This window comes from Astatotilapia calliptera, chromosome 18 (genome assembly GCF_964374335.1).
Source record: "Astatotilapia calliptera chromosome 18, fAstCal68.1, whole genome shotgun sequence".
Lineage (NCBI taxonomy): Eukaryota > Metazoa > Chordata > Actinopteri > Cichliformes > Cichlidae > Astatotilapia > Astatotilapia calliptera.
Window position 1 is genome coordinate 14,188,063 of NC_137439.1, and position 144,179 is coordinate 14,332,241.

General features: G+C 39.5%; 5 protein-coding genes and 1 long non-coding RNA gene across 9 annotated transcripts; 3 read left to right on the forward strand and 3 right to left on the reverse strand.

Annotated features, from left to right (window-relative positions):
- Positions 1–3,014: 3,014 nt before the first annotated feature.
- On the reverse strand, positions 3,015–8,264 carry tmem236 (transmembrane protein 236). Its single transcript, XM_026149915.2, has 4 exons — positions 7,873–8,264; positions 7,214–7,286; positions 6,229–6,352; positions 3,015–3,994 (listed from the first exon to the last, which is right to left on the reverse strand). Exons 1-4 carry the CDS (start codon positions 8,124–8,126, stop codon positions 3,366–3,368), a joined length of 1,080 nt encoding a protein of 359 aa, XP_026005700.1. The 5' UTR covers positions 8,127–8,264; the 3' UTR covers positions 3,015–3,365.
- Positions 8,265–13,670: 5,406 nt separating this feature from the next.
- LOC113010712 (signal transducing adaptor molecule (SH3 domain and ITAM motif) 1) lies at positions 13,671–56,385 on the reverse strand. The gene is made up of 23 exons (XM_026149914.2): positions 55,893–56,385; positions 52,629–52,679; positions 31,476–31,598; positions 28,922–29,008; positions 27,738–28,781; positions 26,713–27,273; positions 25,787–25,929; positions 25,549–25,658; positions 25,348–25,463; positions 21,906–21,947; positions 19,067–19,151; positions 18,827–18,902; positions 18,536–18,631; positions 18,264–18,410; positions 17,498–17,588; positions 17,027–17,222; positions 16,604–16,698; positions 15,785–15,873; positions 15,523–15,610; positions 15,313–15,367; positions 15,035–15,188; positions 14,675–14,796; positions 13,671–14,191 (listed from the first exon to the last, which is right to left on the reverse strand). The coding sequence occupies exons 1-23, from the start codon at positions 55,897–55,899 to the stop codon at positions 13,960–13,962; spliced, it is 3,810 nt and encodes a 1,269-aa protein (XP_026005699.2). The 5' UTR covers positions 55,900–56,385; the 3' UTR covers positions 13,671–13,959.
- A 2,864-nt stretch (positions 56,386–59,249) lies between these two features.
- Positions 59,250–65,467, forward strand: clul1 (clusterin-like 1 (retinal)). The gene is made up of 9 exons (XM_026148739.2): positions 59,250–59,389; positions 61,520–61,655; positions 61,838–61,986; positions 62,077–62,247; positions 62,732–63,167; positions 63,497–63,619; positions 63,703–63,917; positions 64,526–64,704; positions 64,906–65,467. The coding sequence occupies exons 2-9, from the start codon at positions 61,553–61,555 to the stop codon at positions 64,919–64,921; spliced, it is 1,392 nt and encodes a 463-aa protein (XP_026004524.1). The 5' UTR covers positions 59,250–59,389; positions 61,520–61,552; the 3' UTR covers positions 64,922–65,467.
- On the reverse strand, positions 65,164–98,823 carry yes1 (YES proto-oncogene 1, Src family tyrosine kinase). The gene is made up of 12 exons (XM_026148738.2): positions 98,436–98,823; positions 85,076–85,366; positions 84,019–84,118; positions 80,336–80,434; positions 78,510–78,613; positions 77,747–77,896; positions 76,279–76,434; positions 72,392–72,571; positions 70,632–70,708; positions 69,669–69,822; positions 69,053–69,184; positions 65,164–67,100 (listed from the first exon to the last, which is right to left on the reverse strand). Exons 2-12 carry the CDS (start codon positions 85,356–85,358, stop codon positions 66,892–66,894), a joined length of 1,644 nt encoding a protein of 547 aa, XP_026004523.1. The 5' UTR covers positions 85,359–85,366; positions 98,436–98,823; the 3' UTR covers positions 65,164–66,891.
- A 5,778-nt stretch (positions 98,824–104,601) lies between these two features.
- adcyap1b (adenylate cyclase activating polypeptide 1b) lies at positions 104,602–108,203 on the forward strand. Of its 3 annotated transcripts, none has more exons than XM_080292311.1 (5): positions 104,602–104,965; positions 105,400–105,504; positions 106,470–106,604; positions 107,120–107,224; positions 107,860–108,203. In XM_080292311.1, the coding sequence occupies exons 2-5, from the start codon at positions 105,401–105,403 to the stop codon at positions 108,041–108,043; spliced, it is 528 nt and encodes a 175-aa protein (XP_080148437.1). In that variant the 5' UTR covers positions 104,602–104,965; position 105,400; the 3' UTR covers positions 108,044–108,203. The 3 variants fall into 3 exon arrangements, with proteins under 3 accessions (XP_080148437.1, XP_026006476.1, XP_026006477.1); XM_026150691.2 differs by having other exon boundaries at positions 104,654–105,147; XM_026150692.2 differs by lacking the exon at positions 107,120–107,224 and having other exon boundaries at positions 104,666–105,147.
- A 9,966-nt stretch (positions 108,204–118,169) lies between these two features.
- LOC113011075 (uncharacterized) lies at positions 118,170–120,631 on the forward strand. 2 transcript variants are annotated; one of them, XR_013903067.1, is made up of 3 exons: positions 118,170–118,272; positions 118,491–118,599; positions 119,223–120,631. It is a non-coding gene; the product is annotated as an uncharacterized LOC113011075 (long non-coding RNA). The 2 variants fall into 2 exon arrangements; XR_003270448.2 differs by having other exon boundaries at positions 118,223–118,347.
- Positions 120,632–144,179: the final 23,548 nt, after the last annotated feature.

Below are 144,179 nucleotides of genomic sequence, written 5' to 3' on the forward strand. Positions count from 1 at the left end.
AACAACCATCAGCAAACACACAAACTGTTTGTGTGTAGCTTGTTACACAGTGTGTTGCTAGCTAAAGGTCCAGCTGCTGTATTTCACAGGGAGAGAAAAGAAAGAGCTTCACTCAGAGATGGAGAAAGATAAGAAAGAGGACAGAAGAGGAAGAAGAAAGGCTAGATTTAAAGGTAAGGATGCTCAGTGAGATTTGATAAACTTGGAAATTTAAAGCTTATGTGTAAGTCCTCATGCTTTTAAATGTTTAAATGTCATTTTTTCATATTGTGAAACATGCTGCAAATCAAACTGAAGTAGACTAACTGCTACTTAAAGGTTGCATTAAAATCCTCTGTAGGTTAGTGCAGGATAAACACATTAGTTTGCTCAGCTGTGATAAATTTAAAGTAAAGAATAGTGTGTGAGTTGTGCACAGTGGCTGTGGTTTCATTGTCAGAGTTAGGTAAGTGTAGCAGAGATTCATTTGAATTTTAGCCCATGATGCTAAGATCCACTCCAATACAATTAGTATGGATGCTGATTAAACATCCACAGTATTGTTCTTCTACTTCTCATCTTCAGTACATTTCTTGTACGCTATCTCCTTTAACACTGTTCAACTTAGAAAAAACATTCAACCACCATTAGATTCCTCTTCTTTTAGACATGTGTGCTTGTATTTTTCTCATTTTTAACTTTTATATATTTTTTAAATTATTCAACTTTATTCAACAAAAATTTACAGTGTATTTTCAATGGGAGAATTCAAATTCTCATTCAACTTACTCCTCTTTCAACTCTAACTACTTCCACATACATTGACCGACAGACACCATTCAAACTGTAAAATGAAGCCACGACATTGAACTATTCAGGTTGTATTTATCTTTTTAATATCTTTTATACTTTTTCTTCAGTTCCAGTCACCGTTTCTGAGTTTATAATGGGTGTGTATGGGACGCAGTGTTGGAGGTTAGAGTGAGACAGCTCAACTGCTTGAGTGGGAGCAGGGGAAAAATTGATCTTAAAAGTTTAAACTGCTGCTGCTGTGTCCACAGTGTTTGGTGTACAGCCATCATTTTACTCTCAAAAGGTAGCCATCGTTGTTCCCTTTCATCCAATGTTATTGTTATTGTAATGGATGTTATGGTTATTTCATAAATGCCACCAATGCACAGCCTCCTCCATGGAACTCTTCCACAGAGTCCAGTGATATTATTTTCTCATTATGCTAATATAGCAACTAGGTTCACAGTTAGCTTTGCACAAAAATAGAAACATCCTCGAAAGAGCTCATTTTTACTTTCTTACTCTGAGTACATTTTAGTACTTTTTTACTTGAGTAAATAAGTTGAATCAGTACTTTAACTTTTACTGGAGTGTTTTTTAACAGCAGTATTTATACTTCTATTTAAGTACTTTGCCAACTCTCCAATAGGAGAGTTCCAAGGAGAAAACTGTTGCTGACTAAAAAGAACACAAAGGCTTGTGTAACATTTGCCAAGAACCATATTGATGATTCCCAAAACTTATGGTAAAATATTCTTTGGCCCTTTTTGAATTCAAAGCTGTTTTAGATAACGCTTCAAATAAGTGTGCAAATAATTACCCACAGGCATATTGAAATGGCTGCCAAGTGGCAAGACGTTCTTCAGGAGGAAGTTAATCTGTGTGGTCTGTGTGGATATTTCTGCCAGATGAGGATAATAGCTGTAGCCTAGAAGGACTCATCAAAGATTTTGTGGACCATGAAAATGATTATCACATGCTGTGATCTCCACGATTATTAAATCCCAACAAAATCAAACGCTCAAACAATGTTTAGAAGCACAGCATATCTTTTGGAAGAATGGTGTTTATCTTTTTGGAAGCTCTTGATAGCCCAGATACTTGTTAAGATGTTTTACTTTTTGCCTTTAACAAACTAACCATCTGTTTATGAGAATTCTTGATTGGATGCCCTGTGGCACTAATTATCTGACCATTACTGCCACACAATTTCTTGAGACAAATTCCCAAAGATTGAGCAGTAAGCCACTCCATCTGAACAAACAAGATATTTTATAAAGGATGTCCAGGTGAGTATGCTGTATAATAAAACTGTACTTATCGAGCAAAGACAAAGCATCAGCTCTTAAATCACAAGTTTAATTACCTTGTCTGAAATCATCATGCTTATCACCTACTTGACACACCCAGAAAGTTTACCGAACAGTTATTTATTTCTAAGTTAACTTACCTTCATTTGTTTATTTGTTGCATTTTTGAGTGGGTTGTCCATCCATGTTCTTGCACTAATCTAATTCTGGGTTGTGAGGGGAGCTGAAGAATATCTCACTTGTAGCAGGGCCAAATACACCTGGACAAGTCACCAATCTGTCGCAGGGCTAACACCATACAGACAGTCAGTCATGCCCATGTTCACACCAGTAGTCACTTTAGGATCACCAATTAAGCAGCTATAAAACCAGCTCCTAGTTTAAATTTGGGAGATAAACACTCTCTTAAGCTTATGCTTAAAAATGTCATTATAGTTAGAGCTGGACTGAACCAATAGGCTTGGGCAGCTTGGGGGGTTCCCATGATGAACTTCTTTACTTGTCTATTTTAACTCTATTTTCACTTTCATATACCACTACTGTATTTAATGATTAGCAGTTATTACACTCTGGTGCTCTCTCCATAGTTTGCTTTTTGTCCTGTTTCACTTTGCTCTCTTCTCTTTCTCCTCACCTCCAACCAGGCAGATGGCCGCCCCGCCCTGAGCCTGGTTCTGCTGGAGGTTTCTTCCTGTTAAAAGGGAGTTTTATCTTCCCACTGTCGCCAAGTCCTTGTTCATAAGGGGTCATATATTTGTTGGGGTTTTTTCTATGATATTGGTCTTTACTTTACAATATAAAGTACCTTGGGTTGACTGTTTTGGGAATTGGGACTATATAAGTAAATTTGAATTGAAATGAATCTCTTTGGGCCTCACAATGAAAATTACACTTTGAATTCACTTCAGAATCATGTGTCAACATAAAGGATTGTTTTTCAAGGTTTTATTCAAAAGAAATGTAAACAAATTTAGAGTTAAAATACAAAACTAAGCAGATAAACATTTGCACCAATAAATATATTTTAATCAAGATGAGAGTTGGCTTACTTTATACTTCCATCTGTACACCTGTTTTTTAAACAAAATTCGGAATGATTTTTGCACTTTGGTTTGAATGTCCTTTTAATGCATTAGAAGCCAGAAAAATTCAAACATGCTGCTCGCCATCATCAGCACCAGCATCTTGTTGATTTGATGCTGCTCTCCACACATGAAGACCAACTGTCGAAATACTCACAGTCCAAGTGGCTTTTTCATCAACAACAGAATGTGCCACTCCTCCTCAAAACAGGCTGTGATGTCTAAAAATTTTCAGCCTGGTCAGAAATGTGAAATAGATAAAAGCTAGGCTTACCAGGACATTTTTCAATGGGTATAAGAAGGGTGTTACAAAGCCAAACACAGCAATCAGAGAAACCCGCAAAACAAAGAAAGGGAAGTCCTGAAGAGCAAATCCAGCAGAAGACAACAAGGGGTTGTGAGGTGTGATAATCATACGAAGAGTAGAGAGGAAGGCGAGGATGTAGACTGGGAACACCCAGCCTGAGTAGAACACTGAGGGCAGTCCTGCCACTCTCACCATCTCCACAGTGTCAAACCAGAAAAGGAAACTATCCACAAATATTTCTGACCTTCCGTCCCTTTTCCACAGGATGCTCGGGCGACCCGAGTACGACAGAGGGCGTGAGGTTGAGGAGTACAAGTAGGCAGTGCTGGTGATTCGTGTTCTTGGTGGTGAGTTGGCAACATCGTGGAATCTGTTAGAGGGACTGCCATTTTTGGCCTCTGGTTGGCCTTGGGTCACACCGTTCTGGCCTTCTTCAGGATTCATCTGGCTTGATACGGTGGTCACTGGTTCCATGTGGGTGAGGACAGGGCCGGATATGTCAAAGTCTGAATCTAAGCTGTCTGCTATAAATGACAAAACCAAATTTTTCTGTATAAGTTAGGTTATCCGAAAGACTAGCTAATAACAAGAGAACTTGTCTTTTTTTAAATCATTTTTTAAAAATAAGAGAAGAAAAATCATCTTTAGCATAGGTAACGACAATTATGTGACGGGGTAAGGTGGTTAGTGTTAGGGTTTACTGTAGACTGTAAGGTCCAGCTTCCATGAATCAGGCTTCTTACTGTACATTTAGCAGATACATGATTTGAATTTGGAGAATTTGTCATCTTGGTCAATGTTTTGTGCTCTTGTGTTCTCCAGCTGTTTAGGTGGGTTGTATTCACTGGTTAGAAAATGCACAGGAAGTCTATGACCAAAGTCCCAAAAACTTGACTCTGTTCATCTGGATGTAGAGTTTTCAGTGGTAGAAACATTTTCAAGTATCACTCATTCAAGTGTTTCTTCTGTCTCAGCTGACTGCAGGTTTCCCCAACCTTATAAATCGAGTCAAGTCACTTGGTGACGAAACATTTCTCCCACTGAAAATGCTATGTCTAGATAAACAGAATCAGGCACTGACGCAATGTAGCAGTGGTACAGGGATGTATTAGGGAGAGCTGGAAAATTTTGCAGCTGACTAAACAGCTAAATTAGGAAGGGTGTGTTTATTATCATCCTCTTTGGCTCTTGGCCAAGGCGGTTGGACTTTTTCTCCTCTCCTCTCCCCCTTATCTTCCCTGCTTAGCCTCTTGTATCCTTGTCTAGTCTTGTGTATTTTTGTATTACTTTTCCCTGGAACACTCTCTCACAGTCTGTTCTCAAAAACCTAAAGAGGAATTATGGATTTGATCATCTGGTCCCTGAATGCAATTGACACCCTTCTCTCAACGAGAAGTCTGGGCTCGGGTGAGCCTGAGTGCTGAAGATATCTACCTATTCGGAACCAGGATAACAGGGTTCTTGCTGATCGGAGCTGGCTTGGCCCTGACTTATCGAAGATTAAAGCAAGTGGAATCGGCTGTTCAAAACCCCACAAGGCTGCCCGCTGGGATTGAATCAATGGGACTAATGGTGAGTTCTCAAAATTGGCTCATTGAGCGCAGCACGGATAAGATCTTGGAGAAGCTTACGGCTGCCGTGAACACTCAGAATAAGACCTCTGAGCGAAAATTGGATTACATCTTGGAGAAGTTCTCAGAATCTGCTCTTTGAGCACAAGAATGAAAACATCACGGAGCGCAAGTTTGATAACATCATGGAGAAGCTCACGGCTCTCCAACAGGAGATTGAGAGACCAGTGTCGGACTGTTAGAACTGCTTTGAAATTCACATGAGTTGTTCGCACTAAAGTAAAAACCACCATCACTTCATGCGGCTACCACTTCGGCGCCAGCTGTGATCTCAAGGCTGGAGCTGAACAAAAACACCCTGATAACAGACTGTGCTTAGACTGTTCTTCCTATCCTACACAAGGCCACCTGGGTTGGCTGGAAGACTGTTTACTTAGCCTAGCAGGGCGAAGGACACTGTCTCAGCTGAACTCTGGACACACACACACACACACACCCATACACACTGATACACACTCATTCCCCCTCCCTTTCCAAACGCCTTCGATGCTTGTCCCCTCCCGGGGAAGATGGCGGTCGACTGGACCAGCGCAGACATGCTGCAGGACCGGATGCGCTGTCTACGCCGGCTCTCTCTTACCCTTTACCCGCCCCTGTTGCTTGTCTTGTGTTTCTATGGTGTATTGATAGTCATGTGCTTTTGTGCTGAGGTGATTTTTTCTGTTATCAAACTGTTCTCCCACTAGGAGCTCAGTCTGAGTGGAGTTTTTTTTCTCCTCCTCTCACCTCATGTTATGTATTTTTGTTGTTTTTTTTCCTATCAGCCTACCTCTCTGACATGTCTTCCCAATGTGATGTTTGTGTAAAGTTTGGTCAGAAGGTTCCTTTGTAAGTGCGCATGCGCCATTAGCGTGCTGCCTGCTGTAACCCTAATTTCCTTCGGGATTAATAAAGTATTCTGATTCTGATTCTGATTTGAAATCTGATGTGAGTGAAGTGACTGATATTTCTCTGAACTAGCTTGCAGTCTGTGCTGCTTTAATGAAATAACAAACCAATAAAATAAAGTGTTACAAATAAGCGCAAAAGGTCTATGGATTCAGTTAAATAACCACTCCCGCAGAAGATGAAATGTGACGCAAAAATATTCAATAATCATAAAAGATTTGGAAGAATTCAAGCCTTACATTTTCCCATGAGTTTGCAGGGTCGAATCCTCTCAATGATATCCACCCAGATGAGGAAGAAAAGCACCAGGGAAACTGGCAACTCAGAGAAACTGTCCAGTGTCTGTCCTCTGTCCACCTGCACCTGTGTTTTCACAATAATAGAAAATACTCATAAGTGGAACAATGAATGTATTCATTCATTGTTCCACTGGTAAAGGATGGTAAAGGATAAAGTGAGGGAAAAAAATGAAACTGAGAGTCTTTGTAACATTTGTCTCCAATGAGAAAGAAGCGCCTACATTCCAAGTTTTATGAACCCATTAGGATTTACTTCCCTATCCTTGCAGATTTACATCTTTACGCCCGTAAAATAAGAAACACTGGGTGAATAAATATGAGAAACATCTTTGTGCTTATTTATGTTCTTGTTGGAACAGCAATAAAATACTAAGTGACACAGTGTAATGTAGGAATAAAAAATCTTTTCTTTTTAGGGTCGGGGATAGCATCAAACCTTAAGTTAATGGACAACCTGTTGTTTTCACTATAGGTTACTGAATAGCTCAGAGGGAGGGCAGTCTTGTGACTGGGGACCTATTTTCCCTGCCAAAGTCCTTCTCACAAATTCTTTGACAATATGGCAAAAACAATAGGTGTACAAACATGTAGTATTTACTTCATTACTATATTATTACCTAATAAAGAATACAATACAACTGTACAAGAGTACAACTTCTTGCTACCTGTAGATTGACATTGAATAAGTAAACCTCAAGAGATCATGGTGAGTCCGTGAGAAGGGATGCTTTTCTTTCTCTGTGGTGCAGTGTAGCATGTCGCTGTTCACTCAGTGAATAATTATAGTGTCTTAATACTGTGGCCTCTAATGGACTGTTTACAACAAATTCTGTATGCCTCTTCAAGGACCCTGTCAGAGCATGACTGAACAAAACATCAACAAGTGCTCCTCAGTGACAAGATCAATCAGTCTTGGTGACATTACCTTGGAGCTGGCTATTAGGATAGCAAAGCACGGTAATGTGCACAGGATGAGATATGCCATTGCTGTTGGTCTCCTGAAAAAAACACAGCTTACATTTACATAATGATCATCCCATAATGAAGAGTAACTGTTCTTTTTTTAACAAGTGCATGAGTTTATATTTAGATTTTTAATTTGTGTTTGAAAAGACTTTGAAGCAGTCTTTCAGTTTTATGCAGCTTAATAATTCTAATCTATAACACAGCAGCTACACTCAATTACAGTTGTTATCTATGCTCACTTGGTTTATATTCCCTTTTGAGAGTAAGGGAAGACTTCATTTCTAAGGCATAAATATACTTACATGATCTAAAAGGTTGTATTATTAGGGGTAGCACTTAGTAGAGAAGAGTCATTAAACTAATAATTAATAGTTAAAATAGTTGATCTGTAATTTCAGTTGCAATAAATACTACCAAATGATGAGCTGTAATACCAGACAATTTAAGACTGTAGCAGCAAATCACAGAACTGAACTAAAGTTTACTCAGTAAACTCGACTTTTCACATTTAAGATGTGATTTATTCTTTTTTTTTTAAGGTTACACAGACTCGGTTTATGTTTATACACACAAAACGATAAGCTTGTCACTTATCACGTTCCAAAAGCCTCAACTCACCACTGCGTGACCTCTCTGATGAATCGCCGCTGCTTAATAGTCATATATCTGACAGGAGCCCACACCAGCAAGGTCACAGAGGTCACATAGGCGATAGAAGCCGCCACAACGAGCCAGTATGCTGTCTGATCCCGTCCTTTCACGTTGTATATGAGGCTGGCAAATCTCTCCATGATTACAAAGATGGGTACAATCAGTGCTGCAAACTGCAGCACCTCATACAGGATGAGCTTGACTTTCTTCCCCGAGGGCATGGTGCTGGATTACCAGTCGCTGATCTGAACTCAGAGATTAAGACTTTAACAATCATCTCCTAAAAACGAGCCAGTGGAGACGCTGGACTCTGCACACTGACATTGCTTACACTGCACTGGAGGCTGTATTATTTTATTGCTGAGGTAATGAGGTGATCATGCTTGTCTTTTTTTTTTTATGGGGGGTGACAAAGAAGAGATCTCCCATCCTATAATATCACAGGGGCAGATTACACCGAGCTATAATTGTACACACCTTCCAAAAAGGAATAGTGACATTTGTTTTTAAATGCCCATCGCAGGTGAATATGGAGGATTTTTAGGAATGTGTCATCCTGGATACTTGTGTAGTTTTGGAGAACCTCACTGCATTCCCTTATGCGAAGAGGAGATGTAGGTGGGATCCTAAAAGTGTTATCTTAAGATATTTGGTTGTTTGACCCATGTGTTGTTGTTTTTTTTTACAGTAATACACACATTGTTTGCAGATATAATTTTACAGTGAGTTGATGTTAAAATTTCAACCAGATAAACCTTTATAGTGAGCATAAACTATTCTTAATAGTTTCCTACTGCAGTTACAATCACAGTGACATGCTGAAAGGCTACATGCAGCAAGGCTACATGCAGCTTTGCTCAGACATGCTCAGATCTCCACCTGGTGGCAAGAAGAAGGATTTTCTAGGTTCTTGCTTTTCTCTAAAGAAAAATTACTTAGTTATGAAATACATTCTTGATATATAAAGCATTAACATTTGGAAAACCATGGATGGATTTGTGTGTGTGTGTGTGTGTGTGTGTGTGTGTGTGTGTGTGTGTGTGTGTGTGTGTGTGTGTGTGTGTGTAGCTGAAACGGAGGTATACCTTTCCATCGCTAAATTCCCAACCAGATAAAACTTAATTACTTCCTACTGCATTTAAAGAAGCCAGTTGTTGTGATTTGGCGCTGTATAAATAAAACTGAATTCAATTTAAAATCACAGTGACACGCTTACAGCCTTGCTTACACATACACCAAACTCCACCTAGTGGCAGGGAAGAGGACAATTTTCTAGTTTCTTACTGAAAGGAAATCAAACTATATAATCATTTAGTTTTTCCAAGTTTCTCAATCATGTAGGGATGATTGTAGGAGGGGTTTGGGGGGAGCTTAAGGAGTTTAAGTTTGGCTGGCCTGTCTTTGACTGGTGAGTATGATATGAATATAATATCCTGGGTGCTTGTGTAATTTTGGGAGAACTTCCTTGCATTGTGTTATGTTAAAGGCAGAGGGCATGTAGGACAGAGACTGTAAAATATTGTCTTACCTGTTGTAACAGATATGTCCATTATGTCTAATTTATATCAACCAAATAGGTATTTCTGCATGAGGAAAACTTAAGTCTCACAAACAGTAAACAATTAAACAAAATTGCTCAAAAACTTAACCATTAAAGCATCAATCATCACAGTATAAAAGTTAAACGTCAGTGACATCTTCTGTCCAGTTAGAAAGCATAACGTGTTGTTTCTTTTTCAGATCTGGCACATCTGCTTAGCATGAACCTGCTCTCATCTGTGAAGAGAACAGGGTGTCAGTGGTAAACACCAGTCAAGCTGCATGATGCTGAGCTGTGAGCATTGACCTATATGACACCCTGATGGAGTCTCTTTCATAAACCTGTTTGAGGTCATTTTCTAGAACTCTGGCAGCGCTCTTTTTCACACAAACAAATACCGGTCCTGCTGCTGGGTTTACACCCCCTCTCCTTCCCTGTTAAGCTCTCTTTGCAGTTGCAGGCCCATTTCCTGGTTTGTCCTCCACACTCTGGGAATTGCGCTGGGAGACACAGCAGTGCGCTGGGAGACTACCTGTGCAACCTGAACCAGCTGCAGCAAAACCAGAGAAAAATCAGTCAGCAGGGAGAGAGCAACAGTCTGCATCGACCACCTGTACAGTCTTTGCTGTTTTGGAGGGGTTATTTGGTCGTTGCCTAATCACTGCACCTGTTGTCACACTGAGTCACACCAAAGCAGGTGAAACTGATTCATGGTGGTTTATACTTCTTAACATGACGGACGGATCATCCTATAAATAACGCAGACTGTGTGTGTCATACTGTGATAATCAGGACTACTCTTACTTGCATAAATATATGAACACAATATCAAGCCAAGTGAAGTCATTAGTATTCTGTACATTTGGCCTGGTTTTATTGTGAATACCAATTAATAAGTATGGTTAAAAGAATACATACAAACAGCAGGGTACACCTTTAGACGGAACCTTTACAATAATGTTGCTTTAAAACTAAAAAAAAAAAATGGCAGCATCTCAGTCCTGTACAAAACAAAAAAAACCACATCAGGTTACAGTCCAACTCTGGGGGTGCAACAAGATGTGACATTTGGATGATACGTGACAATAAACTGGCTCCTATGGTCCCAGAACAGCTGCTACTTTGATATTTTTAACCCTCTTTGAACAAACAGATTAATTTTCCATTTCGCTCCTGATTTTAGTTGAAGGCAACAAAACAAAGAAACAAAAAATATTCCTCATCTTTCTAGCGCTCAATTAAGGAACTGGAGGTACAAAGCTTAAAACAAGTCGGTTTGTAATCTCACAGTGGTGTCGAGAAGTAGGAAGTTTGAAACATAGTACCTCCTGAAAACCTTAAAACGACACCAATTTGTTAGATCAACACACTAATTTCACCAGAAATTGAACAATTCTTAATAATTCCTTCATGTAACATCATTTGATGTCAAATACAACAGATAAATTAGTTTCCTTTTTTATAGTCCAGTCAGTTTTTGTAAACATGAACTCTTTCCCAAAGGCTTTGTCCGAGTAGAAGCAATATAAATTAGATAAATATGAAGAATAAGGTGAATACGGTAGGATATGAGGAGCAGACCTGTACATTTGATCTTGAATGACTTACATAGCGCTAACTGTTTAGCTTAGGGAGACTTTGGTAAAGAGCCGTTTACAAATCCTGACTCTGAATATTCAGAATCAGAGACACCTTCAGGTAGAATCTGTATTAGTGTTAACGGACAGGTTTGAAAAGCATGGAGGGGTTCAGTCAGCTTTTACATTATCATTTGAGCCTACAGTACATCAAGCATGTATCAAACACAGAGAGAAATGTCCATGTTCTTGTGTAAGCAATTAAATATACAACTAAGTTAGACAGAATATTACATATCCTGATCTATTCTCTGAATACATACATCCTTCACTGCTTCTCCATTTAAAATATCTTAACAATAATCAAAACATGAATTAAAACGTACTACAAAAAGAAAAAAAATAAGCATTTATTTTTCCAACACTAACTAAAGAAATGCTTTAAAGACACTGGGGAGACACTGGGGCTCTCCCACTTAGTAGCCAAGTCTGTGGTGCGGGTTTGCTAACACAGCCCCTGATGGGTACAAAGCAAAGCCATCAAAAAAGATGCGTAACCGCCCGATTTAAAAGGAAAACTCTGCAGTATGAATTAAGCAGTCAGTCTTGTTTCTTTGAGAGGAAAAAAAACAATGCAAAAAGAATAGAAATAAAGAAATATACCATTTTGTTTTCAGACACTTTTTCCCTGCAACCACTTTGTGCTCTTTGGCTCGACACCTTTCAACACATCTGGAAAATCCCGACTGCAGAGTTCGCCTTTAAGGCTGAGAGAAACAGCCGGAGCTGTGCTAGCATACAGCTCCACCCATGAGGTCATCATGTGGCTTCACTACTAGTTCAGTACAGTATATACAAGAGTTATGTGCATGCTTCAGTTCCTCTACTTTCTTTTCTCTCCAAAAACAAAGTGGCTTCAGTTTTCAGTACTTCTAAAATTTGACAACATATACAGAATGTAAGAGTATCCTGATGTTTTCAGCAGACCAAAAGTCCTTTAATTAAAAAAAAAGAAGAAGAAGAAGAAAAAAAGTTGACACCCCTTTCTGAGACATGATTAGAACTATAGTTTGTTTAAGTGGGTGAGAAAGCTGTGGGACACTGTCATTTTATTTCTATGTCAGTGTGTGAATGAAGGAAAATGATCACACACTACTACAGGATACGTGAACCAAGTAGTGCAGCTGTGTCTGTATGTGCATTCGCTGCTGTATGCCAGCCTGTAGTGTGCATCGTGTGTGTGCAGTCTCAGTGTGTGTACTGAGGGTGGTGTGAAGCTGTGTGTTTGTGTGTGTGTGCATATATTTCACACTTGATCAAATAGTAATTGCATTTTTTAAAATAGCTAGCTAGAAGTGGGAAACTGACATTTCTTCTTATTATTTTTAAGTTGTTGTGTAAGAACTATTAAATTTAATAATACAGGAAAAAAAACAAAACTAATGGCATATTCTGAAGTCAAGCTTCAGCATTAAATATTGGAAGAGAGAATCTAATATTTAAAGAGTATTTGTTTTGCTGAAAAACAACCCTTTTATGCATGCAAATTTAACTCCATATGTACTAAAAAACAACTTCTTAGCACCAAAGTTTTAGTTTTTCTTCTAGGAACTAATTGGAAAAAAATGTTTTGTAACTCAGTGTTGCCATAATTGTTCAATAGTCTGAAATAAATACAAAGCAATTAATGCCATAATGGTTTTGCATGTGACAAGAAAAAATTTGAATGCATGTATTGCTATCAAATCTAGATTTGAAGTGATTGGGCTTGAGAGATGGAAACTGAAAGCCGCTCCATACTTTTATATCTGTGACTCAGTGTAGTGTGAGCTCTTTAAATAAATCCCCATGATCACTTCTTTACTGGTAAGAGAAGCAGAACTGTGTATTTAAAGCTGGAGTGTGGGACCTTTGCATAAAAATGAATGTCTGCTATAGTCAAGGCTATTAGCACCTGATAAAACTCTCTAAACTTTGCAGTTTATTGAAGTTTGAAATGTGAAATGTGTGGCGAAATAGCCAGAGCTAAACTTTGGGAGCTATGCAGTTGGAGTTGGGCTAGACGTATGGCAGATAGAAACTGAATCCTTAGTAGATTTACGCTTCTAATTTCTTTGAATACTCTGGATGAAAAAAAGAAAAGAGTTCACCAGTCAGATGAGAGACTAAGATCTAAAAAAGAAAGATGCGATCTTTCTGGCTATCTGAATAGTTGTTTAAAAAGAAAAGAAAGTTTATCCAACTATTTCTTTTCCTAAAATACATTGTTCCCTTATTTTACTAGCACCTGGTAGGATGTAGTGTCTACTACCACCAGAAGATGATGGGAATGGGACTGCACCTAGAAACTGTTTGCAAGCCAAAAATCACATAACCAACAAAATCAAACAAAAACAGAAGAATAAAGACTCGCATCTAGTTGGCATCAGGCTTGTAGAGCGTTTCGTATTGTGAGATTTGATGCTTGTATAAACAAGAGAAACACGGAAAGCCAACAACAATGAACACTCTCCAACTCCTTCAAAAAATAAATGGAAGTCCAGTGTAAACTCCGCCATATAAAAGTAGTATGTCAAACGTCTGCTAGACATATGCGCAGTCATTTGACAGCAGCATGAATCTTCAAATAACAGGTTAATGCTTTCCAGTGAAAATCAAATAATATTTTTGTTTAATTACTCTGACTGCCAGAGGAAGGAAATTAAAGTTCTGCACTGCAGCTTTGACTGTATATCGGCTGAATACAACAGAAAACATGTCAATGTTAGTTTACTCTGTTTAAATTGTGTTTTAATCGATCTGGTGTCAACTTATGCAATAAAAACACATTTTCAACTATAACTATTTGATCAGGTCTGTTTTTTTGTGAGTGTGTGGTTGTGTCTGTATGTAAGAGTGCATATGTGCCTGTGAGGATATCAGTGAGCTCCGGTGGCCCTATAACAATGCTTTCTCTGAGAAGGGGGCCTGTGGGACATCTGTGGAGGGTGCTATGCTCACGCCAGAGGCAGCGCTGTAGTTTGCGGTCTGCGTCATGCCTGCGGGAGTTGTGCATGGTGCTGGGCCAGGGTTGCTGGCTGGATTCTGGTAGGACTGAACATCTGCTGGTGCCATGCCGCCTGGAGCTGCAGTGTACACAGGCGGCTGGCCCATGTACATATGAACGTCACTGTGAAAAGAATGATGGGGAAAAAGTGAATATTATACTACATCAGTTATTTTAACACTAGTAAGACCTCTGTCTGTTTAAGAACAGAACTGTTGTGGTGTGTAAGGAATTGCTCAATGGTGAGAAATTACTGCTTTCAATTCCAAGTACAGCAAATACTTTGATTTAAAATGTGGAAACCAAGATTCAATTTCAATGAGGAAAAACCAGAAGTTGTTCAGGTATTTAAGAAGGCTTCGTCTATAACGCTGGAACAAGTGAAAGTCTGGTTCTGCAGCTGAGTAACAGCCTCTGATACCAGCGGAAAATTTACCATATGTAAAAATAACTTAAAGAATAAGTGAAACGTGAATTTAATTAAGCATTTAAATGTATTTGCCATTTTTCATCTCACATAAAAGAGAGGAGAACAACAGCGGAAACTGATAATCTTAGTATTTGTACTGTGTGCTGTAGCAGGACCGTGGGTAACCTCAAACTCACCTGGGAACTGGTTGACCAGGAAGGGGAGTTCCAGGAGGAAGTTGCTCCATAGGAACGGTATAGCCTTGCACCCCAGCACTGCTCATGGCATATGAACCTGATGCAGGCTGACCAGGGTAGACCTGTGGTGACAAATATAAACATAAAGTAAATATTAATATTCAATCAGCTTTAAAGTCCTTGAAAAAATGACAACACCTAATGTTGTCTGTGTAGATTCTCAATCATTCAGGTTCATGGTAATCTATCTTTTCTTTCCAAGCGTCTTAGACTTCCCAGTGTTGGTACTTCCCTTTCAGAATGTAGCTGCTTCTCAAATTAAAAAAAAAAAAAAAAAAAAGAAGTTTGTATTGACTTCACCTGTTGTGCGGCGCTGGCAGGCTGCTGCATGTAATACTGTTGGCTCTGCAGCTTGGCATACATGGCATAGACGGGATCTTCATTCATCAGCTTGGCATATAAAGACAGCGCTTCCATCACCTTCACGTTCAGCTCTGACAGTTCCGAGTGCTTCCTGGTGATACAAACAATCAGCAATCCATATCTTGTCAAACACCTTCTGCATGTTATTCGCTTCTGCTGAGCTTACAATGTTCTGAATTTCTATGAATAAAGCACGCCACATCAACACAATGTACCTGTCAATATCCTCCAACTTCTGATCAATGAGGGGCCCCATTTGATTGCAGGCACCTGATGAAAAAATTGTTTAAATCTCTTTCTTTGGCTGACAGAAATCCACCTTTTCCAAAATGCAGCATGTGTACAATGTTATTAAATAGTTTTCTTTCACTTTCATATATTCATATTTTGCATAAGAAATTAATAAATAAATGAATGAAAATTACCTTCAAGCTGTAATAATTCAACACTGTCAGACTGGTTGTCTGTTGGATCCGCACTTTGAATCATTTGCAGTAACTGGTCCATTTTGTCCTGAGAAGATGTGATAAGTATCGGATAGATGTGAGATCATTTCACAACTTAATCCAGAAGTAATAAAGTTTTTTATCTTATACTGGAAGAGATTTTTTTATTTACTGTAGAAACTTGTGACCTTAATAAATCTGAATGATCTGAGTAAGAAAGCGCACACAGCAGAGCACTCACCTCGTCTATGTACACTGGCTCCTGTTCGGGCTCTATGGTCTCTACCTGAATGTCCTCACTGAACTGTACTGTCTTTTTCTCCGTCTTCACTGTGGGTTTTCAAGTAGCCGTAGATGCAGCAGGAGAAAAACAACACAACAGTGGCAGTGGTCAGCAACGCAAACGTAAGAGATAAGAACAAACTAACTTGATCGCCTGTAATGCTCTGATAGAAGCATGCAGCACAGGAACAGATATCAGATAAAAATAGAAGTTACGAGCTGATAAAAGTTTTTCTTTAACTCGAATTACAAGAAACGGTGGCACACAGCATGAAGGCAGTAGAAGTGCAACAGCATGATGTACATACCCAGTATGCAAACCCACAGAATCAACAATATGACAAAGCCATACAATTAGCAAGCAATAACAACAAAGGTTATCTTAACCAACAAAAAGTGGATGTGATGAAAAAGCCAGAAAACTCCCAAGAATAAATTTTTAAGACTACACATTTCTGTGGAAACAATGAATTAGATAGAACAGAGCATCAAGATACCAACATATGAATATGAATGTTGCATTTCAGAGGGCTCTGTAATTATACCAGAAAAAGATTTGGTACATAAGAAAAGATTATCAGCAGGAGAAAGTGCTGATCACACACTGCTTGAACTCCTTCCCAGAAATTTAGGCAGTGTTATTTTTTCAGTACCTATTTTGTGTCTCTTACTGCACTCTGCTCTCTGGATATCACACTCCCAGATCTATAAAGCAATGCTGCTAATGGACTAAATGGGCTCCCAAAGAAACAGCAATGATTCAAGTGTGTGTACTCACTCATCTCAGGCTCTGCAGTGAGATCAGCAGTGACAAAGTTGGAGGGAAACAGCCCCACCCCCTGATATGTTTCCCCTTTCCACCAGTTTGGGTCACTGGGAGAAAGAAAACAAAAAGTCCATTCAATTATGAGAAAAATGTTGCCTTTAGTAACTGAATTTAATCCTTAATAATTTCATTGGCATTTTACAAAGTCATGTCCAGACCTCTTTAAAGCATGAATACATAGATGTGATGTTTAAAACATATTTTTCTTTTGAGTTCATGGATTCTGTGCTTTTCTAAAGAGCATTTCAAAAAGGCTTCAAAGAGAACAGCCATCCAAATAAGAACGTAGCATAGTCCCAGGAAATCTGCTCACTATTATATACTGAAAGTCCTGGTTTGTTGTGTGCTCTTGATTATATTTGTGTAAATGTTCACCTATCGTCCAGGATAGTGATGATTTCTCCCGACTTAAAGGTGAGCTCATTGTCCTCTGCAGCCTCAAAATCGTAGATGGCACGGACTTTTCTGCCGTCAGACTTGTGTGAGGAGAGCAGGGTGGAGGTGTTTGGGTAAAGACTCGACATTGAGGTCTGCGGTTGCTGACGCTGCTCCTTCAGAGACAACTCGATAGCTGCACACAAGAGAGATAATAAGATAATCACAAGAGTGTGATTGTGTGTTTGCCCTTGAAAACCTTGTGGAACATCTGCAATTCATTAATCCACAATAACAGGGGGAGTTTTGCAAAGCCAATAAACAACAGTTAAAATGTGTTTAATGAACATGCTTCTAATGCATTTCTATGTGTGTCTGAATATTAAAAAGAGTATTTATACAAGAGTCCTTTACAAAAACAAAATAAAAAAATGGTCCAGTGCTCTGATTATCTGATAGAGTCCTCTTTACCTTTGGCCAAATCCTCCTCTTCTTTTTTGTTTGTTGATGTGGAGGGATCCTTTGCCACTAAAGCTGGGCTTGCTTTTGCTTGCTCAGCAGCCTGTGAAGACAATAATCATGTGCTTCACATAAATAATGACTTACACTCATGACTCAAAAGAATAAAAGAACGTGGATGGATTTTGAGCAAACCAAGAGAGATACTAGCATTACAAATAGAATGAGCCAGAACTTAAAATTCTGATCTTAACCACTAGCGCTGCAATGATTCGTCGGCATAATTGATGACAGACTATAAAAACATGTCGACGTGGAATTTTAAAGGATTTCCCAGAAAACAAAGTTGAATGCAGACTGTCAAAGCAGAGCTTTTCCTTCCACAGCAGCACGACTGCAGTGCACCAGAATGTAAAACGTCAGCAATCTGGAGCTGTGACGTCAACTCTGAGTGGGTCAGTTTTAGAGAGTTAAGTTAGTGTGTCGCTTTGATACCTTGTTTATATTAATGTTTTGACAGTAATGTTTATGTTAGCTTACCTGTCGTAAGGTAAAGATGATGCTTGTTGAGCGAACATCATTTCAGTTTTGTTAGCTAATGAGTGAAATGCGATAGTAAACCATTAAACAGGAGTCGCTACACTGTCTGCTAGTTTTTGTTTTTCTCACATTAATATTAGCGTTTATTCTGAACAGTAAACATTTTCCAACTTACGTCAGGTACGTATCCACTGCAATTGTGGGGGTGGGGTATAAACCACCATACTCATATACCAACCTGGGAGCCCACAGCAGGGAACGTGACACCCTGTTCCCGTAAATTCTTGATCATTGCTGAGATCAGACTGAGCTGCGGATCATTGCGGAAGTCTTCCGCCCACTCCACCATCAGGGCCTTCAGCTTCTCGCAGACTTTGGGGTGGCCCTGGAGAACACGCATTAAAGCATTTTATGCCAACACGGATCAAAAGTGAACCTTTTTGAAGAAATCCCACATAGTTAATGTGGCTTATTTGGACAACACACAAGAAAGTGAAATTTACCACACACCTTGTTTAAGACATTACTGACTTCACTGGCAAACTCTCTGGAGCACACCTCCAAGTGGAAAATTTTCCCACAGTTTGAGACACAGGCACCGAGAAGCTGCGAAGACAAAGTGTACATCCTCTTCATGAACCTCATGAAGTAAGTAAACACCTGAAATACTTTTGACATACGTAATTTATCACTTATAAAAGAGTAAATGTGGTTACTTTATTAGCTTATAGCTTAGTGTCATTTAAGAAATAAGTTATCAAACATAAACAAAACATGGCTGTTTGTTAAGAGTCTGCTTACAGTCAGTGCCTGCATGGCTACGTGAGGGTCCTTGTGGTTCACTCTTCTCATTATAGAGCGGAGGCATTCTTTGGGCCTGGAACAGAACAGCACAACTCAAAGGTTTGAGAAGGTTAAGCTATATTAAGCTCTTCTTTTAAACTTCTTTAGACTTCCTTGAATATATATTCTAATGATCCAAAACTCAAAAATATAAAAGAAATGTGTTGGTATGCCTCAGAATGAGGAAAGTTAACTGACCCAGTGCGTGACTGCCCTATCTTGTCACATATGTCCAGAATGAGGCCCCAGTCCTCAGCAGTGTTCATCTCACTGGTTGCTTTCTCTGCAGGAAAGAAGAACACCAACCGGCGTGAGAAGAAGTCTTTACAGCAAAAGCATATTTTTTTTGCATGACTGTATTTAGAGATGGGAAAGAAGAGACATGGGAATTCTGTAGAGGAGTAATAAAGCTACTGTAATCCTACAAAAAAAAAAAAAGAATCACTGTTGTAAACGGTCCGTGAGAATCCTCTTTTCATGATCATGTTTGGTATTGAGAAATCAAAACAACAAGATTACTATGTTCCTCTACACATAAGCATAAACATGATGAGATACAAAGGGCTGACAATATATGAGAAGTGCCCCATCAACACTACCGCACTACAGTGAACACAATCTAACAGCTCATGATCTGCGAAGACTTCACCTGAAGTTTATCTAAGGATCAGTGCATTTCAATCAGCAGTGGGTTCTATTTGCCACTTAAGAATTGTGTTTTTGGGGTTTTCCTTCCAAATGAAATGGTTAGTCTTGCATCTACTCTGTGTGTTTGACTCCTCTGGTCTTGGAAGCAGCTTCATGTTTTACCAAGTACCACTTGTGCAATTTTGAGCAGATAAGGTGTTTAACAAGAACATTTTAGATTTAGATTAAACAGATGTTAAAATGCTTTGTCTGACAACATTTTAACATCTTCTTGAATGTTGTGCCAATAATATTTAGCCAATAATAAACATCAGCCAGTGGCATCACATAGCAATCAACAGCGCTGATTTTTCAGGGTTGCAGTTGGGCTGGAGTCTATCCCAGCTGTCATAGAGCAAGAGTCTAAGTTAGCCCTGGACAGGGTCCCAGTCTATTACAGAGCTATTTAAGTGTATTCCAAGTATAAACATAGGAATAGAAATAAGATGTGTAAATAGCTGACATTGCTTTCTAACATGAGTCATCAGTTGCTGTTACTGGGAAGTAGAAGTAATAATTGGGAAGTAATAAGTACATTAAAAAGTTTTTTTTTTTTTGCTTCTTTTGCTCTTGACAAAAGAAGCATTAGAAAAATATGTCTATATACCCTAAACAAGATTGGAAGTATTAGAGAGGGACAGAAAGCCAAAATTCATTATCCTTGTTATGTGGCACCCAGTTTTATCTACCTGCCACACCTGACTGTGTTCAAACCATAAAGAACCTCTTTGAATGTTTGGAAGATCTGGAATCACAGATGTAAAAAACAAAAACAAACCCTTAAACTAAAGAAAGAAACTAAGAAAAACTGAAGTTATTTTATTCAGACCCCCAAGCTACACAACCATCCTCAGTGAGGCAGTTAGTCCTTTAACCAGACAATCTTTGTGTTTTTATGAGACATTCCGTGAATTTTAGCAATCAAAGGAATGTTGTGAAGGAGAGCTTTTACCAAGTGAAAACCACTGCTAGAGCCAGTTCTGTTATCCAAGCCTTTACCAAATCTCACCTGGTCTAATGCAATTCTCTGTATATAGGATTGCCCAATTCCACGCTTTCCAGTTGGTTCAAAACGCAGCTGATTGACTCTTGTACAAAGAAAAGATAGCTCATCGCTCCTGTTTTAGTTGAACTGCATTGGCTGTCTGTGAAGTTTCCAATAAATGAGTTTCACAACAGATATTTTTTTTGTCTGTAGGTCACCAACTCATTATCCCAACAACTTCTCTCAGTGCCCCTTACTTGACTGAAAGCTAAAGGCAACCAGGCAAGTGTGGTTACTGCCACTGGCTCTGGAATAATCTGCTTCCCCAAATAAGAATCTGATCAACAGCTGATGATTTAAATCAGCTCTAAAGATTTATTTACACTTGCTTTAATTAAGTCTGAGGTCCCTCATGGTTTGATCACACTCACTGCAAATGTCTTTTTTCCACCCGTTTTAGTTGACTAGTAATGTTTTTTATTCTTATTTCTGACGTTTTTTTCCACTTATTATTTTTCATTATGTTGACTGACTATGTGAGCCTGTAAAGCACTTTGGCTGCTGTCATGTCATACAAAACAGTATAGTGAAGTAACAGATGCTCACAACAGTAGTAAAAGCCAGGAACAGAAGAGCACGATCAGTTAAAGGCTGGTTTGTTTTATCAAAACAGCATTTACTGCTGGGTTTGGGCTTGAGGCTGTGTATGGGGCTGTGCAAGTGAACGGTGTTGTGTATTTTTCATCTATATGAAAACTACACGCTCTACATGAAAATTAGGTGGCTAACCACTCGACAAAGATCAAAGAGACGACAGGAAATACAGTGATACTCTGTGGTTTCCCATAGCTCCGCATCCTCTTTCACTTCCACTCACTGTGAGAGGTCAAGCACATAATTGTGGTTAGTTAACAGAAGATGGGATACATAAAGGTAGCCAGTGATATGGCTTGCTAACTCAATTCAGTGATCCGATGACAAGCCTGTGTCTCCGCCTTCATTAAGAGTTGGCCTGACTTAAATAATACACGTAATACATCTCGAGAATAACATCACCAGTTTAGGATGCTTTCGCCAAACGGTCACTTGCTGTTTGCTAGCTAAATATACACATAGGATAGGGGAGCAAGCTAGCCATCTATGCTCCTCAAAAACAAGCAAAACAGACATCAAAATTAATATCATGGGCTTCAGGTTGTCAGTTTACACAACCTACAGTATGTACCAAACGTTACCCATATACCAATAATATATATCCAGTGGCTAAGTGAAATGTTGCCCACAGCTGGAGAACACAAACAAAGCTGTTTGGTCACAGCTACTTAGCTAGCCTGCTAATAACAGCCTCCAGTTGTGATTACTCACCAACATCTTGGTCAAAGGGGTTAGTCGTGAAGAGAGGCATCGCTTGGTGTATAGACGACAACAGATTTCGCCTTTCCCAGATATTTTCTTTCCCTCTTTTTTCTTATTTCATACAATACAAATGCATAGTAACGACAACCTAATGGGTATCAAAGGCAGCTAACTGATTCTTTTCACACAGTCACTCCTTCGCCAGACGGCAACAAGCAGGGCATTCTGGGTAATCGAAGGAGCCCTCACTGTATTTAATAAACGGTTATAAGCTTCTACAGTTTAACACTCCCTGTCGGACTACTGTTCATCCCTGTGTGCTGTCTGCAAACTAGAGAGAATGAATCATAAGTCACCAATTGTCCTTGGCATAGAAAAAAATAACATGTCATCGTCAGGTGATGTCGATCACGTGACAAAATGTGACTGTGAGGCTGCAGCGCGTGAAAATGAGTAACACATAAAGACTTTAATCTTGTAGTTAAGAGGATTTGTGTGGCGTAAGTGAAGCAATAAATGAGTAATTACTAATTTAAGTAATTAACAGTGGTCTAAACTAAACTACATTAACCAATATGTAATTCTAGCACAGATGACATTAACTGCTTGATGTCTACAAACCTTTTAAAATTGAACAGAGACAAGAAAGAAATATTTGAGATATTTATCCAGTTATATTATTGGATATATTACCAGTTTAAAGCAGCGGCATCCAGAATCCCTACACAGAAACAGAAACTTTATCAAATTACCCCAATATTGAAGTCTTCACTGGGTCCTGGTTCCACCCAGGATTACGTTTAAAATCTCTGTTAGTTCATACAACTCTCAGTGGTTTGCTCTTCAAGTACATCTCTGACTTGCTCAGTAAGACCAAGTGGGCCTCTCTAGAGAGGTGCAAATCTTTTAACTATTCCCTGAGTTGGACCTAAATGCGCTGAGGGTGCTTTGCATCACTGTTGTCTTGTCCTTTGGACCAAGATGCCTAAAGTCAAGACACAACTGTGTCTATGTTAAAGTTCTGTTTAGTTGATAATTAGTTGTTAATTGCTTTAGGACATTACCGAGATACAGTTTAAAAATGTTTTTATAATGTATGGAAAGCACACTGAGTTTAATTAAAAGTGTATATATGTGTATATATATATGTATATATATATATAAATAAAACTGGCACCAATATTAGCATATATATAATTCAAGTATATTTTTGAAAAAATTATACATTTTAAGAATTTTGTTAGTGCTTAGAACAAGTATATAATCTTAAAAAAGGTATTATTGTCAGTATTTATTATTTTATGCATTTTTCACTTTTTAGACAAAGCATACATATCAAAAAACAAACAAACAAACAAACAAACCCCAAAACATACAAATCTACTTTAGTACATCTGAAATTTTCTATCTGAATATAGACTGAATATTACATTATATAAATCCATTATTTAGTCAATGTGTTGTAATTGTCAATTTATAATATTAGCATGTTATTATTATATTATTAATACAATAGTATGTAGGTTTAGGCAGCATCAGTGATGTTCACACACTCTGTCTAGAGTGTGTGAAATATGTAAGTTTAGCTGTAGTTTAGATTTTTTGTAATATTTTGCTACTTTTTCTCAAAGTACTGATGCTATACTGTTATACACTCGTTTTATTGAAGACAAAATAAAAATGCAAATAAGACATAAATAGCAGATTAGCAGTAATATTTGAAATTTAAAGTCTCTATTTTCCTTCAGTTTTTATGTGTAAACACTTGGCATTTCATGCTAACCAGTCTGCACACATTTACTGAAATATTTTATGGACAACAGTCAGTGATTCCACACAAATTTTTTCCCCATTTTATTGTGTTAAGCATTCTGACCCGATCCATCGGAATGTGGTGATTGAATGAACTCACAGATGAACCTTAAACTGGATTAAACATTGCTATTCAGTCCATAAGATCAACAAAAAAAATTGATTATACAAATTATAATGTTTCGCATATTGCATTTGGCATAATGAAGAAATCATCTGATAATGGATACATTACAAACCATGTGCATATGGATCATGTATATATCAGATTAAGATAATACTGGCAGGTCAAAGTCCAAGAAATACAGTCCTTTGTAAGGCAGCAACACTGCTCACATCAGCAATCAATTCTCCCCCAACCTCCAAAAAAGCACTGAAAAAATTTACTCTACTTTTCTTTCTTTTTGTTAGGTTACAGGTATTTATTGGGCAATGATGACAAGTGGTTGCTCACCATGTTTGTGGGAACTTGCTTGTAAACAAATGATAATTCTATGATTCTGTGGAGTATTTTATCGGATACAAAGATTTGAAGTATACTCTGACAGTTTAAATGTGTAAAGACTGAGTAACTGAACAAATCAAACAATATCAAATTCAGTTCCAACCAACTAATTGTCATTTGTAAAATATTATTTACAGATACACATGTACAACTGTGGCTGCATCAGCCTAAATAAATGAAGATGCTCATATTTTTTCAGTACAAAATCTAAATTAATACAACAGTGGAATGGCTCTGTGTTTGCTCTGCCTTTTGCACGGTATTATGTTGTAAAGTGCCTTTAAAGACAAATAAAAGTCTAAGTGTCAGTGATGCTCCACTGGGCTGGCTTTATCAGAGTCTTCTAGTCACGTAGCGCTCCTCCGCATGGCCCTCGTTATAGTGACCTCTTCAACCTCTTCACCTTTCTCCTGAAAGGAGACTGATCACTACTTCTTAGATGGATGCTATAAAACTGGAACTTTCACTGTAAAGAGAACAAAAAAAATACAACACATTTTGTATCTGTATCTCTGTGTGTGCGCCCAAGATGTTGCATTTAAAGTTATAGCTCTCACAGTGACAATTTGAGGCTTTATTGTATGAAAAAGCAGCTATTAATGATGACTAAGCTCCACTTAGCAGGGGATGTTCACTGTTACAGTGCATCCGGACAGCATTCACAGTGCTTTACTTGTTCCACATTTTGTTACAGCCTTATTACAAAATTCCAAAATAGATTAAATTCTTTCTTTGTGTGTGTATATGTCTCTGTGTGTATATCTATATAACTACAAAATAAACTAGACTGTTTATTTTTCTTTTGAAAAACTTAATAAAATATATTAAGGTGATCTTGAATGAGTCCAATTTGAACAGGGGATCATAATTACTGGATCTGTTTAGATAAACAAAACTGCATCAGTCTACAAAAGAACAGCGTAAATGAATGTAGTATAATTTTTTAAGACATTACACATTTGTGACACATTTTAAAAATATACATTTGGAGTTGAATAAACAAACTTGGTCGTCATATGGGCTTTGTTTCCAAAAACACAAATTAAGCAACTATGGAAATACACACAAATAGGAAATTTAAAAGTCCAATATGAAGAAGGTACTAACTGTCAAAGGCATGTTCACAGATGAAACCAATGCGGTCAGTGCAGTAAAAGTCATTCCAGTTGGCCTCATGGATAAGGCCAGCACAGTCCTCGCCGTCTTCGTGACCATGCTTCCAGTTATCAGGTTGGCCAGGCTTCCACTTCCTAAAAACAACCACAAAGACACTTGGTTACACTTTGTTAAAATTGTCCTGTACAGTTAAAATACATACACAAATTTGCAACTCACGTGAAAACTGGTATGGTTCCATCTACCCACTTCCAGACATTTTCCTCCTCTCTGTCACTCAGTCCAAGCCAGAAATATCCTTTTCCTGTGATGGATTTTTTTACAAATTGCTAGAGGTAGAATAGAAAAGAAGATGTAACAAGAAAAAATGTTTATAATAATGTTTTATGTCAATTTGTGCAATTGTTTAAAATTAGCAATAGCTTTATATGGAATATATGGATGTAATTTAATTTACCTGTTCTTCACTGTTATTGATAATGAGCATATGAGCTGAACGATTAGTACAAAACTGGTTGGCGTCATCAAAGTTGAGCCTCTGTGAACCAGAAGAAAAGTAATAGCAGCTGTCTCCAAAGTTTCTGAATTCACGTGGACAACCTGGAAGAATGAATTACCACATACATGTTATCCAACAAAACAAAATCACTAGAGATGCTAGTTAGATGGTACAAGGTATCAACATTTACAAAAATGTCCTGGTCTAATTTATCTAATCACTTGATTCTATCCATCCATCCATTCGCTTCCGCTTATCCTTTTCAGGGTCGCGGGGGGTGCTGGAGCCTATCCCAGCTACCATAGGGCGAGAGGCGGGGTACACCCTGGACAGGTCGCCAGTGTGTCGCAGGGCCAACACACAGGGACAGACAACCATTCGCGCTCACATTCACACCAAAAAACAGGGCAATTTAGATTTTTCAGTTAACCTATCCCCACAAAGTGCATGTCTTTAGACTGGGGGAGGAAGCCGGAGTACCCGGGGAGAACCCACGCAAACCCGGGGAGAACATGCAAACTCCACACAGAAAGGCTGGAGTGATGCTCAGGCTGGAGTGAACTCAGGACCTTCTTGCTGTGAGGCAACAGTGCTAACCACTGTGCCACCGTGCAAGATTCTATCTTATTTTATTTATTTAGCACCAAATCACAACAACAGTCACCTTAAGGCACTTTATATTGTAAGATAAAGGCCCTACAATACCCTAATACAGAGAAAACCACAACAAATAGACAACCTCCATCAATAAGCACTTGGTGACAGAGGGAAGGAAAAACACCCTTCTAATAGGAAGAAACCTCGAGCAGAAGCAGGCTCAGAGAGGGGCAGCCAACTGCCGTGAACGGTTGGGTTTGATGAGAGTGAGACAGGACAAAACTCACCAGGCTTTGGACTTGTGGCAACAGGAGGCTGGACCGACACAGAGCCCTGTGGTTCCTGTACTTGTTTAGAAGGTTGAGATGGTTTGGGAGGTTGAGTGACTGGACGGGGCTGAGTGGGCTGAGGTGGCTTTACAAATATGGGAGTTCCAGGAAGTCCTGGGAGACCGGGAGGACCTGGAGGGCCCATGGGTCCAATAGGCCCACGGGGTCCTTCCATACCTGAAGGTCCTGCTGCTCCTCTGGGCCCTTGTGGCCCGGGCGGTCCTGGCATTCCAGAAGGTCCATCCGTCCCAGGAGGCCCTGGAACCCCAGGGTCACCTTTCTCACCAGGGTTTCCAGGTCGACCACTAGGCCCTCTTGATCCTTTAGGTCCTACAAGACCTCGAGCCCCAACTGAACCTTTTGGACCTGCTGCGCCTGGTGGTCCGGCTGCACCTTGTTCTCCTTTAGGTCCGACCAATCCTGGCATTCCTTTGTCTCCTTTATCACCCTTTTGTCCCGTTTGGCCCATTGGCCCCTGAGGACCCCTATCACCTCTGGGCCCTCTTGGACCTGGTGGGCCTGAAATACGAGCAGATAAGTGAACTATAACTGATAGAACAATGTGTAACAATTAATGTTTACATGCACTGTCACACAAAACATCACACAAATGATTTCTTGTAATCTTATATTTCTTTTCTGGTACAAATGCATACTACAAATCAGAAGAGGTACAATCCTAGTCACTGTCAGAAGTCACAAATAATTCATAAATATGATTCTTCTTAAGACCAGAAGGTTGTAGACGATGTAACTTACCCCAAGAAACTGAAAACTGTTGTACTTATTTATTTAACAAAATGGAAGTGGAAGAAATCTATCTATATATTCTTATACTTTTCTATATTAATTAAAAATGTACGAGTTCCATACCTAGAATAATTAAATATACTTGTCATAATTTTCACAAATAATTGGAAAAGGTGCTTTATTTACATATGATGATGAAAAGCTCTAAATCAGGCACGCCAGGTATTCCTCACCTTGTAGGATGGTAAAGTTGGTGATAAGCTGTGTGTGCTTGCTGTCCACTAGCTTCATCTCCTCCATCACCATGGACAAGTTGTTGACTTCTCTGTCCAACCGGGCTGTTAGTTCATCCTGCTGGGCGCGCAGCTCTCTGTTGTCTGCGTTGGCCTGTGTCACACTTCCATTCAGTCCCACTAACAGGTCAGAGTGCTGCATTACTGTCTCAGCACAGGACCTCAGGCCATTCAGCTCGGAACTGATGACACCAAGAATCTGTGCGGCAAAGCTAATGTTTCCAGTCACGCGGTTCATGTCATTCTCGTGTCTGTCTAATCGTGCTTCCATTTTGTCAAACTTAAACGAGGTGGCATTATCATGGTCTCTCTGGTGGTCCATCATCTCATGCAAGCTCTGGTCATGTCCCTCTGTGAGAGCTGAGGTATTCTGGATTTGGCTGGCTAAAGTGCTGAGCTGAGCTCCCAAGTCATTTAGAGCTTCTTCATTGTTTCTGGCCAAGGCGGAGTTGTTGGCTGCCAAAACCTGAAGGTTCTGAACTTTTTCCTTCAGCCACTCTGTGTCAGCCCGTGTTTGTCTGGCTGTTTGCTGCAGAATCTGATAGTCATTTTTCAGTTTCTGAACTTCCTGTCCTGCATTTTCAATTGTCTTCTGTAGTGTGCTGAGGAGATTGCGCTGCTGGGCCTGCGTGATGTTCAGCGCACTGACATCAACCTGAGTCTGGCTCTCTACTTTGACCTGGCTCTGTATCTCAGACTGGAGCCGTGCAGTGTCCGCCTCAAGGCTGTCAATCATTCCACTGTAAGAGGTCAAGGTCTGCTTGATGCCACGCAGTGAAGCATCATTGTTTTCCATAAAACTCTGCAGTGAGACATGTCCACTTTCCGTATCACCTCCTGTTATCCTAAGTTCATCCAGCCTGTCGCTGTTACTTGTTGCCCTGTTTGCAATGCGCTGTAGTTGATTCTGTAACGCTTCCAGATCTGACTTGAAAGTCTTCATCTCACTAGTGGCATTAACTGACATCACTCCAGCCTGATCATCTGAAAAACAGTCACACACTGTTAATAGGACATACAAATATAGTATAGTGTCAAAGCCAAAACCTACTTTCTTGTACACGTCACTGAAATCTCTGCAGCTTTCGGCATCTATGATATAATCTTGTGTTACTGGAACTTACCTAGTTTCTTTAAGTCTGTCTCCACAGCAATGATCTTGCCTCCATAATTCTGCATGCCCTCTGTCATGTTGTCCATTTTCTCAACCACTAAGAAAAAATGAAAGCGACTGTCTTAAAGTTGAAGATAGATATAGTATATTCTGCAGAAGGGCTTCTTAACAGCAGAGGGCATTGTTACACTCATACTGCTGCAATGAAAAACTGGAAAAGTTAAACGCCACTGATGGGAACATGGGATTGAATGGAATGAAAAACTTTCCTAACATTTTTCCTCACAAATTCCACTTCATCAGTGTAAATAATGTCAAACACATAATCAATACCACGCCAGCGCTTTACGACGCTGGTTCCACTTTCTCTCTCCTTACATCTGCAGGAAGAGTCTCCTCTCTTCCATGCTTTGTTTTTCTCTCAGCATGTGGGCGTCTAAATACTGAACTGGAAAACACCCTAAGCGTTCACTGTTATCATTCCAGGAGTGACAAAAACATGAAACAATAACATGCACTTGGGACAAACAAAAACAGCTTCAAAGAGCTGTTGGGTAACTGCTGAGAACTGAAGTTTGAAGGTAATCTCCTTTAAATCTGTCTTAGTTTCTCTGAAATGGTCACATGCTTTTCTTTTGGGTAAATCAGAAACACTCTATAAATTTATTCCATTGATAACAGTGAGAAAAATCTAGAATAAACTAGAAACACCTGCAAAACTCCCCACTAATCTTGAACATACCTTCTCATTCACCCCTGTTAATCTTTCCATCCTTTTCACATCCTTATATTGGAAAGGCACTGCGAGTTATATAAGGCTGCTAATTTAAGTAAGTCTTTTAGTAAGTCTGGCTGTCTATTGGGACATGTTATGAGCAAAAGCTAGGCAGTTACCCAAACTGAGATTAACACTGATGAAAGCTGCTGGAGCAAACATTTAAATAAACAATTCTTTAACAGGAATTAAAGCATTAACTTGAAAAATAGCAGCATATCTATAACAAAGTGCATAGAAAAAAAATCATAGAATGCAGAGCTCAGATTGGTTTCTTGCACACTCAAAGTATTTTGGACACTCGCAGCAATTTGTGAGTTAGTCTGTAGTTCACGAGATAACAAATTGCAACCAAGCCATAAAATCTGCTTTGGGCTGTTAAGCCTGGGTAGTCGCTGCACAGTCATCTGGTAGACATTAGAGCCAAGACATCAAACTCACTTGGGCTTGACGCTAACACAGATGCAAAGCTGGAAGCCTAAAACAAACCTGACAGCACCTAATTCTGATTTAAATCTAAACTTGTGCAGTAGTTTGGATTAAGTCTTTCCCCATTAGGCAAATATGCCATCCGTTGCCTGTGGAGCAGGTAGGACTGTAGCAGTGTTTCACTCGAGGATACTTTCGGCATATTTTTCTGTGACTGCTCTGGACCACAAATGTGTAAGGCACAGAAAGCATTCCCCGATGATAACGCCTGAAATATGTGGAATTCCTGTCTGTTTCTATTTAATATTATTTCCATTGTTCAAACAGGGAGTAACAGCAGCATGCGTGTAGTAAGGACAGCGCCACACAATCTGTTTCCCATTTAGAGCTGTGGCTAAAGATGTCAAATATGGTGGACAGTAAACAACGGTTTCTGTCAACAGAGTGGTTAATCTTAGGCCAAAGCCTCTGGCTTGACTGTTAGTGATACAACCATTTAATTTTTTATCAAACATCAAAGAAAAAGACGAAGGCAGAGAGAAGCTGTGGGACCATGGGAGTCAGAAGGCAGGGCAGGAGTAAACAAAGGGAAAAAAAACTATAATTGTGCCAAAGTCAGACATCTTAATTCTCTGTCTGTCCAAAGTCTTTCCTGAAGTTGGCCTTATCATCCTTTCTGGACTTTCTAGCAAGATTTTGTGTACTGTATTTTCTGTTTGTTATCGTTCAATCTATTAGACAAAAAAAGGAAAAAAATCAACCAAGTTTGTGTGAAGAGAAAGAACTTCATAATAAAATTATACAGAATTTCATTCATACTGATCCCCTCTCACTTTCTGTGAATCACGTCATACTAAACCAGCAAACACACCTACAGGAGTACAATACAGGATTATACATCCAAGGGCAACAGGGCCAGTTGCTATGCCTTTTGACAGTCCAGGGGCTTGTACAAGTAATATCACCACAGCACAGAGGACAGGAACTTAATTCACATGTAAATATAAGGAAATGGCAAGAATATGTTTTTTACATTTACATAATTGGGTGATCTAATATGCCAGTCCGTGGAGGGGTAGTGAAGTAGTGAAGAATTAAATAAGTGTTCCATCATCTGTAGTTAAAGGAAAGTCTATGTATTTGGCTTAGAGCATCAATATTTCTTGGCTTGTAAGAAAGGGTCTAACTGAGCCACTGTGGAAAAACTGAGGTCACCATCTGCCATTCCACTTCAACCCGTTATGCACACATTGTGGGTTCAGTGTTGTCAGGTAAGTTGTTGTGGATGTCAGAAGCTGCAATCCAGCTGAAAACTAGAGTATTTGTTTAAGCAGGCATTTTAACTTCAGTTACGGCTTACCTTTGTATCCGAGGACAGCCACCGCTATAGCGAGCAGGGCACAGAGCACATAGAGGAGTGCGATGGCTGCCCTTAATGCCCAGTCATTTTTGCACTTGGTGCACTCTGTACCCTCCTGAATTCCTGTAACACACAACAGGGTCTGTGTCACAAACCAGTGAACAGTGTACAGCACTGTCTATTTATAGTTTATATATTTTATTCCGGGACAGTTGGCATGGGACACCCATAATGTCGTTGTACATTTACAATAATAATAAAGTGCTATTCTATTCTATTCTATTCTATTCTAGGTTGGCTGCAAGCAAGAAGAATAAAATTGCAGTAGTAACCCATACACGCTCCAGCTGAAGAAGGAAGTTCATAAACACATCCCAAATGTTTTCATATAAAAAGTGAAACCACATGGATTCTTTCTTTTTTACGTCATCACTAAGTTTAGACCTGCGTGTCTGTGGTGGCACACGCTGTGCTTTTCTCAAGTTGAGTATCAATTGAAAACATTTGGCCCCATTAACTGGCAAGAAAACTCACTATGAAACTTTGAAAACACTGCACATGTGTTATCCATATGACTGAGGAACCAATACAAAACACTACTATTCCCCTTCTGTGTCATTGGCAACTAACCTAGAACACTGGGACAGTGAGATTTTTGGTCATTCGTGTCGCAGACGTTTACTTCTGCTTCCTAAAAATCCCCAACACTAAGTGATTTAATGCTAAACATTGTAGGCAGGTTGGTTGCTTGACTTTACTCGAATTGACAAAGTAGCATTTAGTAAGCAGAGATACAAGACAGCTGCCGTGAATTCACAACAGGCCAAAAAGCTCTTAATGGAAGAGGTCAGGTTATCAGGTTATCAGGTTATTTAGGAAAGGAGAATTTATGGAAAATTGTCACACATTCCCGATTTGGATGTTTGCAAACAAAATGTGAAAATCGTGCAATATCACCATCTGCCGTTACAAACAAATCACAGCAGCAGTGTGGATGCAGGACTTACAGTTCAAACTTTAGTTATAACTAACATCAGGGTTTCTCTAGTATAATATCATACCATTATCATAACTCATCAATACAACTTAAGATGCAACAAACTATTATTTAAAAGATGTTGTTAAAAGGTGTCCTGTACATAAGATTCATAAAATGTCATATTGCTATAGATAATCATAAAACAAAGTGGGTCTTCCATTTACTTTCAACATTGGTTCTATTATTTATAAAAACCGTGCACTCACAACTGCTGTGATCACTGAACACAGTGACACTGCTGAAAGATAAGACTGACTGGGGAAGAAAGTGCAGCTATCATACAGACTGTAAGCAAGCTAAATGTTTGGAGAGACTGGCTACCACTTCATTTGAAGGACAAAGGAAGCAGCGGTATGGATAAAGGTCTTAGAGTTCAAACTTCAGGTAGCCAACATCAGGGTTTGTTTACAACCACTCTAATGTCCTGGCTGCTCATCTTTCTTTAGTTATCATTATCGGAACTCATTACTAAAACGCAAACTGTAATAAATTGTTTTATTTTATTTAAATCTGAAATACATTGAAATGGGTCAAAGAACCTCACAGAGCACAACAGCAGTCTTCAAGGCTGTTGACCATGAATAATAACAATAATAAGGAGAGAATTGTTTATAGAAACATGTTATACCCACCATGGTCACAGAATACAGTCAGAAAATTTAATCCAAAAGATAACTTGTACAGTTGAGTATATCTATGCTTTAAAGTCAGGGGTAGGCCGGGACCACCAAAAGGGCAGCGAGGGTTTGTCCTTTCTGCTTTGGACCCAGACATCTGTACAAACATCATGTCTGACAAACTAAAGGGGGGGGGGGACCACCATGGAGCTAGACATGGATATGCCGGCCACTGTTGTCCTTATGTGTACCGACAGCCCCATGTGAGTGAATGTGGAGAGCTCCATCAGAGAATCCCCCACTGTCCCTGAAAACACGCTGTTTAAAGTACAGCATCACACCATGTAAACATGCAGCTGTACATCTGCAGGTTCTGGGTTGAAAGCAAGGTAAGTGTAAGGTGATGAATTTCACATACGTTTTTGCATCAATAACTTTTCTCCTGGCTGGATTTCTCCCACAGAAATAGAAAAAAAATGTGTCTGTGACTTTAAAATCTTAAACAAAGACAACAAAAGAGTGTTTTAATTGTTGTGGCAGAAAAATAATTGTGGGGGTTTTTTTTGCAGACTTTTTAGTATCTACACTTAGCATAACAAGAATTTAGCACATACTGTGTATAACCTGGGTTAAAAACCATAACAGCCATGTTCTTCCCCACAGCGACGCTTAGACTGAACTAACATGGAAATTCATTCTGGGCAGAGCAGCTGATGACTTGTTCCAGGGCTGTAACATTTTCCCACTGCTTGTCACTGCCGGGTTTTTTTTTCTAACCTCCAAGAGATTTTGCATAAACAACAATTTTGTGTGATGTGGTCCACACTAACACTTCCAAGGTAGCTAAAAGATTCTTTTACAGAGAATCAAGAAGTAAAATAAACCTACGTTGTTTCTATAACCATTCATCAGACATTTTTGATTGTTTTGACACAGTTTTGTTTTGACCTTGAAATGTGCTAAGGTGAACAAGTGAAAGGTAGTCAGAATCTCTGACATTACACTTATACTGTTTGATGTCAATCAAAGTACATTACAACAAAGTTTGATAATTTAATTTACCATATGGAGTATTTTAAGAAAAAAAAAGCTCACTCAAGTCCTCTCTTTATGTACATGCAGACAGCAAATCTACTTCTGTACCTCATTAGTCAGCACATGCATTTTGTTTTATATTCATAGGACCACTGTGACTGAAACATAAATATGATGACATATGTCATGAGTTGACTTAAAAGGGACTGTTACACCAAAGGCCTGGTGCAGAATGCCGAGAACCGTTGAGGCATGGTGAGAGCTGAGAAGCAGGAGAGCAGCCAGATTCCTCATCAGCAACCTGGACTTGAGCCAAATAATCCCCACAAGGCAAATAAATGTCATAAAATGCTACAAAGAGCAGAGGTATAGTGGAGGATACTGCAACTTACATTTTATTGATGTCAAATGAAAACCTTGTGCTTCCAGTCTGTTTTTTGTGGTTTGTCCTTTTGAATGAAGACAAAAAGAAATATATTTCTAGAAAAATGCAAGACTACTTGTGTCTTATCTGGAGAACCAGAGCTAGCAGTGTTGCTCTACAAGGATGGCACTCCTTTGTGTCTCTAGCTCAGGAAACAAGGACTAGCAGGGAACGTGCTGCAGATATTGAAAAATTCAGCATTTTAGAATTGCAGCTGCTGGTATAAACATTGCTAACATGAGTATTAAGCTCTACACTTCCCCATGGAGTATTTCTCTGCAGGATTGACTGCAGTTTTTTATATTGAATACTAAAATGAATGCTAAGCCATCAGATTATTTAGGCAGATCCTGTGGGTCCTGTAGTATGCAGGATGGCGTCTCTATGCATCGAGCTTTTTCTAGTGTATTTTGTTCCCTTTTGGAGATCTGGGATATGGAGAGTATGGAGCCTGGGTCATTGTTCCGAACTGTTGTCTCCCCTGTTGTGGGATACTGCTGCCATTTCAGAGTCCTATCGCTGTCAGCGTGGATGAGAGGCTTGGTCAAAGTAGCATCTGCATGGATGCCAGAATCCAAGGTTTCCCAGTATATCGTGTCATTGTAATGATAAGATCAGTGATGTTAAATTGACCTGTGAGTGCTTTTAAAGTTGCCGGTGATACTTAGGAGAAGTTATGCTCTGTTATGAGTCAGTTTTGGCAAATCCTTTATTGTTGCCATCAAAGTAGAAGAAAGACAGAGGATGCGGATTAGGAGACAGAGGGAAAAACAGACTGAAAGATGAAGCATTCCACTGTGGTGTCTCTAAAACAGCTGTACTTCATCTGGACTCTAAGCCAGTCAAAGAAAAAAATTCCCCAGTTCCTTATACCTGACATTAGACTTGCTTGCAAGCCCTCCCTCCCTCCTGCGTAGCAGTGGAAATTTCCATAGCAACACAAAGAAAGCCTGTGCAGGTCAGAGCCTTTTATACAGTAGCTGTGGATGGCTATCACATTAATTCTTTGATTTTGCCTTGTGTTTTGTATATAAGTGGAAAATGATGATAAGCCAAAACCCAGATTAGTCACACAGAACTTTTCTTCCCCACCTGAATGGAGTCTGACACTTTCTAATCCTGTCAATACAGCATGTTCACATTTCCTAAGGAAACGCAAATATTATTCTTTTAAATGGTAAACCCCCGTGATATCTGTCTGTCTACAGCTGTAAACTGTAGATCTATAAACCGTCATAACTTTACTTAGATATATTTGTGGATCGAGTTCAAGTTTGTGATTTCCATAATCATTCTTGGACTTGTCTTTTTACAATCTGGTTTGGAAATTCAACAAACTGAGTAGATAAACAAAAAACACGCAGTTTATCAAACAAACATGTACCACAGTGGGCCAAGGAGGATGAAGCAATCCATTTAATAACTGCCGAGTTATTTCAGCACAGCGAGAAGAGGTGGATTGAATACATCAAAGCAAACGACACTTTTATCTTGCCGGTGGAGTTTGGGTTTAAAGAACTTGATTATGTTTCTCCTGATGCCATTTTTAGGACCATGTTAAACAGTTAAACCCTGAGCAGGTTTTGCAAGTTGAACCGATGTCCTTACATCTCACTCCGGCTCCTGCAGCTAACAGTCGCCAACAGGAATGTTAAAAAGTAAGCAGCACTACGCCACAGGGGAAGCTACCACTGAGACAAATTACCTAGACATTAGGCACCTTGAACTACCGAGCTAGCTTAGCCAGCCTGCTGGGCTCTCTCTCTCTCTCTCATGTTAGAGATGGCACGTTACCACTTTTTTATGTCCGATACCGATATCATAAATTTGTATATCTGCCGATACCGATATAAATCCGATATAGCGTATTTTATAATCAATAAAATGTTTTTTTTAAATATCTTGCTACATTTTGTATAAGTTCATAATCAAGTTTAAAAAAACAAAACAAATCTAAAGCTATTCTGTTATACTTGTATGCAAAAAATACACTGCACCCAAAATATTTCATAGTTCAGCAATACTTATCAATCTAATAAACTTAAACCTACACCATCCTTCCTATTCTGGTATTTTAAAGAGTACTTCGCGGAAATATTAAGCAACCTAACTAGTAGGGTTGCCAACTCCCAGCAAAAAAAACCAAACAAAAAAACATAGGGAACCACCCTCCACCTCATAATGCTTAATTGACGTAATCAACTTTAATTTAATACACGTGTAAAAAAAAAAATGCACAGAAATCAATAATTTTTCCACAATAATTAAATAGATTCAACATCTTCAACAGAATTGCAGACTGCACACATGGTATCTTCCCAAAGGAAAAAGTACTATAGCTTACTAGGTTATAAATTATAAAGTTCCTATACTGTATACAATAATGGATTTCTATACATTTTACATCAGATGAAAACTTGTTTAAAAATCAGATATTTATTTATTAAAAGCTAGACATGAGAATAAGAAAGGAAAGTATGTCTTTGTGCCCCCCTTTCCCTGTTAATGCCCTACCTGGCCCCCTGGCAAAACTTTGCTAGACCCGCCCCTGCACAGTTACCAGCTGTCAGCTACGCAGTGGCGTGTCCAGCAGGGTGGCCCTGGGGGGGCCCCAACCAGACTGGCCACCCCGGGTGCCACCCCGAAGCTAAAACAATAAAATTAAATCAAATATCAAATGTACGATTATGTTTTCACAGTGAAGCTCAGATATTCGAATGTAAGTGAATGCAGCCTCGGCTTCTGCACTATGAGCATCACGTTAGCAAAGGAAGGAGAAAGACAGAAAACAATTTTTCGATGAAAGAAAATGAGGAGAGAATAAATGTCCCGGTAAGTAATATTAAGTTTGTTGAGTTTTGTAAACTTCTGTGGCATTAGAATACCAAGGAAAAAATAACACTTAGAGAATTATTGCAACCGTCTAATATTTCAGACAGTAGGCTACTGGGGGGAGCTAGCATAAGTCGTAGCCTATTTTAGCTAAATGTTTGCTAGCATAGCATGAGTCATAAGATATAATCCAAGTCTAACATTGCTTTATGGAGCTGCAGATTTGGTTGCAGGTTAACATAGCTGGACTGGCTATCGGGCATACCGGGCATTTGCCCAGTGGCTGATGACTTATTTATAAATTTTTTTTGTAACGGCATGAACAATGAGAGGTGGTGGAATGGCCAGATGCTGGCCGATGTGAAAAAATAACTCAGTTGTTTGGTGGTGGCTATGGCGGAGCTTCCACAGAGGCCAGCAGGTGGATGAGGGAAGGGGAGGCAGGAGGAGGAGAGACCCGAGGCGGCCGCCAGTCCGAGTGTCAGGTGAACTGAACTTCAGGTAAGAACTTATGACCTGCAGTCTATCTGGGTCAGATATAAAACAAATTTAGGTGGAGTTTATTTTCGTTGTGCTGACTTTTTACAGTCAGTTACAATAACTCGTACTGCGTACTGGCTAGCATGACGGAGTTTCTATACAGCTGAGTGGGTGCTATGATGTTACTGATAGTGAACTTTGTTTTATTCATAAGGTTAGTTAGTAGACTTGTCAACCACTCCTTAAAAAATGGAATGGTCCCTCATTCAGAGAAAATATTACACGTTTCATATTGAGCTGTAAGGAACACAGTTTATTCCAGGCTTAAGCTAAAATGGAAAAAGACACAAAGCTGGATTTATTCTGCGTCTTCACGCTGTCAGCTGCCTCTTCTTCTCTCATTCTCTCTCCTCCCTTTCCTGTTGCTACTTCAATCATGAAACTGATCGATGATCAGCTGATCGGCTTTTCCCTCTTGTTTATTTATCGTCCACTTTGCGCCAGAAAAAGGAAACCAGCGGATGTCGTGCTAAACAACAGCAGCACATTTAAGCTTGATCAGCTGTTGTTAGAATTTATTTAATATTAATTTCTATCAGCTGATGTTTGCTGGAGCCACAGCTGTAAAGCTGCTGGTCATGATGTCGGTTTGGATATGTGGTGAGAGGGAAACATGAAGATGAAACCAGGAGATGTCCTTACTGAATCATCAGAGCTGAACAGGTGATGGAGAAACAGGTTTACCTTTTAGGTGACATGAATGAGTTGAAGGGAAGTTATGAACTGTTTCTGAGAGACAAACAACACCAGGATCCTTTTCTAAGTAGCTGACAACTGGTAACTGTGCAGGGGCGGGTCTAGGAAAGTTTTGTCAGGGGGCCAGGTAGGGCATTAACAGGGAGAGGGGGGCACAAATAAATACTTTCCTTTCTTATTCTCATTTAAAATATCTAGCTTTTGTTAAATAATTATCTGAATCTTGCGAACAAAGTTTTTATCTGACGTAAAATGTATAGAAATCATACATATACCAACAAGACTGTACATCACTGTCACAACAGCATTTGTTTTCATTCAAAGGCTTCATGGCTTTAATACCTGGTGGGCCGGTCTTTAATCAAAATGCCCGGGCCGATTTTTTGTCCCAGTCCAGCCCAGCAGGTTAATACTGGCAGTGTCACCATGCCAGCTGACTGTATTTCATCATCAGCCAGTGTTCTTTATACATCAGTATTACCAAAGTTTATCATAAGGCAGCATAGAAAGTATTTACTTGCTTCCAGGTTTTATTCAAATGTTAGTCTTTTCATTTGTTTCCCCACTTTTTTCCTGTTTCAAAATCAAACACCAGTTTGTGAGAAGATTATCTTCTTTTTTAATAGGCAGATAAAGTTTTGCATTGGCTAATTTGACAATTGTATGTTAAAAATGTTCGTATTTTAATATTAAAAAATGTTTTTGCCCAAAACATATGTGCACTATATGTCAGTAAAAATACTATGCAAATATTGCTGTCCTTGAATGCTGAATAAACACTGACAAAGCACTGATTGTATCTCTTGTACTTTATCAACGCAGTACCTAAAAAGTTTGCACCGTAGTGGATAAAATCTCATTCTAATAAGAGTTAAAAGTGCATTCGGTTATTAGGTTTATAGGGTTATTGAATTATGGTTGGTAGATTTTTGTTTTTTTAACATTATCTGTGCCCCTACCTGGCCCCCCCAACAAAAACTTTCTAGACACGCCACTGCAGCTACGTAGAAAAGGATCCTGGTGTAGAAAGTAATATTAAATAAATTCTAACAACTGCTTATCAAGCTTAACCATTCTGCTGTTGTTTATCCGCTGCTTTCTTCTTTCTGGCGCAAAGTGAGTGATTTTATTTAACTTTACAGTGTCATAAATCCGCTGACAGGTTTATAACACTTTAAATTGAGCCCCAGGTTCTCTCTAGCACATCTGGGCCTTGTTACAGTGGAGCCAAATCAAAGGATGCATGCAAACATTTGATACATCATTCCTTCGTGCCAAGCAAGTAGCTAAGTTCTAAACTTTGCTTTCAGTGGACTATGTGGAGTGTTTTTATAAGAAACCTTCCCACTGGTATTCACTTCCTTTTCATGATGAGTAAGGAGTTAAGAGTGTTACAGTTAGGAGAGATCTGTATGTTGTTAAATAACATATAGAGCAGCGGTCCCCAACCCCCGGGCCTCGGACCGGTACCGGTCCGTGAGTCGTTTGGTACCGGGCCACGAGAGTTGAGGCTCAGGTGTGAAATGTATAGTTTTCAGGGTTTTTATCAGTTTTCAGCGTTATTTTGTTATCGTTTTTATCGTTTACTCGGTTTTCCTGGGTCTTTTCACGTGTGTTATGAATAAATTTTCTTTTTTTCGGTACCGGTACTAGTTTTATTTTGTTGTATTTATCCGCGACACATTAAAGGCCGGTCCGTGAAAATATTGTCAGGCATAAACCGGTCCGTGGCGCAAAAAAGGTTAGGGACCGCTGGGGTAGAGGACTGCATGTCTGAACAGGATAACATGCACATGTTTTACACACACACACACACACACACACACACACACACACACACACACACACACACACACACACACACACACACACACACACTAGTTAAAGCTGAAAAAACTGTATATTGTACTCATAAGGCTTTGGCCAAAGACAATAATACAAACACTCCACTGGGATATACAATGTGGACGGGTGACTCAAACACATCCTCTCTTCAGAATGCCATCAACCTTTGTCTTACACAACAGAGGCCTCCTCATTCTAGTTTCAATTTTAGCTAGTGAGATTTAATGGTGAAAATATAACAAATCCAAGTATTACTTACAGATGTTTAATATCATGTTTTCATATCTTGAACGTGTAATCGGGGGTATTTCATTTGACAAAAAAGAATAAACAAAACATTAATGACCATCAATCCATCAATTACTATTATGACTAATTTTTCAGACTCTCTTGCTTGCTTGACTTATGCAACAACAACAAAAGAACAACACAATTTCATGCAAAATTATCTCCTTAATGAGTCTTTCCTAATGCCACCAGCTGCTTTATAAAAACAAACATTAATTTCTGCCTGCAACATTTGTTTACCTAAAAGCCCTTTGAGTACTTAGTTCCAGTAAGATTTCATAACAACACAGAGCGAGTAAAACAAAAAATTGGAGCTACTGAAGGAATTGTGCAAACTGTGAAAAGGAATAGAACTGAGCTTGTTTTTTAGGGGAAACTTTATGATGCATTTCTCATTTTGAGCACTCCTCTGTGTTTTTATTTCCAACTGGTAGAGGGGAAAAAAGAAAAAAAAAAAAAACGGTTAGCTGGCCTATCAAAGACAATCGCAGATCCAAGATGGAGTTGATTAACCCCCAGTTTTGTCATTCCATCTGTGCTTGGTTAAAGAAAGACAGACTATGACAAATGGGTCATATATTGTAATCCTAAGACATACATTTAAGTGTGCATGTGTGCCTCGTAAACAAAGCTGGGCCACTGTATTGTTCATACTTTGTGTGGCTGTGACCAAAAAGCCTTTCTGTTCTAGTCAGCAGTTTCCATTTAAATCCAGGCCAATAGTGTATGATGGGATGAGGAGATATGTAGGTAGAGTCACATCTGCTGCCACAATATACAGTGGAAGAAATGCCAACTGCTGGCTGTGTTATAAAATACAGGGTATGAGGTAGGTCCACTACGAGCTGGCAAGCAGAGGCAGTGCTCACAGGCAGGGCTTTTTAACATAACTGGGAGTTAATATTACCGGGGACTGCTGTAAAGTGCAACTCAAACAGCACCTGCAACCACAGGCGCATGCAAGTATGTATTTTCATACACATTAAGTGCTTATAAACGTTTGATATCCCAGTTCCCCAGAACTGGCATAAAACCATTAATTACAATGAGAAAGATTTGCTGTTTTCTTGTGCAGAGGGGCACAAGAAAACATATATTTAGTACAGCCAGATAAAGTATTATTACACAAATAAACACAGACATTTTTGAAACTACATCACGAGTAAAGCTCTAAAGAGAGACACGTTAAATTCCAGGCAGTAGTCTATTAATGTATAAAACACAAACTTTTCATCCTTTTAAGCTTCTTCTTATTTTAAAACAGATATCCATCCATCCATTTTCTTACGTTTATCCAATTCAGAGTTACAGTTGGGTTGTCATAAGGGGAAAAAAAGGCAGGGTATACCTTCACAGGGATAACATAGGGAGAAAGACAACCATTCACACTCACATTCACACCTACAGCCACATTAGTGTCACCAATTCACCTAATGTGCGTATTTTTGGACTGTGGGAGGAAGCTGAAGTACAGAGAGAACATGAAACATGAAAATCCCACAAAGAAAGGCCCCAGCCAGCCGGTAAAACAGGCATGCATGAATTTGAAAAACAAAACAAAACAAAAAAACAGAACAAAAACCCAAAAAGCAAAACATAGAGAACCCATAAACAATTTTTATTGGCCTGTGAGCAGTACAACAGACCCCCTGGTCTCTCCTGATCATGTTCCAGTGTTGGCATGTTGGAATGAGTTAATGTCAAGTTAAACAGTACCCTGGAAAAGTTAGACCACTTAGTATCAGTTCTTGATGAAAGTCAATGGAATTCAACCAATTATAATGGTCAATAATTTTATTATAGTTGTTTTAAATTTAAACAGCAAATGATAGTGTATTAAACACACTAGTGGTGCATAAAGTCAAACCAACCTTTTAGCAGGTATAATTATCTCCAACAAATGAAGGTAAGTAGTGTGAAACACTTGTGGAAACATTTAGCTAAAATAGGCTACGACAAAAGCTTTGCATTTAACCTACATATATATACGTAATTAAATCAAACAGGAACTTCTAGCGAATCATTTCAATCATCACACTCCATGTTTTTTCTGCAGCTTAATAATATACTAAAAATCTGAACAGTTTCAGGCAGGAACACAAAACTGAGCTAGGAAGCGATGTGTGAATTGGCAGGTTACCCATCTGCATCGTGTCGCCAGAACAGCAAATCAGTCAGAGTGAAATCGAAACACAAGGCTTTCATGTGTTTTTATAGAGTGGAGGCTTGCGCCTTAGCTTCTGCTTTTGCAACAGAGTCAAAACATATTTGAGCAGCAGATAAAAGCAAAACACCATTCAGACACATAGCTGTTTATATATAATGAGCCAAATTTTGTCTCTCTAAGAAGTATTTCCGCTTCTGACAGATTCCTTTGGCACTCTTGAGATAAAACAATGGTTTTTAGGTTGAAAAACAATTTCTTCAAGCATAATAAAAGGACCAATATTAGCTAATCACATCATACGTGGGGTTAATGCTATTTTCAAATTCTTGCCAATTATATTACTCTATCTGCCAGAAAAGAAATAACATAAACAGCCACTCACTTTCAGCATCCCTGATGCAAACAATACATTATGAAGGAACATTGAAAATTAGTTTTAATCACTTTGTCCCACAATAAAAATCCTTGCAAGAGCAAGAACAGCTTGTATGCATGAACATAAAGTAATGTAAGATTCAAGTGCATACATTTGGCCTGTAGTCAATGGTTTTGGTATAATTGAGCCCTCTAGCCCACAGAAATCAGTTAGTGTTGAGTTGTTCTGTGTACTTTGAGGTGACAGTCCTTCATATATTCTGCCAATACATGAAACAAACAAACAAAAAAAACAACAAGAATAAAAGAATTGACCATATCAGTGAGCCCCTCAACCTTTAAAGTTCAAAGTGCTTCATTCACTAGATGCTACTAAAGAAAGCACCTTTTTTTAAACTTTGGAAACCTCCATGTACGAATGTGCCATATCTATAATCTCATTATGCCTCATGAACCACGCAATTTTCCTATTACCAGGAAAGCATGCTGTGCTCGTTGGTAAAATGTGGATTGCATAAGTGTGATCAATATCAAACATTTCTTTAATTGTAACCATGTTATTCAGAGAAAATTGTTTTTATGATGGCTCCCATAGCGGAGCCTCACGGAGAACTGTCTGTGTCTTGGATGACATTCATGGAGTTCACTCACAAAGCCCCACGGATCTCAAATTCACCACAAGAACATGACCTCAATTAAACTGAGACATATTTTGTCAAGAAGGTTACGAATCTTTCATTGCGTTCTCGTTTCAGTCCAAACCTGCTATACTCGCATTTTGACTTGAGCGCTGGCGTTAACTCCACACACCATCTGTGCAGCTGGATTTTTGTGTGGTCATGCCGGCTGGGTGGCCCAGCGTGGAAGCACTTACTGAATCAGCTACAATCATCACCCAGCCTGATGGTCATAACCCTAAGTCTGTCTGAGGTGGTGCTACACTCTATCCCATCGCCACAAAGCACTTTCTTTCAAGCTTCATCGCCAAGTAGAGCCAATAAAACCACACAGCGTGGACTGAGCAGGCTGTCCAGCCAAGTCTGGCTTTACTTGTGGGGAAAGATGCTGACCACAGAGACGATGGTATCTAACTATTTGTTAAGCAGCTGCAGTTTTAATGTGATCCATATCAAAGTAGTTATTTAATGCAATATAGCTTTTAATCTGAAGATGCCAATACATTTCATTTCTCACTAGTCTGATCATTCAGACAGCTTTTACTGTATCTAATAAGATGTGGTATGTCACCACAAAGACAGAATAAAGAGCTCTCAATCATTCACATATGTCGTGGACTCTTTGATGGCTGATTAGGCAATTTGAAACTACAAAAACTAAACATCAGATTTTTTGATGTTTTTGTCACTGATGCAAAATAGCGCCATGAATTAATGAAGAAAATTTAAGATCTGATTTCACTGCATTCCTTCCCAGAAACAGTGCACCTATTACTCTGGTCCACATTTCTCAGAAGTAAATTAGCAGCTGCTATTTGTTTTATGTCAAATGCATCGAATTAAAAAAAATGCATGCAGTGTGTCACAGGGCCACAAAATTATTTCAGCTTTAATCACAAACATGACATGATTCCCACAATTAAATAAACATGATCTACTGATTTAAAACACTGCTCGAACGCAAAGCTAATCTAACGCTATTGCTCCCTAAGCCACTACCTGACCACATACCTGCATCTGCCAATCTAAGCTGTTCCCTGTGCTGCAAAGTTTCTTGGATAAAGTTTGAATCAGTATCATTATCTTAAAAGACAACAGATAACAGACCGTCAAAACAAAAATCAAATGTCTGGCACAGTTGAAGGCAAAGAGCTTGTTCCTAAAGGTTGCTTATCTATTGTTTGGAAATATTTCAAATTTAGGGAAAGTGATGTTAACCCAGAACGAATCATATGCAAAGATTGTTGTATAGTGGCGCCTGCATTGCAAAGCTGCACAATTAACTTATTCAAACGCCTGCAAAATCACCATTAGTTGCAGTAGAATATACTGTAGGTCAAGAAATGGTTGCTAATGTGAGTCACCCAACATTAAGTCAGTCTCAAAGGTGAGCCTGTACTGCACATTGGATACATCTATCCATTTTACAAAGACAAAATACTATCACATTCTATTTGGCCAAAAATATGTGTCCAATAAACATGGTGAGTAATGAAAGCTTTATTTTTCCACAGTGCCAACACCTACACTGTGTGCGAAACACACTGCAGTGGAGACAGAGAGGGATCTCACAGCAGTGAGGACCTGTTTTGTTTACATCAATCATGGAGGCAGAATAAATGGTCTGAAGTATATTCTGTTTCTTGGCGCTTGGGTAATGTGAACAAACACCTTGTTTTTACTTATAGTACTTACACTATTACTTAACATCTTACTACTTTTTCTTCAAGATGCACTGAATTTCGGTGTAAAGGGAAGACCAGTATTTTTTGGATGCAAAGATGTGTACATTAGGGGAAATATAGCACAGGCCAGATGTAAAAATTATGTTGAGTTGATGTGACAAAGCAATAAAAACATCTTTGTCACTGATATCAGTGAATAATCATGATAAAATATCCTGATCTCAGTCTTTTAAATCTTTCAAGTATTTGCATGCTTTGAAAGTTTCTTTTACACTTTAAGCCCCAGAAAGGAAATTAATTCAGTGAGTCAGTGTCTCCAAACTCCAAACTTGACTAATGCTAAACTATTCACTGACTCTGACTATTTGTAAGAAAATCTGATTTACAGGAGTGTGGGTGAAAAACACTGAAGTATTGTACTGAACTACGTGTATTCAGTCCTGCATAGTAATGCTCAGGGTGACTGGGCGGTTCTGATTTTCCTTTGCAGCAGATGCACCGATGTGAATACACAAATGCATACTTGACACAGTCATTTAAAAGACATGAGAGCTGAGTAACTGGAAAAATTACATAACCTACTTTTCTGGATAAAATGCAGACATTTTAAGCCATCAAAATGAAAGTATTAAGGCATAAACAAGACACTTAGCTCTGTGCTGGACTGGGGCCAATGTAAGCATAGCCAGAGCAACAAGAGTCCCTGAGCCAGGTCTGCGAGTCAGACAGCGAGCAGCGAGGTGATTCACGGCAACGCAATGACAAACGCACAGTTTCAGTGAAGCTTTCTGCTGTTTTTCAAAGAGAGGAAGCAGATAAGTTTATGTTGGCCATCACTGGGGCCAGAAGACTTTCATTAAGTGTAACGCTGATGCTGAGACATATACACAAGTTCTTCATCCAGCCCGTCTGAGACTGTAGAGAGAAAATACAGTCAGATGCTTCCAATATTGTCCATGTTATTCTTAAGCCAGAACCTGCCATGAATGCAGAGCTTGACAAGCATCCATTATGTGAGAGAAGGTGACAGTCAGTTCCAGGGATCTCGTTAAAATTGACCAACATATCCCTTGGGGACGAAGGATGAGGTGGTTAGGCCAATTTCAGTCAAAAACAACTGTGGCTATATATAAAACTACTTACTGACAGAAACTCTGCTGCAACTCTAGAAGTATCATGTTTTAAATTGGAGATCCTTTTTCATTGACATTTTGAGTTATTGTGTTATTGAGTTTATATCTATGTGGCAATGTCTGTACTAAAGGAAGTCTGATATACTGTGAATAAGATGTAACTGGAGGCAGCTGGAATGTACTGTGATCTCTAAATTGCCTTAGTGGAATTCAGACAGAATCCCAACTCAATACAAATTCATATACACCATAAAACATCCAGCTGTGCATGGCTAAGACCTATTTTGGATACAAAGCAGTTTATATTAAGTTTGCACTCCTACTATCTGCGTACAAATGCTGGTTCTGGAAAATTCTATTCACTCTATTCTCCTATATTTATGTACAAGTGTATTCACAATCATGCTCTGCATGAGGGTTCAACTGGGGACAGAAACAAAAGAATGGTTGAGATATGCTTAAGGTTTGGTTAGGCTAGTGGTTCAGGCTAGACAACTAAAATTATGGCAGGGCTAAAAAAAAAAAAAATCTGTTGGTCTGTAAGAAATGACTAACTCTGCTACTGCAAGAAAGCCAGACGCACTGCAGTTCCACCCCACCTGGCTTTCACATCTGAACACCCTTTTCCACAAATTTGGAGTCAAACATTGAAGATGGAACAATTTATGGTCAGCTGAAGCTACTACTGCTTATACACGCAAGAGGCCCTCAGTTGGAAGCAGGGTGAAGTCAAGAAAGGTTTATCTTTATGCAGAATGTGGAAAAAACAATGTGGCAACAACTTACGTGTACTATTCCTTAATGAATACAACATGCATGGGGACAGTGGCCTCTGACGCACATAATGACACACTAAAGTCACTCACAACCCAGAAAAAAGAATAAATAGATAAAGTTTTTTTTAGAGGAACCCTGTAGATTGAGACAAATGATGTGTGAATAACTACTGCACTGATAATGTGAGCATCAAAGACCAACATTAGCGGATGTACCACAAACAACTTTGCATTTAATGTCTGGTTTACAGTAAATGATAACACAAATATCTAATCAGCCAATCACATGGCAGCCACTCAATGCATTTAGCCATGCAGACATGGTCAAGACGACCTGCTGAAGTTCAAACTGAGCATGGGGAACAAAGGTGAATTTACGTGACTCTGAACATGTCATGGCTGTTGGTGCCAGACGGGCTGTTTTGAGTATTTCAGAAACTGTTAATCTACTGCGAATTTTCCTCACAACAATCTTGAGGGTTTAGAAGGAATTGTTAAAAACAGGAGAAAATATCCAGTTCTTGAAGGAAATCAGCGTATAGGAATCTTACCGAAGTCAGTTATTTCCTGTTTTTGCTTTTAAATTGTGTTACTGCTCCACCATGTACCCCTTTAAAACACAGCTGGATCCTTAACTTCCTGTCTGACAGACGCCAAGTGGTCAGACCAGGCAGCATCACCTCATCCCCCATCACACTGAACACTGGTGCTCCACAGGGGTGTGTACTGAGCCCTCTCTTGTACTCACTCTACACCTATGACTGCACGGCCACTAGCAACTCCAACATCACTGTGAAGTTTGCGGATGACACTACAGTGGTGGGTCTTATCACCAAAGGTGATGAGACGGCCTACAGGGAGGAGGTCAGCGCCCTGACCCACTGGTGTCAAGACAACCATCTCACCCTCAACGTCGCAAAGACAAAGGAGTTGATAGTGGACTTCCGGAGGTGCAGAGAAGTACACACCCCCATCACCATCAATGGCGCTGCTGTGGAGAGAGTGAGCAGCTTCCGCTTCCTTGGTGTACATCTGGCTGAGGATCTTACGTGGTCAGTACACACAAACAAAACAGTGAACAGGAAACTGAGACTACAGTTCCCATTCCCAATTTGTGCTCACCAAAACTGCATAATTAACTGGTCTAAAGAGCCTAAATTTTTCTTGCAACATTTTAAATAAAGAACAAGAGAGCATGGATCCATCCTTCCTTGTATTTATGGTTTAACCCCCCCGGAGATAGTATAATCCTGGAGATGGTGTAATACTGTCACAGATTTTTTTGGCACACTTTGGGGCAATGCTTACATGCAACAGTCTAACTCTATCCCTTTATGACCACAGTGTACCCATCCTCTCTTGGCTGCTTCAAGCAGAATTACGTGCTATGTCAAAAAGCTCAAATCATCTCAAATTGGCTTCTTGAACATGTCAATGAGTTCATTGTACTCAAATGGCCTCCCTACTCACCACATCTGAATCCAATAGAGCATCTTTGAGATGTGGTGGAATGTGAGATTTGACTCATGTAAATCTGCAGCAACTGTGTGATGCTATCATATCATCGCGGATCAAAATCTCTGAGGAATGTTTCCAGCACCTTGTTAAATCTAATCTCCTTGGGTCTGTTCAGCTGCCCTGCGACTGTCCCTCTTTGATGCTCTGAACAGAAGCTCTTGTGGCATGCTTTACCATTTACCATAAGTCCATTCCTGCCAGACTATCACTGGTCAATCCAGGATTAACTTATCTTCTCTGTGTGTGAGAAAGAGTTTTTTTTTTGTTTTTTGTTTTGTTTTGTTTTTTTTTGGGGGGGGGGGGGGGGGGGTTGTCCTTCATTGTTTCTATTTTAGTTACCTAGTTTCTTAAGTTTGTTTTTTTCTGTTTGCAGTCATATTCATATTTTCACTCTGTTTCCTCCCAAGACTCCTGCTCTTTATTGGAAACACCAGAAAGTGTTTTTTCATTACGACAACGGAACATAAAGTGCATGCATGCGTGTTCTGGAAGTGGGGTGCAAGTAACAAGGAGGCATTTAGAAAGCATTCTTTTCTTCTAATAAACTCTGCATAAATTAAAACCACTTGTTCCCAAAAATAAGTCAAGCAAAGAACGTGACTCATCAGCTCCAAAAAGAAAAAAGAAAAAAAAAGAAACAAAAAACAAAAAAACCAATAACCCAAAAACAAAACAATGGAAAAATGTTTCCCTGTGGAATTAGTCAAAAATAAATGCAGATTACAAACTGCAAAAACAACCACTGGGCACTGAGTGATGCTAAGATAAAGGAAGCATTTTAAAATAAAATAAAAAATAGATTTTTCCACTTCCCTCTTCCCTCTCTCTCCTTTGGCATTTTGCTGACACAGCACAGGCCAGACCTGAAACCCACACTCCACCTCTGTCTCATTTTCTTTTTTGGAGTACGGGCCGGCAATGAATAAACCTCCAGTATGGACACAGGAAGCAGCTCAGCAACTTCTCAGGTTTGGACGTACTCTTAGTGGGAAAACAGACCACTTGTGAAAAGTAAATGTCAGAATGAGTCAACACCATCTTTCCTGTCATTAAAAGAAGACATAGGAGACGCAGGGCAACATACCATTTTTTGCTAATGTATAAGTGTAGGAGACAAGTTAAAGGTACAGTTTAACATTTTTTGTTGGAGAAAATCCCTGAAATGCAGGGTGGATGTATAAACTATGCAGGCTACATGTTTTTCTAAGCTTCCCGTCTTCATGGCTTCTAGCTCCCTGTTTTATGCAAAGACGTGAGCACAATATCAATCTGCTCATAGTATGTGACTGTTTATATCGAAACATCAAACTACATCTTGAGTGGACAAACAAGAAATGCTGATGCTTCCCTATAAGACTGAGGACCTAAATGACTAGTTTTAGTATGAAAAATATAGAAATGACGTGCTGAGTGAATATGTTTTGAAGGTCTGAGAGCAACATGAAACAAATTTCTCCCTGCCAATCAAAAACTAATATTGCTGGGGAGGGAGGGATTGTGTTTCTTGTACAGAATCTGTGCCAAAGAGCAGTTTTGATAGGTTTCAAGTCCAGCAACTACTTGAAAAAATACAATTTAGGTATACAACTTCCCTTATCGCTTATGTGATCTGTTTAGAAACCAGAGGTCAAACAGCTCAGTAAAAAGTGCAGATGGTCTGAATAAATAATAGGCAACATATATATTGTCTGAATGACACAAAAACACATTCATAGCAACAACGATGTTTGGTTTGGAAGCAAAGAAATGCAAACTGCCCTATTCTTGTAAGAAGAGTTGGATCAGCACATGCATTCATGTTTAACGCACATACAGTAATAGACAGCCTAGAAAATAAACAAAAGCTACTTGTAAAAATAAACAACATTTGGAACGTCTTGTACATGAGATACATTGTTATCCAAAATGCTGCAACAAGAGTACAAACAGGAACCAGGAAGAGAGAACATATTTCTCCTACATTAGCTTCTCTTCCTGATTAAAACCAGAACTAAATTTAAAATGATTCTTTCCATATAAAAAGTCCTGAATAATCAAGCTTCATCATATCTTAGAGACCTCATATTCTCCCAATACATCACTTCATTCTCAGACTGCAGGCTTACTTGTGGTTCTTAGAGCTTCCAAGAGAAGAACAGGAGGCATAGCCTTCAGCTTTAAGGGCCCTTCCCCCATCGAACAAGCTCTCAGTTTGGATTCAGGACAAAGACACCCTCTCTAGTTTTAAGACTGGACTTAAGCCTTTCCTTTTTGATTAAACTTATAGTCGAGGCTGGATCAGGTGGTCCTGAACCATCACCTAACTATGCTGTTATAGGCTCAGGCTGCTGGGGGACTTCCTATAATTAACTGAGCTCTTCCTCTTCACTCACCTATTTTCACCAATAATGCAATTACAAGCTAATATTGTGTGTCACTGACTTGTCTTCTTTCTCCAAAAGTTCTCCCTATGCTGTCCTTTTTCTCTTCTCCTTCCAAACTGTCATGTTAGACAGCTTCCCCCACACAGAAGTCTAGCTGTGCTGTAGGTCTCTTCCTGTTAAAAGGGAGTTCTTTCTTCCCACTGTCACTAAATGCTTGCTTGTTGAGTTGTTTCTTTCTAATTGTAGGTTCTTTACCTAAAATTAGAAGACTGTTGCTGCAAATTGGATCTCTACACATAAAATTTAAACTGACTTTAACTTATTTAAGGTAGGTATTTCACCTACTGCATTTAGGCTGCATAAACACTAAGGACTCTGTAACACTCAAATATTAAAGGGATAAAATTTGATCTGTTTTTATTGGGCATTTATGGGAATTGCAGGAAGCTGCATTCCATTTAAGCACCACACATGGTGTCTGAAAATTAAAGCCAGTACAGAAATGTCTGAAATGTACATTTTTCATCCAACAATGGGTACCTCCTCTGTAAAAGAAAATCTTATGTAGTGTTTGTGGACTCTCAGATCCACTTTACATATCAGAAATCTTTCCTGTTGCCTACAGATTCTGCATATGTCACAAGCCAATGGCTGATATCAATATAGCCATACATCTAGGATGTTAACAACATCTGTTTTGAGGTATATATATATATATTACCTGATGAGTGGGTAAGTCAACAAACCTGTCTGCATAAGACCCAAATACATACCAAGAACAGATCCAGTGGGAGGCAGTTTTTATGTTTTATATAGCCCAGGGTTTAACAGAAGTACACATGTGCTGATAAAACTGCAAAGTTATCAGCTAGTCAGGAACACCCAGGATATTGTGGTTTCTCGTTCCACTGTAATCCTTTTCTGTTATAACAAAGAAATAAAATAAAAAAGAAAGCTACAGCCAAAAATAAGTACCTTTCTCGGAAATGAGTTGCAGTCTGCATTTAACCTCAAGGATTATTGCAGATGGGCTACAGCCAAGACACACACAAAAAAGTGTGCAAAATCACTGATGTGTCATAAGAAATATGAACCAGTTAAGGTGGTCACAGCAGATGGTTCCAGAAGTCACTTTATACTTACCAAACCTTTTATAACCAAAGGACTGCACCTCCTCCTCATCAGCAAAGTCGTCTGGAAGGAGAACAGTAAAAGGGATAAAATTTAATGGAAAGTAAACAAAACCAAACCAAAAACCAATAGAATGTTAAATTCAGTCAGACAGAAATAAAGAGATGTGAGCTTGAATATACTGTAAACTGTGCCTGTTGATGAAGAGATTGAAACATTACTGAAACCCTAAGATTAGCTTTTGTTTTCTACACAGATTACAGTTTAATAAAGAACAGACTTCTCCAGTCAATTTAAATCAAAATTTTCCTTTGTAGAGGATATTTAAAACCATGTCTCTCTCAATGAGTACTGTAAGAAAATCATATAGGAAATGTTATTTGTTGCCCACTGAATCTGCCTTAAACATTTTAAAAACATGTCCAAAATTTGTCCAACTGAGATCGTCTAAATCAGACTATCAACATGTCCAACCTTGACAGGATTGAACCCCAAAACCACTGTGTGGGATTATTCTCCCATGTCTGTGGGAACAACTCTAACCCATGAAAATAAAGAAACAAAACATGTCCCAATAATCTTATGACAAAAACCCCCTTTTTCATCTATATAACCTTAAAAGGGGCAATAAATGTCTGAAGACTAGAGCAGTGACTCTTTTCTATCAGTGCTTCTTCAGCTGGAAACGGGAGAAGTAAGAAATGTGTGATGGGAAGCTGCCTCTTTCCAAGGTCTAGTACTGAAATAAATGACTCTGACCTTTTAGCAGACCCCATGGACAGAGAGCAGATGGAGCTAAGAGGTGACCAGAACAATCTAAAGTGTTGTAAAACATACTAAACCAATCTTACAATTTGTGTTTCCCTATCCCTACACCCCCAACAACCTCTTTCCTGTTTATGTTTCCAAGTAACATGAAAACATCCCATTACAATAGTTGTATCAGTGTAAGTCTGGAGCTGCTGAAAAGTCATTTTTGGGAAATGGAATTTTACCCGAAGGGCTGACCTGAAAAAAGCGCAAGTCAAAGTGAGTGTTATTTGGATTTGGCGATGCGTACTGCTGCATGGGGCCAGGATACTTAAGAAAGATTGTTTAACATTCCAGAAGCAGATACTAGTGAGACTAATAGTTACATAATACTGAGAGGACACAATTTGTCCATTTTGGAAGGTTAGGCCATCTGTCTCTCTGATATAAACAAAGTCCTGCATGGAAAAGAAAGTTTAAAATATATAACAATGATAATAATAATAATAATATAAGATTTTTCACACCGTTACTGATATTTACTGATTTAAAACTCTGACATATATGTTGGCTGATATTTTTTTTCTACCAGACAGATGAAACATTGCCAGATTTCAATAACATTTGTTATATATAGATATTTATGAGTCCTTACTAAGATAATACAAAGAAAAATAATGTGCTTTATTGTCACAGCAAGTGGTGGATTACTTGTTTCTGCGCCGCCTGACTTTGCTTGGATCAGCTAGCATTCCAAAAGTGTTGACAACAGAGAAGTTGCATTAACAATCATAACACAATTGAAGGGTGTTTCTTCGATCTCTTCTTTAAATGCTGATACCAGTATATTGAAAAACAGCTAATATCGCCCAATATATTGGCCCCATCAACATCAGTATTTTAAAACTTGAATCCTACAGCAGTCCAGTGCCTCTTTGTGTTTGCCTTCTATAAGTATCTATTTGCCTTTAATTATCTTCTGTATTAAGACGTCCCTTCACATTTATATTCAAATTTTAAATGAAAGCAGTAACAATACATACAGATAAACAGTGTAAAAATACTGATATTTATCCTGTTAAAATCTCTGCTTGTATTAGCAATGTGCAGTATCTGTAAGATTAGAAAAAAAAATACACTTCCATGTCTCTATATCTATATAAAAATAAGCAGTAGGATTCAGTAGAGTGGAGTTCCTTAAGGCTCTGTGGGGCCTATTCTGTTTTTGATGTACATTCTTCCTTTAGGCCAGATAACACAGCAGTTTCTTGATGTTTCTTATCATCTTTTGCTGGTGATATTCTGCTATACTGCTCATTTAAGCCTTCTGAAGGTCACAAACTCTCCAAGGTCTCCAAATTTAGGTTTTATTCTTGGTCAAGCTTTTTCCTTGGAGTGACACTTAAAATGGATAGTAAGAACCTGTTTTTGTGATTTGAGAAACATCTCAAAACTTAGATTAATTGAGTCAACAAGTGAACCTGAGATGATAATTCATGCTTTTCTTTCTACAAGACTGGACTACTGTAATCATCTGTTTACTTGTCTAAACAAGAAAGGGCCAAGAATCAAAACCTTCTAGTGGTCCCCCACACCCGTTTCAGAACTCGAGAGGAGCCTTCCAAGCTGTTGCGCCCAGATTGCAGAATGCACTTCCTCTATTTCTACAGAGTATGGACTCTGTAGAGTCTGATCCTAGCAAGTATTTACCTGCCTTAATGGATTTTATATGATTTGCGGTTTTTTTTGTTTTTGCATTGAGGTTATGCAGTGCCATAATTTCTGAATTCTTTAATTTGATGGTCAGGCCATAAATCATTCCCTTTCATTATTATTATTATTATTATTATTATTATTATTATTATTATTATTATTATTATTATATTTGTTTTTCTAAAATCAGGAATATCAGAAATTGAAAGTATAAGGGCAATGTCTGTCATTCTGCTGGGCGGAAATAATGTGAAATCCCAGAGATGATCAAAAATGTGGTCAAAATGTGAAGCTCTCTAAGAGAGACCACAAGATGGCAGTAACCAGTGTTTTTTATTTGTAAGAGGGAAACAGCTTACTGACCTATAAAGCTTGGACCTCAGAGACTGACATGGAGGAGCTTAATTTAGTCCAAAACACCAGGGCAATACATGAGAATCGCATCTGGGAAATCTTTATCTAAACCTTGATTTAAAACAACACGTTCTCCCTCCCGAGGCAGTCACACACTGCACCATGATTCATTTTTTTCCTAAGTTTTGAAAAGTTCTCCTAACACGGGTTAGTGTTTGATGTGCAGCAGTGGACAGATGCAAAACAATCCCAAACAGAGTGCCTTAATTGATTCCAGATGTTAGACGCCAGTTGTAGCCTACGCATTCCTCATGCCCCAGACTGAGAGAGAGAGAGCGCGCGCAGAAAAGTGTGACAAAAAAGCGCGAGAGGAATGTGGGGTAAACAGAAAGTAGACCGAAGTTTGCTATTTAGATATTTTCCATCATTTTAAAACTTTTGTCCCCAGACTGAGCTTACCTTTCATTGTGGTTTACAGGACTCTACCGTTGTGAAGCTGCTGTTTGAAGTCACATCCACAGCATCGCAGTGGCATTTGCCCGAAACCTCCCGTTATGCGCCAAGGCACCTTGAATCCGTGGGCTTTCCCGGTTTCCTTAGCGTGTTGATAGGTTATTAAAAAGAATAATAATAACAATAATAAGATTTCAAAGCTCCATCCGCAGCTCTTTAAGCTAGACCTCCTTCAGCGCAGGTAACTTTAGTGCTGCATAAAAAGGACGCACTTTGCTAAAAATAAGAAATGGAAGAAGAAGTTCTAAAAAAGTAGGGAGGAAAAATGTAAAATAGTTATGTGGTTGTTGGAAGGGATGCTGAGTTTGAGGGTGTATCCGAGTCATGAGCGCTCCAGTCACACCCGCAAGAGTAACAGGAGAAACTCCAAAGTGAAGGAATCCATACGTGAGAGGAAGTGGCTGCTTGGAGAAACCACGTGTTCCTCACATCTGTGCGCACCGTCTGCAGAGGGTGTTTGCACATACACACACAGCGCACAGCTGCCATTGTGCGGTTCATTTTGATTTCCCCAGTCTTAATATGGGAGAATGATTCTGAATTATAGTGATTCCAAATGTTGTGTTCCCCGTTATTGGTTCAGTTTTTATGTCCGAAAACACAAAACCGAAGAAGAACTCAGAGTGGACTGAAATGTTTGTCTCATGGCAAACTAACTAAATAAATACATAAATAAATAAAATAAAAGGTAGAAGACTTCTATTTTATTTTCAGATTTTCCATATTATAGTTTTATTTTTACGTCATCATTCTTATTATTATTACTTTTTTAAGAGGAGCTCCAGTTGTTTAAATATGCGCAGTTAAAAATGTGAAGAAATTGGAGAAGATTTTTTTTCTCTTTTGGTCGCTTGGGGAGCTAATTATCACGAGGTGTTAGGGCGTCCAGAATACATGAGGAGCTCTGGTATTCATTTGAGGATCTGAGTACAATAGTGCTCCACACTTCTTTTGATTCTCTTTTGGTCTGTATAAATAACTGCTCAATAAAATGGAAAAAGATGCAAATATTGAATAAAGGGGTTATCAGATGAATAAATACAGTCACACACATTTTATTAGGTGCATGCTGCTAATGCAGGTGTCATGCCAAAAAGTCACTTCCAATGTTTGTATCTGTTTTCATGTCTAATATCCCTGCTCCTCTTTGTAAACAGGCTGTAATCAAGAGAATTTATCAATGGGTTTTACCTGTTTTGCAAGGATCCTTATGAGTTCCTAGTGTGAATTGTAGCCTCAGTTTTCTGTTCTTAGCTGACAGGAGTGGCACAGTTTTTAACAGTTTTTAACAGTTTCATTCATTATAATTCAGTTCTCTGCTTATGTCTTCAACCCAGGACTTCAGACTTTGATCAGTGCCACAATATTAAACATGACACACACACCCAGCACTATTTGTGTAATTGATTATAATCAGGATGTCCAAAAACCTCCCAGAAAAGCCTTCAGTTAATCCAAAATGCTGCAGCAAGAATACTGACAGGAACTAGAAAGAAAGAGCATATTTCTCCTGTTTTGGCTTCCCTTCATTGGCTCCCTGTTAAATCCAAAATTGAATTCAAAATCCTGCTCCTCACATACAAGGTCTTAAATAATCAGGTCCCATCTTACCTTAATGACCTTGTAGTACCATATTACCCTATTAAAGCACTTCACTTTCACACTACAGGCCTACTTGTTGTTCCTAGAGTATTTAAAAAATAGAGTGGGAAGCAGAGCCTTCAGTTTTCAGGCTTTCTTCTTCTGTGGAACCAGCTTCCAGTTTGGATTCGGGAGACAGACATTATCTCTACTTTTAAGATTAGGCTTAAAACTTTCCTTTTTGCTAAAGCATATAGTTAGGGCTGGACCAGGTGACCCTGAATCCTCCCTTAGTTATGCTGCAATAGGTGTAGGTTGCTACGTGATTCCCATGATGCATTAAGTATTTCTTCTTCAGCCACCTTTCTCACTCACTATGTGTTAATAGACCTCTCTGCATTGAATCATACCTGTTATTAATCTCTGTCTGTCTTCCACAGCATGTCTTCCTTCTCCCGCCCCTCCCTGAGCCTGGTTCTGCCAGAGGTTTCTTCCTGTTAAAAGGGAGTTTTTCCTTCCCACTGTCGCCACAGTGCTTGCTCATAGGGGGTCATATGATTGTTGGGTTTTTATCTGTATGTATTATTGTAAAGTCTACCTTACAATATAAAGAGCCTTGAGGCAACTGTTGTTGTGATTTGGCGCTATATAAATAAAATTGACCTGAATTTCTCAATGAGTAATTGTGTGCTTGAAATCTTACACAGCCAAGTGCCATTTTATACATTCAACTGTTTTATGTTGAGCTGAGCCATGGAAGGACATGGGAGGAACGGGTTTGCCCTGCAGTGTTATAGGAACCAGGTGCAGAAGGTGTCAGTGAGGCTGAAGCACTGGCTGTTTTTGATTATTATCCATAAGGACTCTATTATCTGGGTCACACCATGCAAAGAGGGCACATTTTTGAGAATGATGGGAGCAGCAGTGAGAGAGTCCCTCGCATTTGACCAAGAATGAAAACTTTTAATGGAAACAGCTTTCTGCTGAGAGGAATGTGTCCCTTTACTAAAAAATAGGCTGGACTGGCTTCTATTCATATAATATATAACAGAGTGTACTATTCACCTCTTTCACCTGTGCCAGTATAGGTTATGAGATCAGTCCGGCTCAGGTTAAAAAAAACCCAAAACAAGCTTAACAACAGAAAGAATAACGTGTAAAGCTCAGCTCACTGTGTGTGTGTGTGTGTGTGTGTGTGTGTGTGTGTGTGTGTGTGTGTGTGTGTGTGTGTGTGTGTGTGTGTGTGTGTGTGTGTGTGTGTGTGTGAGTGAACAGGACTGAGACAACCATGTGTGCTTGGTTGACTGGTTAATGGTTAATTTAACATTAATATTTGTGTGTGCAGCAAACATTTCCAAAAGCCTTTACACAGATGTACAGCTGCTGGCAGATGTAATCAGAATTTGCTGTTGATTCTGAGACATTTTGACTCTTTTGTGGTTATTTAACTTGAATCCCTTCAGGGACATCTTCTCTACACCTCATATAAAAGCCAGCCACATAGTAAACCTCGCTCAAACCTTTCAGCCTCTAATGTGCACGTACAAGACTTCTGGCCTCTGATGTCTTGTCTGACATGTGCCGATACCCCATTACAACATTTGAAATAAATACATTTTTCTGGTTGTCAACAGTACGTTTGATGTGACTAAGCAGTCTCTTGTCCAAAACAAACCACTCAGTCAGTGTGACGACTGCTGGATTAACGGGCATCAACCTCAAGCAAGGACAGTAATAGGATAAAGCTGAAGTGGAAAGATTACCAACAGATCTCGTCAGGTCAAGATATCCTGACGAGATCTGTCCACACCGAGCACTTTGTTTATTTCGGTCGACAGAGAAGCACCTTCAGTCTGCTGCTGGTGAGTTGTGCCTCATGTAATCGCTCTGTTGTTGTTATGTTTGTCTTTTAGTTAATCAACACTTCTTCAGCTAACTTTTATCATTAACGCTTTTTCTAAGTGAAGTCGGAAATTTTCCATGAGCTGTGATAGCACAGCAACAGTTGTAGATAGATAGATACTTTAATTATTGCCATAAATAAAATTCAAATATTCAGCAGCTGTATTTAAAAATTAACCTAAATTCATAACCATAACCATAAATAATGAAATCATGTTAAAAAAAATTACACCATTCTTCCCCCTTTTTTTTACCCACTCATCCTGGATGTCAGCTGGCAAAGGGCAAAAAGTGAGATACGCCAAGGAAAAGACAGGAGTCTGTTATTGAGTTATAGTTGAATCAGTTTAAACATATTTTAATAAAAACTGGAGACAGTAAAATAGAATAGAGAAGCTGTTTTTAGCACATCCCTAAAAAGTTCATCCCTGTTTACTGTAAATCCCTGCTGCATGCCAAATTGTGTAACTCACGAGGCTTATAATTGAGGCACAGGCTCTAGAAAATTCAGGCAGATGATTTAATTGTTACCAAACTGGCAACCCAACTCAAAACAATTCAAAAATGTATTTTTAAAGTTTCCTCTTTTGTGTATCCTTGTGATTTTATGGAGCTTAACCTCCTGACACAACAGATGTCCCTGTCGGAAACACAGCTTGCAAAATTTTTGAGCTGAATTTGACCCTACGGTGCCTTTTGCTTGGTGATCACCGCCTGCTGCTGACCTCACACTGGTGCTGCTTAAAGTAAAAACTAAACTCAGTCAGCCAAATGAATAAAAAGATAAGAAAAGAAAAAGGGCAAAGCCTCCTCATAGAGTCATAACAGGCTACACCATTGCTCTAAACAATATAAGTTAAATTTGTTTAAATGCAGTAAAGTATAGTGATCACTATTCTGTGCAGGAAACTATTGGTGAAATGTAAACAAATATGGTAACTGAGAAGTAAGTATGAGAGAGGTGGGATTTTTCGCACGATCTGACCCTGACCCTAACCCCAACCCTTTAATAAACGCTAAGCAGAATTGATATTGTCCTTGCAACACTGGAATTTCATAAATGCACGAATGGCTTGGTGCGCCAAAGAATAACGTCAGAAGAATGTGATTGGTCACTTGCAATGTTGATCCTGGAACAACATTTACTATGTTGTTCCAGGATCAACACCAACACGACGATATAAGATCATCCGGATTTTTCAGCGCCTAGTGGCTGTGTAGCGCCACCAAGTGGGAGACTTCTATATGACCACGTTAAATCAGGCTCACGCTCACCCTTAAATCCTGTCGCCTTTGTGGCTGACTAGATAGCACTTATTGTTTTCTTGAAAATGGATAAAGATGGATTTGTGTATGCAAGCACAAATAAGTCAAATTGTTAGATTTGAAAGCAAAGAAAAGAAAGCCTAAGAAAAAAACTCCAGAGAGCACAAACCTCCGCCTCGGCAGCTCACTCTCTGGGGAGTAGTTACATTTAAAGGGAAATAAGTATATTCTTTATATATTCATGTTATTTTCATCGTCCTTTTTAGAAGTTTGTAGTGCAGTAAAGCCAAGTGCAAAGTGCAGGTGTTCACCATCTTAATATATTTGACATAATTTTGAGTATAATTGTTATTTTGAGTATTTTTTATTTTTGTGCATATAGTTCACATGTGGCATTCATTTCATTGACTATTAAAACAATGGAATGTTTAAATGTTTAGGGATAAATATCAAGTTAAAAAGGTTTTAAAATACTCATGAACATGCTATATGTATTAAAGTTGTTATCAATTTAAAGTATTATAACTTGTAATTGTAATGTACATAAAAAATAAGATTTAGCTGTACTCAAAAAGTTCTTGTCAGTCTCAAAACTGACATTTGAAGTAACTATGTGTAGCATTATTTGCATATTAATCTAGTGACCTTAAATGAGAGGTCACCATGATGCCATGATTTGCTTACTCATCTTTGCAAAACGATCTCTTTGATAACAATCTTAAAGTTTATGCACAGATAGGCTCTAATTGTGTTTAAATCTCAGTGTCTAAATGTGAGTCGGTTTCATACGTAACCCCTAAATCACACTTGGTATATCCTGTCAGACTTTTTATTAGTCGCTGTGACAGAGCTCCAAAATGAACTTCCTGCTGGGTTTAACACTTTTGTTGGTGACGCTGGGTCTCCTCGATTCTGTACCTACGGATCAAGGTGAAGGCATCTCAGAGGACACTTTAAAACGTGAGTTTGCAGAACAGACACTTCCAAGTAGATTTGGTTCATCTAATTATTCTTTTGTTCAGAAATATTTGTAAGTGACTTTGAAGGAAATGTGTTTCTTGTTCTTAATATTAAACTTTTAGGGTTTAATAGTGTGTTTATGTGTAGACTAAAATGCACTCAGTTTCCTTTTGTTTTCTCAGAGTTGTCACTGGGTGGTGAGAAGCTTGTGGATGAGGAGGTAAGGAGAGCTTTGTATGGGGTGAAGCAGATGAAGGAGGTGATGTGGAGGAATGAGCAGAAGCATGAACACCTGATGAGGTCTTTGAGAAACAGCAGCGAAAAGAAGAAGGTTGGATCCACGTTTGATTTCCTGCAAAAGAAAATAAAAGATTCAAGTCAATGATGAAAACATATTAAAGAATCCTATTTTGACCACCAGGGGGCAGCAGAACTAGCCAAGGAGGTGACTGAGAAGCTAAAAGAGGCAGAGGAGCAGTGCAAAGACTCCCTGCAGACTGAGTGGGAGGACTGCAGACCCTGTCTGGAGGATGCATGTAAAAACTTCTATACCTCCACCTGCCGCAGGGGCTTTGCTTCTTTCCATACTAAGGTATGCAGACTTTCATGCCCTTCAAATAATGCTGCTAGAAATAAAGTTACATGTTCTCAGTTGAAAAATGACAGTTGTACAGTTGGCGCAATCTTCTCCCACTGACAGACTGTTGTATTTTCATAACAATGCATTGAATAACTTTGTCTGAAGTCGCTTGAATAAATTAGTCAGTAATGGGAGTCATAAAAATTGAGTGCAAATCCATTTTAAAAATAGATACATACCGAGACAAAAACTGAAATATTATTTTATTAATTTATTATCATTAATTAATTTTTTTCATTGTGTATTTGTTATAATAGCGTTTTTGTTTTGTATATTAACAATAAAACAATACCTCAAAATAAATCCTGATGTTTGAGTAGTAGATGCTAAATTCAGCTAAAACGGGATGTTTTTGAATTATCTCCCAATCCTGAAATCACAGTTGTTCTATTCTATTCTGTGAAATGCATCAATTTCCATCACTTCTGTTTTGTAGGTAGAAACCTTTTTTAAAAGAGTTTCCCGGCGCTTTGGTCCCCGTGAGACCAACTTGGAAGCAGGGGACATTCTGGTAAACCAGGATAACAACACAGACACAGAGATCGTCCAGATGGAAGACTCCTTCAACCGACTGGTCAATAAAGTGGGAATGCTGGTGAACCGTAGCGTCACCCTGGTCTCTAAGCTGAGCAGCAGGCTTGACAAAGCTCTTCAGAGAGCCTTTCTGAACAACACCGATATCCTGATGGAAGAAACCACCTCTGATCCCTACGACCCTGCCCGGGACTCGGGCTTCCTGCAGGGTGTGGGACTAGAGGAAGTACTGGAATCCTTCTTTGACTTTGCTAAAAGTGTGGTGGATGAGTTTGGAGCTGTGGTGACCCAGGTGTTTGATGATATCCACAAGACAGTGGAGGAGGAGAAGAAGAAAGGTAATGATTAAGCCGAGCAGTTTGCCTCACGTGTGCCAGTGAGCGTGTGCCAAATATACAAAAAATGATAACAGCTGCAGATTTCTCTGGTTCCATCTGTAAATTTATAGAGCTGCTGCTGGAATTGGTTGGAATTAAAATATGCAGATTCCTTGCTCCCAGTGTCACATGGTTTGGAACTACTGAGTTGAAATCATTTTAAATGTAATTGAACAAATTTCAGTGCATTTTCTTATTTGTAAGTTAACTGTACAGACTGAGTTTTATTATTCTTAGCTGTTCCATAAAGTGTTAGCAAACTAAAAAATAAATAAAAAAATCTGTTGTAGAGAGGGAAAGTCTTCCTCGCTTCCTGCAGAACAGGAAGCTGTGCAGAGCCCTCCGCAGACAGACATCAGAGTGCTGGCAGCTACAGAGCGAGTGTGAGAACTGCCAGGGAGCTCTGCTCACAGGTGAGCAACCACCAGCCTCAACCTGGACGTTTATTCGAGCTGACATTTTGAAACTTAAAACTTTATCTTCTTCTTGGCTCCAGAGTGTCCCAGTGTTCGGGAACTGCACGTGGAGTTGGATGACGTTTCTCAGCTGCTGGAAATCTCCAAAGAGCAGTTTGATGAGATCTTGTCTATTGTCCAGCACCACACTGATGAAACAGTCAGTTGGCTCAGCAACATGTCGGCTGTATACAGCTGGGTGGCTCAGGCTGTGAGCAACAGCAGCGCTTCACAAAATATCTTCCACATCACCAAGGTGAGGAGGGATGGTGGAAGAGGTGGCAAAGCTATGATGAAATATGAAATAAAAACAGCAGATATGTTTTCTTAAAGAGAAATTTAAATGGAGGCATATCCACAGAGCTTTTGTCATGGAACTCTTAAATCTTCAATAAACCGAATTTAAATCGCAAACATTTATAAAATAGTAGAAATACTTGGTGACAATGGGGGGAAAAAAAACTCCCTTTCAACAGGAAGAGACCTTTGGCACAACCAGACTCAGGGAGGAGCGACCATCTGCTATGCCTGGTTGGGTGAGGGAAGGAAAATAGGACAAAAGATAAAATATAGAAGAGAGCCAGAGTTTAATTGCTAATGATTAAACACAGCAGTGGAGAATAAATGCACAGAGTGAAAAGAGACGAGTGAAGAAGAAATGCTCAGTGCATCACGGGAAGCCCCTCCCCAGCAGCACTCACCTATAGCAGTGTAACATAGGAATGGTTCAGTCATCTGATCCAGCCCGAACTTTAAGCTTTAGCAAAAAGGAAAATTTTAAATCTGATCGTAAAAGTGGAATATTTATTGTATATGCCACTGCAAAGGAGTGCTTGATGTAAAATGACTTCTTCCACTCTCCAGGTGGCGCCAGAGAGCCACAATGAACAGAATGAGGCTGTTCGTGAGACCAAGGTGGAGGTAAGCATCCTAAACTCTCCTCCGCTTACCCTCACCGTTCCCAGCGAGCTGGAGCTGCAGGACCCAGCCTTCATTCAGTATGTGGCTCGAGAGGCTCTGGAGAAGTACAAGGAGATGGTCAGGTGAGAGCCAGAATGACTGAACCCTTCACCCATGCTTTTGTCAGTATCACTTGTCCTTTTTTTTTTTTTTTTTTTAAAGAAAAAGGCAGAAATGTCATTAGATAGCAAGGCTGAATCTTTCTGAAATATTGATGCAATATTCATCAGTTTTACAACGACGGTGGAGATCATTTAGGTATTGCTTTCTCTGCTTCTTTACAGGTTTGAAGATGAGTAATACTGCAGTGTGCAACAGTGAATACAACTCGAGCATGTTTGTATTGTAGCCATCATCTTGTTGAAATCTACAAATGTCAAATCAAAGTCAGAAAGCATCAGTATTCAGTAAAGTAAAAAGAAGCATAAATTTAAATGAATTTTTAAAAATAGCCACGTTTAAGAAAACATCTGGACGTCTTGGGTCCGACTCTTCAAGAAGATCACTGCAACTCGTCAAGAACACAAGTAGTAAAAGTAACCTTTGAGTAAACCTTTTATTTTTTTTCCTGTACAAAAATCATTATTAGTAACTTTTCTCATTCATTTCATTATTCATGTCCCTACTAGTTCAAGTCCCCATGTCTTTATGTTTAAGAACAATCACACATGTTCTTTGAGTGATGAACAGAAAGAATTACAACAACAACAAAAAGTTCACATCTTTGTAGCTTTCATACTCCCAAATTTCCCCATCACACACACCTGGACAGAGAATGGAAGCATTTCTAAGAATTTCTTATTAGATTTTGATCTGTAAAAGCACTAAAGCCCTGTCTGGAACACAGTGTGTGCCAGGTGTTTGTTTTGTCTGTCTGTTTCTATTTAACTCGCACACGAAGTGATATATCATCTGTACCGCCGGGAACTGAACTATGAAAATCATAGGAGAGCGGAGCTGCTCACATGCAAATACCACTGGAGATGCTTCATTAAACATCACCACACGCACGGCTTTGCATAGTTGCATTTCAAACCTATGAGAATACTTGATTGAGGTTGTAGCTTTGGATAAAGCTTTTCCCTCCAGCAAAATCTGAAATGAGGACAGTGTCGATCTGCACACAGTCCCACGTATGGAGACTCCTGCACCGTCAGTCACGGCGCTGCAAAATTCGACTGTGTAGATGTGTGCAATAATGAAGAGAAATCTACAAGAATCTTCTGTAGCAATCAGAGCTGTACAACAGGGAAAGAAAGACAAGAAGCAAATCTTATAGAAAGATGAAGACAATCTTAATTAAATTTCACAGCTGAACTGTCTAATCTTTTCTTTTCTTATACAAAACGTTAATCAGGAAAAACTGTTTGCACTTGTAAATTAGCAAAATACCTCTTTATGATTTCAAGTCCCAGATTAAATGACAAAAAAAGAAGAAAATTTCATTTTGAGATTCAAACAACCCTGTTAAAAAAGAATCATATAAAACACTTGTTATTCCTGCTTCTTCCACCTCGTCACACCTGCTCAAATACACTTTTTATACATACTGTATGTACATCTGCGGTCATCTCTCAGTACATTCTTGCATCCATACGATACCACCGTTTTTCCTCCTCCATTTATTCCACCTCATAATGCTCCACACTTTACAGTCAGAGCACATACGTAACATCTCACACAGTAATTGGGTGCCCACTACATACATATGGCTGACAAATTAAAGGAAATACTCGAATCCTTTGCTCCTTTTGTGCCCACTGAGTCGCCGTTTGTTTTTCCTTTGATTTGTCAGCAGTCTGTTCTTATCAACCTACATATTCATACCAAACTCATATACATATAAAAGCTCTCACTCGAATATCAAAGACTTTTTGTTGTTAAATTTAATTTAAAAAAGATGGTGGATTGGAGGAAGGGTAGGGGAACTTCTCATTTAAAAAAACGTTCATTAAAAAAATGCATCCGCGAGTAACCATTCATTTGAAAATTTGGATCACAGTGTTGTGGCCAGCCTATATGGATTATTGTGATATGCACAGTTCTCAGAGTTCAACCCGCTTGGACATTTCCCCACATATTTGGCCCCCCAGGTACATAAGGGACAAACCTCTACTTCCTCTACATCGGGTATGTCAGTTTGGAAAAGTTTGTAAAAAAAAAAAAAAAAAAAGTATTTTCTGCAGCTTCAGCAGAAACGTTGGTTTTCCTGGATTTTGATCTCTGCCGATGTACCGCGGTTTGCCAGAGTTAGTCCCAGATCCTCCCGACTAGAGGTTGTCTCCTGGCTGATACTGTGGCTCTGTGGCTGTGAAGTAGTCTTCTAAAAAGGACTGGATGTACTCGAAGGTCGGCCTTTCATCTGGCTCCTTCTTCCAGCACTGCTTCATCATCTCGTGCAGTGAATCGGGGCAGCCCTGTGGGCAGGGCATGCGGTAACCTCGCTCTACCTGCTCGAGTACCTCTCGATTCACCATGCCTTAAAGGAAAAAAAAGGACAAGAAATACAATATAAATGGACAGCCATTATATAGTCAGGTTATCCAAACATTCATTACAAAGGTACTTCATACATCTATTCATTTATTTGATCTAAGTAAGGCAGTGGGATTGTAATCGTGGAAATTTACACTATAGACACACAAAAAGGGAGATTATCGCACCATCTAACCTATGTGCCGAGTGAAGCTGTGCACTCTGATGGATGGGAATAAAATTTCATAAATTGGTGGTTTAATATAACTCTAGACGTTTTTTATATAATTTATTTTATTTATTATGGTCATGAGAAATACATCTTCAGAATTTCTGAAGATCTCTCAAAGTTTTTCTTTGGACATTAGCAGCTTTTCCACTAATTTTCACTCTAGTCCTTGTACGGATGTATTCATTTATTTTTGCCTTTGAAGCATTCAAGCACACGCACACACACACACACACACACACACCTAATATAGTTTGACTTCCACATTAATATGACTTCTCTCTGTGGTTATTTGAAAAACCATATAACAGAAGGAGTCTTCCAAAGTTTTCTGGTCAAGAAAACTAGTACAACTTTTGATTAGGAAATAGCTCAGTGTGCAGCCTGACTGTAGAAAGCGCTGCTGTCATACAGCTGACAGCAGGATTAAATGCCCACGCAGACCACTGTGGTACGGGGGGAAAAAAAAACCTCAATGACCCAGTTGGAAGTTCACTCATTATTTCCTGTTAAGACTTTTAGTCAATTTTAAAACACATACAGGGAGATAAGACTGTTAGCAGAAATAAACCGATACAGGTGCTCCAACGCTCTCACAGAGAAGTCTGCGTAGCTTCCTCCAGTTTACTGGTTTACTCGTAAAACTGAACAACAAGAAAACAAACAGAACTGCTCCAGCTCCGCGTCCCAGTGTCACAGATTTCTTCCCAAGACAGGAAGATCGTGATCATGAACTCTGTGACACAGCACAGAAACAGCTCCGTGGGGAGCTCAACTGCAGCTAAAAGAGGTTATGACACAGAGTCAGCGGCATGGTCACAGCATAGCCGCATCCTCCCCCCTCCATCTCTCTGTGGGAGAGTGGGGATCAGATTATCTCACAGTCGGAGAGGAGAGGAAAAGCCCCGAGCAGCTGCTGAGACCAGGATGTGGTGGCAGCAATATGTCGGCTGCTGAGGTGGTAGAATGATTTACATCTCGCATGTTAAAACCTCAGCTCTAACATCATGTCTGCCTATTCGGGTAACAGTAGATACCTATACACACACACTTGATATAAAATGGAAAAGAAATGACACATCACGGTCCAGACACTTGGTCTAACTGCATCCAAATACATCTGCACTGTCTAGCATCGAATTCAAATAAGAAGAGCAGACCATACATGTACAGTTAGACACTTTATGGTTTAAAAAAATGCAAATAAGTGGGTTCAACCCCCTGAATCTGCAGCTCTGGGGTGAAATAATTAGAGGAATGATTTGCACTGAAACCAAGAAGGCCACTGGAGCCAGATGGACCTCTACAAGACATCGTTAAGTCGTCCATATGGCATGCTCTGTAATCACTGTCAGTTTAACACAGTTCAAGGCACACACTGCAGTACTGATCTCATACAGCAGGGGGCAGAAACGAGGTGGAAGAAAGGGATAAGAAGGGGGATCACACATGCAAGGGTACTTTGCCAGTGACTGACAAGTCACTAAACACCTGAGATGACTCATATCAGATCACATGTGTGGATTTCTATTCTAATTCACAGGGTGAAAAAGCCCCAGATGACTGAGGATGACAATAGCGTGCTGGAAAATAATCATGACGCAAAACTGTCTCCTGGGGCAAACCATCACGAGAACTCCATTCAGCTGAACAAAGGAGGAGGGGCCAAAAGCATCTACAGCAAAAATTAAAAGTGCATTACATGTATCTGCGTGTGCTGTCTTTACCTGGATATGGTACTCTGCCCTTGGTCACAAGTTCAGTCAGCAGGATACCGAACGACCAGACGTCTGATTTAATGGTAAAGCGTCCATACAAGGCAGCTTCAGGTGCCGTCCACTTGATGGGGAATTTAGCACCTGGCAAAAAAGAAAAGGAAACAGCGAGGCGAGTCAAGCATGGGCAAAGAAAACATCAATAAGACTGCTGAATATTCCTCAGTTGGTAAATCAATAATTTAAACTTTTCAAATGTTAGAAACTGTGAAAAAGCAGCACATCCTCACATCAGGATGCCAAATCGGTCAACTGATTAGAAACGTTAACTGATTTTTTGAACCACCCTTCAGCTCAAAAAAATGTAAGCATGTGTAGCCTAAATGAACAAAATCATGGTTCATGTAGCGGGCCTGCAAATTGCATTTTTAATTATAGCTAATATCAAAATCTGCTGTGACATTTTCAGGTTCAACTCAATTTATTTAAGCTCCAAGTCCTGTATTAAGCAGCAGTCATAACTAAATAGATCAGAGCAGGCACTGAGAGGCCCAGTATCAACATGTTCTCTATTTATAGTCAGTGCAGACAAACATGCGTCCAACTGCATCCGCTCCCTGTCACACACCTTGTCTGGCGGTGTACTCGTTGTCCTCGATGAGCCGAGCCAGGCCGAAGTCAGCGATCTTACACACCAGGTTATCAGCGACCAGAATGTTGGCAGCTCTCAGGTCCCTGTGGATGTAGTTCATCCTCTCAATGAAGGCCATGCCGTCTGCAATCTGGGATTAAGTTGGATTGGACAGGACGTAATGGTGTTATTCTAACAGCTTCAGAAAGCAAAAGTGCGAGCATGAAAAAAGGACGTTTTATTTTCAATTATAGATCAAATAAACATAGCTGCATTTAGGTGTCAAGAATACACGAAGACAAAACTCAAACAAGGCACTCTACACCTGTAACAATGACACCAACAGCATCTGGATAAACATCCTGAACACAGCCATTCGACACCATTCTCACACTTGTTGTAAACTCCCTCTGAGGCGTCTCTGGGTTTCAGCCTGTTTCAGTTTTAATTCCCCCCCAAAAAAAGGAAAAGAAAAATTACTACTCTGCAGAGTGGAGAGGGAGCCTGTGAGCGTGAAGAGGCAAATTAAGAGCAGATCACAGTAGGTGACTGAACCAGCGAGCTTAAATGGCCTCTGGTGAGCAGCGTTTAAGTGCTACAGGCAGTTAAGTGGGGGACAACGAGGGGAGGCACACGCAGCGGTGAAGAGCTGTCGGAGGGGGAGAGGAGGCGCACATTGTTGCACAGGAAGCGGCAGAGAGGGGAAGGGTAGATTTTAAATAAATTATGCCAGCCAGATGGAGAACAAACCGAAACCAGTATTCACAGGGCGTGAATATTTGACTCATGCACACCTACACACACGGCTGGAAAGAAGCCCGCGTGGAGCTTTCTCCGCTGCATTGCTGATGTATGATAATCTTTCCCCTCAGTCAGAGTTAAAAGAGCAGCCGGGCAGGGAAGAGACACGGGGAGCTGCTGCACCTGTGTTAGCATTTAAACACTGAGTTTTTATCCTACCTGTGAAGCCATGTCCACTAGCTGGGGAAGCTTCAGATACTTTCCATCTCCCTCCTTCAGAAAGTCCAGTAAACTACCTGCCAGAGTTTAGAAGACTACTGTCAAGAGAATCAATACATCCGTCTGCAACGTGTATAAAGACAACACCAAAATAAACAGAAACAGAAATAACCTGGAGGCACCGCGACTGTTAAAAAGTGAATACAACCCTTCAAATGAACTGTGATGTGTTTTTAAAGGCTGCTGGACTGCGGGGGATCCAGTGGTGCAGGGGTGAGCAAGTTGTTGACTGGAAGGTTTGTGTGTGTTTAATGGGGTCAGATTAAGAATGAAATACTTATTAAATGTTGATGGAACTATCTGGCTGTTCTAATCACAGTTCTGTACCAGTTAATGAGTTCAAATTTTACCTTTTTGCTGCTCTTGTTTAACATCTGCTCAAAAAATAAATCAATCAATCAGAGTGAAAGGAGTGGCTATTGATCGCTTGGCTTAAGTATAATCTGTGTGACAGCTCTAAAAAGAGCTCTGAGGCCAGGGATAACATTATATAAGCTCTGAAATAATTTGCATTTACTTTTCTGAGGTTAAAAGATAAACAGAAGATCTTTTATAGAAACACTCTAATAGAAAAATTGACAGACACAAATTATTATTCCAAGAGGACGTCAGTTTTTTTTTTATTCTTTGAAAGGTCTGTCGATATTTTCACTTCTAAGGTTTACACAAGATATGTCAGACTTCCTGCCTCACTCTTGGAGTGGAAAAAAAATGTATTTATCTCAAAGCTGCACTCAAACAAGCTCTGCATAAACATACATTTTCTTGCCGCTCTGACTCTCTATGCCACCACAGTGGATTTAAATCCAAATAAACAAATCAATTTGTGCTTGAAGGGAAGATTTTTCAGCTTTAATTCAGAGGTTTTACAAAAATGAATGCATGAAGTGTTTGGGTATTATAGCCATTTTTTATACACAGTCTCCATTTTCAGACAACTGACTGAGGAGCAGTTTCGTGGCCAGGTGAGGCGAGCTCTCCTGTTATTTCATGCCAAATGAAGCACACATCTGAAGTTGATTCAAAGTGATTGTCTTTTGATTTTTAGTGTTATTTTAACTACAAGCCCCAAAGAGACGTCACTGCAAACAGTATGGGCACGTTTGGCTGGCTGTTCCTAAACAGTTTATGGATGAAAAAAAAATGAGTCACAGCACGACTCTTTTATAATATACTTGAATGTTTTAGATCATATTATATTATCACTAACAGAAAATTCATCATCATCTACGGAGATCAACCACTCATGACTTCTATGGCGTTCCACAGGGCAGTTGTCTTGATCCATTATTTTTCTCCTTATACATGCTGCCACTTGGAAACGTCACCAAACAGCAAAACATTTGTTAGCATAGTTGTGCAGTCGATACACAGCTATCTGTAGAGCCAGGCGACACTGATTTAATGAGCTTTTTAGCACTGTGTTTAACATATGAATGACTGCAAATGCTTTAAGACTAAATTTCATTTCTTCATTTCTTGGCTCTAAAACCAAACACGATTTGTGTGTTTATTTGTGTTTATTTCTGATGGACTGTTTGTTTATTTAAATGTCTGTTTTCATATGGGTTCATATGCTTTAGTTCCTGTGAATCTCTTTGGAACCTCTGTGTTATACTGGGCTATACAAATAAATTTAAGATATACATTCTTTGTGTGCATCGTCATAACTTCTGGTTTGGAAACTGAACAGTTCTTACCTTTGCCCATAAACTCAGTAACAATGTATATGGGCTCCTCAGACACCACGGCATAGAGAGGTACCAGTTTGTCATGCCTCAGTTTCTTCATGATCTGAGCCTCCTGCAGGAAAGCCTCTGGAGACATGGTGCCCGGCTTCAGGGTCTTGATCGCCACCTTAGTCGTACCGTTCCATGTGCCTGAATATATATGAAACAAAATGTGAATGATCACTTATTTACTTTGCAAAAGTAAATACTTTGCTTGAAAGATACAGAGGAAATACACTTCCAATTCATTAAAAGACTAAAAGGCCCATTTTCTAACCCTTTCACGTGATTAAAAAGTCAATCCTAAAATCACTTGGACCTCTGGCAGGGCTCCCATGTATGGAGAGAACATGGCAGCTGAAATAATCGGCCACTTCCTGATTGAGAGCCACTTACTCACGCCCTGCTTACATACAATAAGCCAAGGCAGGAGATCTACTGCTTTCGTTAGAGGGCTGAGCTTCATGAATGAATCATAGCGAACAAACTCTGCGTGCACGCACGCAAGCTGAAGGACAAAGTAAGACAATGATAATATCTATAAGTAATAACGTGAGGTGGGGAGTGCATAGAGAACATCATCTAAAAAAACAAAAACACACGAGCAGCACGAACTGCAGCTGAGCAGAAAACCATCACGAAACCACGAAACAGTGAGTGACAGAGAGGGATTCCTGGGATTGCTCAGTGGAGGCTTGCAGGTCGAGGCTTGCTGCAGGGCAGGCTTAATTAAAGACTCAACGATGAAAGAAGAGAGTCGTGTTCACTCAGAGGCCCCCGTCTCACAAGCAGGCCAGTGAAAAGAAGCGTAGGAAGTGACCTGTGATTACTGGAGCTGTGTGTGTGTGTGTGTCTATGAAAACCCACAGGAATCTGTAATCAGCTCTGACATCAGTACGTGTGCCGGTGAGGCAGCAAAACAGGCCCACTCCTGACGTTAAAACACTAACATAAATCAGTGTCATTTGTTTTTCACATTAACTCTACATAAGTTTCATATTCATGCGCATATAAATCATGCACATTGGGCATGTTTGTAGGCCCTAATGACTGTGTGTGTTTACGTCCACAAAGTTGTTCCTGTTCTTCACTAATTCATAAGTGTTTGTGTCAAACACCTGGACTACAGCGGGGATTTATGTCTGCAAGTTGTTAACATCGGAAGTACTGCTCGAACGCACGGAGGCCACTGGTTTATCGCAATGTATCCCTTAACATCGCCATCTACAACCCTGTTAATAATTTCATTAATATGAAAGTGCAGAAAACAGAATGCAATGACCCACAAATCAAATCCCATATTTAATTGAAAAGGACACAAAGACAACATATCAAATTTTTAAGACTTTTTCGAAACGCCGCGGCTCATCGTGGTCATGTTTACAGCTCTGCTTCATCACCTCGTCCTCAAACAGCAAATTCTTTGGAAACATGGCTCTGAGTAAAGTTCCTGTTTCTGGCAGCCTTTCCAAGTATTTCTGACATATTTCACACAATAACTATTCAGCTACTAACACATTTACGTAGGCGTTTACTGTGTCGGGAGTACTTTTGCAGGGAAACATCCTCTTTTTCTGTCTCTTTGTGGTTTGAATAAACTGAGTAAATTTGAATCGACAAAAAGGGAGGGGAAAAAAACAGCATCTGTTTTATATTTTCAAATGTTATCTTGCTCTGTTAGAGCAGAAATGGATCCAGACAGATGCAAGACAGCATCTTGTTTATTCAATTTGTACACGCATAATAACAAAACAATAAAACCCCAAACAAACAAAAACAAAGTTGCTCCTCCTTGGCAAGAATTCCCCTTCACAGTCAGGATGCTTCTATACTACTACTTCCTGTATACAGGGAGTGCAGAATTATTAGGCAAGTTGTATTTTTGAGGAATAATTTTATTATTGAACAACAACCATGTTCTCAATGAACCCAAAAAACTCATTAATATCAAAGCTGAATGTTTTTGGAAGTAGATTTTAGTTTGTTTTTAGTTTTAGCTATTTTAGGGGGATATCTGTGTGTGCAGGTGACTATTACTGTGCATAATTATTAGGCAACTTAACAAAAAACAAATATATACCCATTTCAATTATTTATTTTTACCAGTGAAACCAATATAACATCTCCACATTCACAAATATACATTTCTGACATTCAAAAACAAAACAAAAACAAATCAGCGACCAATATAGCCACCTTTCTTTGCAAGGGCACTCAAAAGCCTGCCATCCATGGATTCTGTCAGTGTTTTGATCTGTTCACCATCAACATTGCGTGCAGCAGCAACCACAGCCTCCCAGACACTGTTCAGAGAGGTGTACTGTTTTCCCTCCTTGTAAATCTCACATTTGATGATGGACCACAGGTTCTCAATGGGGTTCAGATCAGGTGAACAAGGAGGCCATGTCATTAGTTTTTCTTCTTTTATACCCCTTCTTGCCAGCCACGCTGTGGAGTACTTGGACGCGTGTGATGGAGCATTGTCCTGCATGAAAATCATGTTTTTCTTGAAGGATGCAGACTTCTTCCTGTACCACTGCTTGAAGAAGGTGTCTTCCAGAAACTGGCAGTAGGACTGGGAGTTGAGCTTGACTCCATCCTCAACCCGAAAAGGCCCCACAAGCTCATCTTTGATGATACCAGCCCAAACCAGTACTCCACCTCCACCTTGCTGGCGTCTGAGTCGGACTGGAGCTCTCTGCCCTTTACCAATCCAGCCACGGGCCCATCCATCTGGCCCATCAAGACTCACTCTCATTTCATCAGTCCATAAAACCTTAGAAAAATCAGTCTTGAGATATTTCTTGGCCCAGTCTTGACGTTTCAGCTTGTGTGTCTTGTTCAGTGGTGGTCGTCTTTCAGCCTTTCTTACCTTGGCCCTGTCTCTGAGTATTGCACACCTTGTGCTTTTGGGCACTCCAGTGATGTTGCAGCTCTGAAATATGGCCAAACTGGTGGCAAGTGGCATCTTGGCAGCTGCACGCTTGACTTTTCTCAGTTCATGGGCAGTTATTTTGCGCCTTGGTTTTTCCACACGCTTCTTGCGACCCTGTTGACTATTTTGAATGAAACGCTTGATTGTTCGATGATCACGCTTCAGAAGCTTTGCAATTTTGAGACTGCTGCATCCCTCTGCAAGATATCTCACTATTTTTGACTTTTCTGAGCCTGTCAAGTCCTTCTTTTGGCCCATTTTGCCAAAGGAAAGGACGTTGCCTAATAATTATGCACGCCTGATATAGGGTGTTGATGTCATTAGACCACACCCCTTCTCATTACAGAGATGCACATCACCTAATATGCTTAATTGGTAGTAGGCTTTCAAGCCTATACAGCTTGGAGTAAGACAACATGCATGAAGAGGATGATGTGGACAAAATACTAATTTGCCTAATAATTCTGCACTCCCTGTACTGTTTACTGTAGTCCTTCTAGAAGCAAGCGTTGCCACACAGCAGCCATCTTGAAATGCCTCCAGGCACTTATTCAAGGACTTGTGCATCAATAAGGATTATAATAAGGGTTTATACTCCTACCAACAGCTTCCATTCAGGATTCTTTCAGTAGCATGTCTCTTTATTATGAAGTCTCTGCTGCTTTCAATCCCCATCTCCATATTTAACAAAGACATAAAAGTAGCGTCCTTGCTGTCAACCAATTGTACAGGAATCAAAAACTACAGCCATCATTGTCACATAACATCTGGAGGGCATGTAGATGAATTTTGCTTTGTCACTCTTTAGTGTGAGTGAGCACAATGAAAGATTGAAGCATTGGTTTCTGTGCCTGCAGGGCTGATTTCAATAAATAATATCATTCATACTGTGTGCTTGAGTATGGCTCTAGTGGCCTCTTACCCATCCAAACTTCTCCAAAGCAGCCCTGTCCCAGTTTGACCTCCAGCCGGAGTGACTCTCGTGGGATTTCCCAGGCATCCTTAGCTAGTCCCTGAGTTTGCGGCTTTACTGTGGGACACACAGTCGTCAGCCTGTAGCACAGACCATCCGCATGTTCTACACAGGAAGAAGTACATAAAAAAAAAAAAGAAGGGGAATGAGTGAGTGAGTGAGTGAATGAGCTTTGATGCGGAGTGCTTTATCCACATGCAGTCCTGGCCACCAGCAGGTAGCAAACTAGAATCAAATCACAACAGATTTGATCCCCGTCCCCACACCTCACAGAAAAACTTTATTTCCAACATGCACTCCAGAAATAATCTGATTTTCACCATAATAGTATCCCGTGTTTTATTTTGATTTCAACTACACTAAAAGGCAAGAAGATCAAGGTTCTGGGTTTTTGTTTTTTGTTTGGCAGCAGCAGCAATCGCTACATCATGTCCTGCTGGAATTCTGCACACAAAATAGGGGAAAACAGAGGAATGAGTGGAAATCCAGCCTGTATTCAAACACTGAGCAGTTAAGATCCAGTGAAGATTTTCTCACTTGTTCCTGACTTTCTGTCTCCAGATCAAAGGCTACACTGCTGCAGAGCTTTGAGCCGTAACAGTTCTTTAAAAAAAAAAAAAAAAAAAAAAAAAAAAAAAAACCCACACAGCAGCGAGTGATTTCTATCAGTTATGTGGAAAAATGCGGTCAACACAACCAGAAACGCAGTCTCTTTTAACAAACACTCTCTTTTAAAATAGATTTTCTTACAAGTTTAACAGGATTTGTGCAGTTCGCAAAAACAGTTTGTACTGAATGTGTTTACACACCATGCGCTGCAGTCGCTTTCTTTTAAGATACCAAAGGAGACCTTTAGAATGACTGTTTATCAATACTGTGCAGATTTCAGCTACATGAGACAGTTTTTTTTAAAAAGTGAAACATTTTTTGTATTCATGGCCTCCTCTGGCTTAAGTCCCAGTGGGTTAAACTTTTTTTTTTTAGAACCTCGTTACTGAGTTACTGAGCTGTGACCGCGTCGGTGAAAGCGCTGCTTGTGACTAGTTCAGAATCACCATAGCAAAAAAGCCTCTGTAACACGCATACATATTCAACACATAGATCTGCAGCTGAATAATACATTTCCCACTGTGAGCACTGAATCTGCTGGTCTACACACTGTATGGAGCCAGAGTAGGAGGCAGGGGACTACTTGCAATGCTAAAACCCTTCAAAAGAATAAGTCTCTATGGTCTCAGTGACTTTTACATCACATCTGCCCAAATAACACCACTAGGCTTCATAAAACATGCATCTGAAAAAAGGAAAGAACTAAATAAATAAATAAATAAATCTGTCCAGTTATAAACAGCACTTTGTCTAAATGCGTTCCACACGTAAATAAGACGCCCGAGTGTGCAGAAGATGGGCAGCGTACCTGTGTAGTGTTTCACCAGCTTCTGTAATGACTCAAACTGCGCTCGTGTCGTGATGTAATAACCGCCGTTGTCCAGCTTGCGGATCTTGTAGTGTTTGACGTTGTCTCCCTTTACATCGTCCCAGTCACGGATGGACAGAGAGTACGCACCTTAACAATCCACAGAAATGAACTTAGATGTGTTGCTCGGGAAAATAAACACTCTAAAATAACTAAACCGATAAGAAATAAAAAAAATATTTAGCCACAGTCACAGATGAGCCTACAAATCTCATGAAGTCGGAAGGTGAACAAAGACATACAGATAGATCTATGGTTCTATTTTACAGTAAACTACACAGTAAAGTGATAATGGTGGGTCAAGTGACAAAGCATTACAGCCATTGGTATAGCTACGCTGCTAGTGTGTCCAGTTAGAGAAGGAAAATGAAACACAAAAGTGCCAAAAATTTCAATCCACCAAATGAGAACTTGAAGCACCGGATCTCAATATCATCCAGTATTTAAAAATGCTACACTCATTCCACGAATCAGCAGGTATCTGTGTTCCTGTGATGCCCCCAGCACTCTATAGAAACATCTTTCTAAATAAATTGTTAGAAAATGTGACGGGGCAAGCTAACACTTTGCTCTTGTGTCCAAATAGAGTCACTTATTGGTCCAAAAGAAGAAAATCGTCATGATGCTAAAGTTCAAGTTTAAAGGGAAAGGGTGACGTCTCTATACCCACGCCCATCTTTATGTCTGTTATAAATCATCCTACCTTTAGTCGTCTCACTCTCTCGTGCCAAGAAAGTTCCCCGCTGGTTTCCTGGAACCAATAAATGGCGTTCTGCATCTTTGCGGCCCATTTTACCAAAGTACCATCTGCCAAAAGAAATAAAGTCAAACAATCAGTCACAAGAGGAGAGCCCACTGTGATGTACTGCACACAATTTACATTTTCTCCTTCATATAGTAGGGATATGTTTTGTAGTGATGTGACAATATATTTGACATCAACCAGTTGACAGGTATTTATATGTGGAGTTAACATTATTGCATTGAAAATAAGACAGGGGAAAAAATATAAAATATAATTTAAGGTAAAATAATAATCACTTGTTTAAAACTTTGCTTCAACAAGCGTTTTGCATGTTTCAATTTATAGTCATGTGAAAATAAAGTTATAAAAGATTTTGCAATCCTTTTAAAAACATATACCATGCTTTAATAGGTCAAAAGGTACAACCACCTTTAGCAGCAATAACTCGAAGGACTCATTTTCTGTACGACTTTATCAGCCTCTCACCTCATTGTGGAGGAATTTTGCCCCACTCTTCTTTACAGCGTTCCTTCAGGTTTGCATCTCAATCAGCTTGAAGTCTGGACTTTGACTGGGCCATTACAAACCTGATTCTTTTTATTTTCAAACATTCAGTTGTAGATTTGTTACTGTGCTTGGGATCACTGTTCTGTTGCACGACCCAATTTCAGCCAAGCTTTAGCTGTCGGACAGATGGCTTCTGACTCTAGAATATTTAGGTATATAAAGACGAATTCATGGTTGACTCAGTGACCAAAAGATGAACTGAGGGGTCTACTACAGAGGAGGTTCAAGAAAGCGAGGCTTTTTTTGAATTAGCTGGCTCGGCAAAATAAAAGGCTCCAGTCAGAGGACATGCACAGTGTGGTTAATCTTGTGTTATAATAAAACCCTTCAGGTCCTGTGACCGCAAAAAAAGCTCAAATCATCACGCCTCCACCACCGTGCTTGCAGCTGGTATGATGTGTGTTTGTTCTGATATGGTGTGTTTGGTTTTCACCAAACGTGACGCTTTAGCCAAATATCTCTACTTTAGCTCACCGCTCTAAAGAACATTGGTACAGAAGTCATGTGGTTTGTTCAGATGCAACTTTGCAAACCTAAACAGTGCCGCCATTTTTTTCCTTCACCTGGCATCCCTTCTAAACAAGCTATACTTGTTCTGTTTGTGTATACAGTGTCTGGGCTTTGTTTGCAATTTCTCTGAACATCGCACGGTCTGACCCTGGGATGAATTTGCTGGAACAGCCATTCCATGGTATATTTTCTATTTTCCACTTGTCTCCCAGATGTAAATAACAAAAATCTAAATTTTCTTGTTTGTAAGGCTTACTTTGCGAAGTTCAATCAAAGAAATGAGTTTTTTTTCTTTTTCTTGCTTCATATACTAAAATCCTGCAAACTCAGTCACAGTAAGTTATTTTTCATGCTAAAGGCAAAGTTGGGCAGGTTTACCCAGTTTTTTATTTTATTTAAATGAGCAGTTTAAACCTCAAACATAAGTGAAAATGTGAAAATGGCCAACAGCTAAAAGAGAAACTAGGCCACAACTGTGTAAAAGCAGCACAATGTTTCTGTCACACAAGAAGAACAGAAAAGAGAACGCCATCGGCTCCTGTGACAATACATGGCTTCATTGTTTAGACTCTCTGTTGGGTGAGGAACGGGAAAATAACAAGAAGGGACAAGAAAAAAAAAAAAAAGAGACGTGGAAATAAAAGTTGTTGGATGACAGAGAGAGGCAAAGATACTATGTTTGGAAAGGCAATTGTGTGAGTTCTTACTCTTCAGCCTGTATGGAGTCTGCTGGAGCCACATAGTTACTGGGGATATAACCTTTCTGCCCTGTGTTGATGGAGCGCGCCTCCCACCAGTCGCCTTCCCTGAAGAGAGAAGTAAATTAGAAATCAGAACCACATAATACAAACACAAAAGTGTGACTTAAAAAAAACTATCCTATTCCAAAAGAAAGGGAGCTGGTATGAAAGCATACAAAGGGGGAAAAAAGACAGAGAGAGGTAGGATTATACATCATCCAAAGACGTCAGCAGTCTGAGTCATCAAAATGTGGGTGGAGTTCAGATGCTGAATGTTGTTGGTGTTTTTTTAGTTTTTTTTTTTTTTTTTTTAAATCAACTGAAACTAAATAACTGATATATTATATATAGTATTAAATGAACAGATCAAGAATACAAAATTATTTAATAAATGATGACTAAAATTAGCTTTTTTGTAAAAAAAGAAAAAAAATTACTTGTACAGATGATAAAAACATGTTTAAAATAAATTTCAAGGGTTTGAGTTTCTTTATTTTAATTGCAAACAACTGACAAAGACTTGTGATGTGACACAAAGACCACATATTAAGCATTTAGTCAAAACAGGAAGTCAAGCTCAGCTTGCGATCAGCTGATAACAGCTAACCTCAGCAGGAAGCAATATTTAAATAACTCAAGATCACCTACAGTTACTGCTGTTGATAATAATAATAATAATAATAATAATAATAATAATGGATACTTTATTGATCCCCATGGGGAAATTACTTGTTTTTCTCTGCATTTGACCCATTCACTCAGTGAAGCAGTGGGCAGCCCACTAAGCAGGCGCCCGGGGAGCAGTGTGTAGGGACGGTACCTTGCTCAGGGGTACCTCAGGGTAGCCGTTAAGTGGATTCGAACCGCCGACCTTCCGATCATGGGGCGACCACTTTACCTACTGAGCTATCCCTGCAAACCCATTTGGAACCCACCCTTAACCCAGCTCTTCCTTTGCATGCATTACTTAATTAAAACCCCAGTTACACAGACCAGATTGGTCGGCAACCAACTGCTAACCATAAGCTGCAAATGTATTCCTGACCGGTTGATGGCGGCTGGTAGTGTGAAAATGTTCGCAAAGAGATAATGTGGTGCTGCACCAAAAATTTTCTAGCAATTGCTCTGGTCGCTAGTAGTTTTCATGGAAGACTGCAACTTGTCTGCAAACACTCAAACTACTCGGCAAGTGATAGTGAAACTGAAACGTGAGGCATAAAGCAGGAACAGAGGCCGTTTGACTTCAAAGTTTCAGAAGGGAGGCACAGCTTTTACTTTGATGGTGAGCGTTTATCTTTTCCAGTTTGCATTGTTCTTTTTGAAATTGCACTATCACCACAAGTTTCCTTAGCAACCAGAGGTTGCCGTGGGAGGCGATGGACTGGTTTCCAGGTCTGTGTGACCTGTGAGTCCTAACAGAAGTGGTCCTGACTGAACTACTTTTTGAGGGAAGTCACTGGCAGAAAATGGGAAAGTAATTTGTTAAGGAAAAGTTAAATTACGCCTCAATAACATTATAAGGCTTTGGAGCATGACATTGTGGGAGGGGGCGTGGCCAGGATTTTTGGTTGAGGCGCCATATTTGCAGGCCAAACAAAAAGCTAACAATTGAGCGGAGCGAAAGCACACGGATAACATCAGCTATGGGTCGTACTTGCTGTGTGGTCGGTTGTAATGTTAGATTGCATGACCGGCAAGGGAATAAGCTTGAAAATGGTCTACCTTTTCATTCTTTCCCCTCCTGGAAGCAACATGTGGGATCTCAAGTATCGGATGTTACCAAACGAAGGCGTCAAGCCTGGATAGCAGCAGTGAGACAACCTGATATCCAGTTCTCTATTATCCCCAGATATCTGTTGGTGTGCTCCATCATTTCATTCCAGTAAGTTCATATTGCTCTTTATAGCCTATTAGTTTTATTTTCAATGTGCTCTGAGGTCATAGCGTAATAGAACAAACATCCTAATGAGTGATTTTGAGGATCTATGTTTTGCTAATTATTTGGCGTTATTGCAGGCAAACCAGCCTATGAAATGGATGAAACAAATCCTGACTTTAAGTGACAATAATTGCACACACACAATATGATATGGAGATTGTGCAGTTCATTAATAAATGTCTAATCTACGGAGGGAGGGGGGAAATCAATCGCGTTTTACTCGCAGTACTCAAGTTGACTTACCTTTGTTTGAATGACAACGTACTCACAACGCGGAGGCTTAAAAACAGCCAAATCTTGAACCCTGAAATCTTGTAAATTGGATGTGTGCCTCCAGAGATTTATAATTCCGAAACTGGTTCGCCATGTATGCACCGACTCCACATACAACAGGGGTGGGCAATTCCAGGCCCCGAGGGCCAGTGTCCTGCAGGTTTTAGATCTCACCTTGGGTCAACACACCTGAATCACATGATTAGTTCGTTTCCAGGCCTCTGGAGAACTGCATGAGCTAATTTAGCCATTTAAATCAGCTGTGTTGGTTCAAGGACACATCCAAAGCCTGCAGGGACACCGGCCCTCGAGGCCTGGAGTTGCCCACCCCTGACATACAAGGTACGAGAAGGTATCAGGGTAGGGCAATGGCGGTAGGTCATCAGGGTTTCTACTCCACAGCCATATTTCATACGTGTCCACATTACCAACGCACTCTATTTTTTCCAAGTATCGTCTCTTCGCATCCGGACGCAATCAGTCTCTATCCCATCCCTTTTCTTTTGAGCTGCTTTTAAGCATGGTTCTAGCAATCGTCCACCACAGTGTGCTTGTTTTGATTCGTGACCTGCAAATATGGCGCCGCAGTCCCACAATACATTGGGCCGTTATATCAACTCCAAAGCCCTATATAATGTTATATATGCTTTTTCTATTATTTAAAAAAAAAAAAAAAAAACAAGTAAAACTGATTGGAAAAGAATCAAAATTTTCTAGAACGCTAAAATAAGCAAGTAGCCACAATTACTAGTGTGTTTAACAGCAGATGTGGAGCTTAAATTAAAAGTGAAGGAAGAGAGAATCTGTCTGAAAACCTTTAGCCAATCTGTACTCGTCCCACCTCTTCTCTAGAAGCAGATGGCATTTTCATCACCGCAAAAGCAATGTGGACACACACAGTGGTAGGATGGGACGTGGAACGTGACAAACAAGAAAAGCAGAGCACTTGGCACGCCGCCTATTTTCACACCTGAGCACATGTGGGGTACAAGGTAAAGCTGCTGCGGCAGGTATTGAGTGACATATTTCTCCTTCCAAATCATGATATCCTTACAAAGCACTATGAGAACTAACATGACTGATACTGAATTGTCAAATTCAAGACTTGAGTAATCCACAAAATAAAATCAAAAGAAGTAAATGAGCATTGGTTTACAAAGCTAATTGGTTTGTCAATACTCTAATGAGCTTGACCTTCAGTGATCATCAAAGCGCCAATAATAAGCATCCTTTTTTTGGTATAATGTCATAAATTTAACTGCATGTTTTTCTTTGGCAAGAGAAAAATCAATGGACAGTAAACAGATGGCCCATTAAAGGAACCCATTAACCCAGACAGATCTCGGCCTTAATATCAGACCTGAATACACTGAAGGATTAAACACACACACACAAATCCGCCTAGCATTTTGTCAGTGTAAAAAGCAAATATACTCACGTGTTGTTGATAATCTGAAAGCGATCCCCTTTTTTGAAAGACAGATCGTCTGCCGTCCTCGCTTCGTAGTCGTACAACGCTACAAAAAACGTTACACCACCTGAAAGTGAGAGAAATTTAAACGCCTGATTCCTCTAAACACACACTCATTTTGATCGCTCTTTGTTACAGCCTTAAATTACAGATTAATACAAAGGTAAGATGGAAATATGGCAGAACACGGTGAAATATTGTTTCAGATATTTATTTTCCTTGCTATACCACCAGAGGTGGTCTGCATATACACCTGGCTCTCTCAGCTCTGATTTATTTTTAAGAATTCATCAGGGAAGCAGAATATTCCTCCTAGCGTTCTCAAACTGAGTGGCATCACCTCAAATTAAAGGGAGGTCATTTAATTTTTTATTCACAATAAAAAGAACTGACAAATGATGGAGTGCAGAGAGACAACGGGACTCAGATATGTTTATCTTGGAGAGAAAATTAAAAGGGCTGTATTAGATGCATAGGAGCCCCTCAGGCCACAGCATCGTGAAAGAGCCATGAAGGGAATGAGGGATGTGTGCGTGCTTTAGGAGGCAACATTATGCTTTGTTGCATACATTTCCTGCATAATTTAAATATAAATCCACTCAGAGTCATTCTATGACCGACACACCCTTAATTCTAAAGTCATTCTAAGTCTAACTAGTGTAGGAAATAAAAACGTTCAATATGCAATTTGCATTTACTAAAGCCACTCAATCCAGTCCATGTTATTGTTTTTCTTGGCTCAGGAGAGGCCATGCCTCTGCATTGCTTCCCATAATACAGACCTATTTTGGGTTTCTGTTCAGCAATGATGTTTTGGCTGACTCGTTTCAAATGTCTCATTTGCATAACATCTGCTGCTTATAACGTCCTCTGCATAACAAATGATCAACTGAGTTTATTCTAAAGTTGTACAACAGTTTGTGCATCACACAATAGAAAGGAAAGCTGTTCAAGTCATTCATTTATAGCTTCTCTAATACATAAATCTATGAATACAGAATATGTTGATTCACCACAAACTAACCTGAGATGACACTGGGAAAGGGACTGTTCACAGCCACTGAAGTAAAGGAGGTGGAGGCACCGCCAAAGGGTGTCATGACTGAAGACGTCCCGCCAAAGGGTGTGAGGCCAGCAGCATGACTGTTGTAGCTGTTGTTGTGAGCATTCATAGCAGGTGAATGACCCATCATTGTAGGCTCGGGCCCATAGTGGCCCAGGAGCGAGCTGGCCGGAGTGGCATTTGAGTTGTCTGGTCGGTACTTCAGAGCCGGGCCCTTGTCCTCTTTACTCCTGACACAACCCATCGTCAAGCCTGCGAGGAAGAGGAAGATTTGACGATCAAATACCAGGATACCAGTAGCCCAAGAAAGATGCTTTGGGTTAAAGATGCTTTTGTCACCCTTGTGGTGTAAATGCAATGCTGTTAACTATAAAATATGAAACACAAATGATATAATTTCCAAAAAATGTGTCCAAATTAGGCAAATTTTAAAAAACAAAAACAAAGTACAAATCTGTGAAAAATATCTGTAACATGAGCCACCATCCTTCTCGCTGGATAAAAGAAATTTATGCTAAACACCATAAATGTTGACTTGATAATAAGCTTTGTCATGAGGGCTGAACTTGAATGACACAAATGAACAGAAACTACTATGTTGTTCATCATTAGCCTAAAGCATTTTGGAGGGTTTCAGCCTGACTCTAGCATACAGAAAACAAGGAGTGACCTCACGTGACTTTACAAGTCCCGACAAAACCTGTCAAGGCTGCACAGCAAGAAACGATTCCAGCCTACGGGCATCTCTCCCCTGTGTTCACACTACACTGACACAGATTTGAAAGGGAGAAAAAGCCCTTTGGCATTCAGAGCTGGTGCTCTTCCCTCCCAGGCTTACTGATACACATGACTCAGTGAGTTAGTAATGTGTGTGTGTGGTCCAGGGATTACTCAAATTGTGAGGACCTGTATCTGTTTATACAGTCACATTATGGGATATTTGAAAAAAGTAATATTTTGGCTCATATCTTCAGAATAAGTTCCCAATAAGCCCCAAAAAGGAACTTTTAAATGACTGTACTCAGTGCAAGCATACCAACCACACCTGCCCTGGAGCAGTAAACTGGATGCTCGCATTGTGCATGAAATGCATGCTGGGATAAAGATATATAAAAGCATGTACATGGCAGTTTAGCAGTCTAGTCTGCACAGCGTATGATCTGGGCTCAAATTAGGAGAGTGTGTGATCGCAAAGAAACGTATTCGGTGTCTGAGTATGAGAGCTCGTGTGCGTTGTCAAGGGTTGACAGCATCCTCTACAGTGCCTGCTCTGTTTACTCATTTTTCTCACCTTTGACCTCTATGTCAAACTACTTGTGTGTATGCAGGTCGAGTGCATGTGCGCGCGCACATGCGCGTGGCAGCAGAGTGAAACAAGCTGCCACTACACAGCAGATGGATGCTCAACTCCAAGATTTCTCCAGTTTCAGTGACTCATATCCTGGCATTTGTAAAATGTTACAACATAGTTTCAAGTGCCCGTAAGTGAAGGGTCACATTGGTATTTGTAACAGAATAGCTGAAGTGTGCACTCATCCCTTATGATACCGTTAATGCTGAAAGGATTTGCATACAACTGTTACGGGTTTAATCAATCAGCACTTGGTGGAGATAAAATTACTTGGGGAAAAACTACATTTTCAATCAGTCAAATCTTCAATTCACACATAAATAATATGTGATAACACACAAAAAAATCATAAATCCATCATATTCACAAAAACATAATCTAATCACTACCCTCTCCAAGTTAATCAATTAATTCCAAATTAATTCCAAACACTATCCATCTCATTTTATATAACTGTTTTGATTATGCAACCTATAATATATTTATATGGTATAAATAAATATGCCAATCTAATACACAGATTCAGCTTCATAAAAAGATGTTATATTTATTTATACATCATTATAAGTTGTTCTAACCACATGTATCCAAAAGTACTGTTTTTTTATAATATGTCATTATAAATGGATAATCGTTTGTAGAATCTACTGTATAATCGCATATACTCTCTGATAATACTAACAATAATTATGTTAGGGATCAGTGGTAAACGGCAGAGCTGTGGCCAAAGTGAGTTGGCATGAATGAAGATATCAGATCATGGTTGTTTTTCCCGTCACACTTTGCGCTCATTACACTCGGTCAGAGAGACTGAGGGAGAAGGGAGGAGGACGCTGGTTCAGTGCACGTCCTAAAAGAATGAGTCACAGTCCCTTCCTCACAGTGAGAACTACAGTTCATCAATTTAAAACCATCACGTCACATTCTCAGATACTAAAAGCCAATGTAACTGGTACTGGGTGGGAAACTGAAAAAAAGCTGGATCGAAGCATCTTTAGCTTTAGTCGCTGATTTTACTTTTAACTTGTCATTCAAATGTCAAAGAAAAAAAGATAATGTGTGTTCAAATGCTGGATTATGGTTGAGTGTTTGCCTTGTTTTCTGTTTTGGTTGGCTTAAATCACATGGGTAAACTTTTTCATTGGTGTGTGACCTACGGCTGCACGGGCTGTAAATGTTTTAATAGTGTGTTTATCAGATCTGTAACATTAACATAATGGGTTCATTGTTTATACCGTATCTGAAGCCAAAAAAATTCACAAAAGTTTTCAGTGTCTCAGATATTAGGATTTCCAGTTGTTCTCTACCGCAACGCTATCTTTGTATTCCAGACCACATGACGCGGTTTGAAGACACTTGAAATCTGATAACTATGTGCAAATTGCTGTTCTTTCACTCAACTTCACAAAGTGTTCTTCAGTCATTAAAATGGAACAAAAGTGGTACTTCTGACTAAAGAAACTTTCGCAAGCTTGCAGCGTTTCAGTTAATTAGCTACAGTTGACTACATTTGCGAGGAACATGACTGGTTGACTAAACTTTAAGTGAACTTTTTTTCTCCTCCAGCTTGTTAAGACATTAGCTGTGCGAGTTATCATTAAAAGTGTGAATCTTGTAATTTGGAAATTGCAGACTTTCAAAAGCCTGAATAAACTTCAGTATTTCTGTAAGCGAAAATAATAATAATAACCCTAAACATACCACAATTTAAGCCTAATTAAGGGTTATATAAGTACATCAAATCTCTTTTAATGTTCCAATTTGAATTAGTATCTTTGTTCTGAAGCTAGTTAAGGATTATAGCACTTAATATGTGAGCGGCTGAGTCAGGTGAAGTTATTCTTCTGTGCTAAGAGGTTAGGCTGTAGCTTTGGTGGCTCTGAGCTTTGGCTCCAAGGTTAAGTGGCCTTGAAGCTAAAGAAACACTGTTCAGCAGTCACCTCCCATTAAGTAACAAAACACCCGACAAAGAAACTGCAGCACAAATCCCCTGCTCGGCCCGTTTGTTGTTCTCTATGAATAAATGAGCCCTAACACAACGACTGCACATTTCTCTTTGTGTGTAGCTCAGTGCAGCTCTGCACCACAGAGTAAATAAAAGATTGAAAACATGCCGACTGTTGGGAATAGCGCCAAAGGAGCCCAACACAGCCTGATCGCAATCGCAATGTGCAAGCAGCAAGGCAGCGATTATATCAGCAACAAAATCAAAAGCTACACTGCACTGAGACCTAGAGCGTTACTGCTGTTAACCCTTTGAGCCTTTCTACTTAAAATCCAGCTAAAGGTCGACAGCGACAATAAACAACAAAGCAAGCAAAAGACATTAGACGCCCAATTTGTTTCATCAAACTGGGACCAACTGACTTTCTCGGAACAAATAAACAGGACTCACGGAAAGCTAATGCTGAGCAAGAAGAATCAGACCTGAAACAATCAATATTTATATTTATAGTGTACTGTACAGTTAAATTCTATTTATGTGTCTGGAGCAACAATGTTAGAAGAAATCAAATGCAAATATGACAATTATAATGACATATATTACTAGAAATCACGAGGATGAGTCAGCTGCTTCTCAGAATCCAGACATCCACTGCAGAAGGAGGTCTAGCTAACAGAAGTTTTAGCACAGACGAGATAACCAGCTGGTGACAGCAGCATGTAAGCTGTGTGGGCACGGCAGCACTACGACTGGCAGTTAGTTAAAGTCGGTTATTATCAAATGCAAAAAATAAAAAATAAAAACTAGATTAGAAAACTGTTTTGGAAAACCAAATATGCTGGGATAGAAAATAATATTCTCCAGATTCATTTTTTAAAATTTGTCTACTAAATTACTAGTATAACAAAATACTTACGCAGATATTTCAATGCAGAAACTCTATACTGCTAGCAAGCTGACCAAAAAAAAAAAAACAGGTCCAAGTGGATTTTATGGGAACAATGATTTTTATTTTGATGCCACCAAAATGTACATTTGCCGTTTAGGCCTCCCCTTTAATGCTCTTAATGTTTCTAATGTGTGATGGATCTGAGCTGTGTCCAGGTCAGTTCAGCACTCAGCCTGCTCCGCAATGGAGTTGTGTTTTTGTAATGAATGACATCATCTTCCTAGGCCTTTCCTGAAAAAGAAACCACACAATTGGCAGAATAAGCTGCTCGGAAAACCTATATTGTTGAAGTCCTTCAAGTGCAAGCCTCACAGTTTGGCAAATATCTCGAACCAGCTCTGGGCACTTCATTGGTTACCAAGACATATTCACCCAAAATAGACTATAAAAAACAAAACAAAACAAAAAAACCCAAACACTTGATACTTTTACTGACTTTCTACCAACAAAAACATAACTCACATTTAAAGTCACATGCCTCTCTTTTATGATGTCCATGATTTTGTTTAGCAATAATGGAGCCTCCACAGATGTATAAAGATGCCATGTGCACTAATGCACCTCCATAACTTATCAATACTGACTTTTGAACATTGATGACGCGCTTGCATATACTCCCCACTTCTGTGTTTTTTCTCTGGAAGCTCTGGGTTCCTTCTCATTCATAAAACAACACACAACATCAAACTGTTGCACAACTCTTAATCACAAGATCAAGTAAAGAAGTAAAAGTCAGATTTTTACCAGTCAGATTTGCTAAATACTAGGAATCTTATTTTCGTTGGCATTTTGTCACATTTTCATGAGAAACGGGAAGTGTTACTTCTGATTGGATCCATTCCAAACTCGTCCCGCCTTTCTACAACACTTAATTAGTTCTGTTTGGATCTCATCTCTCCAGAACATGTTGGCCTTGACAAGTCTTGATACATTACATTATATTTTTTGTCCTTGTGCATTAGTTTTTATTTAGTTATCCTCTTGTTTGAGTTAGGAAAAAAAATGGTTGTTGACAGAAACTATGACTAACATATCATTATCTAATTTGTTATACTTTTTTCCCCATTGCACAACCTTTTTGGTCTATTGTTTCACTTCCCCACCTTTTTTCAAAACGTGCTGCTTCATCTGTCCGATACACAAAGTGCAGAACCTTAGAGCTGACCTGGAACAAATTTGTGAAAACATTTCTGAAAAAACATCCAAAATTCTGTTTGTTTTGGAAGCAGCACTTTAGCCTGCCGCTAATAGCATAAAAACTGATGAAGAAGAATGCAAGTGGCATGTCTACTTTAAGATGAAGGGTCAATAACTGGAAAGATGAAGACCAAATCAATTTAAATCAGTATGGATCACTGTATCAACATAAAAACAGATTTAAAAAAATCTAGACAAAAACATGGCTTTCTCTTGTGAAGACTACCGTTTTGTTCCCAAAGTCACAGATATGTTTAAACAACCTTTGCTGTTTATACCATTATGATTTCATATTATTTGCTCTCTAAGACAGTAATGGATGGATAACAAGCCTGAGCAAGCCCGAATGTCAAACTGGCTCAACAGCCACAAGTTTCACTTTAGATCTCAAGAATTGGCTTGAAGCAGAATCTAGACATAACACAGCAGCAACTTATCAAATACAAATCTTCAACGATGCCTTAAAAACATGTGGAATGTGATTCCTTTAGAACTGGAACTAGCTTTTCTACTGTCCGTGTCAAAATATGCCCCAACATCATTGGAGTTGTCCATCATATTCTGGTTCAGTTCTTTCTTGGGGGGGTGTCACATAACAAATGAACCACCCAGTTTTTCTTTAAAACTTAAAACTGGGAAATGTGCGCTGAGAAAAGGCAGAAACTTCACCTCTCCCTCTGGCTTTCTCTTTTGTCTGCCCCCACCTTTTGTTATGGACAAAGAGAAAGGATTTTGTGGTGCTCCCCCACAGATCACATCAGAATCCCCCGAACTATACGATCCCATGCATATTCCTACAACACCAACAGCACAAAAGCTTATAAGGGCCCGGAACTGTTCTTACAGTGGCACCCAACAGCCAACTATCAATCAAATGCTCCAATTAAATATTCAAAACAACCAGATGGCCTCATAGACAAACATTTACAAGTACAACTGGCATGAATAGAAAATGGTATCATTACAACAGCTTAGCCAAATCATTGTACTATACATCAATTGCAGTTTTGTAAAAGGAAAAAAAAAGCCCGATAATGCATGTCACAAAGATAAATATTACTACCAGTGTTTTCTCTAGTGTGACAAATCTGCCAACAGCAATGACAGCTTAAATCGCCTTCACAGCAAATCAAATTACAGGCAGATTACTGTATCTTCTCTCAGATGGCTTCCTAAATGAGGCTGTTACACACACAATGAGTTTAGCTGAAAGAAATGTGCCATTTTTCTGGTGGTTCCAAGGGGCACGGTAAATGGTGCCTCAAGCCCATACAGTGATTTGGGTCATGATCTGATTTAAGATGGATAATGTATAGTGCATGCTACCATTGTGTTATTGCCCTGTGCAAACTATACATTCTAAAAAACTCAATTTTTCGTGAAGCTGAGCTATAATTTTTTTTTTTTTATTTAAGAAATGGGAGTATTTTGTCAGCTCACAAAGGACGTCTTAGTCCCATAGTTTCTCAAAAACATAACATAACAGCGATTTTGACAAAACTGGGCATGCTGATCTGGCATCGGCCTGATCCTGTCTCAAAAAGTTTTACTAGATAATCAGCAACACTGCAGTGCTTTACAGGCAGAACTATTTGTTCTACAGTTTAACAACAGGAGCAGCTAGCAAAAGAGCTATGCTCAAGTTTTGCTACAGCGTGAAACCTACGCTGTGACCTATGACATAACCACAAAACCCTCTGAACTCTATGCTGTAACCTGACGCGCTCCTATAGAGAACCGTGATTAGCCTGTTCAGCACCGTCGATTCTTCCTATTCAATTCTGGCTAGTTTTTTGCCAGTTTTTTTTTAATTATCAGTAAGAGAATAACAATCATCACCTCAGTATAAAGAACAATAATTGTAGTATCAATATAAGGGCTTACAAATGTTAGCAGATTCCTGCAGGCAGATTACTAAAACTATCGGAATAGAAGAGATCGTAAAAAAAAATAAGTACAACAGGAATAGACAAATACAAATAGACACAAGAATGAAAAAACATATTAATCTTGGCATTAAAAAAAAAAGTCTATCGACTGGCACCACTTGGAACATCCACAGTAATTAAACAAGCTGTGCACTACACATCAGCATAGGTGTGGGCAACATCATATCATGTAACGAGCCTATGATCTATGGCATTATGAGTTAGAATATTCAACTGGAACAATCCCCAAAAACTTCCAACTTGAAAATTCAAAGACACCCTACCAACACGGACATCACCATCCAAGATGGAAGCAGTGCTTACAAACAGCAGTAATACTGCTAAACCTGTAATCTGAACTATATTTTTATTGTGTACTGATTAGTCGATAAAGAGAATGCAATCATAGTACAATTAGAATTAAGCATGTTCTATTGAGAAATGTTACAATTACATTAGATTATTTTTAAATTTTCAAATTCAAATGTTCGTGAGTCATTATTTTAATTTGCTGTGGGACGAGACAACAGGGTGACATTCACAGGTGAGCAGACTTGAGGAGGTGAGGTAGTGGAGCCTGGTGCAAGAGGTTTGCCCACAAGAAGTGGAGATAAGAGTTATTGAAACAATCGTTGGCACACTAGTCGACTACCAAAATAATCATTAGTTGCAGTCCTAGTTTGCATTAGCAAAAGCTGTTGTGATTACTTGCCAAACTTCCTGTAGATTTGTAACCTATAAATTCCTTTTAGGTAAGAACTGGAAATAATTCCAGTTGGACCAGGAAGGGCATCAAGCGTAAAGAAAAAAAAAAATTGCCAAATCAAACATACAGAGTTGCCTGCTGCGGTGATCCTTTGTGAATAAGCGAGCAGTTAAAAGTAGCTTCTTTTATAGACTGTATCCAGACAAGTTATTTTGACAAGTGTCACTTGTTGGCAGATGATAGCTGTGGTGGTCTCGCCTATCATTAAATGTTGTCTGAAATAAACTACCCACTAATGTTGCCAAACAGCGCCACAAAGGGTGGCCCCACATCCGCTGGTGCGTGCCAGGCTTTGTTGTTGTTCCAGCTGGTCGTGTTGTTTTTAAACCACCACCTCAGCGATAGCGCAGAACCTCTGATTTCCAGAGAAGATCAGACTTTCCGGAGAATTCTTTAAAGGAAAAAAAAAAACAAATTCTGATTTTCTTTGCTTGTCTTTTTTGACATTTTCTTCTCCTAGACCAGCACTTATGCTGTATAGAAGTCTGAGTGGCGACACCCATCACTCAGAAGAACACTACAGTGAGTATGGCACACCCTCAGCGGCTGTATACGTGGTGACTGAGCTGTGGTGTCATCACAGCTTGCGTCAAACATGATCAATAAAGTGACCTTAATAATGTTGATGCATTATAAATCATGTTCGAGGATTTTTTGTGAGTTCTTTTGTGGTCTCTTTGATTTCTTTAGTAAAGTACATATATTAAAAAAACCCAAAAAAACTGAAGCACTGATTTGGACATTGATTACCATGGCAGTGCTTGAAGTTTTGATGCACTTAGGTCAACAACATTAATTGAATGGTATTTTTTTTTAATATTTACCATAACCCTTCACGTTCATTCAATTTTATTGATCTTCCTTCAGATCAAACGGACCATTTACAGGAATGAAAAATATGTTAATTTAGAAAACAAATGGTGCAATAATAAAGAACGACAATACTGATTAGTTGCATTGCACTTCAAACAACCACCACTGTGTGGAATAACAGAAGAAAGGGAAATATACTTATCCAGATACTCCCACGCATATTTATGAATAACTTTACTCCCAGCGACTGGTATGTGTTCAAACAAATGTTGGCAATAGACTGTATCCAGGGACATGCAATGCTATGTGCCAGACTACCAGTGATGCTGATGCAGATTAAGGAGACACAGGCTGCTGCTTCCCAGAGGGGAAAATACAACAATGAAGCTGCACTACAGGCGGGAAGCTATTTGCTGCGGCTGGCATGCATCAACATTCAAATTAAGAAAAATTCCAGCATTACAAACTGTTAGCCTTATACTTGTTATAATGGCACGAGTCAGCGAGCTACCACACAAGAGATAACCAGTTATACAGTCAGTACAGCAATTTGATGCAAATATCAGGCAGAAACTGTAAGCAGAGTAACTAAGCAAAAACAGGGAAAAGAAAACGTCATGCTAAATCTCAGATCTGTCAAACGAAAAGAAAACAAACTCAATCCTAATGGACAAACTGGTTTTAATTATTTGAGGGCTTTTTTTTTTTTTTTTTAAAAGAAACAAAACAAATTCCAGCATGTCTGCTCTCAGAAAAATGGTTCAGTACAGCTCTGTATAAATGCGATATTCATGCATTATGTCCTGTGAGATGAAGCTCCTTACTCTGGCTACTGAGGTGACAGATCGCGAATGACGCAACTTTGGAGAAGACTTTGACCCTTACACAACTGCCTTTCGCAAACTTTGCAGTCACTTGGGACATTTCTGTGACGCAGACTGGGCTTGTAGGGTGTATACCAGAGACCGGAGCTCAACAGAGGATGTATTTTTTCAGAGTGTAAGACTTTGTATATTAAGTCAGAATATGTAAGCCAGAATAGAGTGTAAGTCTATATAAAAAAAACCACTCAAGTACGGAAAGCTATCAGCAAAGGTTTTCATCGTTCAGTCTCTGTTTCTGACAGCTTTTAAGGCAAAGTATTCTGGTAGCTTACAGGCTTATCAACATTGTATAAACCAGGTTTCTTCTAACTGGTTCCAATCTGGTTGGACCACAACTGTTTGCATTGGTAGTGATTGAGATTGCTATAATGGGTAACTATAAAATGACTGCAGTGTAATCCCACTAGACAACTGTCCATGTCAGACTAAAAGTGCTGTGTTTGTCACTGAAAGGCTCAGATGGTAGCTGTAAATGCCTGAATAATACTTGATGTTATCTTGCAGTGATAACATATGTACTGCTTCCAGGTCAGCACACTCATTTCAGCTATAACATAACTTTTGTCTGTGAAATTGTAGGCAGATTATTTAATTTAATGGTCCGTCAAAGACAAGACATGTAATGTGTGGAGTAACCAAGGTAGCTGTTTGGGACCATTATTATTTTGTCTTTTTATTAATGATCTTATTAAAATAGGCTCAGATTGCTATATATGCTGATGACTCAAGAGTTATTTATAGCGTCAACCGATAAGTTAAAGGAAACACGTAATGAGGAGTTGAAGGCTGTAGAAGATTGTGTGACAGATAATAAACTGGTGTTAAATGTTACCACCTGAGTGTTAAGAATGTTCCTATCGAAGAAAACTAAACTATTTGATATAATGGTGGATTGTAAATTAACATAGTCTGATAATAATGTAAGTAAAACAGGTGGAGGTTTGTCAGTCATTAGAAGAGCTTTAAAATGAATGACACGAGGTTATAAAATGCATTAGTGTGATCTGTTCCAGTGCTTCAACAAAAGGAATAAATAAGTTACAAATAGCTCAAAATGAATCTGCATGATGTGCACGGCAATGTTCTCACAAGTTAAATCAGTTTAAATATCTGTTAAAGCAGTATTAACAAATGGATAATGAAGACAGCTGATGGACACAGGATGTAAATATACTGTGTGAATATGAACGCAAACTTAAAGCCCTGATCTTGGAACCAAAGCAATAGATATAAGTTAGTTGTTTAAATTAAAATGTTCTTTTTATACAAAGAACCTGCTTGTTTTGTTTGCATGTTGCGATTGTTGGATTATGTGTGTAGGGACCCCAGGATAAATAGCTAAGCTAAAAATAGCTAACCTGAGGCTGATCTAATGGATCTAATGCTGCTAATGGAGATTGTGGTTAAACAAACTGGTCATAACTCAGGAAGGACACTTATTTATTCATTTTAAATAAAAGAAAGGCATTAATGTTTGCAAATGTCATCTGACAACAATAACATGGAAGTGACCAGAGAGTGAAACTTGGCACAGAGCAGTACTGACCACTATTTCACAACTTATAGAGACAAATATAGACTGAAGCCCTATTTGGAACATTGCATAAAGAAAAACCTTTGTATTGAAATACTCAAATACCTGGAGGGCCAGATTATTAGAGCAGGTACAATTACAGAGAGAAGCATGTTTATACTCTATATCCAAGAATAGATGAAAACGTGCACCAATTTCCTTATGGTTATGTGATCCAGGTAGTGGATTAACCCGATCAGCTGGAAATCCTTAAACATGAGTTGTTTTTGAACTTTTTGGACACTGAAAACAAAAATCGAAAAAACTGAGTCATAGTGGTGTAAATGAGACAAATGCAGAAAAAAACCTCACATCTGAAAAGTTTGAAAACCAGCAATCGTTCAGTATTTTTTTATAGATTCTTCAGATGAATTCATCAATCACTCCAGCCTTGCTTATTTGTTTTTCATTGATCTTTTCAGCACCGTAAAAAAGTTATTAATGAGCATGTGCAATATGCATAAGTAAACATTATTTCTACAGCCAAACTGCTCATTCTGATAAAGATAAAGCCATTGCATAATATTAAAGTTAATCGCCTTGGTTTTTAACGCCAGCCACAAGCACTGAGCAATGAAAATATACAAGGGCCTGAAAACCCATTACTAAAGCATAACGCAGTAATTGCCCTGGCACACTCTCTGAGGCCCAGCTCGGTCTTATCTTCAGGGCAGCCTGCCATCTCTGCCAATCACAGCGAGAGGAGGGGACTGTCGGGGAGCTAGGAGATGAACTTCCTTCCGAATCCATTCATGCCGTCGAGGCCACCTGCTGTGCCCGTCAAAGGCTAGAGTGAGGCTGGGAAAGAGAAAGAGCCATCTTCAAGCTATTAAAAAGAAGAGCTCTTCTTGTTCCCTCTGCCCACGGTGAATTCTCCTCTTTTATTTTTTTATTTTTCACCAAAAATCCAAACATTTGTTCAGATTGCCAACATGTGTGGAGCTGCCTTACGACTTCAGCCTTTCCACTTGTGGCACAAAAGACTGGAGGCTTCTAATCAGCAAACTTTAATGACAGTGAAGAGTCTCATTCGTGCCATGAGGACACTCAAAGAGTATGCAAGGATCCTTCAACCCAGTTAAAATTCAAGCTCCTGGACCACAGCCAACACCACCTGTTAGTGCTCCTCACTCCTCTACCAACTGCCCTCTCCATTCCAGCTGTGTGTGTATATGTGTGTGTTTGTGTCTGTGTGAGAAGGAGACACAACTGTCCAGCCAACTGGGGCTGTACTAACAGAGGGATTACCGTGGCACCAGAGTATATAAGCACACCGACAGACACATGCAGAGTCAGGGGCAGTAAATGTTAGGATACATACACAATCCAACACAGCAGCATGCCTGAAAATCTTACACACGTGTGTATAAGTCTGAGGAACAGAGCTGCACTATCACAATAAAAGCACGCAAGAGCAAAGTTGGCATCAAAACACTGGCCATTTAGAAAAATCTGATGAGTGCCTTGCATTAAAAGGCCTATCACAGCTGAGGCCTAAAACAGCTGATGCATGTGTGGAGAGGGAGACTGGGTGAGGCACAGAGATAGGGACAGGGTGGTAAACTTTTATTGTATGAAAAGAACCAAAATATGTAGTTGAAATAAAGATTTCCAAGATGTAAATGAATAAATAATACCTCTCATCATAGCTACAACTCTGCTCTCGTCTTGTCCCAGGACGGTTTTGGAGCCTTTCCAAACAGCTGTCCTCTCCAACACAGGACCGACCCCCCACCCCCACCCCACCGGGGTCTTAAACGCGGATTAATAATGAAACATGCTTTTACGACAATGTAACACAGCGAGGAAACTCCTCTGGTCCCTTCCCAACTTTCTCCAAGTGTCACAAACACAACGAGGCCCTGCTGAATCGACTTCCAACGTAAAATGTCAGTTGTTGGCGAGCGTTTCTTACCTCAAAAGCGACCGTAGCAGTGTGGTGGGTCGGCTACATGCGTCCTGTGAGCCTTTTTCCCCCCAGCGTTTTCAATTTCACGTCGACAACCTTAAGTGGAAACGGGCGACACGAGCAGACTCTACTAACGTGGAATCTCAGTCTTCCGTCTGTCCCATACCGATTAACTACTTCACGAGCACTGAGCCCTTCACTGGGATCCTTTTTTTAAATTAAAATTCCCTCAAAGCGAGGACACGCCGCCAGCTGACAAAGACTACTTAATATGGCGGTGGAGGCGCTGAGCAAAGCAGTTTAAAATATCAGAAATCACCGCCTGCCGATAGGTCAGGGTTGCCACGAAAGACACACAACAATAGCCGGACTAGGACCGAGGAACAGACGAGGCCAAAGAAGGAATCATGTTGCCTTCACTTGCTCAGATTAGACTCGAACATCGGCAAATCCCAACTTCAAACGCCAATCCGACCTCCAGTTTGAGAGGCAGCATAATATAAATATCCATTCTTATCCAGTGTTACTATATATATATAATAGCGCGGGTTGTTTGTGTGTGTATACTATAATGAGGATTGAAGACGCTTATGTTATAATAATAATAATAATAATTATTAATCTGACCATTATTTTTCTGAATGTTTGGCCTTTGTTTCTTTAAAAATGCGATATCACCAAATTGCTTCTTCTAATTGTCAAACTGTACGAAACCCAAAGAATTTTAGCTTGCTCACAGAAGTACAGCAAATAACCACACCGAGGATAACTTCAAAGTAATTACTTTTGTCTGTCAGTGAACTACTCATGTGTAACGGATATCTTACTCCGTGGTATATTTTGTACTGCAACAAGATAAAGAGTCTTTTAATCTGAATAATTCAATTATTTGGTCATTAAAAAAGACAAATCAAACTTTTATCTAGCCCACGCCTGGTCATGTCGACGTTTTGTTATTTCCGATAGAACTTGAAGGTATCATTGTGTCCTATTGAACGGTTTTCCCGTGTGCCCAATATGGCCGACATCCCTGTAAAGGAGAAAGCCCACCATCTGCCCGGACAGCTAAAGCGTTTTCAGTTATGCTCTCCAACAATCTCCATTCATTCTTTTTCTTTTTTTTAAGATGTATTATTTGGCCATAAAAATAAAGCGCAGTCGCGTCGTGGTGTTCACCTCTGAACTTTGTTCATATTGCGCAGGCATTTAGCGCCATCTGGGTTTTACAAACGGTTAAAAGAGGTGTGTTCACGCAGATACTTGAGTTAACAATAGGTGTAAAAGACTGCGTGTTTCAGCGAGGCTGTCTGCGAAGCACAGACTGGAAAATCATAGTGTGTAAAACACTTATTAAAATATTCATTGTTTCCATAAGATTTCTAAACTTACACAGAGGCGGTAGTTTAAAAAAATCATATTTAAAATAATTTCAAAATATTTAATGAGAAAAGGAAGGAGAGCGGGAGGCTAATGTTGGGCTTTCATCTTGAACACCTAACCAAAAGCTGACTACAGACACAGCGGGAGTGTGTCTGTAAAGGGATGAAACAATTTTCAAGTGATTTGCTGACCCCTACTGACTCTAACTACACAGTGCGCAGGCGCCACAGCATGTCCCCCAGATGCTTTTTTCCTAGAAAGTGGCTCCGTCTGCAAAACACTTCGGATGCATACGAGCAAGGATTCTCAGAGTTTGCACGGTCACTGTTTGTCATCATGCAATGATTTCCACTGCTCGATATCTACATTTTGTTTTTTTCATCGGTCAGATTTAATATTATATTTTATTATCGGTTAGCCTTTAAAGTTAAATAATTCAATTCCATTTAATTCAATTTGATCTATATAGCATCAAATCACGACAACGGTCATTTCAAAGCACGTTATATTTTAAGGTAAAGACCTTACAGCAATACAGAGAAAACTCCACTACCCACCAATCAGGACCCCCCCCCCCCCCCCCAAATGGAGCAAGCGCTTAGCGACAGTGGGAGGGAAAAACTCCCTTTTAACAGGGAGAAAGCTCGGGCAGAACCAGGTTCCGAAAGGGGCAGCCATCTGTCGTCACCAGCTGTGGGTGAGGGGACAGACAGGACAAAAAAGAACAATATTTACAGTAAACATCCATGCTCAGATTAAATATCATGCGAACCAGTTATTGGGGTGGAAATAAACACAACTGTTGCTCAAACACGTTGGTTAAATTCCATTCAGGGCAGCGGATGTGCAATTAATTTTCCCTAAGGGTCACATAAGAAACTGGGACTGTGGAGGAGGGCTGCAGCAATAAGCTACACTCAGTTCTGCTCAGTCTTAATTTGATCTCTTTATGAGCTTATTGGTGGTGCCCTCCATTAATTGCTGACCTCCTGATTCAGGCGTATCAGCCAATGGGCCGTGCATGGCTTGCAAGGAGATGCAAGATTAATAGCATTTCAAAATGTCCTTAAGAAAGCCTTCCTCTTATTTTTGTAATAAGGTCATTATGTGGGGGAGTAGCATTTGCCCTAGTGGCAGCTATAGTCCAAATAACCTGATTAGGAAGTTTGAAGCTGTTGTGGAGAGGCCACTGAGCAATATACCATTATCCATCATAGATAATCCTGACCACCCCACCTCACCCTTCTTCTTCTTCTTCTTCTTTTGATTATTATTATTATTATTATTATTATTATTATTATTATTATTATTATTATTATTATTATTATTATTATTATTATTATTATTATTATAGCAGTAGTATTGTAGTAGTAGTTCAGTACTGCCCCAATTCCAAAAAAGGTGGATATTGTGAATAAAACGAGAATGCAATCATTTGCAAATCATTTGCAAATCTCATATACCTATATTTTATTGACCATAGAAAACTGAGCTGAGATGTTTTACTACTTCATGATAAATATTAGCTCATTTTTATTTCATGGCAGAAACACTATTTAAAACAGTTGGGACAGGGCAACAAAAAGTGGAACTAAAAAGAAACACGTGGAGCAACATTTTGCTACTAATTAGGTTGATTTACAAGAGGTTGGCAGTATGATCGGATATGAGCCGTGATTGGACAGGAAACGTGACCGGGTATAAAAAGAACCTCTTAGAAACAGAGTTTCTCAGAAGAAAGGACAGATGGAAGATTACCAGTTTTCAACAAAACTGTGTCTACAAATTGTGGAGCAATTTCAAGATAATGTTCTTCAATGTAAAAATTTGAAGATTGTGAATATCTATATATCTACAACAAATAACATAATCAAAACATGAGAATTTGAAGAAATCTCTGTGTGCAAGGGGTTGAGAATCAATATTAAATACCTGTTATTTTCAGAGAGACATAAAACCTTTTGGGATTGGGTTAGGAAGGTAATCTAGTGCAAGAATCTATGAAATCAAACAAGCAAAGCTACCTGTGACCCCTTGTGAGTGAGGGAGCAGTCGAAAGTAGCATTTCTATGCAAAAAAAGAAGCCGTATGCCGATGAAAATTAGCCTAAATCTGGCATATTTACATGATGAATTTAAGTTCTCATGTTAATTAATAGACATGATCTCTTTAAATAAACATAAACATAAGCTTGTGCTACCGTCTTGTCCTTTGGACCAAAGCTAATTTAAAATGGACTGAGGCAAAAGTGGAAATCTGTTCTGTGTTCAGATGAACTGAAATGTAAAATTTGAACCTGTGTCTCTGATAGTATGGGGGTCCATTGTAATTGGCAGCTTTCACAGCTGGAAAGACCAGATGTGTGCTGCACATCAATGCTGAAAGGTATATGCAACTTTTAGAGCAACATGTGCATCCAGATTACATGTTTTCCAGGGAAAGCCTTCAGTAAGAGAATGCTAAACCTGGCTCTATTAGAAAAGAATCCCGTGGAGACCCTTTCACCAACCGAAGAAATTAATGAAACAAATATGACAAAGACTGTTGAGTAACTAGAATCCTATAGCAGACAAGAATGGAACATTTCTCTCCCCAAAGACCAGCAACTGGTCTCCTCAGTTCACACTTGTCTACAGACTTTAAAAAAAAAAGAAAAAAAAAGAAGACGTGTTGCCATAGGGTGGTCTGTTTTCTATGGTCTTTTGCAAAATATGGCTTTTGAGATCACTGAATCATTGAATTCGGTTTTATTTACATTTGATAAAGCACATAAACTGTTATTATTACTGCATTGTATTATGTAATAGATAAACATGGACTGAAGGGAAATCTGAATTTGGGCACTTTAAATCTTCCACGGATAACAAATCGGACAGAAATCTGTAGAAAAGCTGTTGAACACATATCCCTTTTCCTTATCTATGATCTCTCTGTGGTGTTGTGTGTTTCTGATTCTGATGGCCGATGTTTAGCAACTCACAGAGGTTCCAGCTCGAAAAAAAGAGTACTTCAATTATGGGTCAGCCATATAGGGAAACTGGCCTTTATGAGCCTTCACTAAACTGTAGGTGCAGTGACATTCAAAGCCACGCTGGAGTAGCTCCATTTTACGCGTCTGTGTTTTAAATGCAAAATAACCCTCTCAGTTGTAATGTCATGCCGAAATCACACGAATTTTAAATGAAGCTCTCAGTTAAGCTGTTTCACTAACAAGGTGACACTTTATGAAGAGGAATTACTGGTGTGAGGATTTGCTCCACTTCTCCCTTCTTTCTTTCCTTCTGTGTGCTTCTGTGATGATGACTAAACTTCGGTAGACTGGCTCAGCGTGTTTGTCCTCTGTCCTCATGATGGCGCCGTTTGCTCAGGCTACGGAGCTGCATGCTACCTGCTGTACCCGGCCTAATATTAGCAGTCTGCTCCAGTTGAAACGCATGGGCTTTAAGTTGTTGTCTTCATATGAATCAAGGAGAGGTTCTAGATAGCCCCCCTCCCGCAGTGACTGGCTCTTTTCGTCATATTGCGTCAGCGTAAACAAAACGCTGACGTGAATGTCTCCGTCTCCCCTCTTTGGCAAACTCTTCAATTGGTTGGTGAGCTATATATCTGATTCAGTGGGGGTGCATAGTTAAACCTAAGCGTCTCCTGACCTCTCCATTTGGCGAATATTACCAATCCCCACGAAAAATATTCAAGTTTGCTAGACTGGCCTCCGAACCTCCAAGATGAAAAGTCTCATGTATGGAGTAAAAAAGAATGCCAAGTTTTGCTCCAATCATCTGACTGCGGCATTAGAACAAACAATAAAGAGAAAATTGCTCAGAAGCTGCAGATACAGAGAGGTTCGACTTACTCTCCACGAGCTCGAAATTAGACGTCACCAGTCCACTATGGGTGGAGAGGATTAGGCCTTCTTCTTGGTTATTTGACACATGTTCTATATAAAAAGCATTGCATCGTCGTTTTTCGTTTAAACACATCAATCAGCAGATTGTAATGACATAGATAATTTGAGAACAATGCTGGGAAAACGTGAATCGTTTATTCGGCCACGCAGACTCTCCGAACCAGCATCCTGCGTCACCAGCCGTTGTTCAAATCCGATTATGTGCCTCGTTTATTTCAACAATCCAGAGGTTAGGTTTAGACCTTAGCGTTCTCATTGCACGGCCATTAAAGCCACCCCTCGACATCCAGTGAGCAATTATTGTAAACGATTAGAACAAAAAGAAAAGTGAATATAAAGTCTGAAAGCCGCAATTTGAGACGAGTCGTTTCAGCACTGGACAGCTCCCGACTCCCCAGGGGCCTTGGACTTGGTCATCGGAAGCCTGATCACCCTCCATCAAAACCATCAAGTCATTTGAAACCACCAGCACCACTTCCCAGATCAGAGATAATCACTAAAGCGTAATTAACCTATTGGTGACGTGAAAGTTTTATTTATTTATTTTATATTTTAAAAAAAGAAGAAAAAAAAAACAAGAAAAGCAGTAGTGGTTAAGGCGTTGACGAACTGATCTGTATTGGGCGTCACATCAAAACTTGATGATTTCATGTATGCATTCACAAGCGTCTCTCTCTCTTTCTCTCTCTCTCTCTCTCTCTTTTTTTTTTAAAAAAAAGAAGAAAGTTTGAAAGTAAACTTCCATCTTCGGAGGGAGGTGGGGGTGAGTCTGACGGATGCATCGATGAGGAAGGAACTGTACTATTATATTCCGGGAGGAAGACTTGACGACGTCTATAGCATCCTTAATGTGACTTATTGGAGGGAGGTGGAGGACGAGGAGGAGGAGGAGAAGGAGGGGGGCAAGGCTTGCGATACATGGATAAAAATCCAAGGCAATCACAGCACAGGACAAAAGTTTAGAGCAACGATATGTAGACGCACAGACAGCGCGCTCTCCCACCGAGTTTTTGTTTGGCTTTGCGACCGGTTGAGTCCTATTAATTGGGTATAAAAGTGAGATAGGCAGCACTGAGGGGAACATAAGGAGACGACGGAGGCGCTTCAGCCAGGGAAGAAGTGCCGTGAGAAAGATACCGTCTCTCTCTTTCTTTCTCTCTCACTCTCACACACACGCAGACACGCACTGCCACAACCGCGCCCGGTTCACAACCTACAGCACAGCCTCCTCTCTGCTTTCCTGCTATAGGTATGTGCTTTATCTGCGGACTGTCTTACAACTCGGAGAAATTTATGCTCCAGAGCGAGATAAAGTAATGGAAATTTTTCCCTTTTTGTGAACTGCGTGGAGATCTGCAATTTTTTAGCTACTTTGACGCTGAACATAGAGGATTTGGTGTCATTACCGCAGTGTAACTTTTACAAGATGAGGTGAATAAAACACAAAATATCCAGTTTTTTCTTCCCACCCCTCGTTTTTAATGATCCTTTTTTGGTATAAGCCAGTGGACGCTATCTTTATCCAGTTAATTCAAACAGGTTCATGTTCGAACCAGCTTTTTAGTTTTATTAGTGGTGATAAAGTAGCACCGCCTTGTGATTTTGATACAACAAAGAAAAAGCCGCTTTATTGTCAGGTAACTGCTCTGTTTAATGTTGTGTCTGTTTCTCATTTCCTAACAGCATGGCCAGTTCGAGTAAAGCGACTTTAATCTTGCTCATCTACGGGATCTTTATGCACTACAGCGTCTTCTGCACACCTCTTGGACTAAGTTACCCCAAGATTAGGTAGGTTTCTGGTTTCTGGGTTGTTATCGTTGTCCTTTATGTTCTATTTGAAATGCTCCTCAGCAACACGTTTCATTTAATGTTGCTGTTACGTTTGCTGCAATCAACGAAAAAGAGGTTTGTTCACTTTATTTCAAATAAATGCGCGCAATTGCGCAGAAACTCCGCGCGCAAGTTTTAGAATCTCCCAGTTAAGCATGATAACAGAAGGACATGCAGGCTTTTAAACAATCAAATGCAAGGCTGGTGTGGAAAATGAGTATGGAAATTGCACAGGAGTATCTGTCCGGTGGGACGGTTCACGGAACTCCCCTTATTAAAAATGAGAATGCAGTCGATGCAATGGATAGCCCTCGGGATGACGGTGGACTGGCGTCACCAAGGAGAGGCGAGGCAAAACGAATAGGGGAGCTTTATCCATTTAAGATTTAGTCTTCTTCTTCTTTTTTTCCTTCTTCGGGAAAAGCATATCCATTATTTGGGCGTGGTTCTCGTTGATCAAATTATAAATAAATAAATACATAAAAAAGGTATTTTCTGAATTCTTTTTAATATTTTTGAGCTCCACGCCTACACTAAATGTGATCATTTTCACACCCATTGTTTCGAGTTTTAAATAATTAATAAGGTTGGAGCCGGCAGCATCAAGTGGAATATATATATATTAAAAAAACCCGATTTCTTCCAGAAAGAAAAACATATTCAAAGAAAGAAAACAATACAGCAGGACGCATTTAATAAAATTCAAGTCATTATTTTCGCCAAATTTAAATTATTCGTTTTCTGGCTTATTTTTCTTTATTTATTTACTCTAAAAAGCCTCTTTCCCCCGTTTTTACCCTTTTTCATTGCATTTAACCGCCCGCTGTTTTTAAAGGCAGATGCAGACATTTGGCATCCTTTCACTCCTGCGTCCACACGTGTGCATTGATCAAAATTGTGATGAATGTTCTTTCTTTATGCAGACTTGAAAACGACGCATTCGATGAGGACGGGAATTCGTTATCCGACATGGGTTTTGATAGTGATCAGATTGCTATACGAAGCCCGCCATCCTTAAACGACGACGCATACACCCTATACTACCCACAGGAGAAGAGGTAAATGCGCCTTCGTTTCACAGCCAAAGCCTTGGGCTGGATTCCAATTTAATGACTTTGTTGCTGTTTGCTATAATGTTTGCTTGCTTTATTTTTCCCAGAGTTTCTCATGTTATTTGTCCTGTCTTATTTTCATACCGAGTAGCCTAAAATGTTGATTCCCTGCAGTTGATAATCAAGATTAAAAAAAACGAAAAAAAAGAAGGTCGGCAGATTCGTAAAGGATAGCCTTTAATCTCTTTCTTTCTTTCTTTCTTTCTTTCTTTCTTTCTTTCTTTCTTTCTTTCTTTCTTTCTTTCTTTCTTTCTTTCTTTCTTTCTTTCTTTCTTTCTTTCTTTCTTATTTATTTATTGCACTTGACGTGATATTGGACATGCGAGTGGGCGGGAACATTTTAGGCTACTTTTGATCATTTTGTCCGCGCTTTTTAATCTATTTTTTTTATTTTGTTTTAATTTATTTATTTTTATTTTAGTCACTGACGATCTATGTGTTTTGGCGTTTTATCATCTCAGACCAGAAAGGCATGCTGAGGAAGAATTAGATAGAGCCTTGAGGGAGATCCTGGGTCAGTTAACAGCGAGACATTATCTGCATTCTCTGATGACAATTCGTGCAGGGTAAGGGCATTTCTTATTAGCGTTCACCTGCAGTCATCATTTTTATTTTATTTTTTTTATGTTTCTGCGCTGCTCAAGTTCAGGCTGCTGTGTCACTGTCTGTCATTTTACGTGCGTGTGTGGTTTATTTCTTCTTCTTAAAAAAATGCTACCCCTCTATATAACGTCTGGACATTTTCATTCCACCGTTTTGCTCCTATTTTGATGTGGCGTGACATTGCATCCACGATTTATGTTCTTTAAGAATAAGATACTGAAATACAGCGCTATTTGTAGCCCTTGTCTTACCTATCAATTGATTTTGCTTTTACAAACATTAATGGGTGGTGGTGGGAAAAAAAAGCAAGCGTCAGAATATGTAATGGGATGTAAATTAATATTTGATAACCTTTCCAAAACGCTTAAATCACCAAATCTTTCCTCACATATATATATATTTTAACGTAAAAAACAAAAAAACAAAAAAAATAAAAAAAAATAAAATAAAGGCCCATAAATGCATTATTAATGACTACTGGCCAGATGAAGAGATGATCAAAGTTGAAATGCCACATCAAAAAGAGCACAAACCAGTCAAGACCTCGCAGCTTTAACTAATGTCACTGTTGTTTTATTTATCTTCTGTATTTTTTCAGTGACGACAACAGCATGGAGGAAGAATCAGAGCCCTTATCCAAAAGACACTCAGATGGGATCTTCACTGACAGCTACAGTCGCTATAGAAAGCAGATGGCCGTGCAGAAATACCTGGCAGCGGTTCTGGGTAGAAGGTACAGACAGAGAGTTAGGAACAAAGGACGCCGGCTTGCCTATTTGTAGCGCTGTTAAGGCGCTCAAACTGCCCTCCTGTGTATATACATCCAGTCGTTAAATCGAAGTCATTCAGATATATCTGACCAACCAGTGGATTGCGCCTGTGTTCTTTCAACATGTATTTATGTATGAAGTAAAGCCATTAAAATGAATATTTTAATAATAATATCGTTTTTTTTTCTTTTTGTACAAAAGCACTTGATACCGCACAGTTATACTTTGTGGACCAATATTTTATTTTCATGTTTACGATGTTGAAAACAAAACAAAATGATAAAAAAAAGAAGAAGAAGAAGAAACCAGTAAAAAAAGAGATAATTGTGCACCTTCAACATTATGCGCTTGAAATCTTTAAAAGTCATCTACATATGCAGAAAATAAATAGATTTTAAAAAGACAATCAAAGTATTGAATGTTATACTTATTTTTGTAACCAACGTTCTATTTTTTTAGTGTTGTTTGTTTTCCAAACAGGCCCAAAGAAGCAGTGAGCATGCTATGTGAGGCATATCCGGCTTATCCTAAATGATAGATGTTGCCCTTGTCCACGCTTCTCCACGCTCCCTTAATGGGAGCTCTGTGGGTTTGTATAGCTTGCTGCCCCTCCAAGGGGAATTCAGACGGCTTTTGTTCCACAGCCTCTCATTTGATGGTTAACCGATTGACTTACACATTCAGTCAATGTAAGTGCTGGTAAAAATTCAACCTTCTTTCCAATTTCATTGCAGGCTTTTGCAAGGGCACTGATGCCTTTACTAAATCGAAAGGAAGCACTCGAGTTGCTGTTAACAGTATGCAGAAAACACTGCTTGCTCACTCGCCTCGAGAGTCATTTACAGTGGGAGATAAATTATGCTCGATACGACTGTCTAAGGAATGTTTCACATATGTGTATTGTGTACAGTATAAAAATTACACAGAGCACATAGTCATCTCAGTGTTGTCTCTGTTCAGTCAACAGGATTAAATGGAGAAGAGAAAGGAAAAAAAATGCTTAAACTGTTGATTGTATTTTGGCAGAGCTCCGAAATATTTAGAAAGGACTCAGAAGGAGCAGAAAGTGATGCAGTTTGACAAAAGAGGAGGAGAGGGAAGGTAGCGTCTGAGTTGGGGTTAGAGATACTGGACTCTTATTTCTGATTTAATGGTGCATGTGAAAACTGACACCGTGCTAATTTTCCCTTACAAACTGCATGCGATTGTGCTTTTGTTGCTGTGTAGGAGATGAGCTGTGCTAAGCCTCTTTCAGCCCCCCCCCCCCCCCTTTCAGATGTTTTGTGACAGAAATGTGAAGAAAGAGGGCTAGAAGTGATAGAAACTGGTACTGCACTGACTTGTTGATTTTATTTTTTCCTGTCCTGCTGCTGTCATTGTGGATATCATAGAACAAGACACTGGACCCCCCTCACCTCCCTTATATGCTGATTGCCTTTGTCTTGGTTGTAGTAGTAGTTCAAGTTTTTTTGCTTCTAGATTGCCATGCCAAGTTTCTGGTTTGATGTTAATGCTCTAGTTTCACTGTAAAGCTGATCTGTGTTAGAGTATGTGAGGAAGCAGGTGAAGAGTGTTAGCTGATAAAGAGATGTGTGTGTGGAGTCGAAGAAAAGGCAGTGGAAAAAGAGACGGTGTGTGTTTGTGTGTGTGTGTGTGTGTGAAAGAGAGAGCGCGAGAGAGGAAAGGCAAGCAAAGTAGCCTGTTGCATAAGACACAGGTTACAGCACCCACGAGCCAGAGGAGGTTTGTCGCACGTCAATACAGAACCAAACAAACAAACAAAACAAGTGATGGCACCACTGCCTCTGCTCACCTGTTGAAGTGAGATCAGGGTCAATGAGTCTGATAAAAAAAAATGTCAGACGTTGAATTCCCTTCACTTTGGTTTCATAAGAAGGTTTAAGAGTATGTGAGTCAAGGTGGATCAGACCAGCAGAACAGAGGTGTATGAAATTCAGCCCTCCAGCAGAGGGATATTCCCTATGACTTTTATTAGAGAGATATCTCATGTATTTATTCAACATTATGCAAATGCAGCTTTATGCACCCCTGCAATCTAATCAGTGGCCTGTGTTCCCCCATAGAAACTATCAACACACTCCTTCTTCAATTTGGCTCCATCGCACAGGCTTTGCGTGAGTGCGTATGTGCATATTGCGTTTATCTGTGAGCGTGTGTGCATTTAATGTTTGTTTGTGTGGACGAGTGACTGAACATGCATGCGGAGGTGGAAACAGCTTTTGGCTTTTGGTGCCTTGCTTCGACGTGAGAAAAACATAAAAAATACTAAAAAAAAAATACTAAAAAGAATATTCACCACAAGTGACAGATGGCAATTTTAGTGGCCCTACAATGCTGCAGTCCATTAGCTTACATTAAAACTTCCTTTTCCTCTGTTTAATCGCTCGGCTTAGTCTGCCCCAAGAGTAGTAGAATTAGGCTTTCTTTTAAAGCATGGCAATGATTTGTTGAGTATAAAGTATATTAAAAAAGTGAATAGAATGTGTATGTCGGTGAAGCAGGCGATGTATGTGTGTGTGTCTGACTGTTTGTGTGTGTGTGTGTGTGTGTGTGCATGGGGTGTTCAGTGTCTGTGAGAACAGTAGACAATGACCAGTGTTCCTTGCTGTTGATTATGACGTGTTGTCGATTATTTTGGGTCAGTAATTTATCAATGAGAAAATATCCCCTACATATTAGAACTTTGTGCATCACTATCTAGATTTAAAAGGGTTTGAGAATATAATAGAGATGTTGTTCAGATCATAGAAAATGCCTGTTGTTGATATTTCTGAAAGCGCCGAACGCCTTACTTCAATGTTTAATCTCTTATCTATCTGAAAACAATGTGTTTTAAAAGTGAACCTTAGTACAAGTGACATCGTTATACACACAGGAGTCCTTATATGGGGTTTTACGTTTGTCATTGTTATGAAAGTGTTGTAAGATTTGTATGAATAAATTTTTGTAAACAACAACATTTTCTAATCAATGTCTAATCTTTGAAATACATCACTTTGTTTTTCGAGGAGACGTGTCTTTTGAACAAAGAAAGTGCAGCGGAGCCACAGTTACATCACACACGCTGACTAGAATATATATTTTGTTTGCAGTTTACTGCCCGCATATGAATGTTGAGCTTACATGAAGAACCACCTATTTCCATGAGCACAGATCTCCTCCTGTAACAAACATAAAGTTGCACAGCAGAAAATAAAGCAGCAAATGCATTGTGTGAAGTTGGTCTAACTTTTAAAAGACACGTTTGCAATGCGTCAAAAGGGAAATCACAGATGTGTTTTTGCATTTCAAGTTGAGGAAATAAATAAATGAACCTGCAATTCAAACTGAAGAACCATCAAACATCTCTGAGGAGCTCATCAAGAGAAGCTACGGCTGAGCTGCAGAGCCCCACACAGGGCTTCTCTCCTCCTGGACTGCCTTGTGTTTCTCCTCACTCCATCCTTGGCCTTGGTAGTGCAGCTGTGTCCTGTGGGAGACGAGGAGGATGGGTGTGGCAAAGGATTATGTGTGTGATCTGATACTCATAAGCCAGCAGGAGTATATGTGTGTGTGTGTGTGTATGTGTCTGTGAGTGCACATGCACCAGAGCTCAACTAACCCAATCAGAGAAATGTTGCATGGCAACGGTCCACAAAGGGACACGGTTATGTATACGCATGTGTCAAGTGTGTTTGTATGTGTGGAAAAAAGGAGCGAGACAAAGACGGAGACTGTGTGCATTTGTGTGCATGTCTGAGTGTTTTGGGCTATTTGTGTGCACTGCACAGGCAGACCTTGAGCGGGCTCTGCATTGGAATGGGGTTCTGCATCACACCTTACAGTTTTTGTGCACACGCTGCCTGTTGAACAGAAGAAACAGATGCACAGTGTGTGTCTATCAGAGACACAGTAATGACACCAACAGCTACTGCCACAGAGGAGCACAGGTATTAAATATGATTAATGAAATTCAACAAAGTGAGTTAGCCATGAGAAACTGCCACACACTCATTCGACGTGCATCTCTGTTTCTTCCCTGAAGACACCAATTCATGGGAGTTGCCCTGTTGCTAAGAAAAGGCTGACAGATTGTTGGTTGTCAGGGGCCTTTTTTTTGTGCTAAACCTACCTGTGTGATTTAAATGCTGTCTCCGGTCTTTATTTATACCCCCTCTACCCCTTTGCTCTTCTGCTGTCAAAGTGAAAAGCAGCTTCGGTCCACCTGACAAGCAGAGACTGCAAGACTTGTTCTGTATGGAGCAAATGAGGCAGGTGAAACGAACAAAAAAATGTATTCAAAAATAAATTGGATTTGATATTCACCCCCACAAGTGGATATTGAGACAAATGCATCAATTTGTTTGCACAGCTTCCACATAAGGGGCCACCCTTGACCAATTTGTACATACTGTAATGTACATTAATGCCTGAATCAATAAAAGATGGCTCCTCCCTCTTCATAGTGCCGCATCATCTCTCCTCTCTGCAGTCTACGTCTTAAATCTGTATTAGCATCTTTGAGCGATTCCACAACTGATTTTTTCGCAGGAATTGTCTCTCTGGGTTGTCTGTGAAGGTTCTCAGTCTCTCTGGGTTTTTTGTTTTGTTTCGTTCTCTTGGGGGAAAATGGAAAGAGCTCCTAAATTTAGAGTCTAACTCCCTCAATAAACAGTTTGGAATCAAACACGGCTTTTAATAATCAGCTCTCTGCCTCCAGACACGTCTTAATCACGTATGGAGTGTTAGAGGGGGAAGGAGAGGTTTTGTTCAGGGCTTTTCCAGTGGGGATACCCACACCTCTCCCAGTCCCGCATGGCCACACCCATCTTTCTTTGTCACCATGTTTTGATGAGCATGTGAAGCCAGAAGTGTGTATGTGTGTGTGAATGAGCACTACTGCTCTATTGTGTGTATGATTAACATTTCCTTCCCTTCACAATACTTTTGTGTGTGTGTGTGTGTGTGTGTGTGTGTGTGTGTGTGTGTGTGTGTTTGTGTGTTTATTTATCTCAAGTGCAAACACTGCCCCCTCCTTCTTCCATAACATCTCTCTTGCATGTCAGGGTTAGGAGTACAAGAAAGGCCCAGACACCGCAGTGATGCAATCACCATCCCACCCACTCCACCCCCTCGCATTTTACCCCATGAATCATTCAGTGGTCAGGTTTGAGCGGGGTGGGGGGTGGTGGGGGGGCAGTCTAGTCATGCCTGCTATGAAACTCTTGATTGTGGCAGCCACGAATCCCTCAATCCTCCTCTCCCTTAAATCCCTTCTTGTGGCGGGCTCTGTCACATCTACCATTGAGCAGGCGGCACACTGTGGTGAACATCAACCCCTCTGGGAGCAACGTGTTAGAGAGAGAGAGACAGCAAAGACAGGGAGGGAGAAAATAGGAGATGTGGGCGAGGGTTTGCAGACATGGACCACTGATCAAGAGTTGCTTCTGGCTTAGAGGGAAACACTTTACCTGTGCTGCTTGAGTAATCATGGGTGACCAGAACTATCCATCATTTATTATGAGGCTATTTGGCCTGGAAAGAAAATCACCTCAACCATCATTTTCTCAGCTACTTTACTAAATGTACACGTCTCCAAGCTAAGCTTGAACATGAGTGCACCTTGAAAAAACAACAACCCGACTTTACAAAAATAAGCTCAAAATATCACGTGTAGTGGTTATTCCAACAGTCTTTGGACGTAGGTCAACTGAAGTTTCGTCTTGGATGTGAAGCCCATGAAACGTCTTCACAAACTTGAAGAAGTCCAATTGATTTCTATTTTTCAAGGTCTTAAGAGGTTACATTGTTGCTGATGACTACTAATAAACTGACTAAAGAATGGTGCATTTAGCAATACGCCTGCTATAAACAAAAAGAAAAGAATTAAAAGTCATGAATAAAAATTACACATTCTAACCTATTTAGAGAACAGAGAGCACATCTGTGAAAAAATGAATCATCTCTAGACACCTTGAGGCTAGCACGAAAGGCTAGAAAAACAAGATATTATAAACTTATACAGCTTCTATGCTAGCAAACAGTTGCCTATTTGCATATCCTGTAGATATGCAGCAGATCTCAGATGTGTAGTTATGTCTCCATCCACCTCTCCAAATGTAGTTCAGACCCTTTCAGCTTCTGATTTTTTCTTTCTTTTTTTGTTTTCTTTCTTTGTTTGTCTACATCTTTGTCTTAAGCGCTCTGGTTGCCCATTCCTCTGAAAAACATCTTGCTTTTGTGGCAAGGCTGATGTTGCTGCACTCGAACTAAAAATCTGAACAATAAGCAGTAAAACTTTAAAACCCTCTACGGAGCGGCAGGAAACGGATGAACCGTATGTATGTCCTTTCATATCACACAGTAATTTGATCCAGTCAATATAAACATGTTGACTGGAGCAGTTCTGAAGAAGAAATCAAACAGCCATATCAAGTCTTCCATTTGTAGATGCTTCAGGTGTTATAAAGCTGGGCGTTTATTATGCTTGGGTCTACATAGATGTGGATTTACTTAATAAGACAAAGCGTTTGCCAGAAGGTCTGGGACTGTGCAGACAATAATCTTGTCTGTGGAGGCCAATACATACACCCATTGATCTAAGTGTAGGCTCAAACATAATAAATAGAAAATAATGAATAGTTTGCAAATTGGACCCTCAGTTAAAGACTATTTGCACACTGTCTCTCACATGCGAGTCCAACATGCCAGTGAAAACCCTAATTTGTTAACACACATTTTAATAGGCCTATTCCCAGAACCCCCTATATTCCCGTTAGTCGCTGCTATTTAACTGTAAAAAAAATTCCCCAAACCCCATGGCTCTGCGTTGTTCAACATCAAACAATTTTCTTTAAAGCTGTCTGATTCCAGCTTGGTTCTCCAAAAGACTTGATCTGAGAGCTGTTTTGTCCCATGTGCTTCTCAACATTTCTGCTGGTAGCAGTGGTAGTGGCAGGGTGGGTTGCATTTCAACTTCCTGGGGAGTGGGAGCGGTACTGGGACGTTTTGTTATGCTAATACGTCAAACTCAAAGAACATTTTTGGCTCTTGAAGAGAAGAAACAGGGTCACGAACGACAATATCTAAACCTTACGCACGCAGACCTTAAAGGTTCAGCGGGATGCAAACAAACCAGCATCTTGCAGCCTGACCGTCTTTTTCGCCTTCAATTTTTCTTGCAGCTCGTACATTCGCTGTGCCCATTCTGGTTTAGGGCGAGGCTGTGCAAACACTGAATAATGTATCACTGCTGGTGAAGTTAGGTGCAAAGACTCAGTGTGAGATTTGCGAGAAGAAATATGTTCATGCTCTTTTAATTCTCCTCCCCATCTCTTTCACCTGCCTCTAAAATGAAGGAGGAAGACAGCCTATTACTCCTTCCCCCTACAGACACCCACTGCTGCACCCCTTTCCACATCATTCACCCTCACGTCTCTAAAGTTGTGAGAGATTTCCTGAATGAGATGAGTGTTAATGAATGAAGAACAGTGGAGAGCAGAGAGAGACGCTTGTCAGGCTCAGGCTTCATGGGTTATGTGCTCATGAGAGTCAAATTTTCACGCTGACACGCAGCTTGTGGTTATGTTATCTTTCTTCTTTCCTTTTAATGAACGCAATATGAGCGTGTGTGTCTGTGAGGGTTGGGAAATGCTTTAATAAATAGGCAAAATATTTGAGGAGACTGTAGAATACAGACAGATGGAACAGTACTGCTTTTGAATGCATGACTCCTGACAAAAACAAGTTTTGTGGACAAAGAAAACAACAAATGTTTGAAGAAAAAGTTGCTGGAGAAAAGAGAAATTGCAAAGTCCCCTTTCTCCAGTTTACATCACAAAAGATTCAAGAAACCTGTGTTATTTCAACATCTTTTGATTATAATAGGAAGAGTTTCCTTTTCTGCCTTTCTAAAATGCATCTTCTCCTTTTCTTCCAGTCTTACAAACTTCTCATGCTTCCAAGGGTTCACATATAGAGATCCTAGAGATTGCTTTACCCCAATCCTCACACGCACACCAAAAAGGTAAGTGTTCGCTTTGAGCAAAGCAGGCTTTTCCCATCTTTTTCACACATATTCAAAACAAAAGGAAATGCCTGTCACAGAGAAACACACAACTCTTTGGGAATTGTCTGTGGCAGCTCTATAAAAAGTGAAGCTGTGTTATAAGGAGAGAAGTGTAAGTGGGAAACATAGGGAGGCGAGGCAACCAACCAGGTTCTTCATTCACACCTGTGAACAGCATCCTGTGCTCCCCGGGGTAAAGCATCCAAATCGTGTAGTAGAAAAACAGACTGTGCTTGCGCATCCCACCATTTCTCGCTTCTTCTTTTTTTTTTCCTCTTCCGTTTGTTGGAAGGGTTGCCCTCCTACGCAGCTCTTCCCATCAGGGAACATTTGTTACAATGATTGACACACTGCTGAAACATTAATGTTCCTAAGGCAGATATCCATGTCATTTGCATTTCATACTTTGTTACACAATCGCAGACCTACAAACGACAACAATGCCTGTTCCGATATTTAAAAACTGTTACTGTGGTGGCAAGGTTTGGCAACACTGTCTACAGCAGCACGGATAACTTGATAGCTGGACTGATGACATTAGACAGTGGGCCAAATTTTTAAACACAGCCTGAACTTTTTTAGATGAGCGGACTTTAAGTAGTCTTCAGGAATAGTTCTTCAGGCTTCTTGAAGGACACTCAAAGCTCTTCTTTGGATCTTGGCTGCCTTTTGGTCCATTCTCTGTAAAGATAATTCCACACTGCTTCAATAATGTTGAGGTCTGGGCTCTGGGGAGGCCAATCCATGCCTGATAGTGCCGCATTGTGTGTTTTTCTATCCAGTTATGGTTCTACTGCATTGGCAGTGTGTTTGGGATCATTGTCATGCTGAAAAATTAAGCTGTTGCCTATTACAAGGTTTCCAGATGGTATTGTGTGTGACTCAAAAATGACCGTACTTTTCTGCAATTATAATGCCATCTATCTGACAAGATCTCCAACACCACTGGCTGAAATGCTGCCCAAATCATGATAGAACCTGTTTCTCTCCCTTACATATTGATGAACATATACACTAAAAATGACAAATTTGTGTCCATTAGACCTGTTCCATTTGATTTTAACACGAGTTCTTGGGTAGTATGGCATAACTCAGCCTTTTCTCCTTGAAGAATGGCTTCTTGAAGCATGAATCTACTATATGGCCAGATATAGTTGGATAATTCTTTTTGTAGATTCAGCTAAAGAAAGTGTCCTGTTCAAAAAAAATACAAATTAAAATGAGTTCTTTGCTAAGCTCTCTGCTGTGTGCATCCATAGATTGACAGATCACTGCATTACTTTTGCATTACTCCATAAAATGACCTGAGACTACAGTCCCACACAACAAAATGAATCCCTATCCTGATGAGGACACACACAACTTATGAACGTATGAACACAAAACTAACAACACAAAGCAAAGTTAAAAACAGATTTCCAAGCATCACCAAAGTAGTTATACAGTACAAACATGTACAGGTGGAAAAATTAGGCTATAGTCCCGCAAGCCTTACTGCTCACTCTCATTGCTTTCACTATCCACTGAAGTAGAGGCTGTGGCTGCTGGGCTGGGGTCAGCATACAGCTTTAACATCACTTCGCTATGCAGATGCTTGCAGAGAGCTGAAGTTGTGTATCAGCTGTTGCAGTTGTTTTTGTCCTGGACACAGTTTGCATTTCACCATTGTAATCTTCTTCTTTTGTGCAATAAAAATAAAAGTGACGTCTGTATCTCCACTCCTAAGAAGCTGTGGACTTCTCCACCATTTCCACAAACTGTTGTTAAACCCAACACGGGTTCATTCTGTAAGTTTGGTGCCATATTTATGCTTGAAGGATTCATTGGTTAGTGTTAACTGGCTTAACAGACAAACAACTGTTCCTCTGAAAATGGTCAGGTACTGTCAAGGTACCTGGGTTGTTGACCTAGTGTTTTCAGTATGGACACTGTTTAGTTTCCTATGTATGTTTCCTGCTTTATTGTGATAACCTGTTGTTTATATGCATTATGTTTAGTTTTACTTCCTCTGTTCCATTAGTTAGATTCATTCCAGCTGTGTTCTCAGCTGTTTCCAATTCTCATTTACCAGTCCAGTTTCTATCAACTCCTTGTGTGCGTTTCCTGTCATTTCTGTTCAGTCTTTCTGTTCAGTCAACAAACACTCCTTGGAGGCAAAACACTAAGAAATGAGGTGTGCACAGTATTGCACATGGATGCCAATCTTATCTTATTATACCTGCTTTGGTTTCATGTTAAATTTGTGATGGTTAGTTTGCTGCAGTTGGTGCAACTTGTTAAATTTTACAATAATGCCAAAGTTAGCTGGCTGAGAAAATTTGTTGTTTGTTCGAGCAGTAGTGGTGACTTATTTCTGGAACTTTCCCCCAAAACTTTTTTTAATGGAAACAGGGAACACTGACATTGGAGCATTTCCACCTGGTGAAACTTAATCTAAAGGAAGACTGACATTGAATCTTAATGCTGCCTCTGGCTTGGAATGAACTGCAGAATTTCCAAGGTAAATCTTTTCAGATTTTCTGCTGAAAACACAAAGTCTTTTGTCTTCTCTGACAGAATATAAGAAGTTGTATCAACAGCTTTTCAGTTCACTTCAGTTTAGGTTTATTTATATTGTGCAAATCACAACAACAGTCGCCTCAGGGCACTTTACAGAGTAAAGATATTATAGTATTCTTAAAGAAACCTGGAAAATCAAGCCACGCCCTATGAACAAGAGCTTTGTGATGGTGCAAAGGAAATATTCCCATTCAACAGAAAGAAACCTCCAGCAGAGCCAGGTCGAAGGAGGGGCAGTCATATGGGGGAAAGAGAAAAGGAATAAAGAGAGAATAGACAGACAGGACAAAACACCGAATAAGAGAGAGAAAAGCCAAAAATCTAATGACACACTGCTGTGGTAAATTAACATGTGTGAAATGAAAAGAGATGAGACTTGGTGCAAAATAATAACAATGTAAAAGGTTTGGAAAATTGTCCAGCTGCCTGCTCCAAACTCAAATCAATGGAAAGCAGCATTTTTGACATGGAATCATTCTTCCTTAACATGTCGCAGATATTTTTGTCTCTTCAGACATGGTCACTGAGGCACTGTGTTAATTTCATCCCTTCTGTTATTTGTAGTTGCAGTAGGACAGCTCATGCCTGTTTGTTTGGAGGTTTGGCAGCTGCTGCAAGTCCAGTGACATCATCATGCTGGCACAGTGATTACTGAGAAATGCAGTGAAAACAACATGGCAATGACTGCTAAGCACCAAAGACGTCTCCAAATACAAACAAACAGACTGCAGATAATCACTTAGAAATAATTTCATTGACTGGTCTTAAGAAGAGTGGAAACATAAGACACAAAGATGAAATAAAGGCATTTTCAGGTTTTCTTTCACCGCAAAAAATAAGTAGCCGGATTAAACTTGGGTCAGGGCTGCTTAAGTCCACCAATAATCGACCGAGTCAAGGTCAACAACCCAGTCAGTCCTGCATAAGCCCTGTGTGGATTGGTCAAATATTTCTCAGCAATGATCACACCACGCTTTCAGATGCTTTTCTTCCAGTGAGAGCTTGTGAGTGTTTATTTCATGTGAAAATGATGCTATTTGTGCTTGATGAAAATGGAAAATCAGCATCAATATTTAGTGAAGCCATTCAGCAAATATTAGATGCTCACCAAACCTTGGAGGTTAACATCACAGTTTTCAACAAAGTTGGAAAAATCAGGTAAAAAAAAAACAACTTAAAAATGAGAAGCTACATAATGACCGGATCTACGATGTTACATCTTTGTCCAAATTAAGTGTTGAACAGATTCAAATAATCACACACATTTTGCTAGTGTATGATATACTTAAATGACTGTGTGATAAGTGTTAAATGACAACAGCTAAAACAATAAAGTCTTCCGAAACAGGAAAATAATGTAAAAAATAAAACAGTAAACAAAGGCTATTGTTACGTGTCTGCAGGCTGCATGTTTTCTTTCCCTCCCCTTTTGTTTGCCATTCCCTTAGGTCGCAGACTGCAGGCTGATGTCAATCTGGGCACGTCCAATTAATTAGAGGAGGGAGGCCCTGATTGGACAAACCAGGAGTGAAGCCCTTGATAAGGAGACTCACCTGTGGCTGGGTGCGGCTCTCTTCCCTCCTTGAATTGTTTGACACATGTGTGACGGTTTCCTGCTGTCTTTCTTTTGTTTGATGATTGTGGTGGGAGTAAAGTGGACTAGGTGAGTTTGGGGACCCCATACACTTACTCACGTAGAGTCTTTGTGTTAGAAACACTAGGTAAGTAGGTTGGTGCCACCCATGTAATTTTGAGCTTGTTTTAAGTTGAGGTTTGGGTCTATCTCTCCTGTTTGTTGCTTTTCTAGGATAGTAGCTCAGCTCAGCTAAGTTTTGGTTTTGTCTTTTTGGTGTTTTTTTTTTTTTTTTTTGGCACAACCTAACTGTCCCTTTTCCCCCCACATTTGTTGTTTGAGTCTGGGTTGTTTATTTTGTGAGAGCGCTGCCATTAAACCTTTTTTCATAACACCTGTACTGAGTTTCCGGAGTTGTTGTGTTATCCCCTCCTGCCCTCGGGGAGACGTAACACTATAAATATTGAAAATGAGGCAGTAAAATGTTTAAATCTCTTATTGACCCATTAGCTTCCCAATTTTAAGGTTTTCCCACGGTGTGAAGCAATGAGTGTAATCAACCGCTGCTTTACAAATGGGGTGTTTAGATGGTTTAGATACATAATATCTCAAACCGGAGATACTTGCAGCTGTCTTTTATTATTAGTATACACTTAAATAATATTTTTCTTTATTATTATTATTATTATTATTATTATTATTATTACAGTGTATAGAAATACTGCGGAACCAGAGTGAATCTGTTAACTCATTCCAGATCAATTTAAGGTTCCTTTGTTCATCTATAGTAAGAAATCAAATCACGAGGATGCCTTTGCATCTGTGACTACAAGCTGAGTTCAGACTGTTTTGAAATACCTCATTCTAAATGAGCACATACTGGACACAATCATGGATTACTGAACACAAAATTTATGTAGTATATTACAGCAAAGCAAACATATATTCAGACTTTAGACCCCATTTATAACCATGTATAGGCATAACCACATGTCTATATATGTTTTATATGTGTATACAAATAAATAATCAATATAATATCATCAGTTTTGTTTTAACTCTCCACAACTGGGATCAGTGAAGTCGCTAAAATCAAGGCTCTATTACAGTACCCATCTATTTTCAGAAACCATTATAATTCAGTGTTCAGTGAGCTACAGAAAAACAACGCAGCTTAATGAGTTTATTTTTAGAGGCTGTGTTTTGAATATTTATGAATTTCTTTAAAGAATGAAAAAGTTGCTTTTATAATCAAAAAAGGATTTTTTTTTTAAAAAAAAGAATGACATTTTATGCAGTTCTTTAAAAAGTCTATCCTGTGCCGATTCTTCCTACATCATTAGTTAATGATACACCGAAGGGCACATGCTCATGACATCACATCTGTGATTAAGCTTTTTGTGCCAACCCCCCCGGGCAGCTGATTGCACAGTAAACAGACACGTACTGAGAAACAGCTGTCACTCACTCGAGTCTCAGAGGTGTCCATCACAAAGGCTCGCAGATCTAGAATTCTCACCATCTGCTGCTGTTTTGCTGGACGTGCAGTGCAGGCCCAGATCACTTCCACTGTTTGGTGTAGGAGGAATCGTCACTGACCGACGGCAGCTTGCAAGCATGTTCGGAGCCATATGGGGAAAGATTGACTAGCGCATGTTTCACAAGGCAAAATCATTATTGTTTGACTCACAGTTTCAAATTTCGCACCCTCCCGGACACACGCCATCTAGCTGCTCGTTTAGGACATTAATTTACAGCTTATAATCACCATAGAGGCCAGGACATAAATACTCGACTCAGCACCCAGTGTCACATGACTGTCTGTCATAAATAAATTACTTTATTCACACAAATGTACGACCAGATAACTTCGTTAAGGACAGCCCATGCCTACAGTTAGGCAAACGTGGCCTAATCATTAGGTAATGCTGTTCAAACAGCACCACAGGACATAAATTTCAGTGTTATGCAAAAAAGAAAGATAAGAAAAAAGAAAGTTAGACAAAAAAAGTCTAAGTTCGTGGTTTTTAGGCAGATTTATTGAAAAACAGCAACAACAAAAAAACAACCTTTGAGCACTAATGCTAAACATTTAAAACTAATGTTTCCTAAGTGGCTAAACTTCAGTCTGCATAATTCTGAGGCAAGCTGACTCTGCAGGCGCAAGAGTCTTTCAGAGGTAAACTTTATTACAATCAAAACCACCGTCTCTTCAGTCAGTGCATGGCCAGACAGGAAAAGGGAAAACAAAATGCAGCGCTCAGACAAAATGCCTAAGGTTTAAAGCGGGGAGGGAGCGAGAGAGAGCGTATCGATCTTTGGTCCCAACTGCTTCCTCTGTCAGCAAAATTCTATTTCTAGATCCAGCATATCTCATGAAGCCAATCAGACCCTGATTTGCGCTGAATGGCACTATATTACCTTGTTGTTCCTCAATTTGCAGTGATCTATTTATATACGAGCTTGCTAAACTAGACTGTCATTTAAGCTAAATTTAGGTGAGACGGAGAGACTGACAGAGGCAAAACTCCTTGTCATACTGTTGTGAAGCTTGCACTGCATCCCAGTTAATTGCCTCATCCCATGAGTAAATTCCCACTCCGAGCGGTGCTATCAACCCGTGCGACACATTACCTAGCTAGCATGAATGAAACCCGAAGGTAGTGAGCAATCCCCCTTCCTCGTGTCAGCAGACGTTCATGAACAGTGTGGTAATGCAGAAACTCGAAGTCTACACGGAGACTGCTTTTGCAAACAAAACTGCAAAAGTGTCAGAATCTTCCCCGCAAAAGGAGGGGTGTGGAGATTTTTTCCTATCAAGCTGCATTGGAGACTCTTGTGGGGCTTGTGAGCGGTGCCAGTGACAGGAAAGTCTCCTGAGAGGAAGGGTCTCATGTTCATGATCTCAAGCACTTGGATGTCGCACTTGGTGACAATATAATGTGGAGAGCAAAACTAACAAAGTCCTGCTTTACTGCTTTAACAAAGATGCTCTAACTGAACACAGCTGACATCGAGCAGAGTATTTATTTATTTTATTACTTAGCCAGAAAAAAAAGCCTCTGGAGAAATGTTTGGAGCAATCAATGAATTCCGATTAAATCAACAACTGCAACGGTGGGGCTGTTGTAGATGAGAGGCATCTGTGGGTGATGCAGCATGATTCATGACGATCTCAAGAGTCATTCATCCGCTATCAGCCAGTCATCTTCCCAAACCTCTGGGTCAGCCCCGTAATAAATATAGATGTTGACACACAGATTCTACCAGTCACGGGAGCAGACAATCCATGTTGTGGGTGGACTGAATCTGGCCCCATGTCCACACCTGACACCCTCCAATTATACGTGACAGATGCTTGGCGTGTGCACACGCACATTAATACTCTACAGCATGGAATGAAATCTCCATATCTGACACTGCCCCCCACCTCCTCCACTTCTCCTTTTGTTCTCTGGGTGTATGTGACCAGATGTGGCCCTACTACAAATTTAATAAAGGGTGCTGCACTGCTACTGTGTGTGTCTGGCTGCAGTGTGTGATAGACTTTGACACTTTTTTAAGTGTATAAGCCATATTGTTGTTGTAGCATGCATGTAGGTGTATGGATATGTGCGCCTGGTGTCTGTTACACATGTAAATACTGATCCTATGGATGGGTTTTACCAAACCACCTTATTAGCAGGCTCCATGTGTCAGTGGTTAATCCCCTGGTCTCTCAGGGGATGCCCCCTCCCTCTTTTCCTCCTCCTCCTGTCACCCCCTCATCACCACCTCCACAGATGGGTCCTTTTATTTCCCCACAGAATACTAATGATGGCAAAGAAGGATTCCAAAGGGGCTGGTGTCCCCCCCCCCCCCTCCCCCCCTTTAATGCCAGCAGCGGGGAAGAATGGCAAGCAGTGGATGAGGGAGGGGAGAGGGAGGGGAGAGGGAGGGTCCTACAAGCAAACAGACAACAGCTAATACAAACAAAGATGGATGTTTAAGTGCTTTCCTTTGAATGAATGAAGTGTTTCTATGTCAGCCCTGTCTTTAAGAAGATGTGTCTATATATTTTCTGATGAAGAAAATGAGTAAATGCTGATACTTTAGATGTCAGTTTCCCAAATGTTCTGACTGTATGTAGTACTGAGCTAAAATCTGGTTTCAAACCTGATTTCTTTATGTTTCGCTTCAAAGGAGCCAGACTTAAACCATTCCTGTAACTAACATGTGAACAGTTCCTGGTGTGAGTCTGTGAGGAGAGAAAAATACCCCTGAGGTTGACTCAAGACTTTTGCACAGTACTCTATGTTTGCAGTGTAAACATGCAGAACATCTGGCTAAAACTTGGTTAACAAGCAAGTTCAGAAAATGTCATTCCTATTAATTAACCTAAGTGTACAACAACACAGAATCAGGAAACGTTCTTCCCCCAATAAGAATAAATTAGTAAAGGTTCAGCAACTCAGCGAATACTGTTTATTACAGACACATACACAGAATCAGGAGGGAAATTAATGTGCTGTAACAAAACTGTGGATATTACAAAGTTACTTATATTGCAGGTAGCCATATGGTGGCAAAGTATAGCTCATATACTCAAACAAGGGATGAAGGCAACAGCAGGCTGAAATGAAAAAAAAAAAATAATAGAAGAAGTGACACTAGAGTTTCTAATTATAGACGAACATTACTGAGTGTTTCAGTGATGTGACAGTGGATTCTAAACATAGCCCTGGAGTAAATCACTTTGTCTCTGAGGCTGGTAGAGGAGAGGAGAAGGAGGGTTAGCGTTAGAGAGGACGACAGAGAGATTTTAAACTGCTTAGGTGTCCCACTGCCAAATTGATTGCTACTGAATCCCAGTTGGACAAAACGGTTTTCATGACTGGTATAGCATCCAACACCGCAAGCAAAATTAAAGACAAGCTGTTTCATAAGGACATAAAAGAAACAAACAAAAAAATCAAGTTACTTGGGCTGCTAGATCTCCAGCTGGCAGGACTGCAAACAGCTGCATGAAGCTTTTGTCAAATTTGGACCAATTGTGTGGTCGGCAAAAATAACGTGAGCTTATCTTCCTCCACCACAAATATTTAGTTTGGACAGGTAAAAAGAAAATGATGATCAAACCTTTTCTTTCCTTCTCCACGATAGATTACAGCTATTGATATACACTTGGAGAGATACGGGTAACTGAGGTTTCACTTAAAGCCATGGGATAAGAAGATATAGGTTTAAAGCAAATCTATTCGGGTGTGTCACAATGTACCACAGTCCTTGTGTAGATACTGCTTGCTTAGGAATTGATTTAAAGCTACAGATCACCCATTAATAGGACACTAGATGGATGTGCTTCTCATCACTAAGCTTTAAATACATCAAAGCACATGTTTCCATCTGGTCACTGCATTAAATATAAAGTTCATAAAAGTATTTCTCTCCCTTTTTTGTGAAATGTTGTTTGTTATTGAAAACTGTGATAAAAAAGTAGACAAACTATTTGATCACAAAAAGCTATTTGAATGCAAGAACCATGAAACAAATAATGCTAACAATAACTTTCATTTGTAGACCTTTTTTTCTCTCTCAGTATATCTATTAACCCAACGTCTTATTGGATCTTGACTTTTTGTATTAGAGCTTAAAGTGATTTCCTTTATAAGGTGATTAAATTGTCCTAGGTAATATTTTGCACAAACCTTGGATGTTTTACTACTGCAAGAAAATCGCCAGCACATTTTTTTTAGATGCCCTAAAAGCATGTTTCTCTTTGGAGTATAGTAGACAATCTGTTGCAAATGTAGAAAATTATCAATTGTTTATGCTCCATATAATATAATTAGCTGTTGGCAACCTTTTTATGTGGGCAGTTCCCAAATAAACAACAAGAATGTTCAATGACTAGTTGGAATTTGCTTTGTATGTTTTACTAGCAGGACCTGCCAATACTATTACAAATTAACACACGGACAGAGCTGAACCCCAATGTCAGCACACAATGTCAAAAATGCTTTACTGACTGAATTGGAGCAAACAAATCCTTGAGGGCTCAGCCTGACAGTGGAACAGGATTATGCACCTGAGGTCCCTTCAACATCCTCATCAAAACCCTGCTCCTGGTCCTTGTCCAGGCACTTCATCAAACCTTCCTCCCAACCTTTGATAAATATAAATTAAACTGTCCAGTAATTATTCATGCTAGTCTTGTAAACTCAATGACAACATTTGCTGAACTAGTCACTCATGTGTTTAAAAATACCTGTAAGGTCAGTTTATACGACCCTCAAATAGACACAAATAAGTAGAAACTTCAGTAATACAAAAATGTATCTTAAGTTGGGCTAATGTATTTATTAGGGCAGGAAATCTTCCATAATTGAGATATTTTGATAAGTAGTGTGTTGGGGTTATTACTCAAAAGACTTAATGCACTGCACATTACTCATTACTTTTTCTTTTTTTTAAACTAATGCATTCATTGCTTACTCACTTTCAGGAGAAAGTAATCTGTTACTCTTTGTATTGCTTACTCTGTAACTTATATAGTCAGGACTGATGTTTATATACACATGGCCACAACAGCCTGGCACCTCCTCCTCATGCTAGTCAACAACTTGGTCATACAATGTCGTGGGAGGGGATCTCGTTCTTCAACCAGCAGTCCCTGTGAGATAGGAGGCTGCCTGTGTGCGGTCTGTTCTGGATTGTCTGGGTAGAGAGCAGACAGCCACATTGTCCTGCAGATCTGTAGAAGACTGCCTACGCTTCTTAAGTGCTGACATGATGAGGAAACAGCTTCCTGTCGTGTTGTCTTATTGGGGCCCCACTGGTCTGTCTCTGACATCTCCCGTGTTATGGAACTTGCCCTGTAATTTGGAGATGGCACTAGCAATCACTCCAAATAATGCTGCAACTTGTCTTTGTTAAACAGCAGTTTGATATTACCCTATGGATAGGGCTCTATCAAGAATGTGACATGCTGGGAGTAGAGAATCAACTGGCTGCTGTAGCAAGGTCCATGCTCATCAGGTACCAACCAGAGACCTGATTTTCAGAATCTGGGGTACAAGAAGCTCAAAGTCAGTAGCAGAATAAATTGTTTGGCACTGGCAAAGATTTAGCAAGTTTTTCTGGGTCTAACCCACATACTCAACTCTGCTGCTCAAACCACAAATGTATTTGCCACACAAATGTGGCACCATTTAAGGGGAAATAAACAGGCTTTCCAACTTTATAAGATTTATTAACAAGAACCATTGTTACAAGTAAGAAATAATCCACCAAGCAAAAATTCCTTTCTTTTAGTTCTGTTTATCCATCCATCCATTCGCTTCCGCTTATCCTTTTCAGGGTCGCGGGGGGCGCTGGAGCCTATCCCAGCTGTCATAGGGCGAGAGGCAGGGTACGCCCTGGACAGGTCGCCAGTCTGTCACAGGGCCAACACACAGGGACAGACAACCATTCACATTCACTCGCACATTCACACCTAATGGCAATTTGGATTTTCCAATTAACCTATCCCCACAAGCTGCATGTCTTTGGACGGTGGGAGGAAGCCGGAGTACTCGGAGGGAACCCACGCAAACACGGGGAGAACATGCAAACTCCACACAGAAAGACCCCGACCTGATGTTGGAATTGAACTCAAGACCTTCTTGCTGTGCGGCAACAGTGCTAACCACCGTGCCACCGTGCTGCCTTAGTTCTGTTTATATCCATCAATTTTCTTCCACTTATCCTGTTCAGGGTCAAACTGGAGCCTATCCCAGCTTTGATCCTTAACCTCTCAAAGGTATATGTCAATTGATGCTGGCTCTAAAGCACCAGTCTTTCCTTACAGAACTACAATTACACAATCCCCCACCTACACTGCACATTCAAATTGTTCTTTTAGTTTCAGAAGAAAGGTTTCATATTTCCTCCTACTCACTCCAACACCAACAGCATCTAGACTCTGAGGAAATTCAGTCCTATTTCTGTTTTTATGGCTCTATATTGGGCCTCTCTCAGTATGAGCAAATATTTCTGAATCCTAGTGTGACCTTTAATTTACATTTTGAGTTTGAGCCTTTAGGAAAAAAACTGCTTTGGATTAGACTCAAAGTTATTAGACATGTTCTGTAGAATCTAAAGGAATATTAATTTGCTGAGAGGAAACATCTTTTCTCAGAGGGACAGACTGAGTTAAAGTGCTTACAGCAAGTGAAGGGCCACAAATTGAACAACCAAATGGAAACATGACACAAAGTGCTGAAAATGAATAAATTGTCTTCTTTGACTTGGATAAGGCCAGTAAAAACTGTGGCTTCTGAAATTGCCAATATGTGTAGATTATTGGGACATGGAGCGATTTGTTGTTGGTGGGAGCTTGGATTCCAAATAAAGTGCAGATTCACATGGAACATACAGTTCGTTTCCACAGTAATGCTAGGGGATAACACTTGGTAATCAAGCAGCGGTTTGCAGGGAACCACTAACTGACTTTTGAAAATCAGTGCAAGTGAGTAAACCATTTCCCCCATTTTTCATTTATGTAGCTTATGTTTTATGATTGAAGACAGTTTGCACCTTTTCCTCAGCTCTAGTGGGAGCATCTCACTGCCTTAGTGAATGTTTAATAATCCCACTGAGGGAGTTAAAACAATCCACAACTTTCTTGCTGTGAGGTTTTACAGGAAGAAAGTTCCTAGCTTGAAGTCCTGGTCAGCTCGAGCCTTTCTGTGTGAAATTTGCATGTTGTTCCCAGTACTTGTGTGGGTGTCCTTCCACAGCCCAAAGACATACTCGTTAGGTTTTTTGGTGATTCTAAATTGTCCATAAGTGTGGGTGTGCAAGTATGTGGTTGTGTGTGATGGACTGGTTCCAGCTCCCATGTAGGGATGGGTACCGGTATCCGGTGCCATTATGGCACCGGTTCTGACATAAAAGGTAGTAACCAGACTGAAAAGCAGCGCACATTTCGGTGCTTTATTTCGGTGCTTTTTTTCCTGAGACGTCATACATGTTGGATTCTAGCCAATTATCTTACCTTTCCGGGGATAGTAGGCGGGCCCAGGTACGTGCGTTCTTTTAGAGCAGAGCTACAGAATAAAAAGTCTGGCTGTACTTCACAGCAAAAGATGCAAACTCAGCAGCCTGCAATAAGTGCTTTAAGGTGATACTGTGCAAAGGAGGTAACACCTCAAATCCGATGAAACACCTGGCGACTCATAGCGTTTTTTTAAAAGCCGAGAAATGCACAGTATTTCATAGCTTGCTGCGAGACCTCACACCGAGCACATCTACTGCGGGTGGGTTGCCTGTTATCAGTCCCAGAGTTAGCAATGTCCCCCAAAGAACCCGAAGAGGAGAGTCCTGGCCCCTAGCCCTGCCAGTGTAGCAGAAATGATGACGGATGATGATGGCAGCAGCAGCCGTTCTTCTCTGCGTGAGTAGCTCAATGCTGTTCGTGTGTAATTTACGTTGAGTAGGCTAACCACGTTATTACATTAATGCACGTAAGGTGAACTAGCAAACACCGTCGTATAGGGATGGGTATCGAAAACCGGTTCTTGTTGAGAACCGGTTCCCACTGTTTCAATTCCTTGGAATCGTTTGCCACTTTTAAAAATGATTCCCTTATCGATTCCAGTCGCCCCGAATGACATCATCACGTTGAGTAGCGTCTTTTACCCAGTAGGAAACACGGCGCCTGAGCGGCACAAACGCTCAAAAGTTTGGTTACACTTTATGAGAAAGGATGACAACAGGGCAACGTGCAATACTTGCAAAGTAGAGATTTCATCAAAGGGAGGAAACACTACGAATATGCAAAAGCATTTGCTCAAAAAACACGCGATTGCTTTCAACGAATGTCGTGTTTTTGATCCGCTCCGGACTAGCGAAGCTCAACCCAGCAGCAGCGGTAGCGTTTCCATGTCCTCTCCCGTTAATACTGCAGGTAACTAATCAATTAGCATTGCATATTATGTTAGCGCGATTTACCTTATTACAAAACCTGCTATTACTGTGCGTTGCATTTAGATAACCATGATGAGAGAGACAGAGTCTGGCTGGCTCAGATGCTGGCAGTTCTCGCTGCAGTCTACCGGTAGCGTCTCCTTTCAGGCCAGGATAGACGAATGTCACCCAGCAGTGTCTAAGTTTGTGGTCAAAGGCTTGCACCCATTTGCCACAGCAGATGCCCCCGATTTCACTTTGGTAAGTGAATGTGTTTCATTGTAGGCAGGACATTACTGGATATTCTTGTGTAATTGCTACAGAATAATTTATGTTAAACTTTGTTATTGCTACAGGAGAATATTTATTTTATTATTTTACATATACATTTTTTTTCCTGGGGACCCTGTGACACCCCATTGAAGAGCCGTAGGCTGTGGATCTCTTAAGATCTCACTGTTGGGTTTGTAAGGCCATGTTACTCCTAAATTTCTATCTTGTTCAAAGAGAAGATATAAAACACAGTTCTAAGCTAATCGACTTTAGTGTTCTCCTTTTTAAAAAAAAAAAGAATCGATAAGAGAATCGATAAGGAATCGAATCGTTAAACAGAATCGAAAATGGAATCGGAATCGTTAAAATCTTATCAATACCCATCCCTACCGTCGTAGTTACATGCGGCTGTCTTCTTGTTTGATGGCAGATACTCCCTTCACCCTGGCCAAAAAGGCTAAAATGACCAAAGAAAAAGTGGGAAACAGTTAAACATGAGAGGTTTTGGATAAAGTTTGTGTTTTTTCCATTGATTAAGCACTGCTTCCAGCCAAGAGTGATACCATATATGCTCTATAGCTGCAGAAAAGGCTAACATTGTTATCTTTTTACAAAAAAAACAGCTAAACATGACATGTTTTTGGACAAAGTATGTGTTCTCCATTCTTTAAGCACCAGTTCAAGCACCGTTTAAGCACCGGCACCGTTTTAAAAGTACCGGTTTGGTACTGGTATCGGATAAAACCTAAACGATACCCATCCCTACTCCCATGTGACCTTATGTTTGTTAAGCGGTTAAGAGAATAATAAAGTGGATGTGGTGAATGGTTCACTCTCATGAAAAGTTTGAAAAGGATATATTCACTGCTGAGAATTTCTCTCACTGCTTCTCCTCAAACATGCTTGGTGCAAATTTACATTGGCAGGTGCAGTCATAAGATGAACTCAAACTGATACCCTGTCTTCACGTATCTGCAATTTCAAGTCCATCGTGTTAGGAGAAGTATGCTGTCCTCCCAGGGCCTGCATGGAACAGAGCGGGACATTTATCTGTGTCTATATTTCATTTCTTCCTTCTGTCCGCAGCTGAATTATTGAACAGAATGCACTCAGGAAAGTAGTATTTGTGATGGGTTTTGCAGATACTGCAAATTGTACCCTTTTGGGTCTTTCTCTTTCTTTTGGAATAAAACAAGGGGCTCTGCACAAGCTTGAGAGAAGGAAAGGGTGGTGGAATTCCTCCCTGCTGGCTACAGCGCCGGCCGACTCGTCTGCCTGCAGAAGCAACAGATGGCCATGGTCTTGGGTTGCTAGGAAACTGGTAATCAAATACTTTAATTCAGATTGATTTGGGAATCTGAGGTTTGTTAAAAGCAGGGTGAAGTCTTTTGCTATTCAGATGGCAAGATGTCTTATTTCTCCTTATTTTAGTTGGACAATATTTGGTTGCTCTCAGAGATGGATACAGACTTTGCATTTTAGTCTGGACAGACTGTAGTTGTTGTGTGCACAGAGCTGTGAATTTACATTTTTTACTAAGAGTGACAATGATGTGAAATAAACAGACATGAAAGCAGAAATATCCAATATGTGTGCTAGTAAATTTAAACCAGAGGTGATATTGGCTCACTGGAACCATTTTATGTTGTTGTCTGTGGTCTCACATTCCTTGTCCTTATTTCTATCATTATGTTATTAAAACATAACATATATCTAACATAACATAAAATCTCAAATTAATTGTTTTTATTACTCTTTGTTTTTTTGTGCTTGTAGCCCATATGCTGAAAAAACTAGATGAAATGAAATGTTCACACAGGAAAGAAGTAAAAAAAAAAAAGACATTCCTGTCCTCCCATATTCTTTGATATGTTTTTCCCTGATTCAACCCATTTAGTCCCACCTGGTCAACCTGGTTATTTTGTGATGACATAATGCACTTTCAAACTAGCTTTTGTAGGTGAGATATCAATCTGTGGATTTTAAATGTAAAGCACAAGTGACAAAACTTGTACAGATGTCCTTTGCATATATGTTTGTGGGGAAAATGTTTTGGAGGATGAAGATGAATTTTTTCAAAAGCAGCTCCTTTAACATCTCAGGCAGCTGTACCACTACACATAACCAGCACCACATCTTGGCTTGAAAGTAATTCACTCAAAAGCAGTTTCATAAATAAATTCAATCTGCTATTATTTTTGTAATGCCCCACTGAAATCACGACGGCTCCTGTTCAGTAAGATTGACAAAGATTTGTAATAAATATTTGGATGGATTCAAAAAGGCAAGAAAACACAGATTAAAAAGTTGTTCCAGCTTTGAAACTGTGTAAATTATTGCATGACTTACTCCAATAATGCAAAAAAGAGACTGATCATTGACTAAAATGAGAAAATATATTCATTTTACTAGCATGAGTTTGGAATCTTTGTGAACATGATATGAACTCTGCCTATTTTAATGTATCTTCTTTCTGTAACATCTACCATTTACCATTGGCCATAAATAAACTGACTTTGCCTCCTAGATTTTTAAGTAAATGATCAAGAAAGGGAAGAACCACAAGAGAGCCAAAGTGAATGCATCACTATTGGCAAGCACAGCATTCTCCAGATGATGACTGTTTTACACACGAGTTTTTATTAGAGAGCAGATTTGTTGATTTGGCCGGCTCTAGTGCAGGAACAGTTAAACCTCCTGTGATGCTGCAGTGCTGCAGCTGGTTCCCTCAGTCGGTGGGACTGATTGGAGCTGATATAACATTTCCCTGGTGAGTTCACAAATAGATCCAAACACAAGTCAGATAAAAACTAGAGGAAAAACGTGGCCGCTGACTGTTGGTGTTGACGCTAACTGTTCAAAAAAGGTGTGTTTTATTTATTTTCTCTTTCATCTAAAAATAAACCTTAGACAGTATTATTTCAACCCTTTATTCTTTTTATGTGTCTGTATGGCAGACACATCTGGGGGTGAAGGTATGGGGGTGAAAAATTATAGGAAAAACGAGCCTAAAATATCTTCCTAACAGCTTCAGTGTATGCTGGCATTGACCCCACAAGTTTCTGTGACACAGGTGGAGGGATGCAACTCCGTTCTTCCAAAAGATATAACCTAGAAATTGCTATGTAAGACCTAAAACCTCGTGACCTTGAATGCTATTGCATATAATTTTCATACCCAGTGTCCTGTTAAAGTGAGCAGCAAGAAAACACCACCACACCATCAAAGGATAAAGGTGATCAATGAGAGCAACTTTTTATTGATTTATGGCGACCCTTTCCTCTAAAAGGAAACTCAAAGTCTACCTTACTATAAGTCTCCATGTCCCTGAAAGCTGCATTATGATCTATAGGACTGATCTACACACAAATGAGACAGTTATGGTGTATTTAGTTAAGGCAGATCAATCATTTAAATCACTGCACATACACCTGCTCGAGGATCGAATACATGACTGTATCTCTAAAGAATAAGAGAAAGGATTTTCATTTGCAGTAAATAACCTGAGAGTGTGCATTCAGCTAACAATGTTGTGTGTTAGCAGATGTTTTTTTCACCTGCAGCGCATTTGTAGCGCTGCACCTAAATACACATTCATAAGAGACTTGCAACAGAGACTAAATTAAATCATATGATTAAACAGCTCGGCCCATTTGTCTTTACTGTCATATCCATTGTATCACTATTGTCTACAAACACAAAAATACATCATTTTTGCTTGTCTTTTAATTGACTTTAAGCAAGTACACATGAGAGACGGAGACATACAAGGAAGGCCCCTTTGGCAGAACTGAACCGTGAAGATTGGATTACGACTTGCTTTGTTTGTGAAAATGTGAAAAATCTAGGTCAGATTACCTAAAAGTTAAGTCAGACATGTACAGCAACATTTTAATTAGGTGTGACTAACACCTAATTGACTATTTATTTGTTGATGAAAACAAACATTTTAGAATTATATCTTTCTAAGTCATTAGGAGGCACTCAGCTGGTCTCAGCAGATGATAAATCAAACTGACTCAAGTACATCTAAGATCTACTTTTGCCTAATAAAATGAAAATAAAACAATACTTGACATTTATTATTTCTCTCATCCTTGTCTGAGGTTTTCTTCTGTTGAGATGGCGCTAGAGAGATGATACTTTTTTTGGCTTTTTTTTCCTCTCCTAAGAATAGATGTGAAAAGTTTAGTCTCAAGGTGATTTCCCGCTCATCAGAAACCATTAGACGGTATCAAATCCACATGTCAAAAGTTTGCATCCTCAGAAGCATTTCCCAGTGGTAACACGTCATCAACCTGGTGACACATCCGGTCCCCATACACCCCGTTCATGGACCAGCAATCCATGAGGCACATTTTCAAACATGCCCTACAGATAAAACAGGAGAAAGCTTCTTTGTGAATAGAGGACAAAAATCTCTTTCTCCAAAATCCTTTCTTCTATTCTTGAATATTGCTTAGGAATTTAAAAATATAGGCCAGGGAGTAAACTTCACAAGATGTTCAAATATGATGCACTTCTTGTAAAGCTCACAGGGTGTCTCACACTGTCTCCAGTTCTATAAGAAAGTGCAATCTAATATCTCTCTCTCTCTCTCTCTCTCTCTCTCTCTATATATATATATATATATATATATATATATATATATAAATAGCAAGCCAGAGAAAGAGGCAGGAAGGTCACACTGCTGCAGGCAGTTGGCACAAAGCACTTCAAGGTGGCTGAAAGAGGAGTGTATAAATGCATTTTTACATAATGCCATAAACATGAATTTAAATGACAACATTTATAATAAAAATGCGTACTCAGTCATAATGTTACAATTAAAAGTGTAAACTTTATAGTACGGAGTAGTTTTTTCATCAGGGTTTGTCCTTCGGCTCACACATTAAATCTACGGTCGCCTTTTAACCCTGCCTCCTCCTTCCTATTAAAAGAGAGTTCTTCTTTTCCTCTGTTGCCAAGCGCTTGGTCATTGGGGTTGGTCTCATCACCGGGGTTTCCCTTTACTACTACAGCATCTTTATCTTACAAAATATGGTGCCTTGAGAAAACTGGTGATGTGAACTGTTACTAGAATGGAAATGAAGTTATAGCTCAGTTGTTTAATAGAAGTCAATAGAATTGTGTAGTTAAATACCAACAATGACATTTGTTTTAATGTAAAGTGATTTATTGGGTTTGTAATTTACTCATTAATCACAGTGCTCATTATCAGGTAAAATAATGAGCGCTATGATGTAGACATGGTGGGCCAAATTTCCAGTCAGTAAATAGTCTGCAGTGCATAACCTCGCTGCTGACCCTCTCTTTCTGAGCAGTAATAATGTCTCAGGAATTTTCTTTTAGAATGCTGACAGTCATTCCCAAAAGACTGTCAAGTTCCCAATACTTCCTTCCGCACTGCTTATTTTTCCTCTACTGGCAATGAATGCAATGATAAACTTACACAAACTTCAGAAACATTGAGGTATGATGGAGGAAAATCATTTTCTGTAAGTATGGAAAAATCATTTTGTAAATTAACTGCTTAACACACAAATAATTATTATTTTTTTTTGTTGTAAAGATCAGAGGGCAGAAAAGCACTGGGGTGGATGATGAATTAAATACTCAAGTAACTGGAAAAACATAACTAATGCATGTGCTACAATCATTCACACTAAAACATCTATCACAAACAAGCACTCACTCACAGACACGCCACACTAATTAAAACATTCTGAAAAATGAGATGCAAAAGATTTAACGTCTCTCGCTTACAGGGGATTGTGAGTCTTTAACCTAACGCTGTCATGCAGCCCATTCCAGAAGTGACGTGCATAGTACCAGAAACTAGACATCTACAGTTTAGAGTTTGTAAGAAGAAGTTTCAAACCCTGTCTGTCATTATTATTAGCTCTGAACTGAAGATGTTCAATATCTCAGAAGGCCTTCCTCTCTGCTTTGAGAAATACTCAATATGCCTGCCAAGTGTTTTATCCAGGAGTGGGTGAACCATTAGTGCAGCCAACGGGAGACTGAATGGTGGATTTGTGTGAGTTGGGTGACCATAGACACAAGTCTTAATGAATATTAAACATTCATCTGTTGATACACTACCATGTCTCCAAAAAATTACATAGACTAGCAAATAGATTGTACTGTTTCCACTCCAAAAGCAGTCTTATACTTATATGTCCAACTCAGGAGGTGTGAGGAGTGGGATAAGTCACACTACTCATAGCCAAGAAAATATGTCCCTTATATCTGAATCATAATTTTGAATTAAAAAATAGACAAATCTGTTCTAATTCCATAACCCTTCCTCTGTGGAATTAGTCACATTTCACGGATACAAATGGCTCAGCAGGTGACCAGTGTTTAATTAAAGAACTTTTTGGTAAACTAAAGTCAAAGTCTGTTCCTTGAACTGGAGGGACAGGGAAGCAATCCTGAAGTCCACGAGAGAAACCTCCAACATACAGGCAGGAAGCGAGGGAATGACATATACCCAGCCCCACTTGTTGCCTCTCTCTGAGGGCAACTCCAGACCCTCTCCAGCAAACACGTTCTAATCCAACCTGTCTGTTGAGGTGATCCTGACTATATAGTATCTCTCAACGTCTAGTTCAGGGTCCTTTCCCACCAGAAAGGTGAAGTTCCATGTCCCAGGACCTAGGTTCAATAGCCAGAGAATCGACTCCCAGTGCCTCCATCCCTGACTGACGCCTGAAGCACACAAGCGGGTCCAACAACTCAAAGAAAACAAAATGCAAGAAAACACGGAGCACACAAATAAACAGGGAAGTAAAAAGATGACTCAACGAGTAAAGGCGTAGACATGGAAGTCTCATTAGGGATGAGACACAGGAGGAGAAATGAGACACAGCTGAACACAATAAACAAGACATGAAAACATTCAAGCAATCAAGTTAATAAAGATCGGAGGAGCAACTAAAACAGAACAGACAAAAAAAAGAACTAGAAAATAAAGCAGGAAATGACTGAAGAAAATTAACCCAAATCAAAAAACAAACACTTTACAACAACTACAGGACAAGGACATGCAGAGGAACTGAGGCATAAACACAAGACAACAATCTACAAATATTGGACGATGTGAAACAGAAAACTAAACTATTCCCTAAAAATCCATAAATAAAACAGAAACCAGGGACTCGATAAGGAAAGAAGGTCATAATATAATAATGAGCAAATCAAATAGTAATCCAGTTTCTAAATACAGAACAGAAACTTGGTTGTATTCAAAACAAAAACAGTTTTACTGGAACAAAAATGATCACAGAAAGACCAAAGAAAAACACTGATAACAATGAGGAAATTAAAAACAAACACAAACTTCACTAACACTAAGCTGTAACTAGAGCATAAATGCCACAAGAAACTAGAGTACAAAGAAAATCCAGGCCTCAAACAATAGTCAAGAAAAACTGAGAGCAAGATACACAGTGAAAATAAAATACCTATTAAACAAGAATCAAAACTCCAATAACACCGAAACCTGGTGGCAAACCACTGATCATGACATTTTTTATGTTTGCTCTTACTATCTACAAACAAATCCAATTTATAATCCAATTTACAATCAGCGGGAAAAACAAACCGAACAAACTCATTGGCTGTCTACAAAAAGAAAAAAAAAATCTAATTCGACATGAAAATTTGGGCTTTAATTAAACCAACAAGACATCACTTAGATTTTTAAAAGGAGTTTGTAATCTGATTACATTTTTAGTCAGTGAGTAACACATTGTCCACCGAGACAAGCTGTCAGCTTGATGCTGAAAACCCTATTAATTTAGGCACACAGCTGTTTCATCTGCCCATCTGTTTCAGCTGGCACTCTACTACTGACAGTGCTGCGCTGTGTTGTTTGAATCTGATGTTTGTGCTGTTCCCACTATGAGTCTTAGGACTTTCCATTACATCCCGTCAGCCAAGTCGTGATTGTCTGGATGCATCCAAAGCTGGCAAATAAACTTCTGGGATCTTTGTGTGTCCTCTGTCATTGTGTCTTTGAAGTGTTCTTCAGCTATTAAGCATATCTAACAGGTCATGTGGAACACAGATGACTGAACACTGAGAGACAAGTTAGGCTCTTTTTTCATGACAGCATACGGTGTGGGCCACAGGGGGGATTTGTGGTGTGAATTGACATTTTTGCTGTATACACCGTGGGTTGTTTTTCTTCTACACTTTGGATCTTTACTGTGAATGTGACAAGTGTTGAAATGGGTGTCGTCGTGATATTTTGGGTTTGTTGTGATATTGTTAACACAGTGTGGGCTTTGGAGTTGACCTTTAGCATCAAATTCAGGTTGAACCAAAGTCACATTTTTACTTATTCGCTTATTGATTTCTGTTTTTACTTGTTTGCATTCACAATGTTTTCTTTCCTTTCCTGAGTAGGTCATTACCAGGGTTAGATTTTTGAAATCAATATTATTACTAGTGCCATTAAAATTATGGAAACCAATTTACAAATAGAAAACACAAGTCATCTTTTTGAAATTATTTAGGATTTTTTTTTCCAAAAATAAAGCAATATATAAAACCACGGTACTGTGCAAAAGTCTTGATACATTTCTTTTTATCTTCTTGCCAAGAAACTTTCCTGTAATTTTTCAAGGTGGTCTTGAGCAATTCTCCAGGTTTTCTACAGGTCTTTCAAAGTTTTTCCTTGGACTTTGGCTGCTTTTTCAGCCATTTCAAGGATTTTTGAAAGCTGTGCAATGCTGACCTATAATTCATTCAAGCATAAAACAGGCATCTACCTCAAGGAAGGAACCACTGTTACAGACAATTTAGCAAAGAACCAATTTTAAATAGCATTTTAGAGATTTTGTTACTTGAAGCTTGTTGAAAAAACACATCATTTGTTCTCATTTCTTTAGTAAAAAAATGCCAAAGATATCACAGTTTGTCAAACAAATGAAAGGCCTGAAAAACGTTTTACAGAAGATAAACAGTATGCGAATGCCATGTTGGTAAGAAGCAGTGATGGGAGTAATGGCGTTACCTTTTTCAGTAACGAGTAATCTAACTAATTACTATTCCCATCGTTACAACGCCGTTACCGTTGCTAACAAGAAAATGCAGTCCGTTACTATTTTTCAACAAACAGAAGGTTGAAGCTGTCTTCAGCTTACCGCAGCTTATATCAGTTGCAAAGGAAGTAGCTGTAGGTAATCTGGGCGCTACAGCTTTAAGCAGCTGCGCGCGCGGCAATCACTTTCTGGTAGACAAACCACTTTTTGGCACAACACCTGGAGCTAGGGGGAAACAATATTTTTCCTCAATATTTTCATCACGTTTACTGTCTAAGGACAGCGCTAGCAAGCACTCTCTGCTTATGAGCAAAAAGTTAAAAAAACAAAACAAAAAAACGTTCGTGTTGGTGGAAAACTGCACCATGTCAACCAATCAAAAATGATATGGCAACATGACATTTGGTTGTTTAGGAAGAGGGGGACGTTTTAGGAGTGATGGCGAGAGAGAGAAAGCGAGAGAGAGAGTAGAAAAAGAGGGAGAGCGAGATTTGAGATGTGAGAGATTTGTGATGTTTGGCGTGTTTGGAGTGTGTAGTTAAGTGTGTTGTGTGTTGTGTAGTCAGTGTGTAGTGTTGTGGATAGTTTTGTGTTGTGTGTCAGAACAATGAGGTGACTGCTGTCTCCAGGTAGAAAACAGGAGTGATACTCCTGCTGCTGTCAGACCTGCAGGTATCAGGCTGTGATGTTCTCCTTTATAGTCGACAGAAATTATTTTTTTGGAGTGGCACAAATAATTTGTGTGGCATCTTATTGAATGCAGAACAGCTGATTGTTCTGTAAATAGTTTGAAATGGTTATAAAAAATCAAGGTAAAAGGTAAATTGATGCAAATAACTTTGTTGTTTGCAAAACTTGTGCATGGGATTTTAAAATTGACAATTTATATTTGCATTTAAAGTTATGAGATAGGATTCATTAAATGTTTGTGGTTGTTACAGTGCAAATATAACTTTTTCTACTCTGATTTTATGTTTTTTGTCTGATTTTAGATCAGTTGTGTTAATACACCATATCAAAATTAAAACATAACTGTAAATTCAGACACATGAAGTTGTGCTGAAAAAATGATGCCAAACAAGGCAAAGTAAATAGTTTTTAAAGGTGAAATGTTGAGGTAAAATCAAAAGTGGTTAAATGGCCAATTATAACCTGGACCCCAGAAGCTTAAACATTTTTTTTAAAGTAATGCAATAGTTACTTTTCAAGTAATTAATTACTTTTAGAATCTGGTAACTCAGTCACTAACTCAGTTACTTTTTTGAAGAACTAACTAGTAACTATAATTAATTACTTTTTCAAAGTAACTTGCCCAACGGGAGCTTCCTCACCAACCCCCTCAAAACCTGTTTGTTGGAGGCTGATCAAATTGTGTGCATATAACCTTGCTGCACAAGTACTTAACTTCTGATTGGATCACTTCCAAGCCCATCCTGCCTTTTTACACAACTTAATTAATTCTGATTGGATATCCTCTCTCCAGAACATTTTCAAAAGTGTCAATACACTTCATCATAGCTTTTGTCTTTGTGCATTGGTTTTTATGTAGTTAGCATCTTGTTTTCACCTCCTGCATAGCGGCAATATCTACCCATCCAGATTGAAAATGCATGTAGCTTTTCTGTATTTTGAAAGCTTTCATCCTGTCAAATGTGTTAGAAGTGCCTCTTTTGTAAATGAGACATTAAGTCTCAACGGGACTACCTGTATAAATAAAATAAATAAATGAAGATCAGCAATTCTCTACAAGATACACTTAGATGTCACCATCCTGGAGCTCTAGGAGAGATTTAAATAAAGCTGCCAGGGCAGAGTATGGATCATAAGTCCCCAAAATCTGTAGTTTCTCTTCATATCTTTGTTTTTCCTTCCTGGATACATGATCTAAGTAGTCTTTGCTCGAAACACGTGAAAAATACAAACCTTTGGCCTGCAGTACTATTGACAGTCCGTAATTTGCAGTCACAATGGAGTAATGTTTTGCCAAGGTAGTGAGTCGGCCTTAAAGAAATGGTATCAGTGGCTGTCAAGAAGATGTTCTTAAGGAAAGGTTAGAGGAAAATAAGTATAGGCCAGTTGCCACCAGAGCTGGCCTGGGAATCAGTGCCAACAGGTTTTATGGCGTGATGAATCATCAATATGCATGGAGGTGCTCAGGGGAGAGGTTCAACTGTGAGTCGATACAGGAACCTGTAAAACACGGTGGAGGCTATGTCATGGTTTGGGACTGCATTTCAGTCAGTGGTGTTGGGGATTTTGTTGAAACTGTAGGAATTGGGCATGCAGAAATGTACCGTCAGATTTTGATCCACCATGCCATACCATCCGGAAAGCATCTGATTGCAATGGGTTCATTTTTCAGCATGACAGTGATCCCAAAGGCACTGACAATGCAGTAGAAGCATACCTGAATAGAAATGCATCATGGTGAACGGCAGGACTCAAACACAGTACTCTGAACGAAACAATTAAAGCGAGTTTATTTACAGAGTCACACCAAGTGCTATATACAGTGGTGAAGGGAAAGGGGCTCGAGGGAATCCAGGGAAGGGAAAACACATCAAGGCTCCCCTCTTCACAAAGCCAGTCACTCACATGTTCAAATTCGCACTCCACGCTGACGCTCGCTAATGAACACTGAGCATGATGCAGGGTGGCACAAAAGGCAAACAATATCTAAGAAGATATCTGGGATGTCCTTGAAGCCTAAAGAACTGTTCCTGAACTGTTACAAGCATGCTTGCCTAACGTAGTCCAGGCTATTTTGTAGAATAAAGGTGGTCATTGCTATTGCTATCAACTACTAATTTTCAAGCTTGTTAGAACTGAACAAACCGTTTGCTTATGTACTGTATTTCCATGTATGTTCTCCATATTTTTCAGTAAATTGCTGCACCTATTTGCCATTTTCCTAGCAAAATGTCAACTTTTACACAGCACTTGCTAATGTATTACTATTCAGCAGATGAGTTACTTTAGTTTTGGCTGATATTGGTCAGGCTCCAGTTTTTATAGTCAGGTTTAGATATATTTTCAAATTTACTGAACTTTCTGATTGACAGCGTGGACATAAAGTCACCTTCATCTATTTTTTAACATTGAAGAGGGCCTGACAAGCTCCAATCAATGAATATGAATGAATCTTTGTGTGGTGTCAGCGGGTGCCCAGATAACAACAGATGGCAGACATACGTACCTCTTCAAAGCCGGATGAGCGGTGGAAACAGGTTGAGCCTGACCAGGTTCTGTACAATGCTGATTCATTATTGCATTAGTCATATCAGAAAACTCCAGTTTAGCAGGAAGACTTCAGAAAACATTTTGAATCTCATAAAATAAATATGAAAAAATAAGTACAACACTCTTTGTTGGGATGGAAAAGATCTCCCTGTGCTTGTTAACAGTCTGGATCCGTAGCCAATCCTTCCCAGAAAAGACAGGCATTTTGTTTCCTGGAGAAGGTCAGGGTAATCTACAAATGGCAAAACTGTGAAATTGAGATGTTTTCCGGTTCATTTTCGCAGTAAAAATGTTATCAACTCAATGTCAGGTGCTTCTTCCAAAAGACATATTGCAAGATTTAAGGAACTGCTGCTGATTATACTGGACTAACTGACTGCCCAAACACCTAGTTGTGCAACATCAACTGTAATACTGTCTGTAGATGTCAGTGCTACACTGGTACTGTTTCTTTTCAAAATATTATGTGATGTTGTGCAGTTTATCATGCAGTCTTCAGTATATACATTACTCAAAGTAATGAGCAAGTACATTCTTACACACAAATATGACTCTTTGCAGGGCTAACCAGACTGATGTGGCTGAGTTAGCACAAGATAATTGGCTTAAATGGTCGTGTTCTTCCACTTACAAAGCCACATGAATACTAAGGTACACAATCAAAAGCAAGTTTTTTTTTTGGTAACACACTTTCCTAAAAAAGGCTAAATCAAAGTATTAGCTTCACCTTACACATTGGTGCTTCAGCAGCTGTGACTCAATGCAAGAGAGCTGCATATTTTCAGTGATTCATGTGAAACTACCACACATGGAATGACAGCCCTGAGTGTTGTTCGGTGGCTTCTAAGACGGTCTCAGATCCCGTCACTGCGAGGGGAAAGGTGCAGGTTCAGTGATTCGTTTACTGAACAGGTTACACAACGAAGCTGAGTCCCCTGAGTGAGTCAGTGGACTCAAACAAATCATCTGAGCAACTTTTTTTTTTTTTTAAAGAAATGCTTCTATTGATTGAAGACACTGAAAAGAACTCCTTTGCACATCCCTAAAGTTAAAACCAAAAGTTGTGTTTTTCAGAAAAAAGAAACTCGATCCAGAGTTTCTGATTAATTGCATTGTTACCAGTAAGTCAGACCATGTAGAAAGAGAGTCGACAGAATAACAAGGTCCAATTTCTGAGAACCATGGTGATGATGATGTTAGTGGACAAATAGCAGAACGAAAGTCATTATCAGGAGCGACATTTAGATTTTGCCTCATTTAAAGCAGTTTTTCCTCATGTGCAGGAAACGGGAGTGTACGCATCTTACATTCAAAAGTGTTTCTTTTTGTGCATGTGTAATTTATTTTCTAGTTCGATGACTTTTTTGTTCCTCTGCTTTCCCGACTTGGTGTGTTCTCTTTGCCCAGGCATTTCTTCTTGCACATTGTTCACATATGTAGGCGTGTTAAGTCCCT

Excerpts from the sequence above, each read along its gene's own strand:
- tmem236 (XM_026149915.2), bottom strand. The coding sequence starts at position 8,126 with ATGCCCTCGGGGAAGAAAGTCAAGCTCATCCTGTATGAGGTGCTGCAG. Across the intron at positions 7,287-7,872 it reads ATCAGAGAGGTCACGCAGTG|GAGACCAACAGCAATGGCAT; the intron begins GTGAGTTGAGGC and ends TGTTTTTTTCAG. Across the intron at positions 6,353-7,213 it reads TCCTAATAGCCAGCTCCAAG|GTGCAGGTGGACAGAGGACA; the intron begins GTAATGTCACCA and ends GTGAAAACACAG.
- LOC113010712 (XM_026149914.2), bottom strand. Across the intron at positions 21,948-25,347 it reads TTACTGCACTGACCGCATTG|CGATGCCTCTCTTCACGACT; the intron begins GTTTCATCTGTG and ends CTATACACCAAG. Across the intron at positions 18,632-18,826 it reads TAGCCATGCAGGCACTGACT|CTTCTCGGTGCCTGTGTCTC; the intron begins GTAAGCAGACTC and ends TTGTCTTCGCAG.
- clul1 (XM_026148739.2), top strand. The coding sequence starts at position 61,553 with ATGAACTTCCTGCTGGGTTTAACACTTTTGTTGGTGACGCTGGGTCTC. Across the intron at positions 61,987-62,076 it reads ACAGCAGCGAAAAGAAGAAG|GGGGCAGCAGAACTAGCCAA; the intron begins GTTGGATCCACG and ends TTTGACCACCAG. Across the intron at positions 63,918-64,525 it reads ATATCTTCCACATCACCAAG|GTGGCGCCAGAGAGCCACAA; the intron begins GTGAGGAGGGAT and ends TCCACTCTCCAG.
- yes1 (XM_026148738.2), bottom strand. The coding sequence starts at position 85,358 with ATGGGTTGTGTCAGGAGTAAAGAGGACAAGGGCCCGGCTCTGAAGTAC. Across the intron at positions 77,897-78,509 it reads AGAGAGTGAGACGACTAAAG|GTGCGTACTCTCTGTCCATC; the intron begins GTAGGATGATTT and ends TGGATTGTTAAG. Across the intron at positions 72,572-76,278 it reads CTTTGGAGAAGTTTGGATGG|GCACATGGAACGGTACGACT; the intron begins GTAAGAGGCCAC and ends ATATATATTCAG.
- adcyap1b (XM_026150691.2), top strand. Across the intron at positions 105,505-106,469 it reads CTAAGTTACCCCAAGATTAG|ACTTGAAAACGACGCATTCG; the intron begins GTAGGTTTCTGG and ends TTCTTTATGCAG. Across the intron at positions 107,225-107,859 it reads CTGATGACAATTCGTGCAGG|TGACGACAACAGCATGGAGG; the intron begins GTAAGGGCATTT and ends GTATTTTTTCAG.